The 144,179-nt window shown below is 40.9% G+C and overlaps 2 protein-coding genes across 4 annotated transcripts; both read right to left on the bottom strand.

Annotated features, from left to right (window-relative positions):
* Nucleotides 1-29,630: 29,630 nt before the first annotated feature.
* Nucleotides 29,631-63,500, bottom strand: vtg3 (vitellogenin 3, phosvitinless). Of its 3 annotated transcripts, none has more exons than XM_042056243.1 (28): nt 63,372-63,500; nt 63,205-63,225; nt 61,334-61,485; nt 60,033-60,284; nt 59,646-59,807; nt 59,210-59,358; nt 58,682-58,832; nt 58,036-58,193; nt 57,664-57,829; nt 57,405-57,530; nt 55,223-55,441; nt 54,661-54,878; nt 54,413-54,510; nt 53,942-54,066; nt 45,396-45,494; nt 45,192-45,311; nt 38,215-38,404; nt 37,818-37,905; nt 36,846-37,031; nt 36,622-36,754; nt 36,137-36,296; nt 35,881-35,990; nt 35,683-35,751; nt 34,218-34,427; nt 33,567-33,712; nt 30,408-30,546; nt 30,187-30,319; nt 29,631-30,098 (listed from the first exon to the last, which is right to left on the bottom strand). In XM_042056243.1, the coding sequence occupies exons 1-27, from the start codon at nt 63,409-63,411 to the stop codon at nt 30,230-30,232; spliced, it is 3,777 nt and encodes a 1,258-aa protein (XP_041912177.1). In that variant the 5' UTR covers nt 63,412-63,500; the 3' UTR covers nt 29,631-30,098; nt 30,187-30,229. The 3 variants fall into 3 exon arrangements, with proteins under 3 accessions (XP_041912177.1, XP_041912175.1, XP_041912176.1); XM_042056241.1 differs by having other exon boundaries at nt 30,221-30,319; XM_042056242.1 differs by having other exon boundaries at nt 29,631-30,095; nt 30,221-30,319.
* A 391-nt stretch (nt 63,501-63,891) lies between these two features.
* Nucleotides 63,892-81,788, bottom strand: adgrl4 (adhesion G protein-coupled receptor L4). Its single transcript, XM_042056244.1, has 16 exons — nt 81,638-81,788; nt 81,316-81,450; nt 79,560-79,712; nt 73,418-73,567; nt 73,243-73,313; nt 72,509-72,691; nt 72,097-72,280; nt 70,013-70,123; nt 69,559-69,758; nt 68,588-68,767; nt 67,911-68,114; nt 66,902-67,122; nt 66,748-66,814; nt 66,549-66,640; nt 65,231-65,399; nt 63,892-64,719 (listed from the first exon to the last, which is right to left on the bottom strand). The coding sequence occupies exons 1-16, from the start codon at nt 81,681-81,683 to the stop codon at nt 64,657-64,659; spliced, it is 2,229 nt and encodes a 742-aa protein (XP_041912178.1). The 5' UTR covers nt 81,684-81,788; the 3' UTR covers nt 63,892-64,656.
* Between the last annotated feature and the right edge of the window lie 62,391 nt (nt 81,789-144,179).

Here is a 144,179-nt window from a genome sequence, read left to right as displayed (position 1 = left end):
TGTTTTATAACATGTTTGTAGCATATCAGTGTTCAACGGAATTATTTTTAAAAACGGAGGGATATGCTATCAGTTTTCTTTCCTAATAGCCTATGCTACTACGTATCTCTTAGATTCCGCTAATGAGTGTTGTAGGTGATATTGACGGCACAATAACTTTTACAAAAGACCAGAAAATAACGTTAAGGCATTTGTGGAGAAGAAGGATGGTTTGTGTTCTTCCTACATCTCACGGTAAGCTATTTCGTTGCTCTGATTGGTTAGGTCTATCCAATTGAGTGTAGAGGCATTCCCCCCCCGTATTGGTTGAAACACGCCCCATAATTACGTCTCAATGGAGCAGTATCAGACTCATATTCTGACTAGAATTTGAGTATGACAATGTCAGGCTAGCATTTAACTGTTTCTCTCAAACAATGCCAAAGTGAACAGAGTGAGCAGAGGTGTGAGCAGGTCAATTGTCTTCCATGGATAATAGTAATGAGTTCAACCGATTGCTATTTTTGGGATTGCAGCATTATGCTGCAGCTTTTACCCTTTTACCCTACTTGCCCATTTTAAATAGCTCCCAACAAATGTAGTCACATTTGAGAAAAAAAAAAAAAAACGTTCCCATCAGGAAAAACAGTACTGTACATTCACTCTTTTCTAATCCTTCCCTTTCCTATCCTGTGAATCCTCTCCTCTCTCTCTCTTTCTCTCTCTCCCAATCTCCCCTCTCTTCTCCTCTCTTTCTCTCTCTCTCTCCTCTCCTTACCCAGAGACAGAGAGAGACTCAGGACCCTTTAATTATGCCCACTCCACAGCTTTATCACTCAATGGGAAGCCGCCTGCACAGCAGAGGTTATAAGTATGCCTGCCCCCTCTCATCCCCCCTGATAACTCCTCGCCAAAAAAGGCCGGTGACATTGCGCTAGCTCAAGTTCAGCTTCAACTTCCCTCCTGTTTCCTTGACTTACAAACGCCTGATGTGCATATCAGTGTGAGCTCAAGTAGTATGTTTGACAGATCATGTGGTGCTAGGTTTGTACGAGCACGGTTTCTTTTTTTGGATTCACAGTCGCTGTTGCCACTTTCGATGCTCACGCCGAGGTGAAGAGTAGTGGAGACTCAGCCTGGTTAATGTGTCATGCCATTTTGAGAGCGGTGGGAGTGAGGAAGCCGTGGCTTAGGGCCTGTCAGCCGTGTCCGCTTAGACGATTCCACCTCGGGGCACGAGCTTGTTTGCTCTCCCTAACATCAGCGCTGAATGCTAACAGGAGGGCCCTGAACAAGACTCTTACCGTCTGTCTGTTGGTGGGAGGCTATCACTGTTATTTAGGCAACCCGATAATACGTTACTTAAGAGCAGTTACCCACTATCCTCTACGTCTGTATTCAAGCGGTTTTATAATATACTTGTAACACATCCTAATGGTTGATGTAAGCCATTGCCTGTCACTGAAATACATTAACTAATTAAAGTAATAGACTTGTTATAGTACATTATTGTTCAGTTTTTATGCAGTAAGTGAAAGCTAGTATGTAGGATGTAAAGCCAAATTGTTGTGTTTTCGTTAATTAGAAATAAGGCCTATATGTGCACAGGGACTAGGACGCAGGTCTCCCTCCATGGAGTCCTCCATGTTGCTCCGCCATCTTGAAACAGCAACACAGAAAGGCTGAAATAAAACACTGAGTAATTACTGGTACTGAAGGTTCAAATAACAAGAAATAGAGATAGTCGCTGTGTATACTGCATCTGTGTTAAAGTTATTTGTTATGTAAAACCTCAGCAAGTGCTTCTAGCTATTGACTATTCAGATGTCCCAGAGGACTTGGTGGTTGAGAGGAACTGCATAAGTCTACCCAGCATCATTAATAAACATTAGGGAAGCCCTGTCTGTAGGGGAGCATCTTATGAATACTATTACTGTAAGGACAAAGGCACCAATCACATATGAGACTGATAATGCAATCAAGCATCTACACAGATATGCCACATAGTCAACAAATAATACATCCCACCATGTTGATAATGTGTGTTGTGTTTCAGCCAGTGTTGCAAAAGAGACAAGAGAGAGCGAGAGAGAGAGAGTGAGAAAGAAAGCGAGAGAGTGAGTGAGAGAGAGAGCAGGAATAAACATGGATCAGCCAGGGCTCTCTCCCTAGGTCTGTAAGAGACACACACAAAAAAATGGTCCCCCTCTCCTTATGAAATAATGTTGGTGAACAATAGAGGCCTTTCAGCCTGCCTATTCAAGCATGTGAATACTCATATTTCTACCCGGTCCTTTTACCATGAGAAAGGACATAATCAAAACTTTTCATTCCGGCTGGTATCAACTAAGGCATGTATTGTGAGTAGTAATGAAATTGTTCGAAACAGGGCTCACAATGGACATTCTGGATAGAAAGGAAGCTATTAGAGAGGATAAATTGTAGAGAGCATATATGACTCCAAAAACAAAGAGCAAAACAAAAATGAAAAGATAATCTTTTCTGTATAACATGCAAGCACTCTGTGGCTGAAAGGTGGACTATTATACCATCCTGTTTATAAATAAACATCGAAAGACATGCCTCTGTCAGTTTTCAGAATAATACAAAATGGAACAATGCAAGACAGTTTACTGAGCTGTTATGACATATTTCTTGTGTTGGGCTTAGAGACCTCACATGTCAGTGTGGAATTCGTCTTCTTTTTCTTTTTGTACTTCTTCTTCTTCATAATAATAATAATAATAATATGTGATGTTATTCTTATTATTATATTATTATAAGCACACATATGTCAAGTGACAAATGAACGCTTCTGTGAGTAGAAGAGCAATGGGCAGTTTGCCTGTGAAGGGACCTCCAGGAGCCTGGCTCAGTAGCTGGAAGATGCCACCCGAAGAGATTGCATTTCAAACTGCTGCCAGGCACAGAGAGATTGTTGACTGGTTTAATCAAGCTGTGGCAAGCTTGACAAGTACAAAAGGCTGTAAAAAGGCTGACAAGTGAATTGTAAGGGTACAAAGCTGGGAGTGATAATATTGCGGCAAGGTTGAGACGAATCTCCGGCGAGAGCACAGGGGGACCCTTGCTAAAACAGGGGGAACTTTTGACACGTTTTAACCCTCGGCCCAGCACCCCCCCCACTCCTCTGTGGTTCAGTGACATGTCACGCGTCAGACAGTCCAGAAATACCACTGCGCTCAGGATGAAGACGTAGGCGGGCACTGTGGGGAAAAGCTTTGCTGTGTGAGTTCTGAATAGCATTATTTGAGTTTAAAATGAGCCAGTGAGAGCATTGCCCTGTATCCAACCCCTTGAAACTGAAAGAGGGAAAAAATAGAAGATAAAGTTGGCCACTCTTATGTCAAAAGTTTTATGGGTAAGGCTATTTGCTCCCCTGGTACAATTAGAAGATTATGAAAATAAACCACAACTTTTCAATCTAAAACTAAAAGGATAATTCCGGTATTTAGCACTTTGAGTCCCTTTTCTGGTTTGTTTTGGATGAACTACAGTGGTGGACACTGAAATTTTGACGATGGGTCCTGTCTCGACTTTTCTGATTAATTTTGAATCGCCTTCGACTACTTCAGAGTGGCTGCCTATGGGCATGCACAAACATGTCCTTAACGTTCGTTTTCAAAACTGAGTGGTTAGATAACCAAGTTAAAATCAAGTAATCAGTAAAGTAACTAAGTTACTTTTTAAAGGAGTAATCAGTAATCAGATTACTTTTTCAAGGTAACTGTGGCAACACTGTAATTGACAATCACCTTTTCACTCTGTCACAGTTAAGCAAGCTTGGAATCCAGAGGCTCAAGTGCTCCACACATTGGCTCCAACATGAGTGTGGCTCACTCCGCTTTCGACATCTCTGCACACCAGCATCACACTTTTCCGCCACTGTGTAGATTACCAATCAGTTCTATTTTGTCTGACCAAAGTTGTCTAATCTGGCAATATTAATAATGGGAGGCGGTGCTTGGGATCAGCCAATTACATAATGGGCCTGTTTACATTCGTTTTTAGAATGTGTCTTGGGTGATCTGATGCAAATGGTCAACCAAGACACAGTGTTGTTTATACATGCATTCAAGATGTACAGCCACACACTTTGCTGAGTGCCACAAAAGGTATGTCATCAAGTGAGTGTCAGACCTCCTCTGCAAGTGGTTTGAGTGATAATGTGGTATACATTTTAAATAATAAATATGATAGTATGATAAGTTTCTTATTTAATGAAATGTTTTAATTTAACCTGCATAATATGCTATGAGAATATGGTTCCCTTCCTTTTTCTCAGTAGTATTGAGACACCTCCTTTGTCCCTGAAGCCTCCTTCTGTTGAAATTGTGTGTTGAGTGGCATCTCCTGATTTCTCTGTGTGTGTTAAGGGTATAATAAGGGGACTTCAACCACAGAGAAATTGGGCTTGTTACTTGACATTGTGTGTAGGTAACACATCCCCGGTGTTGTGAATAAACTGTACTGTAGTCTCACACCTACAGTAAGTTGCCTTGGACTTTTTTGATCACAGTCAGATCACAATGCATCTAAGTGATGATTTACACCAGTATTTAGAGCTGACCACTTGTGATCAGATCACACAAGACACATTTTAAAAACAAATGTAATTGGGGTCAATAAAACACGAACATAAACTGAAGGTCGGTATGCCTTTCTTTTCTTGGGACTACATGCTCCAACAGCTAATATTTGTGTTCCTATTCAAGAAGCCATAGAGGGTCAATGACTTGTGTTGCACAAACACACACACAGTCGGTCTAATGTTGCATTGGCCTACTCATTGGGTCGCTGTCATATTAGGGTAAGGCCCTGTGGAGCATTCTCATGACAAATCTAAATAAACCAAGGGGCTACACAAGACTTGTGGGCCAGGAGTTTGGGACCACTGCGATAAAGGCTTGATCCTATAACTGGATTTGATTTAACACGCTGAGAGTTTGTCTTACAAGAATGAAAAGCCACTTAACAATTCTGCTTGTTGGTCTTTGTGAAGTCTTGTTGTAAGTTGAATTATGACATTTCAGAATAACTGAGCATGTGCAACCTGTCATTAAATGAATGCCCATTGTGGTATGAATGTTTGTTGTACAAACAACAAACAGAATTTGTTCTGATGAAATAGTTTAACAAAACTTTTGCCTGAAACACGCCATCATCCAAAAAGGCTCTCAATGTCACAACAATCACAAATATAGCCTCTACTAATACACCATGATTGATAATGATATGCTTGACATTTGCTGTTCAAGAATCTATTTTCTTGTTCCATTAAAGCTTAATCCAATTACCATACATTCTTTATCCAAGTAAAAAGTCCATTTAAAACCGTTCTGGCATTGTTCCAACCAGTGGTGTGGTGAACTTCACAGTGCATAATCCTTGATACCTGCGGAGAATAATCCCCTCTCCTCGTAGTTTGAGAGTAGCTCATTCAGAGCATGGGAAGCAAAGCCTTTCTCAGCCACATCTTTCCACACAGTTACAGATTTGTACAGAGAGGGTGGGCCAAGGGAAGATCACTGGTGATGGAGAAAATAAAAAACAAAAGCACCCTGATGGTGGAAAACAGTAATAATATGGGCTCTGGGAATTTCAAACAGACTCCGTATTTCTATTTTCTCATTCGGCTCAGGATGGCAATGAGAGAGCACATCAGCCTGTGGCTCTGTGTGGACCGTACGGAGTGATTAGGGCATTTTAAAGATGTCGCTTAAATCAAAGGCAAGTCATGCAGGGCCTCGCCTCGCCCCTCGTCTCTTCTCGTCTCTGACATGAGAGGGGGGGTTCGCAGGGCTGGGAGGGAGGAGAGGGGGGACTCCGCAGGGCTGGGAGGCAGATGGAGGATGCAGCGAGGGCTGGACTGGACCCTCAGGCCCACAGAGGGCCTCCTGGGCCGTGGATGGAAGCGGACCATGGTAATTAATCCATCCTCAGTGGTTCTCTGTCCCTCTATCTATCTCCCTCCCTTCCTTTTCTCCGTCTCTTGGACTAAACCTGCTCTACAGGATGTGTCCACTCCAGGCAGGAATCATTGCATTGATTCTCACGTAAACAAAGGAAAGAGGAAAGACTTTTGTCTTACTACAGATATCAACACATTGTTTTGTAGTCGCACAAAACGCGTTGTCAAATACTTATGATAGTGCATATGAATTATGACAGTACATATGAATTCATCTCAGTCACTATCTCTGTCTAAACACGTATATCAGTATTTTGGTAAAGCTGGAGTATTATTGGGAATTCTGTTAACATTGTCCTATTGAGAAACACTTAGTAAAACCAGTAGCACAGAAATCACCTATTTGCATAATCTTAGAAACATATGTTGTTATTAAAAGTATGTATTACATGAATTACTGGGTTAGAAATGTATGATTCCAGAGTGAACAGTTTAACTCCCGGAATGAATTTTGATTCTTCACCAGGTCTTGTGAACGTAGCAGGTAGACAAGATTACATTTTTGTCACCAGACAAACAAAGAAACAACAACAAAAAAAAGGAGCGATGAACAACACCGACAGACATCAAAGCAATCTGGTAGAAAATCTCCTCCAAGTACTCCGCTCGCAGCTGCTCTGCTGTTGCCACTCTGTTGCTCTGACAGAAGCTCAGCATTGTGATGGCATCTTTTGAAAGATTCACTCACTGTCAAGTGACTGACATTTGTGGTAGTGGCACGAACAGCTTGCCATTTGCACCAAATGACATGCTGCTCGGCTGCTCCACTTGTTTGATGTCCCCTCTGCCCTTGAACATCCCCTATAACCTCCACTCACCTGACAATGTTTGCATAGATTTTTTTTTTTTAGAGATGTTTGCCAGCTGTTTGTTTGAGGCAAATAACAATTAGGCCATGCACTGCCTGGGTTTGGCTTAGAGAGCAGCAGTCACTGGCCTTGGACTGCCCACTATGGTTATTTCACGATTGGCTCAAAGGGGCTTATGGGGACCACATTTATAAATGTACAGGCATTTGCAAAGGAACACATTATCAGAAACACATTGTGCCGTATCTCGGGCTACTAGAAGAACACAAATAAATGGGCGTAGGGTAACGCTGAGATATTTTCTTCTTTAGTGTTTAACATTTAATTCGGTTCCGTCCAGTCATCCAATTTGTACATTTTGTGTAATGATGATTGTGTGCGAATAGACGGCATATGTCTGAACATTTTAAATATGGCAGTAGTGTGGCAGTCTTTAAACATGACTCCCCCTTCAGCTATAGAATTCGTGTGTCTGATTTATCTTCATAAGCTGTTATATACTGTTTCTGAAATCACAGCTGGTGGGATTAAAGGATCTGAGGCATTTAGTCTTGGCTTTTTAACCGTGCTGTTGCTACAATGGCCAACGGACACAGGGCTCCACATCCTCTGTGCATACTAACTGAACAACAGCAAAGGGTCCACAAGCCTGCAGGAAACTAAACACTATTTAGTGGGAATACCTATTTAGGGATATAAACCCAGGACATAAGCATAATTAGATACCGATTATAATTACAAGTGCACTTCAGAGTGTCTCTAAAGTTGTGTTGAGATGTCACTCTGTGTGTGTGTGTGTGTGTGTGTGTGTGTGTGTGTATGTGTGTGTGTGTGTGTGTCTGTGTGTGTGTGTGTGTGTTGCATATTAACTATTAGCATCTGTTGTGACTACTCAGAGTTGCGATAATTATTATGACAAACCCCCTGCTTAAAGCAATTCTTTTCATTGCTCATTAAAATGAGGATCTTTGGCAGGATGGGTTTTTGCAATACAATCATGTGAACCCCCATATCACTGAAAATCATTTTGATGCAGGATAACATGAGATAAGTTAAAATGGAAAAGAAAAAAGAAATTCAAATGCTACAGCAGCAGACTATAGCTGATCGGTGTCTGTGCGGCAACTGCTTGCCAATGGCAACCGAGAACGAGAGTATTAGTTGTAAAGATCTCCGCAACGTCCCTTGATTATTACGCCTGAATGAGAGTATAGTTCCATGTCAAATCAGCCTAGAAATTCGCCACGTTTCCTTTTCTGTTGGTCTTATTACACTTTCTAATTTGAGAAGAGACTAGTTTTATTCTTAGTCAGAAATCTTAGTCACTTTTAAGCGTGATGCTAGCGGGCGAGATACTAATGTTCTAATCCGATTCAATGATCTATGCTAGGCTGGAGCTAAAAGTGGTATCGCCAGACTCAGACAACGGCTGGATGAACTGTAGAAAGGTAAAACTCAATTGTTTAACTCGAGGGGAGGTGGAAAATGAGCATATTTTCCCAAATGGTGGTGTATGCCTTTAACTGTCGTTACAGCCAAAAATGGAATATAATGCCATATTGTGCAGCTTTTGGTTGTAATTTCCAGTAGAAAGGATGATCATTAAATAATTTCATATCATGCTGTAGCTTGATCTATGCTTACCCTGGACAGCTGGACAAAAAGTGGAGCTCTTTACAACTAATACTCTCGTTCTCGGTTGCCATTGGCAAGCAGTTGCCCCACTCTCACTTCCTCACCTCGTCTTCATTTTCATGTAAAACTTGAGTAGGCCTAGGTCTTCCGTGTTCCCTGTTTTACGGTGCGCTCAGGTTCAAACTGAAAATGCTGAACAGAAGACGCGTCCATCTCGCTGTAGGCTACTGTCAAGACTTAGCCGGTTCAACCATATCACGTCACTACCCAGAAAGCATTGAGACAGAAATGAATATACAATGGCAGCCCAAGAGTGAATGGATTTTCTATTTTTTTTAAATAAAAACTAAAACATTTTGAGTGTTTTTATATCACTTTTTTATAGCTGACACCAACGTTAATCTTATAAGGCCAACATGTCGTACTAGTCAGGGTTCCTTTTAGCAAGTTCAGGAGTAAGACACAGACCCTTGAGTTAGTCAATCTGTGGAAGACAATCTCAGTTAAACTGAGACCTGTTAGCCTATTAAAGGAGCTGCTGTGTCAGCTTTGTGCGGTGGAGAGTGCTGTTGTAAAGTTTGATTGCAGCATAAGATCTCCGAAGCTGCTCCGCTGAGCAGACCGTGTGGACAGAGCTGTTTATTGCTGAAGGAGCAGTTCAGTGCAACAGGTCAGCAGTGCAGATTCACTATAGGAACCTGGGGCGCCGCTAGGGGGAGGGGGAGGGGGGGGGGGGGTGTTCAATGAGTTGGCCAGTGTTTTCCGTTCCTGGGATAGTTTTGGTTCTTTCAAGGCACTTCATTATGCGTTATGGTTTGTAAAGTGTTGTTTATTTTCATGTTGTTGATTAATTTGACACTGATTTTCTTCTTAAGCTTTGGCCCAGAGTGCCAGTAAATCTAATGTAGATCATTGTTGACGTCATTGTTGAGCCACAGCGTATTCTATGTTATAGCTATGGACACATACTATGGCTTGTTTGAAAGGTGAGACGTAAAGCTCTCAGTGGGTACAAACCGTTTATATCTACATGCCTCTGTTCCTGGGAAATCACAAGCTAAACAGTGGCTAGATTTCATCAAAATCCCTGTTTTTTTCCCTCTAGAAATGGAGATATAGCGTCTTTCATGAAATGCCCAACACACACACACACACCACCCCCTGTCCATTCATATAATACCAAAATGTATAGTAGTCTGCCTGCACAGTAGCTGCCATGTCATAGAGGGGGTGAGAGGTGCTCTGAAGGAGGGCCTGGAGTTGGTCACTGCACACCAAAGGACCTACATCTTCTCAATGAATAGAGACGAATTTGGACCTTCTTGTCTGACCAGTCCAGCTTGTAACTATCTTTCACAGGTTAGAAGAAACAACCAATAATCTAATAATAATAAAAATATTACATTTGAATTATACAAAAAGGACATTTAGACAGTAACCCATGAAACCACCCCTACAACCTGCAAAGCCTACAGCTGACCACCCGGTGCCAGCTACACATGCAGCTTGTTATTGACATGCACCCGGGAGGGCTGCACACACTCGCAGTACTCTGTATGCACACTGGATATTGGAACTGTGAAAGTACCCCACTAGCTCATTGGTCTTCCTTGTGTTAAGCTGGAGGCCATTCTGCTCGCACCACTCTGTGAAGTTAATTACGGGACCCCCGTACTTGCTTTAAATCCACCAGTGATATGGCCAATTGCTGTGTCGTCTGAAAGTTTTTGGATGTGACAAAGTCTGCAGTGTCCATAACAAACAGAAATGGAGCCAGAACAGAGGTGTGTGTGCAAACTCATCATCAGATATTAGTGAACTTTCGCAAACAGTCACAGTAAACCAGCTGATTCTTAGCTGAACTCTTCATCAAAGTAGACAAGCTTATTAGTGAAATCACCTAGGTGGACTGGTACAATATACTTTCTGAAGCTGGGTTTCGCAACTGGGAGTCGTTCCAGGTATAGTTTGGATCAAAATAAAGAGTTTAAATATTTCTAACACACTGTCTAAATATGTGATTTATATTCACAGAATAATAACTTGCAAAGTGCCAACCTGCACATTGGGATTGGGAGCAGTTTGGGGTTCAGTGTCTTGCTCAAGGACACTTCAACAGGGCTCGAGTCAGCAACCTCCATGGTTGCCCAACGGTTCCTCTACCTCCTGAGCCACCTCCACCTCATTTAAAAATATAAATTATTAGTATTATTATTAATATATGCATTACCCTCTGTACTCACAATAACTCCATTATTCCATTGGACCATCATTGTTTTTGAAGCCCTATACGGCAAACTTAGCCTTCAGACGATTTGATCCCTGCTGAATGTGGACTATAGCCTCGTCCCAGGTAGCAACTTCGTGGCCTGCTAGCGCCAGCTAACGCTGGGTCAGCCAGAGTATGTTTGGGAGAAGAAAGGGAAGCCAGGGGGAAAAAGAGAATCAGGAATGGAGACTAACATTTTATGCAGCGCTAGGTCAACAGAGATAAGGCTTTGGTGAGCGTTACGTAGTTGTGGTTCTTGAGTTCTCTTGATGCAAAATAATAACAAAAGGCATGTCTCAATAGTAATATGCAAGAAGCATCTGCCAACTCTACTGTATATTCACTGTGTTCATTCTCTACACCTAACATGCACTTCTCATGCACTTCCCTTTTCCCCCTCTTCTACCACTTTCTCCTTCCACTACACTTTGATTAGTGCATAAAACTTCTGCACTCTCTCTTCCTCTGGTAATAGTATTGATTGATGTAGTATTAATTGCTGCGTAGATCCCCTTTGCATTGTAGCTTGATGGATAACGTTTTTGATTAAAGCGTCTGCTAAATGAATTAATGTAAATGAAAATGTGCATCAGATTAAAAGCTTTTTTATCAGTGAATACCTAGCTTTGAGAGAGCATTGTACAGAGAGACTGAGACACAGTGTAAGTCAAATCTATCAAACCCATCAGGGAGAACAGGCATACTACTCCCCCATAATATTTTAACATTTCACCCACACAGCAAGCAAGAGTTGCCCCCATGGAGTAGCTGTTCATCATCAATATTAGATGAACAAATATTACACACACACTTACTGAACACAGTATTTTCAAATAGAAATATTACAATACAAACAATATTGCTACATTAACTATATGAACAATATGCTATCTATCTGCTAGTTAGCACACATAGCAAACAGGAGTTTAAGTTGTCCATATGGATGTCACTGTGGCAAGGCAATTATGGTTGTGGGGGCTAGATTAACAAGGATCGCCCACACAACATGTTAAACAAATAGCCAATCAGCCCAGTAGCCACACAATAGAATAGATCTCATCAAGATTTGTATTGAACACAGATTTACTGACATAAATGTTTCCCATTACAGCAAGTGCTTCCCTTAATAGCAGTCATACATTCATTCATTTCCTGTGCTTATGAAGAGATAGGCCTATTCTGTTTATTCCTTACGCCGTCCATAAAGAAGCCAGTTGACAAACCGTCCGTGCGAGAGTAATCTGTGCGCGAGAAACAGGCTTAATCACACACACGTCCCTACATGCATAACATTCCAGTGATACCACCACACATCCCATTACCCAGTCTTCTTCCTTTTCTTCCTGCCCACAACCATATCACTGCTCATCTCAAATCTCTCCGTAATAAACACAATCCTTCTGCCTGTCTCACGCAAACCTTGTTATTCTCACTGTCCAGTTCAATGGCACTGTCCAGTTCACGCCTGCATTTGAAATCAATGATCGTGTCACCTTCTCTTGATAGAGAGGACCATGTTACTGTCCTTTTCCATTGTGGTGTTACCAGTAGCAGTCACAGTGTCAGGAACAGAGGCCTATAGTGATAGCATCACCGAACTACGACTCACGGTGTCATCACAAAATGTTTACATTTCTTTCCTGACAGATAAGATTTAATGGAAAAAATGCTTATGTTAACGGTATGCTAAATGCCTGATCTCATACTTTGCCTTCTTGTTTCTTCAGTATTTTTGTAAATAGGTCACTGATACTGTTATTTTAATGTTTTAGGCTTGTGTTCCCACAAATGAAGTGTCACCGGATTATCTCATCAACCTTCACTGATGAGATCTTCTTTAGAAACATTAGGTCACACAGCTTACAAAATATAACCAAATAATAGTTTGTAACAATTCCTCTGTTTGATCTGAAAACAAGATTCTAAAACCATAAAGAAAAGATCTAGATGCGTGTTCTCTACTTCCAGGAAGTGCCAGGTTGGCTTGCCGCCATGCTTTGCAAAAAGGTTTACTTCAGCTCATGCACTTGTGTAGCCAGAACAGTCAGTTTAGAGAGGAAACTGAAACAGTGGGTTAAGCATTGGGGAGAATGTGGGGAAAATGCTGGCTCAACTAATCCATCTTTACATTAGCACATTTAAGCATGTGTCTCTGATGTATATCATTGGCAGACATTGCGTTGTACTTGGCACTCGGGCCAATGCTGACATTATGTGAATTTGCTTGAGATATTCTTGAGTATTAAAACAGGTGGATAATATCTGTTGACCCAGCCCAAAAACTGATAGTACATCTCCAAATAACATGTTTTCATTCTAAAAAGGAATGAATCTTAAAGAATTAAACATACCAAGAAAGTGTTAGGCTAACAACAAACATTAATAATTTTACGCTTGAAATGTCACAATACATTATTGTGCTATTTATTTTATGATTATGATTTACCATTTAATAGCATGTTGCTTCTCTATTAAATGGTAAATGAACACTTTTCTATTCCTCTCAGTATTCTGAACAAGTACTTTATGATTTCACATTTACCCATTTACACACACACACACATTCATAGACTAAAAGTTGATTTTAATGGAGATGTAAATTGAAGTTCTGTTTAGTGTAGGACTAGGCTCAATCCTGTATGGGAAATGGTGTGTGGAGAAAAAGGACTGATAGAGATCCCTTTAGCTGATCTCAGGGCAGTGGCAGCAGCACAGCATCGTACTCAGTCATCTGGAGGAGAGAGGGGAGTCTGTATGTGGAGAGACTGATGCAGCCCATCTCCGCTGTCTCTGACTCACTCTTTCTCTGTCTCTTTCTCTCTCTCTCTTATTCCCTCTCTCTTTCTCTTTTATATTGAAGTTCTCTTTCAGTCTTAATCCATTCACTGGAAACCAGGGCAGGGAGTTACAAAGAAGTGTGATAAATGTACTCTGAGTCTGGCTGCACTCATAGGGTTGCTTATCCTTATCAACAGAGTATTGAAGACATGCGTGGTTATGGAATACAGGTAGAGGAAGAAGTCCTATAGTTATGCTATGAAATAGTTATGCTGTGGCTGGACTCATCGTCTGGAGATGGAGTGTGTGTGTGAGAGAAAGTGTGTGTGTGTGTGTGTGTGTGTGTGTGTGTGTGTGTGTGTGTCTGTTTGCTGCAAGACTGATTCAGCCCAGACCAGTCCCTGCATGGCATGGGTGACACTTGGGTTACAGGCGGGCTTCTCGTTGCAGGAGGGGAACTGGAGACTGGAGTAAGACAAGCCAGGATGTGCCCTTTAGCTGGAGAGAAGCCACAGCTCACATCACACAGCACATGGAGGCGGAGGAGAGCTGATGGAGGAGCTTCCAGCCTGGACACATCCACATCACCTCCACATCGCTGTCTGGTCTCATCACATGACGCACATGAAATTGTTTGGTATGAGTTTGCTGTATTATCCCTGAGCCTCCATATGGATTAAAAGCTTTTTTTAAGTGGGACATTTTTATAATGTCTAAAATGGTATGCAGAATGACTTGTTTGTATTTACCTGAAAATGAGATTTTGTTAAGGTGTCCATTTTCAGTTGATTACTGCTTTAACAAACCATTATGAACCAAAATGAAAAATGAATGAAAACAAGAAATGAAACGAAAATTTAAAATGTACTGCTCACATACTTAAAATTTATAAATGTACACCTTTACATGCAAAAAACACACACACACACACACACACACACACATACAGACACTGGACACTCTCTTTCTCTCCGGACTGTATTTATTTTCTTTCGCTGATGTTAAGTGGTGAGTGAGTCAGTGTAAGTATGTGAGCATAAGTAAGTGGACATGGATGTCTGGTCCTCTGTGTGCCTCCTTGTGTTGACGGATTCTGTGCATTTATATGACATCAATGGAGACTCCCTTATTGTTCACAACCTTGATGAACTGTGAAGTTTCCATGGCAACTGTGCTTCACAGGTTGGCTTGGCCGCCTCACGGAGGCTACAAAAAGTGGCTCCCGGATGGCAGGTGAAGCCGGCGCGGGTCTGACGTCGACCCGGCCCCGTTCTGGTCCTGATGCAGCGGCGCCGCTCTAGATCAGGGGCCAAATCCCTTTCACAGTCAGCAGCCAGCTGGGAGGACTGAGAGGGCGTGACTACTTATTCCCACAAGCCCATTTTCCAGAGAGCCACTATATTCTTTGTTGTCATAAACTTGGGCTCATTTCAGATGGGTAGCATAACACCCAAGGTATGCGAGGAAAATGAATTTCATCCAATTTATTCATATTGAACACAAATATTCAGTAGCATCAACATAAAAACAAATAGATGCACATGTCATTAAGCTCTGATATTAGTGTAATAGCTTAGCTTTATTGGACAGCTTCACTGTGCTTTATGGCTAAAGATGGTTTTGTACTTGTCATATATTTACCACAATAGGTAATATAAATCTTCACTATGTCTATGTATGTTAAGTCATTTAAGAGTATTATTTATCATTTAGGCTTTACATTTATAGCATTGGTCAAATCAGTAGGCACAGCCAAAGAGCATGGTTTTTGAATCCCAGGTCATTTGCTGGTACTCTGGGAGAGATCATGTCACCATAGATGTATGTGTGGACATTAAATAATTAAAGTGGATTAAAATAGATTCCTGCTGCCTGTGAGCAAAGTTCATTGAGGAATGAGAAGGATCCTGAAGCGAGACATGTTATTGCCCCCTGCTGGAGATAAAAGAAACTTCTTTCTCTTCATCACCACTAATCCATCAACACTTTCAGATTTAGGTCACTCTCTCTTTCCCTCTCTCTTTCTGTCTATCTGTCTTTGTCATTCTCTCTCTCGTTCCCCTTCTCTTTCTGTCTATCTCTCTGTCTGTCTGTGTGTCTCTCTCTCACTCACACACACACACACATACATAGGCACGCATGCTCTCTCCCACACACACACAGACACACATGTGCACGCACATGCACAGATACTTAGCACAAAGTGCATAGAAACATTTAAAATAGCATCATTATTTTGTCCTGTAATATTATCACCTTTTAATATTTTAATATTTCAGGTTATACTGTATGTCTTGCTGTTATTCTTCTGTTGGATGACGTTTTGTTGCTTCATTTGTATCCACACACCAGGTCTGGGGAGTTCTACTACTAATTTAGAATGTACTAATACTGCCACCTAATGTCGAAGAACCAGACTTACAACATGTGAAGGACTGCACTAGGCACCACATAGCAATGTGTTGTTGCCAGAGAGCAATGTGTCTGACTGAAATATGTTAGAACACATTCTTGTGCAGAACATTCTTGTACTGTCGGTTGGAAACAAACGTGAAAAAAATCGCTGCTGTCTGACACGATTTAGCTGGCTAGCAGCTAAAGCAGCCAAAGTGCCTACAAGCTATGCTATGAGGACATGTTCTAAACTGTTCCTTTGTGCCTCTTAACAGACTCAAAATGTCATGACAAGTGCTGTGCAACATGAACAGTGTTCTTACATGACACCACTGTGCATGTTCAACCCAATAATTGTGATAATAATTGTGATCCATATCAATCCTGCAGGGGCGCCTTAAAGGGGTGGTTCAGGATTTTGGACATAAGACCTTATTTCCAAGTAAGCAAGTGTGATATTTATCAGTGGAGACCGTTTTCAGCACGTTTCATCCAGTCCTTCTAATTGCAGAGTTCACAGGTGCTAGGCTAGCGCAAGTCAACGGTATGTGCTAGCCTGCCACTAAAGACAGTCTTACCCACTCCAAAGTACACCTGAGGCAAATTCCAGACAATCGATGTAAATGTCTGTGTTGATAGAATAGTGTAAGAAATACAACTACCCTTGCATCGCGTTGCAATAGTTATACTTTGGTCCCTAAAGTTGTTAGTAGTCATTTTGCAACTCAGCGGCGGACTGATATTACCAAGGCTACTACTAGGTATCCCCATTGGAGTGCGCTTTACTGTTTACTTTTCGGCGCAGTACTACTAACCGGAGCAAGTATAATTCCGCCGCTGCTAAGAAACTAGTCCCTCAAAATGTAATGCGATCGTTGAAATGCAAGGATAGAATAACGTTAGAAATAACACTGTCAATACAGACATTTACATCGATAGTCTGGCGTTATAATTTCTTTGCCTCGGGTGTACTTTGGAGTGGGTAAGACTGTCTTTAGTGGCAGGCTAGGACATACCGTTGACTTGCGCTAGCCTAGCACCTGCGAACTCTGCAATTAGAAGGACTGGATGAAATGTGTTGAAAACGGTCTCCCTGATAAATATCACACTTGCTTACTTGGAAATGAGGTCCTATGTCCAAATTCCTGAACCACCCCTTTAATACCACCTGAGGCCCCTGGGCTATATATTTTATATATAAACCACAAACCACAAACCACAAATATTAATTCTGCCCTACAAAGCCAAAGAGCAGTATCTGCAAAAATGCCAAACTGAGAAAAAAACAGCTTTTTGTGTTTTTCTTACACCAAGTATAAGCATCTAATTATATTCAACAACAAGGGGTATACTTAGATAGATCAAAGTGAGGTGAATATTAAACATTTTGTTTTTTGACATTTAGGCAAATTTTGGTTGTTTTATAGGCTATACTGCGCTTTGCCTTTGCATTACTGCTTATACTTACATGGCCATACAATAACATTTTGCAGTAAGTGTAGCAAGTGATCATAATCACTCAGTTTTTATATTAATTGAGGAGGTACTTAATACATTTTTAGTGAAGATATGCTGCTTGATGCCTTAACAATGGCAACTCTGTAATTTATAAACATTTATGTAAAAATGGAACAAAATCAGTCGGGTATTCTTGTAGACTATCATGTCAAGCAATATTGCATTGCTGCACACCAAAACCTAACCTTTGTGAATGGTAGTGTGCCTTTTTAGAAGAAAGTCCAGGGCCTTTTTTAGTCCCAGTCTGTCCCTGTGCACACACACACACACACACACACACACACACACACACACACACAACCTATTACAGTAAAGGCAAGTGAAACAAAGGCAGAATGCAGTAATGGCCATTGAAATCAAGGCAGTATGGGCAGATACTGCACTCTGCCTTGGTTTCCCTCTACTTTTCTATACAAACTGCAAACTAAAAAAATAAATTTAGCTAAGAAATGTATTAGGTAGCCATATGAAATTTTAACAGATTGAAGAGCAGATCATGTACTTCTTATTTGTGCAAAAAAAATGTTTTTGAAAAAGTGCAGATACTGCTCTTTTTAGGGCAGAATTATGATAGGCTACCCGGCCCGCAATCTGACCCGCCTATTTACATAACGTGTGCTTTTGGTTGATATAGCCTAACATGCAGTGTAGCCTATCATTATTAAGCCTATGTAAAACCTTTACATGAACAGGAACAGAAAGCCCTCCTTAATCACGTCAGCCTACCCATGACATCGCTTATCAAAAAGGATAGCACTGCACGAAAAAAACAGCGTTGAACTTTTACAACACTAGCCTATAGGCTAAGTTAAAAGATGGGTTACACATATGGACATTTCAAGCTTTTCAAAAGTGCATGTTTGTCGTGTCGGGGGGTTCCCCAGGAGGTTTTTTGAAATTCTGTCTACTTAACACATCATTCTAACGCAGATAGGGAGGGACAGAAATACTTTTAGCCTACAGAACAAGCAGCTGGCTCATGTGACGTGATTATATTGGCTACCTCATGCATTATCACTACACGTTAACAATCAGAAAACATAACATAGGATATTATTTGTGCAAATGGGTTAGCACAAACTTGGCTTTTGGTGAACGGAGATGCAGATCACTAATTCATTTCTTTGCGCAACAGCCCATGTTCTGCGTTCACTCCAGTGAGACAAGTGAAATAGGCCTACATGTTTTTAAAGCCGTTTCATTGCCAGGCTATTTGCTACAATATTTACCTGCTATGCCTTCTGTTTTCATGGACAGTTACAGGAATCCACGTCATTCGTTTATCGTTGCTTCAATCCAACTCACGTTATCTCCATAGTTTGTAAGTTTGTCAGTCAGTTTCAGCCTAACTCCTCTACTACACCCGTTGGGATTTATTAAGTTTTGTTACATTTTGTTACACTTTAGAAGAGAAGACAAAGGGGGCCTCTGCATCGATGTCATTGTAGAGCAGTGCGATGTTCTCAATTATGTAGGCTAGCTCCAGAGTAGGCTAATGACTGACGCCGCGAATACGGACACGGCCGTTTATTATTATTATTGATTATCATTATTATTATTAGGAGGCCCCTCACTGGTCGAGGCCCCTGGGCTGAAGCCCAGGTAAGCCCCTGCATTAAGGCGCCAGTGCAATCCTGTGTTTGTAGCCTAGGCTGTCAGCCTACTTTCTACTGACTACTGTCTTTCCTGAGTCAGCCCTATGTTCCCACAGCCCTTATGTTCCCATGTTTCTAAGTTAGGGTTAGAGTGTTAGGATTAGGGTTAGAGTTAGGATAGGGGATGGAAACCAAGTGAAGTGCGGGTTTTCGCGATTGTGCCGCGGGTGAAGGTTGGCCTGAAAACCTGTTCCATCGTGCTCTGGGTGGAATTCTGCATTGTTTGGTATATTACAACAAGTGTTGCCACAGTTACCTTGAAAAAGTAATCTGATTACTGATTACTCCTTTAAAAAGTAACTTAGTTACTTTACTGATTACTTGATTTTAAAAGTAACTAAGTTAGATTACAAGTTACTTTATTAGTTACTTTCAGCAGCTGCCGACAACACCCCCAACGCCTCAACATAAAAATAATAACCGGTTTTGCTAATACTCACTATACTGGAAGTGCATTTTAACAGCAATGTATATCTGACATCCCAACCTAACCTACGTAGATACTGAAATTCAGATGTTTGTTCAATAATGTCTAAGTACACTAAATAAGGAAGGCCTATTGTAGCCTTGGCAGCTAGCCATCTTGTATAGGCCTGCGTAATATGCAAATGAAATTACACTTGTTAAACTCACCTCAACAAGTCTTTTGCAATCATTTAACCCGCCGTGAGCAATGCTAAAGTCGCTGTTACAAACAGTGCAGTGTGCAAGATTATCATTATATTTTAATCTTTTGAGACAATTGGGTACAATTTTGTGTAGTCTGATGTGAAATGGGTCTTAAATCTTCCTTTTTGAGGGGCACTGACACTGCCATGACGCTCCTGTTCCTAGATACACTGACTGAACTGATTAATTATGTTTGGAAGAAAAGAGATATAAGCACACTTACACTGAAAACTGATTGGTTGATTTAGCAAAACAGATCAGGATGCTCTCTGTCTTGGATGCGATTCAGGCACAAACGCACCACTCCTCTCTCTCTCCCTCTCCGTTGTGTGCGCGTTAAGCTCATATACACACGATTTGAAGCAAAGATTTTAGAATCTTTGATTTGAAGTCCGGTCTGGCTTGCGTGCTCTTGTTCGCTCTAGGTTCCGGGAGATTTTATGTAATTTGCGGGCGTCAGGAAGCCGCTATCAATATGTGGGAGACTCCCAAAACTTCGGGAGACTTGGGATGTCTAGCTAGACAGCACTTTGTCGCCAGCACAGAATGTACAATGTACCTTAATGTTGTCTTGTTTAGCTGACACAAACTCAAAGTAATGACTGATGAAATGTGCATCTCTCTCTCTACCTCCATTGTTGTTTACGTTTGTGTCGCTGCGTGGTTTTGTCCTCATGCTAAAAACGTGAGCATAGCCTACATGACATTAATCCCCAAGACAAGAAGAAAGCAAAGAATATATCTTTTTATTAAGGAAAATGACAAAAATAGTAACTCACAGTAACTTAGATAAGTAACTGTAATCTGATTACTGGTTTGTAAATAGTAGCGCGTTAGATTACTCGTTACTGAAAAAAGTGGTCAAAATAGACTACTTAGTAACGCGTTACTGGCATCACTGATTACAACTTTCTGTAGGACCTTGGGAAGTGGTATTTCTAGAATTTGGCCATTTGAAGTGCGGGTTTTCCTTATTTCTTGCGTGGACAAGGTCCATTTGTGGAAACGAAGTCCATTGATTCCGCTCATCAAGACGCATCCGACGATATCCAATATGTCTATCTTTATTGCTCAACCGGAAATGGGTGCTGCCATTGACTCCCATTGTAAAGCAAATTTTCAAAAGTCCAAAGTGGATTTTCAAAAAAGTGACAGATTGTTTTTGGCCATACATTTTTTTCTCGTAGTCAATTTAGGAGGTGATACTATCAAAAAGTTTGTACGATGTTCAGTTCTGGAAATATTTGCAAAAAACGTAGTTCAAGGTTTATCAAACTATTTTTTTCCATAAATATATATATCATAATTTATAGTGTATTAACCAATAATAATAATAATACATGTAAACACACAATGATTAATTATTTATTTAATTTTCATCAAATAAATGTTCATCAGGATGAAAAAGTATTTAAACCTTTACACTCATGCAACATAGAGGAGCCTGCAGAGGCCCTCGATTTTGTGTTTGACGGGGGGGGGGGGGGGTTGCAGTGTTTGCACAGAATCTGTGTTTGCATATTTAACTTGTTTCATACACTCCTTGCAACACTGCATCTGCATTTCAGTCGTTGCTTTTACCTTAACGAAATCGATATGCATCACGCTAGTTAGGTATCCACCTGCTGCCTGCAGCATTCTTCCAAAACTCCAAAGCTGCTCCAAAGATTATGTTCCGAGGACACAATTTGCCTACTGTGTATCAACAACACTCAATAACAGTTATAATGTAAAGAACATTTCTTCTAACAATTTTACAAACTAGGCTATTCAACTAGCCTGCTTGCTCACGAGACTCTGGCTGTGGAGTGTGCACCCACTTCCTTTATTTGGGTTTTGGGTTGTCAGGTTTTATGACAAAAGGGTTGAAATGGAGTGTATATCATGCCCAATTTGGCAACCAGGGAAATGTCAAACAAAAAAAAAATTATGGATCCGTGATTTTAAAATTAAGTTTGATGGTCATGCAAATTCCGAGAGTGTCCCGGGAGACAAAAAAAAGGGCACTGAGAGATGACCTTGAAAAACCCAGGATAAACAGGAGTGTTGGCAGGTATAAGGTACAGTATTGCTGCTTTCGAGATGTCTCGTAAATCCGCCGCCCGAGTTGGAAAGTGTAAATTACCCAGCTTTCTTGCGGCATTTTGGGCAGGCACGCCCACTTTACCTCGGAGTACTTGAGGGTACCCCGAGGTGGACGTAAAACCTTACAACAAACATGGCTGCACCCATAGTTGAGATGAGATGGCATGTATTTTTTTTTGCATATGTACTGTGTTGGTCATGTTAAAGTTGATGTAATGCTCTTACACACTAGATTACATTGCTGCTTCAATCCGGTCACCAATTCATGCATTGCACGGTCTTGCCGTTTAGCTAGAGGCTACATGTAGCACAAAACAATAACAATGACTAGCCTCCTGCTAATGCCCCTCGTGGCTCGAGAGAAAGGCGTTCCTAAAGCCAGTCATTGGTACATGTTGTACGGGTGAGTGTACGATGATTTACGAGACATCTCGAAAGCAGCATATGCTATACCTTACCTTAGCCTGCCTGAATTTGTGGGTGAGCACTTGCATCAGAATTTTGTGTACCTAAAAAAACACCTGCAGATACAAATGGTGTCAGAGAGTGCCATGCCTGCTTTCAAACAGATCGTTTGGGTGACTCTGGGCATGGCAGATATTTTTTTTTTTTAAAGTGCAGTGCCCCTGGATGTGAATGGCCCAGATCCACGCCTGAAACAGGCAGTGTTCATGAGGCAGGAGGCTGTTGACATGTTCAACATTATGAGGGATGGGTTCATCGGTGATGAAGAACTCATTTGCCAATCTCGCTAGATGAACGTTCTCATTCAGGACCAAATATTCATCCTGGGCCTCCTGGACGATGCCATCCACGATGTGGAGAGTGCCCATCTCCCCATCATCAAAACGATACAGCGGTTCGGCTCAAAGAGCTCAGAGACCCTGAAGGTGGAGGATTTGTGTCACTTAGAAGACATAAGGTCCATGACCGTGCACGCTGGCTGCAAAATAACAGCCAAGGACCCCTCCAGTTTTGGTCAAGGGCAGCGCTGCAGGAGGTAGTTGGACTGAGGGGCAAGTTGTTTATCACGTGCAGTATGCACGAATATGTGAACTTCCAGTCCAACCTGGATGGCAGGCCACTTGACCTGGGTCATGAGCTGGTGTCACTTTGTAGTGGGGAGTCAATTAACTTTTTGCAAATGTACGTTGACACTCCCCACCTACACTTCAGGTCACCGTTTAAACATCCAGTCAGTGGCACAATGGTCTGCATGGGTATATCCCACCCCAAGTTTCAGGGGGCAATGCAGCAGAGGGCCCAGGATTATTTAAATCATATGCAGGACATGGCTGACAAATTTCTTTGCCCATTTGTCCTGCGGATTGAGTATGTCACAGTCTTGGGGAGGGATGAAGACGTGAAGGAGAAAATATATGCTAGGGATCTGTTTAACCTCGATAGCCTTCATTCCCTTTTTAGGGAGCATCCAATAGTAGTTCCCTTGTGGGAAACACACATTGGAGTAGGCCCCCTCGCCATATTCCACAATACGCTGCAGTACTTTGTTAACCTGACTCTCGCCAGATGAATTTTGTTTCGCCTAGCTCCACTCACATCCATCTGGGATCGCTTCCGTTGAGAGTGATTTCGGCACCAGATTTTATGGTAGAGCCAATCAGGACGCAGGGCAGGAGTTAGATAGATAGATATAGATAGACGTGACGTAGCGTAGAAGCGACTGTGAGACTGTTCTCAGCGTCTCAGTAGCAGGTCAATAGATGACGGACAAGTGGCTTATCCAATCATATGCAAGGATTTTTGATAAGGCCCAGCCTTCTGAAACACTTCTCCAATGGATCGATCCCAGATGGATGAGTGGAGCTAGGCGGAACGAAATTCATCTGCAAGAGTCAGGTTAGTACTTTGTTGCCTCCCTTAAAATGCATTTCAATAGCAGTTTGGAGATGGGGGGCTCTGAGGCCAACCAGGGATGGCTTCCTTCCATCCATGGTGTTCAGTAGGGCACAAACTATGGCCTGTGACTCTGGGGTCAATGTAGCAGAGGCCATTAAGGCAGGCATAAAGGCCCTGCAGCTGCGTTATTTCCCAAACCTAAACTACAAGGATGTACGGAAAACGAAGAGGGTCTGCTGGGACTTCCGCACATATGTGGAGCTCCATTCAGAGGCTGGGCAGCCATCTTCTGATGCCGTAGCTGCAGGCATGGTGGGGGACATATGTGCGGAGATAGAGCAGAGGTGCCTGATATACCGGCGCAACCTTGAGGTGTACAAGGAGATAGAGTTCTCAACGGGTCGGGTCGGCCCGACAAACTCGACGGGACCCGCAGGTCCGGGTCAAAAATATAAGCAAATGACTCGGGTCGGACCTCGGGCTTAATCTTTTCTGCTCAGTGAAAAAAAAAAAAAAAACATTTATTAATCATTGCATCTGTTCACCGTAAAAAAAGTCTGCTGCTGCGTGCAATGTGCATCATGGAGAGGGGCAGGGGCAGACCTGCCGCTGCGTGCACGCCTTTAGCCTGGAGAAGAAGATGGAGTTGGTGAAAAGTAGGCTAAACTTGCCGCAGATGAATTCACCGTCGCTACTACAGGAGTGGGAAAATCAGAGGTCTGGAAAGTGTTTGGAGTGGTGCTGGATTCTGATAGAAATTCTACAGGTTATGTGCACTGCTCAAAATGCAAGGTGCTGATGAAATATGTGACCCTGCAAGGCGAATTCCCTGCTACTTGAAAACAAATAAGATGGATGTTGCTGTTGGCGAACAGTGTGACACGAGTTAAGCTTTTATTAAGTTGGCAAAAGTTTGAACTAGCCAACTAGCTCCGCTGGTGGGAAACGCATGGGATTCATAGCGCTGTCCTATTGCGTGCAGAGGGAATTTGAAAGACAACCGAATATCCCGCCCCTCGGACTGAGCACTGCGAACGGTGAGTGCCCAGACCCTACATTTTAATGTGGGTCTGGCTCGTCAGGCTATGCTGTTCATGTTGTCCAGGAAAATTGTGTGGGGTTGTTTTTACTTATGTTGGGTTATTTTCTGTAACCCAGCTTGTTGGGTTGATAGTTTAGGACAGCGTCCCTCCTCTTCCCCACCTGACCTGAGTACACTACCCAGCACCAGGGTGACTTTAACACAGCTGCATAGTTAATTGAGAGTTAGGGGGGAGGGGTCGTTATTCTTCCAACCGTCCATGCAGTCCAGCATGTCAAAATCAGGCGGTTTCAGAAGGTATGTATCTGCTTTTAACTTTTTTTTTATCCAAACGGATTTTAAAAGTCCACCCAGAGACAATTGTGTCATTCATGTCAGCTAACGTTAGCTAACATTAACTTATAACTAGATGTACCGCAGAGCGGTACAAAATATGACTGCCACCCAGTCCAGCAGTCCATGTTTTCCACAAAAATAAATCACGCTGAAAGGCCTATATGATTCTAACTGTCTCACTAAATTGCATTATCCACACTCAATTCTCACTGGTATCTGCTAGACAACAAGTACCAAAACATGATTAGTTCATAGATTTCACATGTAAAATTAATTTTATACAACCCCACCCCCATCTTGCCTGTTCATATTGCCTGCCTATGTGCGTGTGTTTGTGCTTGTGCATGCATGCGTGCATATGTCTACTGTATGAGTATGTGTCATATGTATGATTACTGTGAATGTATGTGTGTGCGTGTGTATCTGTTTATGCACATGTGTGCATATGGAATGGGTTACCGCGCTTTCCTCCACCATAACAGACGAACAGCTGCGAATGTGAATGTCTCAGCCTCTGAGTATGTGTCACCTTAATGCCCTTATAGGGCAGAGACTTTCCAAGTGCAGGTTATACACCCTGACCTCAGGCTCCGTGTGGAAAGCGCTGATCTCAATCACCTGGTTCACAGTCTGAGGATTCACAACCTTGGGAAGGAAGGAGGGATTTGGCCACAGCGACACACCAGTGTAGTCGGTCTTCCATCTAAGACATTGCTCACTGACAGACAAAGCATGTAACTCACTTATTAACTCACGCATGTAACCCTCCATTTCTGGCTGTAGCACGCTTGTGTAGAGGGAGCCCTGGCACACTGTATGGTCTGTATGACTGCCTCATCTAATTCCTGAGGGAGGGGCTGAGCACCGACCATGCCCACAGTTGCCAAGTCGCTGGTTTGGGGTGCCAGATCTTGCCATCTATCTGAGACAGGAGATCTGCCCTGACTGGAAGGGGCCATGGCTGCCCCTAGAGCGGGGAACCAGCATCTCCCTGGCCACCTCGGGGCTATCAACAGGACCCTGTGACGGCCTGTGAGAACCCTGTGAATCAGGGGAAGAGGAGGGAAGGCATATAGTACCGTTCCGTACCGTACCGACTATAGCCAGCACCCACTGGTCTGGCACACAATCTATCCAGCTGTCCAGGCGCAGCTGGGAGACCGCTTCGGCTGGCCGCCCCGCCCCGCTAGGTGAACCTACCCCTAGAACTTGCAGCTCTGGGGGGGCGCTGACTCTGAGACTGAGGCCGAGCCCCGCGGGGAGGCTGCTGCCGATATACTAGTTGCTGCTGAGGGCGTTGAGGGACAACAAATTCAACTCTCCTGGTCTGGTCAATCCCCCTGGCCCAGGACTGCTGCGGTGTGGGATATGAGCCTCTTGGCCGATACCTCGGACCACCTGCTCTACTATAGGTCCAACGGACCGACTCCCTCGTACGGCGAGACTGCTCCGCCGTGTCAAACAGGCCCTGAGAGCTGGGGTGAAATACCTTACCTGGCACCACCGGCATTTTAACAAGGTCCTTTCTCACTCCTTCTGGGAGAGAGGTCTGTGCAAGCCAAACCTGCCTGCGCGCCATCACCGCAGTGGACATAGCAGCACCAACGTCCCTTGTGAGCTGGGTATGGGCGATAAGAGCCGAGTCAACCAGCGACATCGTGTCCTTATCTTCAGGGTCCAGAGACTTCCTGATCGCTGCCAACAAAATAGCCAGTGCACTACCAGATCGCGCCGCACGAGCTGCTGCATTGTAAGACTGACACACTAGAGTGTCAGTTTTACGGGCACCTGGGGTCTGCAGTCACCCGAGCTGGCCCCAATGACGTGAGCGCTGCCATCTCTCTCTCAACTGGCGGCATGTCAGTCAGCCCGGAGTCTGACTCAAACTGGTCCTTTATCAAAGCACGACACCCCGCGTTAACCTGTGGTGGACCGGCAGGGTTGCCCCATGACCTTCTGAGCATCTGCAGATAATCTGCTGCAACCGGGACCACGGTTTCCGGACGGGCTATGGGAATGCCAGCCCAGACCCCTAGCGCTGGAGCCGGGGCTTCAACTGGCCCGCTCAAACCCACAAGTTTGGCTGCCGACAGGACCCTAGATAATACATCAGCCGTCGAAAACTCACTATCTCCTATGTCCACTTAGACGGAGCCTGCTTGAGACAACGACGATGTGTGTCCTGCTCAGACGGCCTGTTAGAGTCGAGCAGGGAGCCCTGTGCGTACAGGGACAAAACGTCCACCTGCTCCACACTCTCCCCCTGATACGAGGGCAAGTCATCGTGGGAAGACCTGCTCGGTTCACTGGAACCACCGCCTGCAGGAAGGTGCCGAGCCTCCATCATGCCCATCCTTTCTGAGAGACCCTTTTTAGCGCCCAACATTTCAGAGTGGGATTCCGCTTGGGGCGCACGGGTTCCTCCCTGTCGTTTCTTAGTGGCAGGTGCCGCTCAACTGTGTGCCTGTGGGGGAGTGTGCACGTGCACGCTTTTTGTGCCCGCCAGCCCCCTGTCTGTCGTCTCTGACCAACGGCGGTAGAGCAGGAGCCATGGAGCCTTCCGGCTGCTCCAAACTCTCAGCCCTACACACACGCTCCTCCAGGGGAAGATCAAGTGCAGCTATGCATGGATTCTCCACATCTTCCCTCACATGTGCCACCCCTAAACAGGTGGGGCATTCCCTATGGCCATCACGAGGGTCCATAGGCGCCAGGCAACTCCAGCAGGACTGGGAGGCCATTTTGCCTGGAAGCAATAGAAAATACAACCGCACCAAAGTCTTCCGTTACCGTGTGAAGGGACCAGACAGACAAGACTGGCGAGTACCGCTCAATCGGGGAAACGTGAAGGCCCCTAGACTTGTGGCAAGCTGCAACCCACTGCGCATGAACACGCCGTATAGGCCAGCAAACTGAGAGACTTACAATGCACGAACACACCGCTCGGAAAGTGACAAACGGTATACTACTAACCAGTAGCCAGTAACCAGAGAAGACTTACTGTGCGCGAACACACCGCTTTATTTATTCCTGCTGTGTACAGACCACTGAGGCTGCAGTACTAAGGAGGCTTAACATGCACAAATGCACTGCTTTTCATGAAACAAAGCGAACGCACCCGCAGCGAAGCAGCGGTCATATAGGTTTAGTCAGATTTTTTTTTTTTTCTTTTTTTTTCCGCATGGCCAAATTTCTGTCAAGGATTCCCAGGACACTGAAAGACCGGTACACGAAACTTGGTGGGCATGTAACCCCACATGGATAGCATGGAACAATCGTTTTTCGTTTTGATCTGTAGCCCCCCCGCTGGACTGGACCCCCCGAAAGGAGGGTAGGGCAGACACAGTTTTCTGTGAATATCTCAAGAACCGTAGGGTTTAGGAGGACCACCTTTTTTTTGTATGTTGATCTCAAGGGGCCATAGCAACCCATTCCATAACCACTCATTTCATGTATAGCGCCACCTAGTTAAACACAAAAAAGTAAAAATGAGGTGTTGTAATCGCAGGTATCTGTGACCTAACATAGTCAAAACTGCACGGAATTGGAAGTGTAGGATCATTATGACACTCTCTGAATGCATGCCAAGTTTCGTGGAATTCCGTTCATGGGGGGCCACACAATAAATTAATTTGTGTTACTATACACCAACTGGCCTGTAGGTGGCCGGAGACAGTTTTCTGTGAATATCTCGAGAACCGTAGGGCCTAGGAGGAACACCTTTTTTTTGTATGTTTTTTTTGTATGGTCTTAAGGGGCCATGTCAACCCATCACATTACCACTTATTTCATGTATAGCGCCACCTAGTTAAAAATTAAAAAGCAAAATATTAGGTGTTTTTATCACAATATCTCTGGCTGACATGGTCAAAACTGCACGAAATTGAAAGTGTTGGATCATTATGACATGCCAATTCATGCCAAGTTTCATGGGGGCCATACAATACAATAATTTATGTGTACATTAATTTCTGTGAATTTTCTGAGTTTTCTGTGAATATCTTGAGAACCGTAGGGCCTAGGATGACCAATTTTTTGCGTATGTTTGCCTCCAGGGGTCATGTTAACCCATTCCATATGCACACATGTGCATAAACAGATACACACACACACACATACATTCACAGTAATCATACGTATGACACATATTCACACAGTAGACATATGTACGCATGCATGCACATTCACAGACACAGGCACATACGCACACACACACCCACCCAACCACACACACATAAACATAAACATGTACACGCACACATGCACACAATTCAAGAATTTCTCAGAATTATGAACAGGCAAAATGGGGGTGGGGTTGTATAAAATGTATTTTACATGGGAAATCTATGAACTAATCATGTTTTGATATTTATTGTCTAGCAGATACCAGTGAGAATTGAGTGTGCATAATGCAATTCAGTGAGACAGTTAGAATCATATATGCCTTTCAGCGTGACTTATTTTTGTGGAAAAAATGTGCTGGACTGGGCGGCGGTCATATTTTGTACCACTCTGTGGTACATCTAGTTTTAGATAGATTGTCACTGGGCTAAGCTGTTTATCAGTTGCAGTCAGTAAAAAATATATAAAAAAACATATTTTTATTTGAGTGTTGATTTGATTGATTTTATTTCCTTGACTTGCTTGAGCAATGATCTATAATCCAACACTGTATTTCACATCAGCGACTTTATTCAAGCTGGGAAATAGAATGCTTGTGGTAACAATAATAATGTTGTTTTCTTGAGCTAGCATTCAGTTGGTGTACTACATATTACCATGGAGACTGCTATTGACTGACTTTGAATCACTATTACAACAAGCCACAAGAATGTCAACCAAGTGTGTCGTGAACAGTGCCAATGGCCCTTAATGTGTATCTCTGAACGTCAGCTTTATGAAAAGTATTACTTCTTTGGGTCCATAATGGTTTTACTTCTTACTACCCTGGAGCAAAGACAAATCACCCAGGAAGTCATGGATGATTTAAAGGCTCTCGGATGTCATCCACAGTCTCATATGCAGCTGCAAATAGTAGAGTTAGTTCTGGTCTTCTCTTTTGGCTTTGTTTCAGTTCCTGCTGCAGTCAAAGAGAAATGCATTTGAAATGAATGAATGAATGAATGAATGAAGGAATGATATAAATATGCAAAATCCAGTCAACCTACTGATGAAAAACGACTGAAAAGGCTTCACACTCACTTTTGGCATTTAATTGAGCCGAGTGTCTGTCATGTTCCTGCCTTTCTGGAAATTCATCATTTGAATTGGGATAAAGATTCCTTGTCGATAGACCGTCAGCTGGAAAGAGCACAGTGCGTTAATGCCATTGACTTCTTTGCCAAATATGTGTCATGTTTCATCTGACAGCCACATTAATGGCACCTACCTGAGGTGTCTTCAGCTCAATGTCAAGGCTTTGTGCTGATTCTCTTACAATGGAGACAGAGACCTCATGGGCAGTGTTGGCGTCATGTCTTTGGCAGAACCCGAGAAGCAAGGACATTCCAGGAATGTAGTCCTCAACGCTGCATGGAGAGAAATAAGTAAATATAATAAACAAAGTCTGTGAAACCTCAAGTAACTCCGCAAACTGACAAACCTGTAAAAAGTCAAAGTTTTACATTACATTTAGCAGACACTTCTTGACCAAAGTGACTTACATATGTCAGCTATATTACAAGAGATCACATTGTCCCCGGAGCAACTTGGGGTTAAGTGCCATGCTCAAGGGCACAACGGTGGAAGCTGGGAATTGAACCGACAACTTTCAGGCTACTGCACGCTAGCCCAGCTTCTTAACCACTACACTACCACGGCCCATAGCCTTGATTGGTCATATCCAATGCCTCTCCAATCATGTCCTCAGTGCACTGCTAACTGTATGCATGCCTGCATTCCTGCAGTGTAATCAGTAAAAGCAAGCCCTTGCCAGCCGTAGTTTTCTTTTCCTGGGATCTTGTATGAAGACTAAAGGTAGACCTGTCCTTTCATGTCTTTGATTAAAAGCAAATATACAAATCTGTGCTGCTAAGGCTGTAGTTTTAGTGTCTATCTGTGATTAAGTCTTGTGTAATTATTTTTGTGTAATTACTTTGTAATTACCTCTGATTAGCCTTTGTTGATTTGCATTCACCCCAGTCACAAAAGGGATGGTTAGAGTTAAAATTATATTTAGACTATTCAAAAAACATTTTTTTTGTATTCTTGAATAAAGAAAAATATATAATGTGGCACCACGTCTCCTGGCAAGTAATTTACCTCCAGTGAATTCAGTTGTTTTTTTTTAATACCATGTCGATCGTTGGCATCCTGAGTTGGCTTCGTTACTGTGTGTGCAGTATGTGCAGGGAATTTAAAGATGGCCATGGCCATCGTTGCCCCTTGAGTTTTACAGGCCACGGTGGCCTTGGTGCCCCCTTCTTTCAATATTCTGTTTTGTGTCCGACTAATAACAATTTTTATTTAGCCTATGGCCTGTCAAAATAAGCATTCACAGCGCAAATTAATTTAGTCTTTTACGCAGTGGAGAAAGTGACAGTGCACGGCAAGAAAGAAAGTGCATCCAAATTCACCCATTCTTCTCAGTTGAACTACTCGCGAACGAGCCTACTCATCACACAGACATCACAAGTAGCCTATCACATTACATGAAAGAGCTTTTTCTCAGCTTTTAAACGATGTTAGCCGTTAATTGCTGTGGTGAACGGTTCACGAGAAAAGTAAATAATATAATTCAATTTAATCATAAATTCTACTGAAGGTTCTGCGCCCATCTCCCTGCCCATTCATATCGGTGGGATACTTCACGAACCCGTTCATTCAACACATAACAAACTATATATCAGAATAAACAGCTGAACAGAAAGGTGTAAAGCAGTCCCCTGTACAGTTAGCCGTTCCAGAGTAATCCAGTTTTGAATTTGCAGCAAATTTCGACATGCATGGATGTCTCCAAATTTGGGGTGTAAGTTCTACAATGTGTTTAAATTATTAAACTTATTAAAATGCCATAGAATGCCACAGAAAGACAGAGGACTGGGCGACACCAACAAGACAATAACGGGGAACAGGTGAGAGCAGAAAATGGAGGGACCAGAGCAGAAGTGCAGACCAAATAAGGAAAGGGGCGGAGACAAAATTGCCACCAGGGTGGCACAAAGGCAGTCCAGAACAGATTTTATGATCATTCCAGGCAGGATCCTGACAAGATGGCTGTGCTGTTAGTGCTGTTAATGTTAACGTTTTATTTAGCCTAGCGTGTAGGCTATTATTTAGCGTGTTAACCTTTTTTCTTTGTCAAAAGTGTGGGGGACGATTGCTGTCTCTTCAAAACTGCAGGTATCATATCCCCGTGCCTGCCCACATTGATTTACAAAACTCTAAACACATTTCTCTACTTTATACACAAACAACTCAGATAATGTCTCCTCTTTTCAATTTCAAGCCACCACCTTCCAAAAATACACACCCATGAACCAAATTGTTTAAACACAACTATCGGGTGGGAAAACACTGTAAACTCAATAATCAGTCCTAAACACTAGGCAACAGGTGAGCCCTTGTCATTAACAGAAACTGAAGCCAATGTAGCACAGAGAGGAAAGTTTTGGTTACACTTTACTTGAAGTTATCTACATAAGAGTGACATGACACTGTCATGAACATATCGTAAACATAAACAAGTCATAAATGTTTATAAAACGTTAATTAAAATTCAAAAAATTAAAAGTGTAATTTGGTTTTTATCATGACAAGTTAGGGTTAGGGTTATGACAGTGTCATGTCACTCTTATGTAGGTACCTTCAAGTAAAGTGTTACCAAAGGTTTTTATTAAATTGAAAACTGGGTCAAATGCTGAAAATTATAGTATTTTTGCAGATTTGATATGTTGGTTAATGGGGTTATAGTGGCATGTTTACTGTAAAAATTGTATGATAGGCAAAGATTGTGTGTGTAAGCAGTCAAAGAAAAACTGTAGTGTACTGAACAATGTGGAAAGAAAAAAGTCCTCAATGTACAGGCCTGGTTTTATGTGTTCAATCTGGTCTTATGTCCTCTATGTACAGGACCATGTGTCGTGTTTGGTCAGTTTATTCTTGTCCTCTAAATTATCCTCTAATCCTAATTTCTGAAAAGAAAATCAAACACTATATCCTAGGAAAACCTGTTTTGTCAAATGTGTTTTGTACATTTTGTACATACATGAACATTAGTGTGTAACTGATTCAAACATAATCATTCAAACATGATCATATGATCATAAAATAGAGTTTTTATATTCTGGGAAGTTTAAAATATGATTTTTTTGATCCCCTCATCTTCTGCGCCCATGAATGTGTGTACTGTATACAAAGTGTGATGCTGATAATGCGCTTATATTTTGCAAATTCCTTTTGATATTTTGCTCCTTGAGTGTAAGGTTTTGCTAACTGTGGGATTTTAGTGTTCAAGCAATTGTAAAAAACTGTAATATCATGAATTTGTCTGTCCACGTGGGTGTGTGAGAGAGAGAGTGCATGTGTGAGTGTGAGTGTGTGTGCGTACCTTTTACCAGCATTTGTGACATATTCTGGTAAGTTGTCCCACTTGACTTTGGCTGTAACAGCTGGTTTTGTTCCGGCCTGGTAGGTCTTGGTGGCTACCACGGCCACATCATATGACTGGCACTCTGCTCCCCACCTTAAATAAACCTACAAAACCAAAATTGCAACAATGAAATTCCCAGTCATGAGTCACCAGACTCTATTCACTTTGTGAATGAGTTTGGATTTTTCCAGGCTAGCAATTGGTACCCGAACCTGCAATTCCTCTCGGTCTGAGCACAATTACCTTTGCACAAACACATTGTCATTAGGATAAAACTAACCTTTCTCGCGACGGTCTAAACTCAGCCTAGCTCACATCCCTATTAGTGGGTGAACTATCCAACGTTTGCTGAATTGCTATCTAGTCACAGATAGTCTTTAAAGTAAAACTATATAGGATTTTTATACATTTGCAATGTCCTGGGTACTCATTTAGCGCTAAGCAACGTACATAGGCCAATAGGAGGCATTCCAGGCGCGCAATGACAATTTTTGATGACAAAGACTTTGCCATTCTCCATATTGTAACTCGGTGTAGCATCAAAATGAGTTTGAAGTCATTATTTCAAGGTAAAAGTAGGACATTGTGTTGTTTTAGATGTTGTGTCACCTTTGCAGACTCCTCTGCTTTGTCCAGGTGGGCGTCTCCGCACATCTTCCAGTTGGCCTCCATCCCCAACTGGGAGACGATGAGCTCAACGTTGTCTTTCTGGACGGCGGGCAGGTAGTACACAGCAGCTTCGTACCCTTCGGGCTTCACACCCTCACCCAGCGCCAGGGCCTTCACCACCAACATGGGGTCTGGAGTGCTCTCCAGAAACTGCATGTCCGTTTAAACACAGATAGATAGATAGATAGATAGATAGATAGATAGATAGATACTTTATTGATCCCCAGGGGAAATTCAAGGTCTCAGCAGCATACATACAACACAAACACATTCTTTAACAGCAGAAAGAGTAATTAAAGTATATAATATAAAAACACAACTAAGCAGTAAGGACAGTAGAAGATAAAGAATATGCTAAATATACTAAAATACAAATTATACTAACTAACACTTAATACAATATATAAAAATATACTAAAATACAAATTACAAAAATACAAATTATACTAACTAACACTTAATCTAAATCAATTCTAAAAACAGTATCCACATAGTGGTGATTAATTAAACTACAGAGGAACTCATTTATGATTATGGTATTTGGCAGACATTTTTGTCCAGAGCCACCTACAGTAAATAAACATTATATTATGTAAAAAAAAAACATATAGTTTCACGTAAAGCCTACAATAAGCTTAACAATAATAATAACAATATTAGCAACAATATCAAATATCAACAACATATTTTCATATGAACAAGTAAGGTAAACAGATCCTTAAAGATTTTTTTGGAGTCTTTAAAAACTTGACGACCCAACACTATGACAAGAACGCCTTCTTGTGGGATTAAGAATACTCTCAAATCACCTCATGCTATTATCAGACATGCTTCATTTACATGTTTACTCAACCAATATTATATTATACTATTTACAATATGGTATTATAAGACATTATATTGTTAAACTATATTTACACTTTTTAAACTGCTTTATTATGCTCTGCCTTTAATTAGTTACTGTTGTATATGACTATATGTTAAGTGATTGCTTTATGGTAGGATTTTACTTTTAGTTTGGGAACGTGCGCACATCCAAATTAAGGTGCAGGAGCCAAAAGTCCAAGATCCAACGTAACAGAGAAGGTCCGCACAGTTGCCCTCCGTTTTTTTTTTTTTTTTAGTTTATTTGAGTTCAATCCCCAACACAAATGACGTTTCGAGCCCTTCGGCTCTTCATCAGACTTGTACAGACAAAGACCATCACCATTATATATATATATAATATTTATAATAATAATTATATTATTAAACAGTGTTGCCAATTTAATATTTCCTATGTCAGAGTTTGATGTCTCTTAAAAGTCTAAAACACATTGAATGGCCTCTGCGTATGACCTTGAGCTTTAGAAATCAACTTGAACTTGGACTTTGGACTTGAGTGAGACCTGCACATGCTGTATACCTGTGGCTCAGAGGACTGGACACCATCGGCTCCTCCAGTTGAGGACAGATTAAAGAGGCTGCTTGAATTCTATTAGGAGACACAGACTTGAATGCATGATTGAAGAATCTATAAATAAAATGTTCTTGCAGTTTCATTGATGCTAAGTTATATTTCAAAATCACATTTTCATTGATTATTGATTAGCTTATATTATACCTTTGACACCCAGTGAATCATTTCCATTATCTGATGAAGACTTGGGATGTTGTCCTTAAGCCCAGGGTTGATTTTAATCTGGATCTTGTCAACTGGTTTCTTTGTCTTTACTGTTCAACAGTAAACAAAGCCCAACTTACTAGCACTGAATCCATTAAAAGCAGCCTAATAAGACTTGCACTTAAAGGATTTGTACTTCAAGTGAAATGCATCAGCATGAATAAATGAATGGATTTCAGTCTTTTCTTTTTTTTACCTGGCTCCAGCTGAATGGCTAGATGGGTGTATCCCAAGAAATAATAGAGAGGATATTCACTGGCATAATGTGTTCTTTTGATCTCGTTTTCCACACAGAGTGCAGTTCCATAGAGACTCGTCTCTAAACAAACCTTTGACTGTGGATGGTAAACATCAGCCTACAGGGCACAAGAGAGCAGGTTAATGGGGTGCACATTTGGTTGAAGGGAATTCCTCAGGCTCTCTTGATGGACACCAAAAACAAAATCCATTGTGAGCTTGCCTTATGAATATGGACTTGCGAGAGTAGAAAGTCATTTGGAGATGAATTATCACTGGAGGTTGATTTACATATTAATGTGAGATAAATTTATTTATATAGTTTTAGCACTGTGAAGCCAAAAAAGACCCGATAAGTAATTAAAAGTCTGAATAAAGCTTTAACCAGACACTAATTTAAGCTACCCAGTAATCATTAAAGGGAATGGATAAACTTGATTATACCAGCTCAAATTCATCTTCGGATGTCTTCGGGAAATGAGGGGGCAGATAGGTCACTACCGATTTTGGCATCATTGGTGTCATCTTAGACAAAGATGGCTCCTCTATGTTTCTTGACACCGCAAATATGTTGACGCTGGTAAGAGAGTGAAGCATTTACTAATTAGCTCTATTTATTTAGATATTGATGAATAAGTTCATTCATTACTAAATAAAAGACCACTTACTTTACTGCAAACAGTTCTGTAACCTTTTTGGGGGGATTGAAATCTATCTCAAATTTCCTCTCTTTGATGTTCATTTTCAGTGTGAATTTCCATGGCATGTTGATGGGGGTCTTACTTTTCAGTTCTGAACCACACTGAAAGAACTCTGTGTTTATGCCATGAAAAACAAAATGGTCCTTTGTCACTCTGCAAAGGAAAGTGATATATGTCATCACTACAACATAGCACAATAATATTAAAACATAAAATAGTTGATAATACATTTTTTTTTAATAATCTCTATTATATATTATATATGTTTAGTCTAGTCATGATTTTTCATACTGAAGTTTGGATGAAACTTCGGATGTCTTCCAATTTGTTATGAAAATCATAAGGGAATATTATATTATGTAGACTTGTGCTGAGGCACTGGAGCAGTTGGGGAGTAGACTCCCACACCAACACATTCAAAATAAGGGAGTCTGTATGGAAATTAGGAGCTGCAGAATGCACATTAAGGGGAGTCGTCGGGGGAAATTGAGGACAAGAACATCAGAATATATTATAGAAATCGGGGGACTTTGTGTCTCAAAATGGATGTCTGTTCTCTTTGTGGTGTCCGTACAGCCATGTGGTGGCCCAGATGTGAACACTTCCTGCCTTTTTGTAAAGTTCTGTTTTACAACCAACAAAAGCCTTGAGTCATTCTATGCAAAGTAGTATTTACTGCTGCACTATATGTCCTAGTCACACTGAACCTTGATTGTCCCCTTTTTTTAAGCTTTGGATAAAAGTGTCAGCTAAATTACTAGAAGTAAATGTAACAAGAAAGACTTTTGCAATTTCGAATCCAAATAAAATCACTGGGTCCACTCTTTCTTTCCCAGGAGAAAGGGCTTGCCTACACCAGTGCTTTGAGGCTTCCTGCAAATACATGATCTGCTATGGCATTTAGCTCTCAAAATGTGTAATCATAACTTATGTCTGTACCCAGCAAATCCATCAGTCTCCAGAGTGATGTCTGATGACAGAAGCTCTCCAAGATGTTCCTTTAGTGGGGGGCTAATGGTGGCCTTTGCTGTAGAACACAATGTTGCATAATATTAAACATAATATTAAAATCCACTCACTTGACAGTATAATCTTAATGAAACAGACATTGCATCTATATTCTTTATTTTTGTCAAATATATAAATACAGTAATAAAAAGGATACAAATGTATACTATGATCCTGGATACCTGCTACCCCCTTCTTTCATTTTTAAATACACATTATTATGTGATATTATTAAATATGAACTTCATGCTCTATCCAACCTCAGACTAGTTATCATAGACTAGCAAAACATGTCCAAAACAAAGGTATAACTGTGCCATTTGCTCACCATTTGCTGTTATGGCACTCACACAAGGATAATTCTTGCTAATTTCCACGGGGAGTCCCAGGGTTGTGGCTTGTATGAGGCGAGTTTCAAACACCATGAAGGGCTTCGTCCAGTGCCATGATATGCCCTTCTGGAGATCTTGAATCATTTGCCAAGCTGGACACTCCTTCCCTGCTGTGGGACTCAGAGCCTGTGTGTAAACAGAAGGATAAAGAGGACTGTGAGAGAGAGGCTTTGCAACCCCCAACTCACATTTAAGGGATGGGCGTGTCCAGAAAACTCCAGTGGTTGAAGGGTTGGCAGACAACAAATAGCTCTCGAGTTTTAAGTGATAAAGGTGCAGGTTTATTTACAGTGCGCAGGTGCAATATATGAAATAACAAACAAACAAAAATACTTTGGAAAAGAAAAGAAAACTGGCCATCATAGGCATTACAAACTCACACATTCAGCCTCGCAGCAAGCTGACGCAGTACTCTGCCATTCCAAACTACCTCTCCTTCCACTCTCTCTTTCTCCCTTAAATAGGCCTACCAATCAAAAGTGAATTGGTAGAGCTCACTATCCAACCGGGTGTAATAGATGAGGAATAACTATGGACCTTTTCCATACACATACATAACATATGACACAACACATAATTTTACCATACAAAGTACATAAATGGCCACACATATACTTTACATACAGACAGGGACTTTACATGCAACAATCAGAACAAATAATAAACTAATTAAACACACGCCAACTCACCACCCCCGCGCCAAACAACCCACTTTCCACTGTCCCGGGACAGTGAATAAGGAACTGGCTCCAATGCGGTTCGTGTTTCCCCAGGGGACCAGTATTCGGACGTACCCAGCAGAACGTTGGCAAACAAGATGCGTGAGTGTTGTGTATGTTTCAAAAGTGAGTTTATTGCTACTACGGAATGAACAATGGAGCTGAATCAGTGGGTACCTCACTGTTCGCTATGTATGTTGATAAATAAATGTAGTAGACTGAACTGACATGCATTGTGGTTGTTTTAAATGTAATGTTTGTAGCGGTCGCTAGCACGGTAGGCTTTGAAACGCCGCGGGTCGGTGTATGTGATGCACGTCGGGAACTGTATGCGTTTATCAGTGTATATGCTATGTGGGAGCTGCGTGTAGGGAATTAAGGCTCACTAACGGTGAGACCCGTGAAAGCGAGACCTTCGCTTTTCACATTTCCTCCCCCCTCGGAAGGCTCGTCACTAGGGTGACGAGACAGGAAGTCTGCAACAGGGTTCTGTTTCCCTGCCCTGTACTGAACCTGAAATCTGAATGGCTGCATGGACAAAAACCATCGGGTTATGCGTGCATTTGAGTCTTTCATTTTTCCCAACCACTGCAATGCCCTATGGTCAGTTTCAAGTATAAAGTCTCTACCCAACAGGTAATACTTAAAAGTGTCCAAGGCCCATTTCACTGCCAGGCACTCCAGCTCCACCACAGAGTACCTGGTCTCACGGGGAAAGAGCTTACGGCTTATGTAAGCCACACCCTGTAGAAGAACCGCCCCCAGTCCGACTCCAGAGGCATCCGTCTGCACAGTAAACTGTCTCTCAAAGTCCGGACTCTGCAGCACGGGCTCACTGAGCAATGTCCTTTTTAAGTCCTGGAAAGCCCGTTCATGCACCTCCTCCCAACGGACCTGTACAGCACCCGCCTTCCGGGTCAGATCGGTGAGAGGTGCTGCTCGGGTAGCAAAGTTCGGGATGAACCTCCTGTACCACCCGGCAAGCCCCAAGAACGACCTTATGTCCTTTTTGGTCTGGGGTCGCGGACAGTCCCGGACAGCTTCGACCTTATCCTTTTGAGGCCTTATCACCCCACCTCCAAGAATGTGTCCAAGATACCTGACCTCCTGTTGAGCCAGGGCACATTTTTTTGGCTGGATTGTCAGCCCTGCATTGTGAATGCGCCGCAGCACCTCTGCCAAATGTTCCAGGTGCTCCTGCCAGGTGGCGCTATACACAACTATGTCGTCCAGATATGCCGCTGCAAAGGTACCAGTGCCCTCCAAGACCTGGTCCATTAGTCTTTGGAAGGTGGCTGGCGCCCCCTGCAGGCCAAAAGGCATAACCTTAAACTGGTACAGGCCTTGTGGGGTACGGAAGGCAGTGTATGGCTTAGCTCCCTCAGCCAACGGGACCTGCCAATAACCCTTACAAAGGTCCAAGGTAGAGATGAAGTGAGCCCTTCCAAGGCGCTCTATGAGGTCCTCAAGCCTCGGCATTGGGTACGCATCAAACTTTGACTGAGCATTGACCTGCCTGAAGTCAATGCAAAACCGAATGCTCCCATCTTTCTTTGGCACTAGGACTACTGGGCTGCTCCACCCACTGTAGGAGCGCTCAATGACCCCAAGCTGCTTCATCACCTCCAACTCCTCCTGGAGTGCAGGCAACAAGCGCTCAGGGATTCTGTACATCCTCTGTCTCACCGGCCGGGAGTCTTTCAAGAGGATGTCATGCTCCACCACCGAGGTACACCCCGGCTGCTCTGAAAACAGGCCCTCAGGCATGATGGCCTGCAATTCCAACACCTGCTCAGCAGTCAGGTGTGAGAGGTCCAACTCAGTGGCGTCGACACCCGAAGGGAAAAACTGCTCCGGAGTTTCCTCCTCCTCCACCACTGCTTGCACCATCAGCTGGTGGCTGAGCGGCAACTCCCGTTCATGCCACTCCTTGAGGAGATTGACGTGGAAGACTTGCTTTGTCTTCCGCCTCTCTGGCATCTCCAACTCGTAGGTCACCGGCCCCAGCTGACGTGTAATCCGATAGGGCCCCTGCCATCGGGCCAGAAGCTTGTTCTCCGACGTTGGCAAAAGCAAAAGAACCTGCTGTCCTGTCTTGAAGGTCCTCTGCCTTGCTGACTTGTCGTACCAGCGAGCTTGGGTCTGCTGGGCCTGCTGCATGTTCTCCTCCACAAGACTTGCCATCTCCTCCATTTTGTCCCGCATTCTGAGGACATAGGTGAGCAAGCTGTGGGTCTCGGCAGGCCTTGGCCTCACCCAGGCCTCCCGCAGTAAATCCAGAGGGCCCCTCACCTGGCGCCCGTACAAGAGTTCAAAGGGCGAGAACCCAGTAGAGGCTTGGGGCACCTCCCTGTAGGCGAAGAGGAGGTATGGAAGCCATTGGTCCCAGTCTTTGCCGTTGGCTGCAACAAATTTCCTCAGCATACTCTTCAACGTCCGGTTATACCTCTCCACCAGCCCATCAGTCTGAGGGTGGTAGGGAGTGGTCCGTATTCCCCTTATCCCCAGTAGACTGTACACTTGTCTGAGTGTTTTGGATAGGAATGCCGTGCCCTGGTCTGTGATGATCTCCTCTGGAATGCCTACCCTAGAGATCAACTGAAGCAAGACACGGGCAATCGCCCCAGCTGTGATCTTGCGCAAGGGGAAAGCTTCGGGGTATCGGGTAGCATAATCACACACAACCAGGATGAATCTGTGACCTGACTGCGTTCTCTCCAAGGGCCCTACTATGTCCATCGCTATTCGGCTGAATGGAATTCCAATAATGGGAAGTGATTGCAGAGGGGAAGGCTTAACTTTATGGCTGCTGGTTAGCTGACAGGTGGGACAAGATTTACAGTACTTTTGTACCTCACTGTATAGCCCTGGCCAATAGAACCGCCCAGCTATTCTCTCCAGGGTTTTAACATTACCCAGGTGTCCTGCCCATGGGATATCATGGCCTAAGGCCAGCACCTTGTCTCTGAGACCTTTTGGGACTACCAGCTGCTCAACACCGCCCCCTTCAGGTTGGTGGTACAATAGGCCCGCCCGGATAAAATAGTGTTCCCCAGATAAAGCTGTGGCTAGACCTGTCTTCTTGCCCTCTACCTCTGTCACTTTACTGAAAGGCTCAGTTAAAGACTCATCGTCTTTCTGCAGATCACCAAAGTTACTGGGAAGCTCTGACCAGTCTTTTCCTGTAACCTCTGGAACTGGTCCCTGCTCTCCCATCTTCTGCACTGTTCCCTGCAGTTTTTCTTGTCGCCTCTGTCTGCGACTCTTATGCACCTTGACACACTCAGGGGGGCTAATGTCAGCATGGCTATATGGCATGTCTAGTAGTGTTGTCATATCAGGAGTCTTCTCTGCCTCAGCCTGTGCTTGGGACCGTGTTACCACCATGCTAACTGGCTTGGAGGAATGCACCAGCTCCGGTAGGATCAGCACATCCTGCCCCAAAACTACAGGATGGCTTAACCCCTTCACCACACCAGCCGTTAGACAATAGGCCTGTCCTCTGACCTCAAGATAAATCTCTGCCACAGGATAAACATGCTCGTCTCCATTGACACAGCAAACCCTTAGTTGCCCATTCCCCAGCTCATCTGACCTCTCTATCAGATGAGGCTGAACTAAGGTCTGTGTGCTGCCTGTGTCTAGGAGTGCCACTGTAGCTCGGCCATTCACCCTAACGGGGGCAGTTTGGACTCTTCCAACATACTGTCCAGCTTCCTTACCAGGTCTAGGTACACTGCACATGCTTGCTCCCTTGGCTTTTCGGACGGGGCAGTCCCTAATCATGTGCCCTGCCTGATTACAAAAGTGACATATGACACTGGCTCTATTCAGGGGGGTTGTATGTGCTGGGGCCTGTCTAGGCTGTGAAGTGGAGGGAGCGGGGTAGGTTTGCCTAGGATGTGTGGTAGAGGGGGAAATGTAGGTCTGTGTGTCAGGTGTCCTACCCTGCCCAAAACCCTTAGGACCAACTCCACCACTGTATCCCCCAGACTTACCTCCGGCTGCAGGCCGGCTAAAGCTCTGGAACCAGAAGGTCTTTGGTCCTCGACGAGCACCCTGGAATGCCTCCACGAGCTCTGCAGCTTTCTGGCCTGTAGTCGGGTTGTGCTCCTTCACCCAAACACGCACCTCCGGAACCAGGGAACGCAGGTACTGCTCCAGGATGAAGATTTCTCCTATCTCCTCCACAGTCTTCCCTGCTGGTTTAATCCACTTTCGATAGAGGTCCTTCAGGCGATTGTATAACTCCCTAGGGGTCTCCCCTGGTCGGACTTCGGGATCTCGGAACCGTTGCCTGTAGATCTCCTCGTTGATCTCATACTTTGCTAGTATGGCCTCCTTAACATTACCATAGTCCATGGCCTCTACCATGTCCATAGCCACCTAAGCAGCCCGAGCCCGCCCTGTGAGATAAGGCACCAGGTACACGGCCCAGTCGGCTCTCGGCCACCTATAGGCCATGGCCAGTCTCTCAAAGGTGGTGAGATATTGTTCAATGTCATCTCCTTCCTCTAGCCTAGGCACTGCTGCCCTGGTCCAAGCTGCTGGAGTCGGTGCGGCTGGGTCGGGTGCTGGATACTGTGGGGCTGCTGGAGGTGCCACTGGAATCTGTGGATCTGCTGGTGGGAACCAAGCATTGTCTGGCACCGGCTGCCTATGTTCATCATCGTCGCCCCTCCGTTCAGCCTCCAGCTCGTCTCTAAAGCTGTTCAGCTGGACTTGGACACTCCGCCACCTCTGCTCCTGCTTGAAGGCCTCGCGCTCCTGGGTCTGTAGGGACTTTGTGATGAGCTTATACAAAGAACCTAGGTCAAACGCCTCTGGTCCTCCTTCTGCTCCCTTCCCAGCTCCTGGCTCTCCTCCTTCGGTTCCGTCCTCACCATCATCACCGGATGGCTTCTCTTGCAGGCCCTCCTGGGCCAGCCGTCTGAACGACATTGCCTGCCTCGTCAGGTATCGTCTCTGGACTCCCTTCTTCTTCAGCTTCCCGGAGGGCGCCACTATCCCACCGCTGCCACCAATTGTGAGAGAGAGGCTTTGCAACCCCCAACTCACATTTAAGGGATGGGCGTGTCCAGAAAACTCCAGTGGTTGAAGGGTTGGCAGACAACAAATAGCTCTCGAGTTTTAAGTGATAAAGGTGCAGGTTTATTTACAGTGCGCAGGTGCAATATATGAAATAACAAACAAACAAAAATACTTTGGAAAAGAAAAGAAAACTGGCCATCATAGGCATTACAAACTCACACATTCAGCCTCGCAGCAAGCTGACGCAGTACTCTGCCATTCCAAACTACCTCTCCTTCCACTCTCTCTTTCTCCCTTAAATAGGCCTACCAATCAAAAGTGAATTGGTAGAGCTCACTATCCAACCGGGTGTAATAGATGAGGAATAACTATGGACCTTTTCCATACACATACATAACATATGACACAACACATAATTTTACCATACAAAGTACATAAATGGCCACACATATACTTTACATACAGACAGGGACTTTACATGCAACAATCAGAACAAATAATAAACTAATTAAACACACGCCAACTCACCACCCCCGCGCCAAACAACCCACTTTCCACTGTCCCGGGACAGTGAATAAGGAACTGGCTCCAATGCGGTTCGTGTTTCCCCAGGGGACCAGTATTCGGACGTACCCAGCAGAACGTTGGCAAACAAGATGCGTGAGTGTTGTGTATGTTTCAAAAGTGAGTTTATTGCTACTACGGAATGAACAATGGAGCTGAATCAGTGGGTACCTCACTGTTCGCTATGTATGTTGATAAATAAATGTAGTAGACTGAACTGACATGCATTGTGGTTGTTTTAAATGTAATGTTTGTAGCGGTCGCTAGCACGGTAGGCTTTGAAACGCCGCGGGTCGGTGTATGTGATGCACGTCGGGAACTGTATGCGTTTATCAGTGTATATGCTATGTGGGAGCTGCGTGTAGGGAATTAAGGCTCACTAACGGTGAGACCCGTGAAAGCGAGACCTTCGCTTTTCACAAGGACCATCAACCATTCTTCTCTCTAATAGACTGCAAGTAAGCTGTACTCCATGAAATTGCCTTTAAGTAGCATTAACAGATATGGGTTTTTAAATTAATATTACTTGTAATGTGGTTAAAGAAATTTGATGAAATAGCCTATACATTCAACACCAGAGAATATGAATTTAGACTTACTTTAATGATCTGCTGAATAATGTCTTTGTCCAAATCAGCAAAGAACCATTCTTGTCCGAAGAGCCTTGAATAGAGAGTGAGTATAGGCTTGTCTTTCGGGAGAGACTTCATATCTGACAGCTGAAAACACAGCGATGAAAATTAATTTAAGAGGTAGGAAAGACACTGAGTTAGCACAGCTTTGAAATTATTTAAAGAACTCACAATTTTCATGATTGCAGCATAGTCAGTGACGTCAATATCTTTGAGCTCTGAATTGGATTCAGAGAAAAGCTCCCTTAGCCCTTCTGCACGCACACCAAACTGAGGACATTAAAAAGAAAGATCTGAACAATTTAGTACAGCAAGAATGTATGTCATGTAACAACGTATTTAATATAATAGCATCTCTATAGACTTTTCTACAACAGTGCAAGGTCAGAAATACATGGATGCCTCATGTTGACAAAAGCCATTGTAATCAACAGCACCCCTGTTTATACAGTGGACTAGAAAGTCTCTGCCATTTGGTCTTGCCACCCTGCTGAGGGCTTAAAGGAGAATAAAAAAATAAAAATTCAGTGGAAATGCATGGATTCCAGTTGCTGCTACTGGAAGAAACTGGAATCCATGCATTTCCACTGAATTATTTTTGGAATCTGATCCCTTATCATACCTGTTCATTCTTACTCGTTGCTCGACTTATCGTGACTAAATTCAAGATGGCTGCAAACGTTAAACTTCGTGAAGATACTGTCTGTATAAATCGTCTTGTAAGTAAACTACCAGTGCTTTTTCAAAGTTCTCAATGTCTCGTTTTAAATGTCAGGGCCCTAGGAAGTCTACCAATGAAGTGTGGAGATACATTGAGCCTCGTAAATGGGTGTAAAACAGTGATTTATTTGCATGGCTAGCCCGATGCCGAAGCACCACTACTGAAAAAGTTGTTGGTAGCATCGGCTAACTAGCGCCAGATTTTGGAGTGCAGGGGACAAGTCGAGATGGGCTATGAGACATACGTTCACACTCGGTATCATGTTTCAATACACTTTAGGTCAATATCACACCGGAATTCTCCTTTAACTCAGTCCCAGGCCTTGGACCGCAGGAAAATACCTGAACTCTAAGTGTATTTGTCAAAGGAGAAATGAGAATCTGCTCGTATTTGATATCATTTTTAAAGTCTATACAGTATGTGAGAAATACAGTATTATCAGTTGTAGAACAGTAAAGTTAATGCATATGATGTTTCATGTTTCATGATATTTATGTTTTAGTTATTATTCAGCTAATGTTATGTCCAACTTCATAAGGTAATTTTACACCAAGTTTACTGTGTTTATTTTAAAAACTGAACTGCTGGTCCTCCCAGCTAAACCTACCATACACCACGACATCAACATCAAATTTGACTCCCTGTCTGTTTCACCTACCAGGACTGCAAGAAATCTAGGAGTTGTTCTCGACAACCAACTAACATTCTCAGATCATGTTGCCTCAGCCGCCCGGTCGTGCCATTTCGCACTCTACAACAGTGTTTTTCAACCACTGTGCCGGGGCACACTAGTGTGCTGTGAGAGATCATCAGGTGTGCCACAGAAAATTACCCAACTACTACTTCCAGAAAAGCAACTGTTGCATCAAAGAATTTATAACCACATGCTCTCATGTCTGAACTGACACTCAACTGTTTAAAAACAGCACTCACTGATGCACTTATTAGTGGGTTTGATCCAGCAAGCCCACTATTGTTCTTCTTAAGTTTACTTATTATTATTATTAGTGGGTTTGATCCAGCAAGACCACAGCATGGCTTGCGGAGCAAGCCCACTATTGTTCTTCTTAAGTTTTCTTATTAGTGGGTTTGATCCAGCAAGCCCACTATTGTTCTTCTTAAGTTTACTTATTATTATTATTATTATTATATAATAATACAGCTTCATACACCAAGCTGTAAGGATGCTGAACTCTCTCCCTCCTCTCCCCCCTCCACCCTCAGCTACATAACATCCTGGACATTGGACCCACAATGGCCGCCTGCACTACTCCACTTGCACACTTGCACACTTTACAACTTGGTGTTGTTGTCCTGAAAACACAACACTTCTGCTGCTCTTACATAACTTGCACCACTATGCCACTTTCTTTATTACTTAGGTCAAACAGAACTACCCAAGCCTTTTATTGGCCTGACTTTGCACTAGTATTTTATTGACTGTCTACGCACAATTTCAACCAAATTTTGCTGCTCTTATTTTTTCATTATTATATGTGCCCTCTTATTTACTTATTTACTTACTTTTTTGTTTACTTGAATGTTATGTTTGTCTGTGGACTTAAATTGGAAAAATATGTCTTGTCTTCACCGTGGGATAGTGAGAAACGTAATTTCGATCTCTTTGTATGTCTGGAACATGTGAAGAAATTGACAATAAAGCTGACTTTGACTTTGACTTTGACTTTATATCTTCCTATTCACCCACTTTTTGGCCGAACTACTGCTCCTAGACCGTTTGAGCTATCGACGCAGTTCGAACTCCAAAAATTCAGGCCCGAACCGGTGTAACTTGCTTGTTACTTTCGTGTCGCTGGCCCTTGTCGTTTTCGCGGTATTCCCGTTTTTCGGCCCCATTGAAATGAATGGCGGAATGTTCAAGGATTCTAATTCCGATTGTGACATCACAGCTCTAATTGTTTAAGCTTGCACCTGGCAGAGTTCTGAGCCATCTGGCAGAGCTCTAATGGGCTGGGCTGGGCTGTCTGTGTATATGAAGGTGTGTGCATGTAACTTTTGACCCGTATGTCCGCTTTTCATAAATGAGGTACCGTTGGAATCCTTGGATGAGGCCGAGTTCCATGCCCCTGATCAAACCCACTCTTGCAGTTCCTCGGAACCGCAATTCTAGTTATTTATTATTCCTATTCACCCACTTTTTGGCCGAACTACTGCTCCTAGATCGTCTGAGCTATCGACGCAGTTCGAACTCCAAAAATTCAGGCCCGAACCGGTGTAACTTGCTTGTTACTTTCGTGTCGCTGGCCCTTGTCGTTTTCACGGTATTCCCGTTTTTCGGCGTTTTTGGGCCCCATTGAAATGAATGGCGGAATGTTCAAGGATTCTAATTCCGATTGTGACATCACAGCTCTAATTGTTTAAGCTTGCACCTGGCAGAGTTCTGAGCCATCTGGCAGAGCTCTAATGGGCTGGGCTGGGCTGTCTGTGTATATGAAGGTGTGTGCATGTAACTTTTGACCCGTATGTCCGATTTTCATGAATGAGGTACTGTTGGAATCCTTTAATGAAGCCCAGTTCAATGCCTTGCCAGCACCAAGTGTAAAGGTCATGTAAAAAAAGCGCTGTCTCATCTTTTTTTTAAAGCCAAACCATGTTCATATAGGTCATAAAAAAAAAAGTATTTCCTAATCCATTCAACCCAGTTAAATGCCTACCTAGATCGATGTATACATCTGTATATTACGATACACACATTCATAGAGATATTACGCACATCCACGCTACACTACTCATCAAGTTAAGTTACTCATCATTGCCCGGCAAGAAGTCCACAATCAATTAAATTGTCTTGCCACGATCTGTGCAGCTTACAGACAACGTTAAATTACTATTGGTTCTGTATGCTATTTAAAGCCGACCTAACGATGAGTCCCTTTATGACGGTGTGTTGCAATGCATTCTGGGTGCTGTGCTGTGATTAGACTAAAAATAAATCGCTACCAAGGCTCCAAATAGCAACACACTTACACCGTAGCATAATGAGGGTATCTACAGGCAGTTTATTAAAAAGAAAAACAGCACCGTTCACGTCTCGTTCACACATAGACAGTAAAAGAAATGGACGAACAGACTCCGTCCTTTTCAATGGGAGGGCACTGAGTCAAATAGAACGATTTTTCAGTTGGTCCCCCCAGTACTGCGCAGACTCACACTTAACTTTGTGACGTTAGCCATCGAACTGAATCTTGTAACTCATATGATAGATACACAGAAATTCTTCTCACAAAAAGTCTCTTCAAAGTCATCAAAGTTAAACATTTATTTATGTATTATTATTAATATCATCCTCACCAAGTCGTGTTAATGTTGAAGCTACCATAGCCTACATGATCATCTTCAAAAACAGTCAACAAAACAAAAAAGTTATAGCCTTGAAGCTAATCTTCTTTCCACTTTTCCGACCTACGGTCAATCCGTCAAAAACCTCTGTAATGATTAGTGCCGTTTTTAAAAAAATTAGGTTTACTTTTTTATTATTATTAGGTTGCCTCTGTGTAATGCTTTACCAGAGAGGGTTAAAGCGGAGCTAGTAATCAAGGATCTTTGGCTTTACCTTAACATACGGTCGTGTATGCTAGGTTTTGCTTATGAGTTACCGTCATAGACAGTAAGGTGGACTGAGCTTCTTATCCAAACAATACGGTTATCTCCCTACAGCGCGAAAGAGAGATTACGTCAAAGCTAGCTTCCCTCCAACCGAACAAGCTAACCATTCTTCTTACGGGTAACCAACGTTACGGACGAGGTAGTGGAGTCTGTTTTGCCTTTGTAGTGTTTATGTGGATTACACAGAAGCTACAATATCGGCACAGGATATATGTTATATGAAGTTATGGTATTTCAAAAAAATCCTAGAATGAATGGACTTCTATGGGAGTTAGCAGAGAGGTGGTCCCTCCAGCCTACGTCGATTCTTCTACTTCCGGGAATTCGCCTGCCCCCTTGCGTTCACATCAAGGGGGCAGGCGAATTCCCGGAAGTAGAAGAATCGACGTAGGCTGGAGGGACCACCTCTCTGCTAACTCCCATAGAAGTCCATTCATTCTAGGATTTTTTTGAAATACCATAACTTCATATAACATATATCCTGTGCCGATATTGTAGCTTCTGTGTAATCCACATAAACACTACAAAGGCAAAACAGACTCCACTACCTCGTCCGTAACGTTGGTTACCCGTAAGAAGAATGGTTAGCTTGTTCGGTTGGAGGGAAGCTAGCTTTGACGTAATCTCTCTTTCGCGCCGTAGGGAGATAACCGTATTGTTTGGATAAGAAGCTCAGTCCACCTTACTATGACGGTAACTCATAAGCAAACCCTAGCATACACGACCGTATGTTAAGGTAAATCATTACACAGAGGCAACCTAATAATAATAAAAAAGTAAACCTAATTTTTTTAAAAACGCCACAAATCATTACAGAGGTTTTCGATGGATTGACCGTAGGTCGGAAAAGTGGAAAGAAGATTAGCTTCAAGGCTATAACTTTTTTGTTTTGTTGACTGTTTTTGAAGATGATCATGTATGGTAGCTTCAACATTAACACGACTTGGTGAGGATGATATTAATAATAATACATTAATAAATGTTTAACTTTGATGACTTTGAAGGCGAAGGAAGTGTGAGAAGAATTTCTGTGTATCTATCATATGAGTTACAAGATTCAGTTCGATGGCTAACGTCACGAAGTTAAGTGTGAGTCTGCGCAGTACTGGGGGGACCAACTGAAAAATCGTTCTATTTGACTCAGTGCCCTCCCATTGAAAACGACGGAGTCTGTTCGTCCATTTCTTTTACTGTCTATGGTTCACATATACAGACGGGCGCCATCTTGGGAAAACACAACTCTCTGGGATGTGACGTAAATCTCGCGTGAAACCTTGTTGGCGGAACAGCAGGGAAGAGGCAACAGGATAGCAGCACGAAAGAGACACAGGATACACACGGAATTCGAACGAATTTGAAGACATCGAAGAACGATCCCTTTTAGTTTGATGGACGTCCTTATCAGTCTATGGTCTAACTTATGAACGTGTCGGGTCAACGTCAACAATAAGTAAGTTAGGCTAATTGTGCTGTTGTCATATGCAACCTATTAATGTTAGCTAACATGCTAACCATTGAAAATGAATGCGTTAGCAATAGCCACTGCTTTTTTTGAGCTGACAAGCCCTGGAAATGCGTTAACGTAATCAGCCAAATTGACTCACTTCTTAAGACCCTTGGTATGGTGTTACAACGATGTGGAGTCGGAATGTAAATTGTTAGTATGGTTTTAATGTGTAAACAGACCAACCGCGATTTTGCAATGAAGTGAATGGAGTCATTTTAGGTACTACTTTTACGAGGTCTGTAGTTCTGTCAAAATGTATCTTATCTTTGAACAGACTACATGGTTATCTTCCTTAGACTTCGTAGATGTAGTTACTACAATTGGGAGGCGAAATTCGAAGTGTAATATGGTTTTAATGTGTAAACAGAACAATCACGATTTTGCGAGCTAGAAAAAAGGAAGTGAATGAATGAATAGTTACTGCTTTTCTGAGGGCTGGCGTTCTTATAAAATCGACGTAATCTTTGAACAGACTACATGGTTATCTTCCTTAGACTTCGTAGATGTAGTTTCTACAATTTGGAGGCGAAATTCGAAGTGTAAATATGGTTTTAATGTGTAAACAGAACAACCGTGATTTTGCGAGCTAGAAAAAAGGAAGTGAATGAATTAATAGTTACTGCTTTTCTGAGGGCTGGCATTCTCATAAAATCAACGTAATCTTTGAAAAGACTACCTGGTTATCTTCTTTAGACTTCGTAGATGTAGTTACTACAATTTGGAGTCGAAATCTGAAGTGCAAATATGGTTTAAATGTGTAAACAAGACGCCTGATGTTTAATATGTTAATGAATGGGCACAGTATTATTGTGTACAGTAATGGGCTATCAGTAGTATGTAAACAGTTCATGTGTTATGTGATTTACATAAACTAGTAAACAACAGAAATGTTAAAAGCTGGTATCGTGTTTCCTGAATTCTTACATTCAGGCATTCAGATGAAATGTAATTAAATAGCATATATATACTCTATCAGTGTATGATGCTTGCATGAGGGAAACATCCCAAAACAACGGCACCCATATAATTGCTGTTGTTTTGAGAAGTATTTCTCATGCAAGCATCATGCAACAATGCAAAAACAATGAAACTAGTGTAGGCCTAATTATATTTTACATTAGTAAAGCAGTACTCTGATGTGCATGCTTTCACAAACTTTTGTGAACAATCTTAGCACTTTAAACATTGACTGTTTTGAAGTGCATGTATAGCAATATAGTATAAAAATTATAATAATTGTGATATCATTACAATTTGATGGGGGGGGTGGGAGGAGGGGGTGGGTTCATGTAGGTAGGCCCTATGACCCCAAAGTATGCCTTGACTGGGCCTCAGGTCAAAGAAGTTTGAGAAAGGCTGATTTAGACGACAAAGCAGCAAGGAGGCGTCGTGTGATCATTTAAACAAGTTTTATGACGAGGTCGATGAGGGTGGGAAAAATCGTACATTTCTATGCAAACTTTGCCCGCACTTCAGTCACATTCAGTCACATTGTCTTTTAAGAAAATGCAGTCCATTTTTCGGTTCCAGCAGCCAGCAACCTCAGAACCGACCCTTCAGGCCTCTCAGGAGGCGCTGGCCTTTAACCGCAGCCAGAAGAGAGTCAGCAGAAATTTGATTGCCTTTAAAAATCTGACTTCTTAAAAAATCTTAAACTGGCTGCATTACGTGATTATTTCTGAGATTCTGATACGTTTTTAACCATGACCTATACACAGTTCTGGTTTGAAAATGTATCTCTTAAAATAATCACTCATGCAGTCAGCTTAAGATGGCTTACTAGCAACTAACTAATTACCCTAGCAACAACCTAGAAACCACCCCTGTAATGTCAACCTAGCGACCACCATAGCAACCAGCATAGCAACCATGTTATTTATGCGTTTTAGCTTATTGGATGTTGCGTTAATGCAGATAACTTTTGATCCGTGTGCCCGATTTTCATAAATGAGGTACCGTTGGAATCCTTGGATGAGGCCGAGTTCCATGCCTCTGATCAAACCCACTCTTGCAGTTCCTCGGAACCGCAAATCTAGTTCTTACTGTACTCTACCGTTTTTAAATTGTCCTAAAATTGTTGAGAGAATTGCTTTAAAACTTAAACTGTTTACCATGTTGTCGCTTTGGTTAAAAATGCGTCAGCCAAATGTAATGTAATGTTTATTTCCTTTATCTGTTCAAAGCTAATGTTAGTGGTGTGACACATTACCGTGATATGTGTTGGTAGTTTTGTTAATTTGTCTCAATTCTTAATATTTACAATCAATCTTTCTGGGAATATCTTTTGCATAAATAAACTAAAAGAAAATTTAGTTTGGTGAAATTTATTTCAGTCCTTAAACTTGTTTACATGGACATGTAAATGTTGAAAAGTAATAAACACTCTTAACATAATGTAATAGGATGATGGTTTAATATATAGGCCTTTTGCTGCCACCAGCATGATGTTGATGTTCTTACATGGACATACTCAAATACACAAAGTACCGTAAATGTCAGTGTTTACCAGAAATATTGTAAGACAGAATGACTAACTTGTTCTGACTATTCAGTTTGTTTCCTTTACTCAATAAATGCTATATCACAATAAAAACAGTTTATCTTTGAGCCAGTGCTGATGCGTATGAGGCGGTCATCTTGGATTTTACACTCTACTGAGTTTCACGTAAGAGATACTGCTCGGCAAACAGCAAAATTCAGCATGAAAAATACCCCTAAAATAGTCTATTTGCCAATTTTACTCAAAAATACCTGAGTATTTAGGTACATTTTTGTGATTTCAACCTGCTCTATTATGAAAATTCATTAAAATGGTAGATATAGCGTTTTGGAACCAAACTCTTCATTTCTAGTGGGGTTTACCTCTAAAAGCTGCAGAATTCGTCCGATGAAGTGGAATTTTCCTTTGATCATAAGGGCAGTCGGTATTTTGTCTCTGGAGTTTTTTATTATGTAGCCCTCGGTGCTGGTGCCCATTAACAGATCACCTAGACAATGGAAGGTGATGTGCTCAATCAGGATAGTCAATGAGCTTTCTGCACTTCATTCATGATGACATGTTGTTAGAGTAATGTTGAAAAAGTGAGGAGGAGGAATGCACACCCAAGTGCAGGGGCTGGCCAGGAGGTTATCAGAATCACACACTCTTATATTACACCCTTTTTACACTCCCACCTTTTTATATTATTTATTCAAGACGACATTTCAGCAAACCTTGATAAAGGCTGTTTGCCAAAAGTCGGTCTTGAATAAATAATATAAAAAAGATAAGTGTTAGAGTAATGTAAAACATACTAATGTTCACATAATGTTATAGTGTAATGTTAAACATACCACTAAACCAGTCCAAGTGCAGGTACTTGCTGTTGTAAAAGCTGAACCGTCCAAGTTTTGGTTCAAGAATTTTAACAGCAATATTACAAACCGTTGACCTTATATAAAAAAATAAATAAATGAATAAATAAAAAAAACATGGTGGTCAAAAAATGGTCAATCTAAACAAATGGTTGAAAATAGGATATTAAATAATGGGATAGGATATTAAATAATTGGATATAATAATGGGTATGATTGGAGCTCACAGTTGATGGTTCTCTGGGGTGTGGGATCTTGACAGGCCTCTGATCAGAGAAAAGATGAAGCTGACCACTTGGGCATCTTTCTCCTCCAGCAGGAAGGAAGTGATCATCAACAGCAGACTGAGAGGGGGCTTGGTCTCAAACAGGATGATGGCGGCGTGGATGCGGATTTCAGCAGGCAAGGTCTTTGTCACAACCAAACTCAGGGCAATATCCTGAACCTGTAACGCCCCAAACCAACACACAAACACATGAGAAGGATGGAAACTCATAAAAGGTTATGACAGTATACTGATACTTTATGATCTAAAGCACATTCCATACCTGACATATTAAATAAATAATCAATGTCATCAATGACAATCAATGTTATAATCAATGTTTTGATAGCACATTATATGAAACAATGCAAAACAATGATATTCATTATTTTATTAACAAGATATAATAGCACACATCACAGTATGTTGATACAGTAAAATATAGATAGAAGATACACTGTGTTTGCCTTTGTCCAACTGGTCTTATAAAACTGTGTGCAAGGTATAAGCACCATGTGACTTACAGTGTGAGGATCCCTGACAGTAATGTGGCGAAGAGACTGGACCGCAGAGCTGACCACCCTGTTTGGCAGGTCCACCGCCTTAGGAGAGATGCCTGGCAGGAACTTGATGATGGTTTTAATGCTGGAGGGATGACCTGCGTTTCCAATGGCCTCCAGAGATTCCACCATCTCCTCCTCGCTGTTCCTCTCGAGGGCGCCAGTGGCCATGTCCAGCAGGGGCTATTGGGTAGTTAGAGGATACTTTAGAGGAGGAGATGATCAGGTTGTTTTGAGTTGAAGATTTGGAGTACAGGTTTGTGTTTCCCCATACAGATGCTCATTTCAGTGGTGTTCTTAAAGTGAACACATAACATAATTTTAATAAATAAAAGAAATGAGTACCGGTCACTAATTATTACAACTATGCTAATACCATGTACTATAAGCCCTTGAGCAAGACACCTAACCCCCAACTGCTCCTCGTCCTATTCTATGGCAAAGGCATTCTGGAACTACCTCTCACCAGCCTAACAGAGGAATACAAATGTTCCAAAGTAAGACTCCAGATGACGTTGAGGGACTCCAGAGATGAGATCATCAGGACGACTGCAGTGCCCCTAGCAACTGGGCGGAAGTGGACACCATCCAACGCAGTGCAGCAGGCTACATCAGCTCTGAGGCACAAAGACATTGTGGGACAAGTCCAGCATGGAAGAGAAGGTTTTGGCCTCAAAGCAAACAACCCATCTTGGCAAAAGGCTACAACATCAGAACGGAGGGCACTGGTGGTCGAAGAGGTACGCCGACAGGAGGAGGCTGTGAGAGGCGCAAAGGGAGTCTCTCTTGCCAAGCAGGGGCAATGGATGCAGTGGGAAGGTGTGCAGAGGAGAAAGATTAGCTGGAGGGATATATGGGGAATGGAAGCAGGCAAGATCAGCTTCATCATTAGAGCAATGTATGATGTTCTACCTTCCCCAAAAACCTCCACCAGTGGTATGGCAAAGACCCAACGTGTGTCCTCTGCCCGAATCTAGCAACTCTGAAGCACATCATGACAGGCTGTAAAACCAGCCTCACAGAGGGGAGATATACCTGGCTCCACAATCAGGTCCTTATGACGCTGGCATCAACTCTGGAGAACATGTGGAGCGCAGCCAATTCCTCGCCATCAGGAGTAACAAAGTCCTTGAAGATATTTGTAAAAGAAGGCCAAAAGCCACCTAAACACTCGTCCACTAAACCAGAAGCAGGACACCTGTCTGTGGCCAGTGACTGGAAGATGTTGGCAGACGTTGGCAAACAGTTAACCTTCCCACCGGAGATTGCCTTCACCAACCTTAGGCCAGACTTGGTATTGTGGTCCTCCTCACTGAAGACTGCGTACATCATAGAGCTCACAGTCCCCTGGGAGAGCCTGGTGGAAGAGGCCTATGAGCGTAAGAAGCTATGTTATGCAGAGCTTGCAGCAGAAGCAAAGCAGCGTGGTTGGAACACCAAAGTTTATCCAGTTGAGGTGGGATGCAGAGGGTTTGTGGCATCATCTACCATCAGGCTGCTAAAAGAGATCAGGAGCTGTGGTCAGGCCTTGAGGAAGACCATAAGGGAAATCTCAGACCCAGCAGAAAAAAGCAGCCAGTGGATTTGGCTGAAGCGCAATGACCCGTGCTGGGCAAGTAAAGGGTGAACCTATCAAGCCTGCTGGAGCCTTTAACAACAGAGTGGACTTTGGGGACGCTTGAGCATGGGACACAAGCTGAAGGTTGATCACCCTGCAGCGGGCCTCCCCTGTGGAGGATGTATAGTGTTGAAAGGCCGAAACACCCAGTGATGCATGGAAACAGTTCTGATGTGTCCTGTGCTCAATTGACTCAAAGTCCTACCCTGGACAAGATCTCGCACAAAACTCACATAACATCCTAATATCAAGTCTCAAGTTAGTGCTCACCACCTGATTGCACAATGGGCAGTGTTAACATCTCGTCCTGTGTTTGCAAATTCGGGCACCGCAGCAGTGTGTGTGTGTGTGTGTGTGTGTGTGTGTGTGTGTGTGTGTGTGTGTGTGTGTGTGTGTGTGTGTGTGTGTGTGTGTGTGTGTGTGTTGTTTACTAACAATAAAATGCATAAAAAGAATTTCCCTCGAGATCAATGGTAGTGTCTACCATCATCTATCATGTTAAATGGAGGCTGGTCTTTGTCACTGTACCTGAATTGCAGTGGCTGGACAGGGCTGTATGTAGGCACACAGTTTGTAGACGAGAGAGCCGTAGGAGAGGACAACCGTGTGCCACAGGATGGGGTGAGACTTACTGAAGGGAATCTTTATGAACTCCTGGAGCAATAGAGAGAGGGAGGGAGAGAGAATACATTCATCTCACAAATTTGGTCACACAAATGTCATGACATCTCTATGAGTCCAAAGTTTAGGTAAGTGATTTGACTGACAGAAAGATCCATGATCTCACCTTGGACATCTCGACTACTTCAGGAGTGACCGTTAAGTGGTTTATAGACACCAGTAATGTCTGACCCGCCTCGTTGGGAGACACATCCCCAACCCTGAATCTGTTCAGGAGGAACTTGACCACCCTCTCATCGGTCACTTCAGTAATCAGGTCCAGAAACCATCTCCTGATGGTCCAGAAGAACATGGGACAGTGGAGAGATGACATACATAAATGTTTCGCACAAAAATACAATCTATGAAAACATGACCAAGCATAAATACACTCACAACATGATGATTGACATGATGATTGTCATGGGTGTATTTCTGCTTGGTCATTATTGGTACAAGCATACGCTCCCAATATAACAAGTGGTTCTCCTTTCCCTACCTGTGCTCTAGGTTCCCTGAGAGCTGCTTCCACAGGGTTTCAAGATCCTCGAGTGTTACAGCTCTGAGGAGCTGAATCACGCTGACGATGTCTTCACTGGTGGGGCTGTCCACCTGATAGATATTGGCCTGAGCCAGCTTCTTAATCATCTCTGTAATCTTAGGATGGAGTGTGGGAACATATAGTGTAAGACAGCCACCTTGTGTAAAGCATCATGACGTAACATAGCATACATGAACATATAGCATAGGCCTAAGACAGCCACCTTGTGTAAAGCATCATGACGTAACGTAGCATACATGAACATATAGCATAGGCCTAAGACAGCCACCTTGTGTAAAGCATCATGACATAATGTAGCATACATGAACATATAGCGTAAGACAGTCACCTTGTGTAAAGCATGATGACATAACGTAACGTAGTGTAAGGCAACATGAAAAATAATATTGAAAACCTAATTCGCTGATTAATTGACAAAATTTCAGTGTGCTACATATTCTGCATTCCACAACATTTTTTTTCAGATGTGTGTACTGATAGTTACTTATGGTACCTGCCAAGGCACAGCTTATATTACATCAGAAGCATTAATCATATAATTTACACCCACAAATATTTGATATTCTCAACTCCTCAGACTTACTTTGGGCAATGGGTTGTCTAATTTCATGAGAACGATGGGCATCTGCTGAAGGTTCGTTCCAAATTTGTACACCAGATTGCCTCTGCTCTGGGCAGGTGGTGCTGAGGGGCTCGTAGTCGAATCAGTCACTTTCAGCAGCTCTATGGATTTCCTGGGGGAAAACACATGAGGCCACAGTAAACACTTGTTTTATGCTGTTACTGACTTACTCATCACTTTGTAAACAGCACAGCTATCTCTTCAATAGAGAATTAACATGGTCTATCTGACAAATTCAATCTGATCCATCATTTTTTTACACCAAATGGTATAAACAATATAGGTTGGTTCAAAATAATTACAGTATATTACATTAAATATTCAAAATGATAGATAGATAGATAGATAGATAGATATGAATATGAAAATAAATTCCATGAAATTGTTGTTATTTGACTCCTTGATTTCCTTGCTAAATGACATCAGTGTTATAAAATACATGGATATTTTTATATTAAAACCAAGACAGGATGGAGACAGAAGTCTTACGTAGCGAGTAGTTTAGAGTTGCCTCCCTTGATGTCGAATGGGGAGAAGTGTTGGTACTCCTGAGCCCGGGCCTTAGTGATCAGCCCTCCATCAGCAGCCCCTTTGACAGTGTAGGTGTATTGAACAGTTGCCACGATCCTCTCACCTCTCTACAGTTGGTTCACATCATTGTGTTAATGGATATACAACCATTACAATCCCCAGGTTCCACTATACATTAAATTCCCTTTAGTACCCTGTAGTTGACATGTCATCACAATTTAATAACAGTACAATTCACCTCGCTATCAATATAAAACAAAGTAATAAAAATATGCTCTTGAGAATTGTTTTCTTATAAGGTTATACATACGGCTATGTGTTATAATGTGTTCTTACTATGTGGAAACAACAATGTGTGCGTAAGACAGTGCTGATGCACTATGTGCAGGCTGACCTGTTTGCTAAGCTCATTCTCAATTGCCAGAGCCATTCCTGTGGAGATCTCTGCTCTCTGCCGGCAGCCACGGATATCAACCACTTGGGTTACAGACAGCTCTGTGGAGTGCTCATCTTCCTCAATGACGTAGCTGCTCTTACACAGTCCATGAATACCTAACTGACCAGACGCAGGAGAACACTTTTACTACTCTGTCCAGTGTTTCGAGTAAAATTTAGATCATGACATTTCATCTGTCACATTTACGTTAACATTAAAACAATAATGATCACAACAACAATAATAAAAAAAATGGAAGTTTATACCAAAATATGATGGACAACATTTTTTTTTTTCAATTTTAAATGATCATATTATTATCTGAAAAATAAAGTTGCACAATACCTCTTCGAGCTCATACACTTTTTGTGTCGTCTTCACTGTTACTTGAAAAAACCCTAGCATTCCCCTTACAATGTTGACAACGGTGTCAGAGACTCCTGTGGCAGCCTGGATGTCCACTACACGGCCTTTCACATACTCAAACATGAGGGGTTTGCTGAGTTCAGACGCCATCCTCTGGGTCAGTTTTGGAGAGGGATAGAAGACATTTTTCCCAGGAATGCCGTTGAACTCCTCAAAGGCTAGATTGGACACCTTAGAAGGGGATGACAAGATTCATCAGTCACATGTGAAATTATACCACATGTAACCAGAATCAAAGGTTGTTATTTGTATGCACTTTGAAACCAGGATTTTGTCATTCTTTTGCATATGGACTTTTAAAATGTGTGTGTGTATGTGATTTTCCCCCTTGTTAGTCTGAAATGCAGAGGTTTGAATGCAGTGTGCAGTGTTGAAAAAATACTGGCTTGGTTACACAGATAAATAAAAGACAAAGCATTGTCAAGCTATCCAGTTTTCCTGAAGTTAAATATTTTGTTTTGTTTTTGAACCTTTGTTTTGAAGGCAGTAATTGTAATGTTCCTGATTTTTCCATATTGGTTGTGAAAGGCCCAAGATTTCTAATGCAAGTAATGCAGAAATGCCAGGGTATCTGTGCCAAAATACCATTGGTCAGGCAAACCATCATCATAATGCTTTTTTCTCTTTGGCTAAAAAGTGATGTGGTCTTAACTGCTTAGCATATTGCACATCTCTAGTTATAGTGCTCAATGGACAAAATGCTGCTCTGCTCAAAAGCAGATTAGTTCACAGGTCATTTCTGTGGTGTGAGTGTCGCATCTATGGGGAGGAACTTCCTTCATAAAGAGGAAGGTCACTCCTCCAAACAGGTGCAATCTAACTCCTAATGCATGAAAGACAAATGTTCGTGTATTTAATACTCTGATCCAGATTGAGACATATAATTTATCTTTTATGGTTTATTTTGCAGTGACTGTAGTTATTCAAGGAGAGGGTGCTACATATGAATCATTTAGTGAAGGCTAGAGCAGAGTGAACCATTGGGCAAGATCAACCTGGGTCACTGTGTGCTGCCAACAGCCACGAGTAGCTGGCTAGACTCACTGATCTTTGCATGTCATGCTGCAGGCTTATTGGAACAGAACCAGCCTCTGGATTACTCTCAACCACAACTCTTACAACACTGTGCTTTTACATCTAGCTGCAAAACACAAGTGACTTCTCACAATAATGTTTGTCTTGTGCTGTATAACCCATGCATGCAGTTGTTTTGTGTTTACCTGCAGAAGGAACATTTGTGCAGATATTCCGGTTATTTTGGCATTGCATGTCAGTCTTACACCAGATTCAGCCAGATCTGGCATGCCTCGTCCGATGCTAACGGCCCCCTCATACTTGAATTCATACGTTTTCTTAGGGTTCAAGGTGGGCTCTGAAATATACACACACACGATTGAAGATTTTCAATAGGGGTAGTTTTTCGACACTTCATTAGACCCCTCTCTCATAAGCCTAATTACTATGTCATGAATTCAATGAATGATACCAGGCACTTTCAAAAAAGACAAATTATTTCCAGTGTCTGTGTTCTTGACAATTCCTCAAATGTGCTTCAATGTATAATTTCCATGGCCTTGAAACCATGCCAAGCCTCTTAAAAACTACCCATGTCTGTCATGGCAGTTCTCATGGTGTTATGGCACAAATGTTTATTTCACTAGTTCACTCATTGGATTGCTTAGACTGAGTGCAGAGTACAGCAAATTTGGCTTGGTAGCTGACCATGGTCCGCTGAGCGAAGATCACATGCGAGTAACTGCTGACACCCTCTATGGATAAGGGGTAATTTAGAGCTTAGAGCTAGTTAGTCAAATTGACGAGCAGGGAAGAGGTGGGAGGCTTTGCTACTCCAACGTGACGTAATGGGCAGTAAGGAGAGTATTATTCCCTATGAATGGAAGTGGGGTGAGTGATGGCTGTCAATCAACCCTATGGGCTCCTCCCAAACTTTGTTTAGAAAACATCATTAGTATGTGATGTAGGTTGTTATGGCATCAAACATCATGACAGGTACCTACAAATATAATATGATACTATTCCATTGGACATAACTCCTAATACTTAATACAAGTTAATATATGGCATGTACAGAGACAGTGTTGCTTATCATGATGACCGTCTGAAGGGAAGTCTCTATGATGTTGTCATATTTAATACGGAGTGTCTATTCGTAAAGCCTTGGCCACACAACTGGGCTATTCACACCCTGTTATAACAACAAAAACATGTTGCTCGCGTGCCCAAAAAACATGGCCGACATTCGTTTTTTCGTCAGCAGAAAGTGAAGAATTCTGAACGGTTTCAGCACTAATATCTGTTCAAATTAAAGTTGAGATGGAAAAGTTGTGTTTTATTTTCATAATCTTTGTTCAGTGAACACATACAACCGTCAGTTTGTTAGCTAACAGAAATTTCGTGAATATGACGTTCAGGCCTATAAACTATAAGTTAACCAGCAAACCTCAACTTCTTGTCGAAGCAGATTGTGCAGTAGTCACAGGCAAGGGCTAGCACCCAGGAAACTGGGGTTCGATTCCCGTCTGATGCGTTTTGGCGGAGTGAATGTGCATGTGTACCAACGTCTCTGGAGAGAAGGCGCGCAATTTGAATAAGAAATCGGTTCTCAAACGGAAGTGTTGATTGCAACAATTAGCTAGTTCATGCACCAGGGTGTAAATAGCATGCAGTACTATAAACACCTGGGTACGAATAGCATCCACTTCTAACTGTACATTGATGCAAACAGCATACCTTATTCAGAGTGATTACACAGCTAGCTGAGCTATTCATTTAAAAAAAAAAATATTATTACATTGTGTGATCAATATGCCAGATTAAATGCACAGGGGTGCAAATAGCATACACTGATATTTATACCAGACAAGGTACTAATAGAACACATTGCTGTGTGCACCAGGGTACGAATAGTATACATTGATATTTGTACCAGACGGGGTACTAATAGGACACATTGCTGTGTGCACCGGGGTACGAATAGAATTCACTTCTTATTGCACCAGGGTACGAATAGCATACACTGCTAATTGTACCAGGGGTGCAAATAGCCTTACCCTATTTAATATTTACTCACCGAAATTTAAAGACTGGCATGCTGAATGGAAAGACAATTGTAATTGTTAATTTCAACAGAAACAGAATCTTCAAAGCATTACATCACAAATGCTCACTTTTAATCTCAAAATAATTTATTGTGTGTATGTGTGTGTGTGAAAGAGAGAGAGAGTGAATTTAACTAACCTGCCAGGGCAAAGAGGACACAGAGAACAAGTCCCTGCATTGCGGATTCCTGCCGAACGATTGTGACACTGAACAGGCCTTTTTATATGGGCTCATGGGCTTATACCTCTGATGTCAAAATTTGGCTCGACTTTTTTTTAATTATTTTTTTAAATCCAAGAGTACACTTGGTTGCAGTTTGGGGCAAGGTGACCCTGCTCAGAATCACCTGATGCAGTCCACTGTTTACTGTTATATTTCCAGGAAACCCTTGTTTGAGGACAACACCAAAAACAACATTAAATTAAACTGCTGAAATTTTGCAAACATGCAATACATTGAGATGTTTCCTGAATAGTTTATGTGTGTATATATATATACTATACGGCCACACAGCTATGTAGCAGAGCAAACATAGAGGAAGCAGACTCAAACACTTAAACACTGGGACAAAGGTGTAGCGAGGTTTACAACGACCCATGGAAGTGTCACAGACCTGGCACGAGGAGAGCATTCTGGAAAAAGTACACAGTACACAGAATGAACAGACAGATACCCTTTATTCTGACGGCTCTGCACACAATATTTATTATTTGCCACATATGAAGAGATCAGTATGGTTCCATGTAAAAATGTTTCCATAGTAAGTCCTGCATTTGTGTAGCATTAAAAACTTTGGTGTGCCGTCGTGCTGTATGATCTGATAGGAACAACAGACTTACTGAAATATCAAGGATGATCCTAAAATAGATTTTATACAGGCATATAAGGTGCAAGTCTAGCATTGTAGTACTCTCAAAGATGATGATAATAATATAATAACAAGTCAAAATGAACAACACTACTAAAAGTATAGAAAATAAAACCTGCTACACAGTACTCAAAATGTTTTATATTAAACACTATATTGGGACTTTTAGCTTTTAGCTGTTTATGTGGTAGCCCTATGGTGATGTACTCAATATTACAAGCAAATATAAATACATATAAACATACACACATATACACACACACACACACAGAGAGAGAGAGGACAGTACAGGACAATAGTGATTTGTTAATGATTATTGAAATACTCTTGTTAAGAGTTCACAAATAAGAAGACACAGGGAAAGCACATTGTTCCTGTAGTCACATGCAGTATCTTTGTTACAAAAAGGTGTATTGGATTCCTCTTGTGTTGTCTTCAGTATATTAAATACCCCCTCTCACACACACACACACACACACACACACAAGAAGATGTACATAAAATATAATCTTCAGGCCAATAGTAGAAATAAAAGACTCCTTAATTGTCCAATATTCATCTGAAGCATTCAAAACAACACGGGACATTTTTGAACAGCCTGTAGTACTCCTCTTGAATCTGGGTAAAATAAATATGTACAAGGCAGGGTGAATGCATTTTATAAAACAGTTAGCTCCTGTCCTTAATTATGATTGCCTTAGCCACATTCAAAGCACACTTGTGATAACATTCAATCAGTATTACTGCACTAAAGAAATGGACAAACCGTGTCAACTGCTTGCCAATTATTCCTCTAAAATATGTTTTTGAAAAATTAGAGTGCTTTGAGGTAGAAAGATTATTTGTTATTGATATGTTTTTTTAGAATGTTGGCTGTTATGTGTTTATTACCTTGACAGGTATATAAAAGCAGTAATTAGTTTAGTAAGCAGTAATTAGGCCCGGGTTTACTCTGCTCTGCATTGTGTTCCAAAATGGCCCCTTAACGGTATCACTGTAAACCGTGACCTCTTGGGCTTTATTGATAAATTCCTTGGGACATTGAGTTTATGTAAGGGCTTACAAGAACATACAAATTTGGATATTAAACTTTATAGTGGTTTATACTTGAAGAGTACTTTGTTCTTACCTTTCTGGATAACACACACAAGAAGATGAAGATAAACATCCCTTGGAATGCGTTGGCAAATGTGAAAAGGTACGCAGTCAGTGTGGTTTCGTTGAGGATGTGCAGAACTCCGAATGTCCAGGTGGCCCCGAGTACAAACAGGAGGGCCAGGGCCCCTCTGGCACAAGACCTGAGAGGAGCATGCAGGGCAGACCTCAGTGAGATGGACATAGTATTGACCAGAAGACCACACATACAAAACGTAAAGCAACACAATGCAGTTCTTTGACCTTATTACAAGGCTCTTCAGAGTGCTGCAGAATGCTCCATTCACTTGAATGGGCCTTCCCAATGTTCGGCAGTCTGCTAATTCTCAATAACAGACCGTTGCTAAGTATAACAGACCGCTGTCAAGGAAAATGGGTTTTGTGCTTCTAATTTACGTCTTTCATATTACTGCGCAAGGACTGGAACTTCATTCAAAAGTGAAAGCAGACGCAGATCAGCTGTGTTCTAAAGAATGTTTGACTCAAGTTCAGCGTGTGCTGTTGCGAACTATTTTGTTTCTCACCAAAAGCCACGATGAAACGCTAACAAATAGGCTATAGCCTAGGCTATGTAGGCTAAAGAGTCACATCATGGGGAGTTTATTGTTTCGTTTTGGCAAGTAGCCGTGTACTATGCGGGATAATGTATAGAACGCCGGACAGAACAGCATAAATCAGCCTGTTTTACAAAAAACCCGCACTTCTATCTCTACCTAGAGCCTGTTATTTGTTTTGCAGAAATCCACAGCTCCCGGTTCTTCTGGTCCAATCAGAGCAGGGCTGTGTCTGACTGTCAATCACAGTCTGGTGCAGTCTGGTGCGCACTGACGAGCCCAGACTCGATGAGAGGGTGCTCGGTGGTAGTGGGGGAGGGGCATGAGAGTTGTAAACATTAAAATTTTTTGGCTAAGCCCCCTCAATCTGTCAGACTTGCCAACTGCAGCTTTAAATGAGTTTGAAATGGAAACATCCTCAATTTATTACAATTTCATAGACAGACAATTATTGGATCTCTTCTCATAAGGACATTTGACGGAAATAATATACCATACAAGATTGGAGCCCCTGAGCTTGTCTCATTTTTATATTGAATGTAAAGATGGTTAAACACACTTGTCATTAATGCAATAGACCTCCTATATGTGGTGGCCTGCAAGGTATCTTTACTTCGGTTACAAAACATCATAGCCTATACATTTGATGTTATGGAATGAAAAAGCAACAAGACTCATCTAAAACAAGGTTCTTATAGTTCCTGTTAGTTAAAATATTGAAATGTCATGTGAACTTACCGTATATTTTCATAATGGCTTATTTCAGGTTTCTTCACTGCTGTATGCCGATATACTTTATAGATGATAACAGCAAATGCCATCAAGTTTACCTAAACATAGTGCACAAATCTTTTTTTTTAGATTTAGATATTTTTTCATTTTTTAAAACCTCAATTCTAAATGATCAGATATGTGAATGAATGAGGTCATGAGTCACCAGTATAATCAAACAAGCAGGGCCAATGAAACTCCAGATGAAGTTATTTTCAGTGCTCAGCCAACACCTGAAAACAAGAAGAACGGATTCAATGAGCTCTTTTCTAAATATGTTATTCAAAACCGATTTGTGACTTTTGACCAGTTGTACTTACACTGTGTTAGTTCCATAGTATTTGTAACCAAGTGTGGCTGATATGGCGACTACAATAGCTGGGCTCACATATCCAAATATGTAGAAATTGCGATGCAAAAAGCCCTTATTATAGATGACACCAACGACTATCAGGTAGAGATGAATGCCCTCGATACACATCCATGCAAACGCAGCCAGGAAGAAATAATGCAGCAACCCAGCAATCACAGAACAAAACAGCTAGAAAAGAAAATCCAATACTAATTAGGGTGTACACTGTACACAGCTTTCACAATGAAAGTCAAATGCAATAATTTAGTCAGCGGTAGTCAGTTATTTAATGCAAATAACACCAATTATTAATTGGGCTAAAAGTAAGTAGGCTATATGCTTTTAATAGCATTATTTTGTCGATAAAGTGACAAGCAGTATGATTTAGAAAATAACTCAATCAGAGCAGAGGTATGGCAGTGTGCCGTAAGATTGGAAAATGGAGGAGAAACTGACATAAAACTCTCATATAAGAACAAAAATGTGAGATCAAAATGTTGGCATGCTTTCATCAATTCATAAACAATTTGAAAAATGTGACCCTGCAAGGCGAAACCAGTCGCTTTGGTGCTATTTTGAGAAAATCCACGATAAACAAACGTATGGGTTAAAATGTCGAATTTCACGTTACATATTTGTGAACAAATTTGAGGGAAAAACATAAGTTTTGACTGTTAAACCCTGACTTTATTTAGATGAAGATTCAACACATTAGCGTGACAATTTACTTAAAAATGTGATTTTCTCCTCTTCTGGCGTATCGTGATGAAGAACCATGCCAACTTTGGATGCGGTTATCTTAGCGATACTTTTTGCAATACCCTCGTTAGAAAGCTTAGTTTATGGCCGTTCATGTCGTTCATGTGAGCACAATAACTTCATTTTGTACATTTTACCAAAGCCACTGGTTTCGCCTTGCAGGATCACAAATGTTCTGGTAAACCCATGTGAGTGCATGGGCCTGCTGCTCTGCTCACCTTGTGGGAGTGCATGTTGATCCCGACTAAGAAGATGAACTCGGCCATGAAGAGGCTGCAGCACAGGTTCTTGTGTATGGTGGTTCTGGTGCTCTGGATCTCACTGAAGAACCAGAAGGTGAAGATGCACATGGACAGGCAGATGAGTGAGATCACCATGCCCAGCTGTGTGATCCTGGTCAGGATGTTGTAGTGGGCCACAAGCTGAGTAGAGAGACACCGAATATGAGATCATCTCTGAGATTCACTCAGTTGCATTAACAATAAGAGCTCCTTCTTGATATTTAAAGAGATAGATAGATACAGTAGATAGATAGATAGATAGATAGATAGATTCACTGTGTGCTGTTTGTGTTTCACTAATTCACCGATTGGGTTAAATGCAGAGACCAAATTTCCCTCACGGGATCAAAATATATACTTATACTTATACTTATGTCCCAAACTGTGTACATATTCTATGAATGGCTCATGATGAATGTAGAAAATTATCTTTTATTGACTCTAGTAACCAGAATTAACTTTGCAATGTCATTTAACACAATAAAAATCTAAATTGTACATAAAAAGTGTTTACAACATAGGACCTAAGGAGAGTTAATCGTGGGCATAACTATAGTCATCTAAACTGAACTTTAACTAATGGAGGAGGGAACATGCCTACGGTGAGAACTCACATTAGCCCGTCCTGAGGACATGAGGATGGCGAAATGGGTCAGGTGATTGCAGGTGCACATGGTGTGGGAGCTGTTGACGTGAGAGAGCTGGCAGCCCGCCAGGGCCCAGCGGCCCTCCATAGTGTCCAGAGAATACTCCCAGAATGCACACTTCGTCATGTCAGCCACAGGATCGATGGGCTACACAATGGCCAAGGGTGGACACAGAAAAACACATATTTAGAAAAAACTCAAATTAAATGCAGTAAAAGTTGCCTGGTAACCTCTAATTATTCCACTTTTTATTCAAGACAATCCATCACAACTATGCAATTTTTATGCAGAGAGCCCATAAAACGTAACCTGACTCTCGCAAGATGAATTTCGCTCCGCGTAGCTCCACTCATCCATCTGGGATCGCTCCATTGGAGAGGTGTTTCAGAAGGCTGGGCCTTATCAAAAATCCTTACATATGATTGGATAAGCCACTTGTCCGTCATTTATTGACATGCTACTTCAACTACTCAAAAGCCTTCAGAGCCGTTCTCTGATGTTCTTTTAACGAAAAAATATTGGGTTGATTGGACAACACGAATGAAATAGCAGCATCAATGTTGACGCTTGCTTCCTCGATGCGAGCCGCCATTGTTGTCTGAATCAAAACAGTCTCACAGTCGCTTCTCCGCTATGTCACATCTATGAAACTCCCGCCCTGCGTCCTGATTGGCTCTACCATAAAATGTGGTGTCGAAATCAATCCTGAAGCGAAGCAAACGGAAGCGATCCCAGATGGATGTGAGTGGAGCTAGGCGGAACGAAATTCATCTGGCGAGAGTCAGTTTACATAAAACGCTGCATTTACAACTAATGAATGACTATAACGACTATTACTGTGGCTTTTCTTGTTGTCTATACATGTTTCCATCTCCTCTAAACTTGACTTACATAAACTCCACTAAAACAGGAAAAGCAGAAACTGAGAAAGGAAGTACCTCTGAATGTTTCAAAGTAAAAGACACTTCTTCAAGTGAGTACAACTGAGGAGAACCTATGGCAGCTGCTATGACCTCTGAGTTCACGATCACCGGACCAGCTGCAGCAAACCTTGTGTAATCAACCAATCCTGGGTCAATTTTGGGCTCCAAGACCACCCCAATATGCTTGTACTTGACAAACACCACGGGGACACTTCCTAATAAATACAACAAATACACCATGGATATATCGAAATTCCAGATAAGTGAAATATCATAAGCACTGTCTATGTTGTTAAACTGAAAAAAATCAAAATACACTAGAATGTAATTCCTGTAATGCCATGCTAACACACAAGCTATTTAGTTATTTATTTTGGTATGATAGGTCTAAAATTATTGTGCTTATTCTCTGTTGTGTTTATTGTCTATTAAATAGTAAATAAAATGTTAATATTTTGACAAGCCTTACCACTGGAAGCTGTGTCTACTTTTTTGGGTGTTAAAACAATGGTATTTACTCCCAGGGAGACAGAGACTTTCTTTTTCCTCTCCTGATCCTTCAGCGTGTAGAGTTTTAATTCTGCAAAATGAGAACATAAAATAGGTTGTACGTCACAACAGATAACCATATAACCATGGCGAGAAAGAGAGTTGCATACTTCCAGTGGGCCCACTTGAATAAAAACTACTACTACTGCAAGGCCTTCCCGTCGAGTACAATTAGAAAGGGACAGGTGTCACTCACTAAAATAAATAAATAAATAAATAAATAAAAATCCCACACAAAATCATTAAAGACAAAACATGCACAAAATTATCCATTAAAACATCATGGTTGACTTGATGTTGTTTGCTGTCACCACAGTGTTTTGATGTGTCAGTCGTAGAGGCCATGGACGTAACGAGGACACTACAGTCCACTAGAGTGCAGCAAAGTACTATGAAGTACACTGAAGTACTAACGTACACCTATTCACAAAGATACTGAAACCTGGTTTTAGCAAGACAAAAATGACAACTCCTAGGATAAGATAAGAACACTGTTGACAGGGTTGATGTCAACTTTCCTGCACCAGCTTGCTTGCTGTCACCTCCATGATCAGCTGCTGAATGACAGGTCTGTGCTGCTAAGTATAGGCATAAGTACGCTACCGTGAAGGATGAGAGGTAAATAAATAAATAAACAAATAAACAAAAAAATACAAATAAGTAAACATAACAAGGTACAAATGAACCAGTAACAGAATACACTACGGACTGACCCAGTATTTTTGCAAAGTTTACAAAATGTAACTGATGTTACATTTGCATAGATAGAAGGTAGCAATACAATGTGGGACTGCATTTAGTTCACTTTTTGTTTTTTGTTAATATGTTTTTTTTTATTGGTTCAAGTTTGAAGAAGGCAAACAATTTAGTTCATATTTGGATAATGAATGGTTCTGGTTCTGGTTGGTGGTGGCGTACTTGTATCCCTTACATGCTGCACAGTTACTCCCTTGCCATCGAGATCTCCTGGAGGAAGTGAATGCATGTGCATTTCAAAACATTGCAGCGTGGAATGATTCAAAGTGATGGTTTCCAATCTTTTCTCAATTGGTCTTGGTGAGTTAGGAGTCCTCTTGCCTAATCCTAAGCTCTCCCAGACTTACAGTAGGTGCTACTTTTAGCACTAAAATGCTTTACTTGAATGAATTACTTTTTGTAAAAGATTTTTTTTAAAAGAAATGTAGGAGTTTCTCCTAAATGTCCCAGTTAGGAACTTATTTTAGCCTCAAGATTATTTGTAAATGCAGGCCCTGATTTAGCCCACATAACTCAACACGCCATACATTTCAAACCTTATAAAATACACCTTTCCTTTCAACATTGTTGCGTATACTATAGGAAGGCATAGGAATAGTCTGCATATGGTTGTTATAATGTTAATTTTCTATTACATATTTTGGTTACAGTTTTGTAGAGAGGGTGTAGGCCTAATACTTCCTCTGGCTAATCCCAATTCAGTCAATCCATCTGTGAAGTGCCCTGAAGTTAGACTTGATTGCATAGTGTAGATGAGTGTAGCAGAATTAATGAAGTAACTTTCATGCTTAATTGATTAATTAGATTAAGTATGGGACTGACTTCTGTATTAAACTGAATTGACAAGGGTCTAACAAGACCACCAGTATCCATAAAAAGAGATATACTGTATTAGCTTTGAATAAATACACCTGCATGCACACGCACACACACACACACACACACACACACACACACACACACACACACACACACACACACACATGCACACACACACACAGAAAATGCACAGACACGCACGCACACATGCACACACACACACACACACACACACACACACACACACACACACACACACACACACACGCACACACACACACACACACACACACATGCACACACACACACATGCACATATGCACACACACACACACACACACACACACACACACACACACACACACAAAAAAAGGCACAGGCACACACACAGACACACACACACACACTTCTGGATGGTCATAGTCTTACCTACGTCACCTTCATTGACCTCCACCCTGGTAACATTGCTGCTGATTTTGGACAAGGCCAGAGTCCCCTGCTCCACTGAGTGGAAGAGCTTGGTCAGGGTCAGGTCTCGCTGCTGTTCCTCTATTCTGTCCCATGCCTCCAACTCATTCAATTCCACCAGATTGTTCACTGTCTTAACAAAGTCCTGCAAGGCAATATGGAGGGAAACGTAGATTAGCACTCAAATAATAATAATGATAATAATAAAAAACTGAATGGTGGCCCAAAAATAACCCCTGAATGTTTGAAAACAGCTCTAAAGTTTTATTACAAATACAAGAGAATTCTGACAAACTATGACAACTACAGTAATATACCTTAACCTAAAGAGTACAGTATATCGGGCTTATTTGACCAAATGAGGGTTACTGACCGTAATGGCTTCCTTTACAGGAACTTCTTCATCAAAATAACTTTTACTCCCACTTTTACTAAAGTTCATGGCTGCGGCAGAGAGAGCCTCTATGTAGGCGATTACATCAACTGGGTTTAAATCTCCTGATGTTTGCTTCTTCATCTCCCTCAGCAGCTGCTGGGGAGGGCTTAGACTGCTGATCTGCAAAGCAAGGAAGAAAATATAATAATAACAAACTCCGAAAAGAAAACTCTATTGAGAACCTGAGCCACAGCCAGGAAGTGAAAATATTGGATTATCCACTGGCTTTATACTCTCATGAACACCTCTTTCTCAGTGAATATAATAAGCTAGTGAACAAATATTTGGACCCTTTTTCCCCTGGTTATTTACAATAGGATTTATTGCCAAGTTTTGTAAATAATGTTTATTGTCATACTACTGTATATATTCTAACTTATACTGTAAGTTAATCTTCTAAAATAAGTTATATGACTCAAATGTACTTCAAGGGACCAAGTTTTATTACACAATATTTTTTGTTCTCTGAAAAATAAACTATGAAATATAAATTTATACATTTTAGCTGTAGTTTCTATACTGCTGAGCATTGGCTGTAGTTACTATTTCCTAACACCAGAGAGCAGCACCTGCATGTCAAATAGCCAGATGTTCTCTAAGGTCTTCTACAATAAGCTCACAGTTTATATATGATTTTGAAAACTTTCCCCCTCTCTGGCCGAGAAACTGACATTTTGTAGGGTGGTTCTGATGCGACTTGATAAACACTCTCTGTCTTCGTGACAGTTAGGCACAGGGTTCTCTGAAACATAGGATGGCAATCTGGGTAAATATAGATAAATATTCACAAATCTGACCTCTGAGCAGTAATACATGTTTGATTAACATGTAGGAAATTACAAATACCTAAGCAAGTTGTCCGTGAGTCTGGTTGAAATAACTTGGCTCCAGTTGATGAAACATAATTTCTTTGACACGAGCAGTGAAAGGACCCGTTGGTGTTATAGCAGTTGGAAAACGGCCCACATATTTCAGTCTGCTTGCATTCATTGATATCTAGAACAAAGAAACAACTCAGTCAGAATTTGATGATCAATTAACTTAAAGTTATTTTTCAAGATTCCATATGCGGCACGGCACGGGCAATTGTCAGTGTTCCGACAACATAAACTCAGACTTTGCTTTGGCATGGGGGCTGTTTATTAAGCATACACAGGGAAACTTTCAGATCACTGATACAGAACGGCAGAGGAAGTCGGTTCTTACACGTAAACACATCAGACTGAGACTGGGAACACAAAGGCCCTAAAACCTACCCAAACCTATACTATAAGACACCAAGGTTATGCACAGGAAAGTCGAGCAGCTAACTGTCATTTCACTACATGTTTTACAACAGTACCTCTATGTATGTGACAAAGGAAAATCCTTGAAATCCCTTGAAGTAGGACATTCACATAACATACTGACTACTGGTCACTAAATAACTGAAATTACACATGAATGCAATGGTCATTTTAACACCAATCTCAAAATTACACAAAACACATAGAATGCTGGGAACTCCGATACACTCTTAACTCATTGAATGCCAAGCTGTTTTCGAAAACTTTGTCCTAGAGTGCCAGCAATCTAGACCATTGTTGGTGATTTTTGTACAGCCACAGCATATTCTGTGTTATAGCTATGAACACATACAATGGCTCGTTTAAAAGGTGAGACTTTAAGCTCTCAGTGGGTGCAAACCATGTATTTCTACACGCCTCTGTTCCTGAGAAATCCCAAGCTAAACAGTGGCTAGTTTTCATCAAAATCGCTGTTTTTTCTAGAAATGGAGATATAACGTCTTTCATGAAATATGAAGTGTTGCCTGCAGTGGTGGAATGTAACGAAGTACAAATACTTCCTTACTGTACTTAAGTAAATTTTCCACGTATTTGTACTTTACTTAAGTAAAGTTTATAGTGCATACTTTTGACTTTTACTTCGTTACATTTTACAGCAATTATCTGTACTTTTACTCCGCTACATTTCTACAACACCATCGTTCCTTTTTACGATACATTTTATGATCAGTTTTTTTTTTCTCTCTGACAAACACGTTTGTTTTACCGGGGTGTTGCTACCAAAGATTCTGGAGCGCTACGTGCATTCTTAGAAACGTAAGCTTCTAGTCTAGACCAGGCAAAGCGTGAGCTTGTAGCCATCTGCATTCGGTAGGCTATATTCACCAGACCCATGGCTACACTGTACATGCAACTGTGTTCTGTGCCTTTCTCTGTCTGTTATCTGCAGCGTTAGGGCCTCCTCTCCGATGAGATTGCTATCCGCGGATCAGCGAAGTTATAGGCTATGCCCATGCTTCTGTCACACGTCTGATCATTTGCGGCACAAATGAATGGTAGACTATTAATGAACCGGTGGCCGGAAAAAACGTAACATTTTCCAGATTAGGAAATATTCCTTAATTGTGTGTGATTAAATAAAGATGCATAGCCTACAATTGGGGGGTAGTAACGTGAGCGCTCATTCAATGTCTATGCGTCTGCGCAAGTGAAACTGAACTTCATCAAATCATAAAGACACCTTTCTCAGCAACTTTTCTGTTCAATCAGCATAATTGGCATTATGATCCACCCGACGTTTCCCTTGTCTACCCCGTTAAACTTCAGGCTCTCGTGTTTTGCTGAATGATATTACTCAGCAGATCAGTCTCTAGAATTGTAGGTCAGAATGTAAACTGGGCCACAGATGGTAAGCACAACTGCATTAACTTAAAACTATCTAGTCGAGTATAACCTAAAACTAGCTTAATTAATGCCACAGCCCATAGGCCTACTGATTTTTCCTTTTAGAATATAGATATTAAGAGAATAAATCATTATGCAAATACTTTTACTTTTAATGCTTAAAGTACATTTAAAAGCAGGTACTTTTTACTTTTACTTAAGTAGGGTTGTCATTGTGGTACTTTTACTTTTACTAAAGTAAATATTTCTCTGTGTATTTGTACTTTTACTTAAGTACTGAGGTTCAGTACTTCCTCCACCACTGGTTGCCTGTAAACATCGGTAAACTTTCCGGGAAGTGATCAGCGAGACCTGGCGAGACTACAACCTAGTGATAGACCCACGAAAATGGCCTGGTTTTGACCTGACGTGCATGCGTCACTAATTCGACCCAAAGCGGCAACCGAGTTATGATAAAATGTCCAATTAAAATGTCAAGATTGTGCGTTTTCATGAGTTTTCGATCGTCATATATATATTTCCATTCATCACAGAGTTCCCAAAATCACATATAAGGTGTGTTAGAGTGTCTAGTTTCGTAATTTTTTTTTTAAAAAAAAGGCTAAAAACGTAATATTACGTTTTTGGCACTCACATCATGGGAAGGAAAAACTTAATATTATGTTTTTGGCACTCAATGAGTTAAAACGAATGTGTTGGAAACAACCCAAACTGTGTTGTCCCTATCTGGACATAAAGATGTGTTAAAAAACAACACAAGTTGTGTTATTTTCAACACATACTGTACTGTGTCTACTCTTGAAACGAATAACAAAAGCAATGTGTTGGAAACAACACAAACTGTGTTGTCCCTATCTGGAGTGGATGTGTTGAGTTGTGTTGTTTTCAACACATTCATTTCAAGAGTGTACTAGCCAGAACACACATACACATCTCCCACTGCAATGCCACATCACTAAATACAGTAGCACACTGCAGAAACATAGGTGTCATGTGCGCCAGTGTGGATGTGTTTATTCTTCACCATAAGTGTCTGGTCCACTTCCATCTCCCATCTGCTAAAGGGAAAGTGGTGTGGTGTAATTTGCTGTGGAGATGTGCCTCTCTGACCACATGTGGCCTGTGTAGTCTTACATCAATGCTTTTTTTTGCCTTTTCAGGCTTTAGCCACTGTATCATTGACACAGACAGAGTTCTCGGTCTACTGTTACAAGCTGCCATCTGCAGAGACACAGGCAATATGTCACAGCAAGTGTCTTTGAGACATCCATCATCAGTGTACTCTGGACGTTTCACAACCTCTGAACAGTTGGTCCAACCGCCTCCTGTCAGAACAGGCATTAATATAGGGGGATCTTAATGTGTGTCTGATTAATATTCTACCACCATATACAGTAGGAGTGGACTGCAGATGCCGAGGTTCAAAGAGGATTATAAGGGCTACATAAACAGTCGATACAGTTCATATCTATGAGGGGTTGTGTCGGCTGGTGTTTTATTTCTCAAAGTAGGGCTTTCCATCTTCAAGCCACTTATGGGTGGTTTGCTGCTGCGGGAATCAAGCTATCAAACTCATAGAACAATCTGAAAGCGTTTCTTTTCTGTGCTGTTCTCTCCTGGATCTGTTCTGCTGTGGTATAGATCACTCACTTCAACACTGAACAGCTCACATTGACTCGCTAACACTGAACAGCTCACACTGAACAGCTCATAATGACTAGCTAACACTGAAGAGCTCACATTGAACAGCTCGCACTGAACAGCTCATAGTGACTAGCTAACACTGAAGAGCTCGCACTGAACAGCTCATATTGGATTTCCTGGAAGTAGTTTTTCAGCAGTCCAAGCTCATATTTGTAGTCAAAAATGTTTGATTTCTTCATATATAATGTTTCCCGGCTGTATCACATGCTCCAGTTCCAGTACTGACAACACATCTGTATGATTTCTGTATGATCTCTGATGCCCTGGGTGTTCTAGGAATCTCCACACCTACAGTATGGTATGACTTTTTCCTGTGTCCCTGCTGTGACTATATGTCCCGCCAACTCAGCATGACCCTGGACATCCTGTATGTGATGATCATATCCAGGGGAAATCTCCTCCCTACACCACACGCAGACAGGGGACATGTGGGGTGTGATGGTAATCTCATAGGCCACAGCACACACATGAAATCCAATGGTTTTATCATTGGATTGGAGAGAGGGGGTGATGATATAGCTTGTTTGGGTCTTTCTTATCATCATAACACATGTTTGTGCACATAATATGTAAATAGGCTGAAAGGCAGCGGAATGTAAACAAAAGGGTGTGGAGCCCAAAACAATATATTCTAATCAAATTACCTTACTCTACGCACAAATGACAATAAGGAAGCTTCAACATTCCACTGCTGCAGACAGGCAAGCAGAGAAATGTTGACATTTTTGGCAGCATAAGTATGAAACTCTACAATGACAGCATCAAGGCTGAGGAGCCCAATGTGTTGTTTCAGAATAGGACCTTAAATGCAAGATAGGGTTGATGAATTATCATTAACTTATCACATATTGATAAAATAGAGTGAGTAGAAATTGTGAGTACAAAGAGCCTAGAGCTCGTAGTGTAGGAACAAGAGAGCTTGCTCAGTTCTTGCTTAATCATAAAAGGGCCCCTTTGATGTTTTCTGGCTGTCTGCTATCCTTGGCAACTTCTATTGTTTTGAAGCTTTCAGACTGGTGATGTTGGTTAAGGGCAGCTGTTCTCTAGAGTGATGCGGAATCCCTTCTGCTCCTGAGGCGGAATCCCTCGTCTGACCTGTCTGACGATGCTCTTGACCTCAGTTAGCCTCAGCTGCATCATGCCAAAGCCCATTCATTCGATCAACCTCAGTTCCGTCATGTCAGACCTCATCAGACCCCACTTCACGTGAGTGAGCGGCTCAGCAATTTCACACACGCACACACACTCACACACACACACACACACACATACACACACACACACACACACACACATTACTCCAGGTTCCTGCTTCCTGAATGGATCACTACGGCTCTCCCCATAGAGAGCTTTCACTTCCTGCTCTGGGCTCTCCCGTCTTCCGCTTCTTTTTTCTCGTGGCTGTCTTGAGGCTCACACACACACACACACACACACACACACACACACACACACACACACACACACACACACAACACACAATTGTGACAGCCTGATGTAAACAGTGTAAACAGTGCCTGCTTCCTGGTTTGTTCCCTGGCTTGCCTTAAGTTCTTTCCTCTCATCGTGTGGGGGTATCCGATGGCAACATTCCAAGCACAGGCCACACAGCTGTGTCTGCTTAAAGCTCGACTACACTTCCTTTACTCTCTCTGTCCTCTCGGGCAGAGTCAACAGAGGGCACTCTAGATGTTTGAAGATGTGCTAAGACTTTATTTGGAGGGCCCATTAGAAACTGCCAGTATCTAAACAGCAGGCCCTAGAGACCTATAGGACTGATGTATCAGCTTCAGAAAACTGTCTGGTTTGGGCTTCTAGCAAGCCTTCTCTACTGACTTTTAGAGAGTAGCAATTGGCCTAATCTGTACTGTCTGGTATATTGGCCCATTCAGAAAATGTCAGACCTATACATATGAAAGTTCTGGAGCCACTGCTGGCTTGGTCTAATCTGTTAATATGCCCTTGATTCAGGGCAGTTGGATTCACCCACAGTTTTATAGTACACCTGCAAAATGGCTGTACTGTACTCATGCATTTGGTCTACTTGGTCAAGATTCTTTTGGTTGAACCATGTGACAACAACCAACCACAGTCTGCGATACATATCAGTATTGATTTAAGTACTAAGGCACTATCCAGTTGTTAAGTCTGACATCATGGGCCCAACAACTTTTTCATCAAAAAACGTTTACTTGCGCAACCAGCCGGTTTTCGCAACATGTAAACCTTGTCACCATCACCTTTAGTGAGGGTAAAACAAAATTGGATTTTTTACATTTTATTTTACTGCCCATGGAGAAAAACGAGCAGCTGTGAAAGCCATTGGAAAAATAATTTTCAGCTCATTATTACATCATCACTTAACAACCCAACTTGAGAAAAATGTCATGTGGGAGCCCTGAGATGACCTACTGGTTCTTACGTTTGGGATATCATGGTTTTAAATTAGATTTGGTTTAATTATTAAATCAGCTGAAGTTAGACTTTGCACTTTTCCCATAATTTAAAGGCCATGCATGAATATGGTACAACATGTACGATTAAATAAGATTATTGTTGGCATTGACTAATTCATTAATACATTTTATTATTACCTTCACAGTGAGTTCCGTCATTAGGCCAAAACTCTTTTGCCCCATTTGTAGAGCTGAAACCTGCTTTGCAGGTGCAGTGATAGCTTCCCAATGTGTTGGTGCAGGTGGCGTGGTCACCACATATGTAGGGCACCCTTTCACACTCATCGTCATCTGTGTGCAAACCAGAGGGAGAAAAATAAGTTTTCAAATATTCAACAATCTTTGTTTAAAAGAAGTTTAGAATATTCAACAATTGACCTATCAATAAGCCCTATAAGCAAACTTTTCACTTGTCATATTTAGCTTTTATCTCCAAAAGTTTACCATCAAGTGCCATGTAATATTACCTTAATGTCAGCCATATAATGTTAGTGTTAAGCAGTCATCAAATTGTATGTAATACCTCTTAACTCCCCTTTTATGAGTCACTCCCAACTTAACTGAATTATTCATGTATTCCAGAAACACAGGAGAAATGTAATTTGCATTATGTACAAACTACATGTTGTACGTTATTGCCTGATAGTCCTGATACAGGCTATCCTGTATAAGGTATTCTTAGCTGTCCTTCCTGAATAGTCTTGAAAAAGAGATGGAATGTCAGGAAATGTCTGACATAACAGATTTGGACTGAGGCTGACACGCATACATGGGAACAAGGAAGGAATGATAACCCAAAACACCATTGTTATCATGAGGGGTCCAAGCAGTCAAGCTGAATTTGCTGATGATAAACATTAGAATTCTGTCCTGATTGAAAAAAAGGCTCCTCCTAGCGACTTTGATCATGGGACTATGTTTAATGGCCCAAAGCAGTGGTCAGTCTGCAGGACCAATCCAAGCTCTTAAAAGCATGACAAGAGCAGTTTTTTCATTTCAAGATGCAAACAGCAGCAGGGTGTTTGATGAGTGTGGGGGGTGTTCATCACTGTTTCTCCTACTGCCAACCTCCTACTAGTAACATGTTGCTGCATGGCATCTAAAACTCCCCCAACGACTCACCCTATCTCACAGCAACAACCATGAAAAACATTTGGGTTCATAACGCATAACAAGGACTAAACCTTTTGAACCTTTTTGTCACACTGGCTCTTCACAGTAGCTCTTTGGGAAGTTCCCATTGGAAAGCATCATTTCGCTTACTATATAGTAACAACTTGATTGAGGGAAGTTCAAAAGTGTCATGATTTATATTAATGAGATTATTTTCTAAGATGTACCAATAAATAGCCTTAGCTATTAAAAAGTCTGAATTCATACACCTTTGTACAGTCCAAGTCAAGCCTTGTGTCACTACTTTACTCATGAGAACCAGAACAGACACATACGCCTACATTTACTAGACTATTTATCCAAACTCTCCACAATGTAGTTTTGTGCTTTGTGTCAGAAATCCTCCAAAAAATGTAAGGCAAGCTTTTGCAACCAATTTATTACCATAATACATCACTTAGCATTAGGAATAGATTTCGTCATTGCAAACGATACTGTTTTAGACTATCCAAGACTATCAGCAAGGTCAATTGGCTGTTAGCTAACATTTTCTAAAATTGAGATAGCATTTACTAAGTACTCAATATTTTCCAGATATTGATACATATTTGATATAATGAACATATCATAATTGTCCGTATTTTTATGTTTAATTAGGGGTCATATTACAATGTATGGTTGAACACAGGTTGAAAATAATAATTAGAATAATGTGTTATGTCCTCCCTTTATTTGCCAGAAATTAGTTAATGTTAAAAGTAGCTCATGTTGTGTCTCTTACCTTGACAGTTAGTTATTCCATTACCAGTAAAGCCATCTTTGCATTTGCAGGTCTTGTTCTCACACTTTGCTAGCTCATGACAGTTTGGGCAGGTGTCAGAAAATATCCCTTGTGTAAGGACACTGAATATCCATGCTAGACGTGAAAAACAAAATAAGGCAAATATAGGGGTCATCGTAGCATACAGCATATGTTTCACCATTATAACACAACACAAACTTGAGATGACATTATTTTTATGATCATTTAGCTAGTGTATAGTGTCCTTTGGTCATTTAGGCAACAACAAAGTACATCATTTGAAAAATATATATATTTTTACCTTCCAAAAGCACAAGCTTCATTGAGGAGTTTAGTAAATGCGACATTTTCCAACTGAGACGACTTACTGGCTCGAGGACTCGAGGGGTGGTGACGTCCACTACTTCCCTCCAGCTTTCCTGTTGTTCTAAACCTGACCCTTCCTGTTCTAATGCTCTATCAGTGATCACATAAACGTGGCCTCACAGGGACACACCTATTTACTGGAAACCGTATATAGGCTGGACGAGGAGTTTGTGTGTGATCTGATTACATTTATACACTGTTTGTAAAGCAATTGTAAACTCATTCAGATCTCAGAAAGTGTGCTTTGCTTGTACATTAGACTTTTAGAATTGCAGTCTTTGTTGAGTCCTGAATAGAATGAGGCTACTAAAAAATGTAAACAAAAGTTATTTTTTTATTTATTTATTATTAAATAAATTAATAAAATAAACTCAACTACAATATTTAATCTTAACAAATTTCAAATTTACAATATCATCGTATTCCCCAAAAGAGCTGAATTATGTGATGTCAAAACATACAAAATGACTGACAAACAAGACAACAGTGAGGGATAGAACAAAAGTTAAAAACAGCAAAGACAAACAGGAGGCCATGTCGAGTTGTGGTTGTGACATGTCAAGTTGTGTTTCTTGCACACAACACATAATAAAAGAATTAACGAAAACCTGAGAAGGTATAGAAACCTGAAAATATTATTTCTTGTGTTGTGGATTTCAACTTATACTGGCTTATAGAGAGACTGTAAAATAAATGCAGGCCAAATCATTATGATAGACTGCTAGAGGATGCTAATGGGAAGCTAATGAATGGTCCTAAAACGGGTGGAGGTCCCCTGGCACCACATTTCACCTTGGCTCTAGACTTGGCTTTTAGTCAGTGAACGGAAAGGGCACACACATGCATGGCTTTGCAAGGCTACCTATTGCCTACACACTCTGAAGAAGTGAAGCACTGATTGTGAAATGGCGACCATATTCTACAGTTTTTATCAATTGTTTACACACAAAAACTGGTACTTAAGACACAATGACCATAACATTTAACTCATGCACCAACCCCCTGAACCAATTCTGCTAAATTACAAGCACAATTCCTGCTTTACACTCAAATTGCAGTTCTAAAACACACTTTTTTCATAACACTACACACAATTCTCTGCATTTGGCACAATTTTCATTAAGAAAATCTCTTGTTTTCATAAGGAACACCCTGCCTTTCAAATTCTAAAGTTAATTGCCCTACTATGCACTCTGACTCATCACATGGACAAACACCTGCCACACAGTTTTACAATTAGCAATTAGAGCTTTATCATAATGCTTGTGATGTGGATGAGGTGATGTGGCCAGACCTAAACAGAAGAGAGGATGCAGCATAGTGTGTAAACAATCGAGAAAAACTGTAAACAATAGGTTACTGATATTATAACTTCTGAACAACATAATGTTTCTGTATAGGGATTGATAAACACATCATATGTAGGGACTATATAGGGACTGATAAACACATCATACTGTATGTATATTCAGAACTACTAATTGGTATTTTAAATGTATAAACTTAATATAACAATATAAACAACAAGTTTATATTAAGTTAAATGAAGCTGGAGGAGCCTGTTCAGGCCTGTTCCAAAGGTGCACATTTGGTGGAGAGGCTAACTTTTACTCTTTTGGTGGAGAGGCTGACTTATACTCTTTTGCGATGGGAATTGGGGCCATCACACTAAACCTATGACTGTGACATATACATCCTTGGGGCAGCCGTGGCCTACTGGTTAGCACTTCGGACCTGTAACCGGAGGGTTGCCGGTTTGAACCCCGACCAGTAGGCGCGGCTGAAGTGCCCTTGAGCAAGGCACCTAATCCCTCACTGCTCCCCGAGCGCCGCTGTTGATGCAGGCAGCTCACTGCGCCGGGATTGGTGTGTGCTTAACCTCACTGTGTGCTGTGTCTGTTTCACTAATTCACAGATTGGGATAAATGCAGAGACCAAATTTCCCTCACGGGATCAAAAGAGTATATATACTTATACTTATACATATACTTATACTTATACTTATACTTATATATATATATATATATATATATATATATATATATATATATATATATATATATATATATATCCCTGATTGGTGACAGTTAAGGCTGACCTGATTTTGCAAAACATTACATTAAAATTGAACGCATATGCACATCCGTTTTCAGAATTTAAATTTCAGAGAATAACGTATAGCTCTGAATGTTATTTAGCTCAAGGTATATACTTTTGTAATTTTTATTTAGAGCACAATCAGTGCATTATTGTGTGATTGTAAACAAAAACAAAAAGGTGTAGAGTACCTGTTGTTAGAGCACAATATGTTCAGTGTTGAATGCAAGATGAGGTCATGCTGGACAGGAAGCTACAGCCATGTGTAAATGTCATTGTGCCTGTCAGCAGACTTAATTCTTGTTGAAACCAGCTGAATTACTGGATATGTCTGTTAACAGAGCCTTAAAGTTTTATGTATTCAGAACATAAAAAGCATAACTGTTTTTACTACTGCAAGTGTGTTAGACGATAAGCTGCACAATGTTTTTTGCAGTTTGGCTTCAACAGAGGTGGTCAGCATTTAAGTGATACGCCTTGTAACATATTTGTGTTACATATCTGTAACATAATAATAATAATAATAATTATTATTATTATTATTATTATTATTATAATTATAATTATAATTATAATTATAATTATAATTATAATTATAATAATTATAATATTTATAATGATGGCCCATGTGCCTACAACTACTACTGGTACTACTGGTAGAGTATACAGCCTGCTACAGCAACACAGTAATGAAACGGAGAGAGACCGCACCATTTTATAGTCTCTTTTAATGTGCATTTGAGTCCAGGATGTAAAAGGTTCTCATGACAGACAGAAGACATTGTCTTAAAGGTCAACCCATCCGCTGTGTGCATCGGTACGAGTGATGGAGATGGATGTGAGAGGTTTCAGGTGAGCCTGAGTCGATTATTTTCAGTAACAAGAGTAGTAAGGTCACTGCAGACCTTCGTCCCTCATGAAATGTTAAGGAAAGTGTACAAAAACATAGCAGGACTGGGATATGATGACCCTTGCATCCTGTACAAAAATGTGATATAAATTGGACCGGTAGTGTTAGTTGGCACACAAACAAACAAACTGACCAACGGATGGATGTCCAATTGGCAGCACTGTGTTTATTAATCTTGCCCCCTATCAGTGGTGAGATTAATAAACTGGGTTTGACATTGGATTGCATTCAAAGATGCATAATAGTGCCATAATAGTCAATGCTAGCTGTGAAGGTATCATTTTGTTGGTAGAGAACCCGTCGTGAATGTGGAGGGGTAGGTCTGGGATGCCAGGCCACTGTTGAGCCTGCTAGAGGTGTTATTTTTGGCATACTTTACTCTACTCTGTATGAATAATGTGTGTGCTTCTGTATGAATTTGATGTTAATTAATGTAAATGTTACTTTACATTCTTTTTTTAAAAGGCAACATTCACAATATCAAAACTGTATGAGGGGTATTTTGAAGTGGATTCATTACTGGGGGTGCCAGTGAGTTACTGTGTTTTGATTCTTTAAAACAGTAAGTTTACTCGGGCTGCGTGCTATACTCCGTCATTCTCTCTGTGAGCGGTGACCTTAACACAGGGAAGCCTGCATGCTTTTTATAAGTAGCCAGGGCGTCAGACACCGACAGGGCCAAGTGGAACGGAAGCACTAATAAAAACTCTTGGCCCAGCAAGTTACGGCTCACGCTTAGGGGTTGGCAGTACTTACGCTGGGCGAAAAAAGAAATGGCTTGTCACAGAAATTTCTGCGAGTCCCATATCAATTGATGAAACCTTACGTCTCCCACAGGATGCTCGAGATTAAGTTGGAGTCGGTGAGAAGGCTCATGAAGCCAGTGTCATCCTCGTCTTTCCACAAAGAGCTCTTTTGTTCCACAAGGTTTCCTACCAAGTGAGATCGTATTACCAAGAAATGTATTAGGCCTTGTGTTTTGTGCTGTCTCTATTTTACTCCACTCAGTCAGGAAGTCTAGGGAGAATATCCCAAGTCCATCACTGTTGTGTTTCAGTTATGAGGACCACAGAGGTGCATGTGTGTGTGTGTGTGTGTGTGTGTGTGTGTGTGTGTGTGTGTGTGTGTGTGTGTGTGTGTGTGTGTGTGTATGTGTGTGTGGGTGGGTGTGCGTTCATGTGTGTATGTGTGCGCGTGCATGTGTGTGTGTCTGTGTTTGTGTTTGTGTGTGCGTGTGCGTGTGTGTATTGCATATTGTCTTTCTGAGTTGTGGATAAAAGGTCCAGGCTCTTGCTTCGTGACTGTAACTGACATCAGAGGGGAAGCCAGGGCAGGACCTGCTTCCTTTGAGTGCTTTATAATCAGAGCAGACCACTTGACCAGCAGACTTCCGTTCTGGCTTTAAACATAGTACAGCAGCAGAAACACACACACACACACACACACACACACACACACACACTCACACACATATATACATGCACATGTGCATATGTGCACACACACACACACACACACACACACACACACACACACACACACACACACACATGCACACACACACACACACACACATACACAATACACACACATTTATACACAAGACACATTGTGGAATGTCTTTGAGCAAGACAATATTAACATGACATTCATTTCACACACTCATAAGTGACCTTTCTTCCCATCCTGTCCACAAATGGAGGAGAGGGGGAAGATAGTGTCTAAAACACAATATAGACACTGTGGAGTCGCTAGGCAGAAAACACAATATAGACACTGTGGAGTCGCTAGGCAGCCACCTGGTGGTTTTATTTCATTCTGTTATAACCAATCATAACAGTATTTAAACATAACGAGTATGATGTTTTACATTTACATTGTAAGTGAGGATAGGAGCAGGCTTCACTTAATGCATATACTTCTAAACTTTTAGAGTGCTGGCCTAAATAGTTAGAATACGTAAAGTAAGAAAGACTGCACTATGCATACATACTTTTGCTACATTTACTTGTGCTACATTTACTTCAGTGTGTTACATTTACATTGTGACATTAGTTAAACATTCATCATCATACTCTGAATGAATTTATATATATATATAATTTAAATATATACCATTTCTAGAAATGTTATTTCTAAAATATAATCTTATATTCTGGAAATTACATTTTGTGTCATTGACCAATAATTTGTCATAGGTAGCAAAAATAACTTTACCAAAATGAGAAAATTTACCACTACAGTTAAAAAAGTTTAAACTTTATCAGTGTCTGGTGAGACATTATTCATCATGCTGGAAGTTTGTCTCTGAGCCTTTGGTATCTAACTGGAAAGCTGATGTAAGCGAATGGAAAGACAAAACCACTGTGGCTGAATCTCAGATCAGAACACAGAGGAACAAATTATCGAAAATAACACAGACCTTCTATTACTGAATACATCAAACTTAATGTTGAAATTAATGCCTATGCTACGCAAACTCGTAAGTGTTTTGACTCCCCAGATTTTCTCTTCATATCTAAATTTAGAGAGACATATCAAAATAACTGTCTCCACTAATCCAAAAACTTGTCACACTGATGTGGCAGACTGAATTTAGGATGACAAAAAAAGTGGAATATTTCTTTAAGGGCTCAGAGATTCAGAATGAGAACGAGGGCTTCGCTCTCCACAAATGAATTTCCGAGCTTGCCTCAGTGACTCCTCAATGTATTTGTCTTCTTGGAGATTTAACACACCCGAGTGAGCCAATCCATATTCTCGAGACAGTTACAAGACAGCGTTCCCATTTGTTACTGCTTACTTACATTTTCATGTTGCTCAGGTGCTGGGTGTCGGGGCACAGTTGAACGCACCGTTGGCTTGTTCTTAGTGAGGACTGCAGAAGATCGGGACTGTGGACTTAAGCCCTGGCAGTGCATCAACGGGAACAAAAAAAAAGAATAAAATAGTTCTCTATTACACAGCAAATGAGCAACAGCACAGAATCTTTTGTGTTGAACTGAATGAGTAGAAACTCACACATTTGCACGCCGCACGCACACACACACACACACACACACACACACACACACACACACACACACAGACACACACACACCCACACACAGATACACACAAACACAGACAGACAGACACACACACACACACACACACACACACACACACACACACACACAAATTGGATGTACAATGGCCTTTCACTGCTATCCCATCAGTAGTGTTCTGAATAAAGGGCACCAACCCTTGTCAAAAGCATTTTTAAATCTTCCACAGGTCAAGTCATAGGCTAAAAGATAGTTAACAGAATAAGGAAATATAATAGAAATTTGAATCAGGATTTGTTTGGCCCAGTTATAAAATCATTAGCACTGACATGTCATAGCCTATAAAATTTGCCATTTGTATCAGAGAAAAATGTTATGAAAGTGCTCAGTGGAACTCAATTTTCTTTTTATTAAGGAAACCTTTCACGGGAGACTAAATGCTGTGGATGCGTAATTGGTTTTAACCCTCACATGGTAAGCATGCTTGTGATAGTTATCACTGTATCTGAATCTCTGCTATCAATTTAAATACAAAAAGTGAAGACGGATGTTTTACATCATAACCAAGCTGAATAAGGTAGCTGTATGTAGTTTTTGAATATTCTCTGGTTGAGGGTTTCTGTTCGTGGATGCGTTTTTGACAAATATTTTCAGTAATTTTTGAACACTTCATGCTGTATGGATCATGGTCACAATTGTTTGTCTTTGCAACAATGTAATGCAATACATTAACATCACATCCACCAATTTTTAGGTTTATCCGTAAAACAAAAAATCTCTACAAAAATGACTTTTGACATTTATACTTTGCGATTGATTGGGAAAAACAATGATGCTTGGCTGCCTTAAACTGACAGGTGAAGGGACCAAACAAAGCCGTCTTAAAATGGTCGCATTAACCTGGGCTAAGTATGAGTTGCCATGGTCTGTAAAAGAAACCTGACACTGATTTCTTTGCCTGGAGACACATGTGGCTTCAGTAATTGTCAAGGTTGAGCCCTTTGGCCAGTAGAGGGTGCTCTAAGCATTCTTGCCAGTGCTACAGAACGCTCCTCTTCAAAGTCCCCCCCACTCCTATATTCCCTTTTTTTACACAAATATTGAACTGGTATTGTAACTTTACAATTTGCTCTAGCTTGAAAAAGTATAGGTGTTTTATGACATCAGTTCACTCAAGCATGTCATCAGCACGGGGGTGATTTTGTGTTTCTGCATTAGATGTCACTTCCAAGAGTCTGGCAGACCATATTTCTGATCTGTTTGGCCCAAGTTCCCCTTTACCCAACCCTGCTCAAATACAAAACGGCTTGTGGCAAAATGACATATAATTAACGTTAATATGGACTTATTAGTAATGCAGTGAATATAGCTAATAACTGGAAATTCCAAATCCGCTAGCTTTCATTCACCCTAGACTTAATTCAGCTAATACAAGCCTTTCAGAGGAGCTGCCATTTTTTTTTAACTGGCAAAATTGTATCATTCACTAATTGTTAATCTTGTTATCTAGGATGCAGTCATAAAACTCCAAGAATACAAATATATTTATACATTGTATTAAATATTTTATCCATACTTCCGAGCTCCAAATTTCAAGTTCCAAATTCAATTTTAAATTTTAAATTCAAATAGCTGAGAATGGTCCTCAGATTTAATCAATACACCTTTGCTATTACAGACTTTCAAACACACTCATATTAATCTGAACATACATGTGTGTGTGTGTGTGTGTGTGTGTGTGTGTGTGTGTGTGTGTTGATAACCTATAAGTGTTTTTAACCTGATGTTTGGCTCCTGTTACGTGACTGGTATGAATACTGCCATTATGCTACAGGCTGACATCCATTAGTTTGAAAATAGCCATGCCAAAAGAACACCTTTCTTCCTTTTCGGCATTTGTACCTTGACAGGGTTTCTAAAAGGTACCGTTTGTACAGTAACAGCTCAATAATGACAGCGAAAATTGATTTTGTTGTTCAAGTCTGCAAGCATTCAACTTACCTTGGCTGGCTATTTGCAGTTTGACTGGATTCCTTCAGTTTGACTCTGCTCAGCCTCGTAAATCCATATAGTGAAATAAGCTTTCTACAAGAGTCTGATTCTGACCTTGGAAAATACAATAGAATTTGTTCTTACTTGTGGTTGGTTGGACTTATCTAGAGTGTTATAATAAATAATGAATGCTCTCTGGGTCTGTGCAGTGATAAGAACATACCCTTGTCCTTGATGACACAGACATACATAGAATTAACAGCTACTTCAGGGCTTTACAAGTCTCTGACCTCCCGTCTGCCCAAGGTCTTTGTTGGGTTCAGACTCTTAATGGTATTCAGCTGCAGATGTACTTGGTTAATACTGCTGCAAGATAGCAGGCAGGCAGAACCGGCACAAAATGGCTTGATTCTGACTCTGTTTCGCCTACTGGCCCACAGAACACAGAGAGAGATGTGCCTGCTTGGCCCCCGAAGACTGCAGCGGTGCTCAGTTTTTTGGCCAATTTGCCACTGTGTGTGTGTGTGTGTGTGTGTGTGTGTGTGTGTGTGTGTGTGTGTGTATGTGTACGCATGTGTGTGTGTGTATGTTTGTGTGTGTGTCCACAACAGCTTTTAACAATACAGCTGACACTAGTGCATAGTCCTGCAGGCTTCCTGCAACTTTGAGAAATGAAACAAATCTATGTGTCCGTCTCCTGCTGAATCAGTGCACAGAAACAGACACACTCAGGTTAGTCAGGGTGAGGAGCAGAACTCTTCAATTAGGCTGCTGTGTGTTTTCTATTTTTTTTTTCTTTTTTTTTTGTAAAGAGTAAGTGTTTTTTTAATAGACCGGTGGGAGACTCAAATGACTAAAAGGCTATATAAAAGGCACTTGTGGGTTCTCTCTTTATTTATTTATTAATGTGAAGCCCGGTAGCTGACACGTCGGACTACCCCTAATTGCCATGAATTGACACCGGGTACAACAGATAATGGGTTTCTCAGTCTCTCTTTGTAGCAGTTCACTCATTTTCCCCCAGATGCAACTTAACTGCCCTTAAAAATCCTGGCGGTTGCAAAAGAGCTGTGTGCAGAGACAAGATGATCAGTCTTTGGTGAGGGAGAGTGTCTATTTGACTGATCTATATTCACAGTGGACTTGTGATAACGACGTGTCTTGCCACAGACCAACGGATCTCACCGGTGTGTGTGTGTGTGTGTGTGTGTGTGAGAGAGAGAGAGAGAGAGAGAGAGAGAGACGCCTCTTTGTCCTCGTGTAGTTTCAGACCATGAGGGTTGTACTCTACACAACTCCTTATTTTTATTTATGTTTAATCAGTGGCACAGAATTGGGAAAGACTAACAATATCGGCACAACATGAACGTCACTGCTGTTTCTTCACTGTAACTCTGTACCACTGCACCAAAGAGTGCCATTTCTGACCAACCCAGAGGGTGGTGGAAAAAATGAAAGAAGTGAAAGGTACACGCACTGCAGACAGGTAGACGCACTGCTATTAGGAGACACTACAGCAGGCAGTGGTGTACCTGTCTGTCATGTACTAGATAGATAGATAGATAGATAGATAGATAGATAGATAGATAGATAGATAGATACTTTATTGATCCCTAAGGTAAGTGTGTACTAAGTGTACTAAGTGTGTATGTATGACAAAACATCAGGGTAGTTGGCTATCCACCAAGATATAGGTTTAGAATTAAACTGAGATGGAGATAATTTTTTAAAAAAGAAGAAAAAGAAGTTAACATGATATCACTTCATGATAAATGCCTTTAGGATAGTTCCATTTATGCAATTAATGAAATTATTATCCAATCTGATTACATGCGTTTCAACCGTTGTGCTGGACTGTCATTGCATATCACTGTCTTGTGCCGACTGGTTTAAAGGTAATTTTCACATTTTATACAATTAATCTCCTCCGTCCAAATTACACTGTGTAATCCCATAATCATATAATTTAACTATTCTAATGAAAGTTTGAAAGTTTGCGAAGTTGCTCTGTCCTTATCCTAACTATAGTTGGGGGTATTTAAACAAATTCACCTTCTTCAGTTTTCTGATAGCTTTAATGATTTTAACAGGACATTATCTCTTAATATTAATTCAAATAGGCTAGGCTACTTCAAATGTAAAGGTCTACAATGACAGTTACCACGTTATCTGTTGGCAAACAAGTCAGTATGTCTGCAAACATGGTGCTTTTAGGCTTGCCCTCAAACCGCATCAGATATGAGGAAGATAATGAGCATGTAATCAATAAAACCTCAAACCTTCTTGATAATATTCCTCTTGGGCTTAGGATGGATATAGTAAGGACCTTTTTGGATGAGTGCAGGCCTGGGTAGGCTACTTCAGAAGATGATCACCATCAGCCATGTTTATGTCTGCCTCTGTGTAAGAGAAATAGTAAGGTAACATCAAAGGGAATTTATGAGGTGTCCACTTATGACTTCTGATGTAAGGGGTCAGAGTTGTCAGAAAAGAAATACTAAATAAGTAAAAAGATGACATAAAATGATATAGAAAGATAAATACATGCCCTCACACTAACAAGTATGAATATGCTAGCTTACCTTACCTGTAGCCTGTAAATTGGAGATAAGTGCCTAAAATGAAAGGAAAATATAAGAATCTATGTAGAATATGCTGTAACTATGTTAACAGGGGTGCCTGCAGGAATTAATGCCCACCCCCCACCGCACCGACTTTAATCTCAACGTGTCAACATTAAACTTGATATTTTGAGAATAAAGTTGACATATCATATAGACTTTAATCTCGACATTGAATGAAACATTCCAGTTTTCTTTGAGTGCAACAGCAATAGACAGACATCATTTGGACAAAACATAGAACATATTAACCTCCGTTGCTCAGCTAAACAATTTCCTGTTACGTCCTTTTATCACAGAGTTATAGGCGATAAATTCAATGGTCAAAAGTAAACTTCATTAGTGGTTTATTTGTTCGGAGTGTCTATTTACACCCCTGGTACGAATAGCCTTGGCCACACAGCTGAGCTATTCACACCCTGTGACATAACAACAAAAAGACGTTGCTCACGTGCACAAAAAACATGGCGGACATTCGTTTTTTCATCAGCAGAAAGTGAAGAATTCTGAAAGGTTTTGGCACTAATATATGTTCAGATTAAGTTTTAGATTGAAAAATTGTGTTTTATTTTCATAATCTTGTTTCAGTGAACACATACGTAATCACAGAAATTTTGTGAATATGATGTTCAGACCTATAAACTATAAGTTTACCTGTGCAGTGGTCACAGACAAGGGTTAGCATGGGGGAGACTGGGGTTCAATTCCTGTGTGACGCATTTTGGTAGAGTGAGTGTGCATGTGTACCAACGTCTCTGGAGAGAAGGCGCGCAATTTGAACAAGAAAGTTTTGATTGCAACAATTAGCTAGTTCATGCACCAGGGTGTAAATTGCATACAGTACTATAAACACCAGGGTACGAATAGCATCCACTTCTAACTGTACATTGATGCAAACAGCATACCTTATTCAGAGTGTCTATTACACAGCTGAGCTATTCACACCCTGTTACGTAACAACAAAAAAACATGTTGCTTGTTTAAAAAAAAAATATTATTACATTGTGTGATCAATATGCCAGAATAAATGCACAGGGGTGCAAATAGCATAAACTGATATTTGTACCAGACGGGGTATTAATAGAACACATTGCTGTATGCACCGGGGTACGAATAGCATACATTGATATTTGTACCAGACGGGGTACTAATAGGACACATTGCTGTGTGCACCGGGGTACGAATAGAATTCACTTCTTATTGCACCAGGGTACGAATAGCATACACTGCTAATTGTACCAGGGGTGCAAATAGCCTTACCCTTATTTGTTCGACGTCATGCTTATTCAGTAGTCTAGACTAGGCTACTAAGTGCTCTCCCCAATCCCAGACTTTTATGTTTGTTTGTAATGGATGCAAAACAGCCTAGGCTATTGCTGAATGTCTATGGAGGGACGAATGAAGCTGTCATCCCGACCAGGCAACCCCATGTATTCTAAGTAAATGCATATCTGTGTTTATACTATATTCTATGCAGGTGAGACATGGAAAAGCAGTTTTAGAAAGATGGGTTTTGCCATGTTAACCTATGGAGACTGACGGCCTGTGGGTCATGAAGGGCACTTATTTGAATGTGTGGTGGCCTTACCCACGTAAAAACAGAGTGAAATACCATTTTGTTCTGTAAAAACATTATATCATTGGAAACATGTATTGTTCTAGCTATATAAATGGCATAGTGCATGGTATTTCCATTACCGCAAGATATGCGCTTCATGATGACGCCATGAGTTGTTAACAGACCAAGACGTAGCCGCAATCTATCTGAAGTAGGCTAGCCTAGGCCTACCATTCATGATTGTCACATAGGCTAAGTTGTGGGAAGTGAACATACATAGATAGATAGATAGATAGATGGATAGATACTTTATTGATCCCCAGGGGAAATTCAAGGTCTCAGTAGCATACAGACAACACACACACATTCACTAACAGCAGAAAAAGTAATTAAAAGTATATAATATAAAAACACAACTAAGCAATAAGGACAGTAGAAGATAAAGAATATACTAAATATACTAAAATACAAATTATACTAACTAACACTTAATCTAAATCAATTCTAAAAACAGTATCCACATAGTGGTGATTAATCAAAAAACATAGCTTAAACTGTATGTTTAAACTGTATTTTGAGTTTAATGTCGGCATGTCAACTTTAAAGTCAACACGTCGAGATTAATGTCAACATGATATTTTAACTTTATTCTCGAAATGTCGAGTTTAATGTCGACACGTCGAGACTAAAGTCGACATGACATTACAACTGTATTCTCGAAATTTCGAGATTAAAGTCGACATGACATTTCAACTTTATTCTTGAAATTTCGAGTTTAATGTTGACATGGCGACTTTAAAGTCGACACGTCGAGATTAAAATCGACATGACATTTCAACTTAATTCTTGAAATTTGAAAGGCTACTCCGTCGTACTCTGCTCAAACCAAAGGTGTGCATATGCATATTTCTGCATTACGTTGATTTTGATAACGTGTTTACAAACTTTACTTTACAGAAAATTTTAAATAGCCTACTGTCATGCAGTTAATGGGATACTGTGCAGAGTTCGGAAATTTTCTCTCGTTGTTGAGTAGCCTATTATGCACAGTGTGTACCGCCGTACACCTGCAGGCGCGCCTTTATGTTAAAACATTTATTCACCTATGAAGAAACTTTTTTCTGCCCACTTTACATCCAATGACATTTTGTGAGAAAGAAATCTTGCATGCCCCCCTTAGCAATGCTAACAAAGCTAGCCAGCTAACTCGAGCATAGCCTACATGCCCTGTCAGATAACATATATATATATATATATATATATATATATATATATATATATATATATATATATATATGTAGCAATAAGCAATCAATCCTGTAATGAGAATTAAACTTTATTTTTTCTTTTCACTGTGTTAACTCTCCTACACTCAAGCCATGTTCATATGGCCATTCACTCATCGTCCTTCACTTGTTGCCTCAAAAGTTTAAATTGTTTGCACAAAGTTTCATGATGACAGTGGTTCCTTGTAATAGCTGAATAACATTAACATTCCATGGTCTCTGGTCGCTAATAGTCGCCATATGCATGGGTTTTCACTTGCCCTGTCCTCACTACTTTACTGTAAGAAGCCTCCTCTCCACCTTTAGTGGATCCTACATGGTTTCAAATGGAACCTTAAATCTCAGGGAGCAGTCCACCTGAGCCACCAACAAGAAATTAACAGTCTCAAAAAGGCATCTCTGGTCTCTGTAGCTTTTTAACTTGACTTTTAAAATTCACGTTTTTCACTTTTATCATGGTTTAATGCCAACACAACTTTTTGAAAATGAAATACATGAGATGCTTGCTAACTCATTGACTATGCGCACAACTAGCCAGGCTATTAGTAACTTAGAGAAGATAAATAAATAATTGCTAGATTATTATAGGCTCTTTTTATCTTTTTAATATCTTCTTGAGCATTTCCGCCTCATAGAAGTATTCCTCTTTTTGTTGTTGCATTGAATTTTAAGCTTGATGTTTAAAAGGCCAGTTACTTCTCCAAACAACTTCTCAAAGAAATCTCCCTTTGATGGTAATAGAATATTTAAAATGTCTTTAATTTTACTTCTACCTATCTGTCCAGTCCTAGATGAGAGGGGATATTCAAAGTGTATTTTCCATGATACCAATATAATTAAATGAATTTTAATGGAAATGGTATTCACTCTGACATGAAAGGAGAAAGATCCTGTGGAATAATTCTTGAGTGTGATAGCAATGCAATAAAAACAGTGCAGTGTGTCTGTCACGATGATTGATTTCCTTGTGTTCAAGAGGTCATTTCTCATTTTAAGTATGCAGAGATAAAATTTTGTTTTGTGACAGATTCATTGTCATTTTATTTGAAGGACTAGTGTGACCTAATTGCCTCAGCTTAGGAAAGGAAAGAGGGTTTTGGTTTAATGTTAAATGTGCATTTATTTCTAAAGTATCATTTAAATTAGGTGTCTCATGTCACCCTCCATAGAGTTAATCTGGCTGTGAGTGAGTGTTTTAATGAATCATGACAAAGCACCAAGAAAGGCCAGACACAGTCTAGACTACAAAACATGTGGAGCTGGAACCAAATTTCAATGTATACAGTATATGTCAACATGGGAAATGGATATTATTGAATGCAAATATTGAATGCAAATAATAATAGAGTTATTACAGTGTGACCATTTAGCAATCATATGGTGCAAGTTTCTTTTGTCTGTCACCCCAGCCTCACCATCCCCCACTGCATATGAAGCACATTACATATTACCAGCATATTGCCATTACTCTGCATATTTTTTGAATTGCTATAAGAGAAGGTCAAAAATACGTATCTCAATTCATATTCCAAAAGGAGATAAAAATGCAATGCAATTAGATGTAATAGGTCTGATGTGATGATGTCAAGGCAATATGTATCATTTTTGGATCCATAAGAAAACCGTGGCAATAAAATGAGTGGTGTCATTTGGGTGTAAATGAGTATATGGTAGACTAAATCACAGGATTGGTCAGGATCAGAACTCTATATACTCTGGACCAGTTGTGTGTACGTGTCTACAGCTAACTACATCACAAGGAAGTCCATTCTTTTAGTAGAAAAACAGGTCTGTGTGTGTGTGTGTGTGTGTGTGTGTGTGTGTGTGTGTGTGTGTGTGTTGTGTGTGTGTGTGTGTGTGTGTGTGTGTGTGTGTGTGTGTGTGTGTGTGGTGTGGTGTGTGTGTGTGTGTCAGAGAGAGTACTCTTAAACATTGTGATTACTCACTGGTCAGAATGTCAATCGACTTCATGGCAAAAATACAGCTCTTACACATATCTGCTGGGGGAGTCTGATGTGTTCCATTCTTTTTTCAAAATAATACACCTACCTTGATGCTATGGCAAGCTACGACCATAACCCCTCAGCATCATTTGAACCCCAGGTTAGTTATATTTTGTATTAAACTGGGCAGACTCCCATACAGGAATACATTTCAAATAGCAGCGAGGGCTGAGGAGAGCAGTGTGTATGGTGTGTGTGTGTGTGTGTGTGTGGCAGAGACGAGGCATGATCTGATGGAGGCAGAGTGTCTCTTTTAAAGCGCTGCTGTACACGGGCAGGGTGAAACAGAGGTTATGGCAGCTCTTAAATATTTCACAGGGCGGACCCCTCCCAGGCCGTAATTAGATAGATTACCTGTTAGCCATGGCCCTCTGTGCAGGGATGCTTTAAAACTGGTCTAACCTCCAGGCAAATGGAAAAGAAAGTCAGAAGGAATTACACGCTGTTTGGGCAACAGAGGATCTTCTATTAATGGCCAAGGCAAAAATGAGACTTCCCCACGTGGAGCCGCACTGATTAATTTTTAACCTGTTTGAGTACAAAAGGTTTAGTTAAAATTTTAATGACCTTGTGGCTGTCGGTTGCATTCAGATGTCCGAACTGCTCAATCATATTTGTTGTTGTACCAAAGCAATGATTTGGAATTTGTTGGTTAACAGTGCTCTTAAAAGCATCAATATTAACAAATGACTCAGACTGCTGAGTTCTAGTACTTGGAAAAAGATGTCTTGATAATGTAAATTCTTATCAAGACATTCTAAATTCTTGTATGTGTTTGTTTTCATTTTTTGTGTCCACGCTGCCAAATGGTTCATATCTGATGAAGAACTGTACTGTAGATAGCTGCACTAGCCGGAGCCAAAAGATGTGCCCCTTACTCATTTGGTTCAGTAGCCTGGCTAGCGCCACCACTTCTCAATGAGACGTGGTCTGGGAACCAAACGTTCATTTACTCGAATTTGAAAAAAATGCCCAGATCCGTTTATTGGGTGCCACGGATGTCTATCAAATGCGTCAAATATGTGCATAGCTCATCATCATCTTGCTTTCCCCCCTGTTCTGTGATTGGTTCCCTATCTCAGGCGAAAATTTGCTCCATGGTCTCCAGGCTGCCTTAGCAGCATGAATCAAATCGCGCGCAAGGCAGCATGGGAACACCCAGGCTATTTGTTCAGGGCAGTTCAGTTCAGTTCAGATCAGGTTTATCTAAATCTAACACAGAACAGCAATAAAGGAATCAAACAAGCTGCTTAAATAATGAGATGAAAATATGATTTGATATGTATGCATCTCTTACTATGAGGTATTGTCAGAAGTAATGTAAAGATCACACACATCTTCTCACTATGAGGTACACTGTAGAAAAGGATTTGACCAGTAAGTCATAGTAAAGTATTTCCTTAAGTTACTTCAACCAGGGCCGGAGTGGGGCCATTTTTCAGCCCGGGAGTTTCAGGCCCAAGACCGGCCCACTTATTTAGTGGTGGTGGAAATTGGATAAATAAGGCAACATTTCAGCTCTTACTATCCTGTAGTTTTTATTATAGGCTAATATTACACTATTCCACAAGGTTGATAAGTTAGCAAAAACAGGAAGGAAGAAATGAAGCATTTGAAATGTATCCCACAATTCTACCATCCATCCTCCCTGACGCTTATCACTGCGGTAGGCCCGCCCGGCTGGTATCTGAGAAAACTTTTTAGGGAAGACGGGCTATATGGACCCAACCAATTAACTCTTCTTGGGAGGGGAGAACAACCCATGCAGAGGCTGCGGTATTAGGCATAGAATGCGAACGTGTGTAGTCAACTTTAAGAGAAGATAGATTAACGTGACAAATGCCAATATTTTTCCCCCGACCGGCCCAAAATTAAGCGGCCCACCGGGAATTCTCCCGATTCTCCTGATTACCCACTCCGGGCCTGACTTCAACTTATAAAAATAAGTAATGTAATTTCAACTATACGTTTCATGAGTTAAGAATTAGAGGGTCAATTCAATAATATGTGGGTTGAACTTAAAATGATAAGTTATGGTCCTAACTCAGCAGTTAGGGATTATGGGTAAAAGGGTATTTCTCATTACTGTTTATTGTGGCTTTTTGGGATGTGTATGAGGTAAAACAACTGATGAGCAAAATGACTGTGTAAGAGATTTGTATTGTCAGGATAACCAAGGAGAAGACCATTATTGAAATATATAGGACATTAGAGAGTAGACATAACTCCCTTCTGGGTTCAATGGAAAATTACTTTCTCAATTACCATTAACCTACCCACTTGGAGGTGTCACAAAGTTAAATTTTCATTAAAATCTAAATTTATTTTGTGTAGCGACTGTGTGCGTAGCAGTGCTCCTTAGAGCCGCCCACGGACATTAAAACATGCATACATTCTATTTCTTACGTTTTGGTACAACTAAAGCACTCATCTTCAGTAAAGCACTCACCACAGTCATGTCAACGAACAGGAAACTGGTTTGCAGACGGAAAAAAACGGAAGTTTGTCACTACGCTAGTGCACTGAGCCCATAAAGTGAAGGTTCTTGAACCTAATAAGTTTACGTATTGATTGATATAAAAGCTGTAACAACTGGACTAATAGCTGTAAGAAGGAATATATTTCCTTTCCTTTTTAGGTTTATATTCACAATGTCAACACTGCACAACTACACAAGGTTGTGTACATCTGTTCCTGCCTCCAGTACAAAAAAATACTTTAAGCTAATTAACCAATTTTGTGTAAATGAATCAACTTACATACCTTAAATAAGAGTTCATGTAAACTTTTGGTGACTTAACTAAGAAAGGGAATTTAATTTTAGTGATATGCTTCTTCAACATCATGAAATGTGGCAAGAGTGATTTCACTTAGATGAACATGAGTTGTCTATATGCTGAGAAGGTAACAGGATTTAAAGCTCACGTTCTACCTCACCCTGCTTCAGAGATGACCTTCAAAGTGACCTTCAGAACACCGCCGAGTGAGTGCCATGCAACATTCATGTGTTGGGCCCACTGACACAGTTACGGCAAACATGTGCCTTTGACATTTGGAAATACCCTCTTTTATTTAAACAAACAGCTTTAGTCATCAGTGCTGATCGGTTAATCATGTAAAAGGGGACTGAAGTGAGGTTTCAAACAAAGTGAGATTTGTACATAAAGAGATGGCTGAGGTCATGATTATGGCTATAATCTATTCTCACCAACCTATACATACTGTACTATATGTCCTGTGTCTGCTACTTTATGAATACGATACATTTATGATTTAAAAGAAAACTACGCTTTCAAAAAAGCAAGATTTCAAATGAAAAGATGGCTGCGGTCATATAACGTTACTCTCTATATACTCTACTTATATTACTGGCCGGCCCCAACATGCATCGGCTATTAACCTATATATTGCACCTGCTGCTTCCTGAATCTGTAATCTGAAGTGGTTGGTCGTCTTTGCTTTGCTTTGCTCTGTTTGCATTCTCCAACATAAATGGAGGAACCATTTCAGTGTCATACCCTCCTTTAAGCAAAGAGCATAATGGTTGGGGGTTTACTGGACGCGGCCATGATTCTGCCCTGCCAGTGTCTGATGGTGGAGATGAAAGGACAGGGGGAGTTTTTTTATTGGCTAAACATGGACGATGGATCCTAGATTCGGAGGCCAAGACATCACAAAAAGAACAGTCAAAACAAACAGAGTCCAGGGCTTTTTCTCTTTTTGATAGCACCGACCTCCCTCAAAAAAAAAAATCTTTTCAAATAGCTTTGCAATGACTCACTTCAGAAGGGGTGCAGTATCTGACATCTCAACCTTTTGGTCAGTATCTTACATTGTGAAATATGTATTGTGTTAAACTGCATTTACATAATTTTCACTGCTTGTAAAACACATTATATTATAATTATGTAATATAATATACCGGTAAATATGATATTATTATTATTAATATAATAATAATAATAACAATAATAATAATAATAATAATAATAATAATAATAATTATTATTATTATTATTAATAATAATATTATTATTACTTCCTCCTCTTGAGGCCACCCCCCCCACACACACACACACACACACACACCAAGCTCATTTACACCTCACACTCACAGTAGTGATTCTCCACGTCCTTAGACATGCCAAGTGGTGTCAAACCCCTTAAACAGCACAGGAATCGTAGTTATGGAGGAATCAGATTATAATCTATAATCTATCTGATAAAGTATGTCCCTTTAGTGTGAAACTGAAATTACTGAAACTGAAACAAATAGGACGACCCAACAAATACTATGTACCCTGTGAGAATCCTTTTCACATATGCATCCTGCATGTTCAGTGTTATTCAGTGTCAGTGGGGTTATATACATATAGGGTCTGTCCTCAGAAAAATATATAAATATTCTGTTACATGGTTTTTATTCCTCTTATTATGAATAACTGAACCTACTGTATAACATGAAAGGAAATGAGTGATTAAATATGACATTTACGTAGCTGGCTTCAGTACCACATTTTTGTACATAGTATATTCTTGACATGTGTAAATGTATGTAATTTCTTATGAATATAGACAGTGCCTTCCACTAACGTCATTGTGTAATTCATTTATTTTTTGTCTTGGTATAAATAATTTTAAAATCGGTTACAATCGGTTTTACCTAGCTCTAGGTAGCAGCTAACGAAGCTGGGCAGCTACAGTGCTACACTCTGTGGGCATGTAAATGTGAGCTCAAGGATATGCCCCCAGAGTGTAGCGCTGTAGCTGCCCGGCTATATTAGCTGCTGGCTGTAGCAACTCAAGATTTTTTCGGCCACCGACACTACAACCGAGATCTATGTGAAAACTCGCCGGATTTCTCCTTTAACTGTGGGTCTGTGTTTTCATAGTTTACTGTTTTTCAGATTGGCCTTGACATTTCAATGAGAAAATAATGTCTCTAAAGGAGTAAACTGATCCCTTGTGACATGGGCATAACTTTAATGTTTTTGTATAAACATACAAATCTATCTTTCCCCACTTTTCTAGCTTGGAGCGGTTTTCTTTTTACCATTGTTTGTGTCACTGTATACAAATGCAATGAACTGACATGATTATTGAGACTTGGGTTCCTTCTACAGTACATTTGCTATGTTAGTAGCTCTGCTCTCGTGAAAGAGATTAACTTCTGTAAGTAAGGTATTTTCTATAGATGTAGATGCAGAGAATAGACCTGTTCTATGTACTGTATAGCAGTCTTTGTCTCTGAAGTGCTGTGTGACCAGTGAGCTACCACCTCAAAGTTGGCTGACTTTGTTGACAGAAGTCTGGCCCCTCATTAGTGGCACAGTTCTTACTGACCCTTTAACATGTACACAAGACAAGCATGGGAAAGTAGGTGGTTGCATTGTCCGTGTTTTTTGATCTCTGAAATGCCAAGAAGGCTGCTGAACCTTAACCTTTAAGACCAACAAAGCCTACAAACAGCCACAATGAGGCTTATAATCGGGTCCATCTCACCAGAAACCGGGCCCCTGAGTGGGCAGGAGAAAAAATGTCACCTGCAGCAGAGCAGGAGGGACAACAGCAGGCACAAATGCCAACCACTGAGGCGGTGGCGGTCAGGGCCAGATCTCAGCCTGATGTGGGCCCAATAAGAGCCATATCAAGACTGCTTTATAGGTCTGGTCTACCTTGTCTCCCCTCCCTGAATGTGACGCTACACAATATAACTTCTGTTGCTGGATGATGTAGTTTGGGCACTTTCTCTCTTTGATACTGGGTGACATATTTTTTTATTTTATTTAGAAAGCAATATCACCAGTCGGCAACTTGTAGCAATCGTCCAATCAGAGCACTAGGAATTGGTCATGGGATTTGCTATCAACATCGCTCAGATAGTTGCCTGTGTGTTATAACCCAAATCAAACTTTCTTTTACTGTAGATGGCTGCAGCCATCTTGCAATTTCGACTCGGAGTTAATGAGGTTCCTCCGACTTGCCAAGTTGAAATCCAACTGGACTTGCCAAGTGCAACTGGAACACACACCATTATTCTAGTTAACACCCCACAACCCCCCCCCCCCCCCCCCACACACACACACACACACATGCACACACACACACACACACACACACACACGCACACACACACACACACACACACACACACACACACACACGCATTTAGGGTCCCCCTCCCTCTGGATGGCCTCCACCTAGAGCTCCTGAAAGTAATGCATGAGGCTGAGCCAAGGATACACTCGACATTCTCTGACTGCGACACATTTTTCATGACCATTATAACAACTCAAGTGCCTATTTGCTGGCTGAACAGAATCTTCAACAAGTCTGGAATGAGTGGGCATGTTTTCAACTGAATTCCAAGGCATATAGTTCATGAATTTTTTTCACCATAGTATCAGATAAAATAAGAGAAATTTGTATGGAAATACCATTTAAGTGCACAAGGCTATGTCCCATGGTTATTTTGCCATTTTGTCAGTTAGAGTCCCATTAATACTTTGCACCTCACCGAGGCTGTTTTTTAACACTGAAAAGCTTTGCCCGGCCACGCCTGACAACATGCATATTTGTCATGTGGCTTGTTTCCCGGTTGCCATTTGTTGTCATTTTCTCGGGTATCCTTGTCAGGTCTCTCTATGGAACAGGGAGTCCACATAGTGGCCGAGCAACAAGGTCTTTCAGCATCCTCAAACTCCAGAGTGTGCTTAAAAGGACTTGATTTGTCAATTGCATATGCCATTGTGCATCACACAAACCCATTTTCTGCTTCTTTCTCTCGCACCCCATGACGTTCCTGGGAAACCATGGAGAGAAACAGGCAAATTCCTCACGCTGCCTTCAGCTCTCTCGGCAGGCCTTTATGTCATGCTATTCACGCCAGTCTAATATGACATTTGAGAACAATGGGAATATTTTAGAGCGTTAACAACACTATTTAAAGGTTATTGTTCCGATTTCTGTTGCGACTTTAATTCTGTAGTCTACCTCCCTCGGCTAACAGGTTTTGTTTATGATCGTTGAGATATAAACCTCAGAAATATCTCTCTCAGAGGTTGTTACAGCCACACTCAACTAGTAGAAACTATAGCCAGGCCACATGCAAACACATACATTTAATAGAAATATAGTCATTCTTTATAGTTTAGATTTCAAGCTTTTGCCATATGGCACCATATGTTTTGTGTATGACTCAGGGGGTTGTGGTCTCGCGTACGAGGTTCAAAACAAAACCCTATGACTTAAGTATTACCATCTGTCATTGTGTCCAGGGCCTAGCAAGAACACATGGCCGGTGGAATTCCACATGGTCATTGCATTCCACACAGCAAGTGAAACCCTCCATCTTCTACAGCAATATCTCTCTTTTACAGTAACATACAATTTTCTCTCTGCATTTTTTTTTTTTAGTGTCAGGGACCCAGGGATTTCATATGAAATAATATGCAGAGATGAGCCTAAAAAAGCGTGTATCTTGACAAGTGGGCCACTCTATCCCAAAATACCAATTATACATACATGGGGTCTAACACAATGGGGTTAAGCCTACCACGCTAACGTTTGCTGCCTTTGATAGCTCTGCCTTCAAGGGCCTGCATTGCATGTACGATGTGGACCTGAGGGATTATGACATCATGGATCAGAACCCAGGACCCTCCCCCATCCCCCCTCCCTCACCACCACCACTATTCTTAATTAATGGAGACGACAATTATTTTTGCATACCAATACAGTTTGAATTCTAAATAAGAAGCTGTGAGCGCACCAGCCATATGGTGTTGTCTGACACAAGGAAATTAGGCCACCGGCGCTGTCTGTTGTGTTGTCACGGCGATAGCCACCTGCTTAGGTATCTTAGTAGAGATTATTTACATCACACAACTTCCTCTTACATAAAAAAGCACATCATGGCACACCATTCAGAAGAAAACTTCCCCTGCAACATTCAAACAAGCGTTTGAGACTTCTTCACTGGGCTGGCTGAAACCCATCACTTTCAGCCTCTTTTCTAATGTCTTTTTAAAAAGAAATGCTTCAAAAAAAGGAGAAGAGGTTGAAGGGGTAAAAAACAGTGACATACCTTCACTGCCACGAAGCCTGGGACACTCTGCCAACTTTAAGGGCAAATTTCAAAGACCTCTTGGTTGGCTGTTTTGACAGTTGAGAGTCGGCCAGGTTAAGGGAAAAAAGCAAGAAAACTCTGAAGTCACAGTGGTTATCTGTCTTCTTCGCTAAACCTCTGACCTCTGTGTACACCAAGGTGACCTGTTCTGAAAAGTCGGTCCTTCCCCTGCAGAGAAGAGCCTCTCTACTCCCTCCACAAACACTCAGCCTTCACGCAGCCTGCTCTCTCTGCAATCTGTGGCAATGAATGGTGAGTGGTTGAAAGGTATTATTAAGGTCCTCACAAGAGTCATGGTCGCGTTATAGCAATTAATTTGGACAACTTAGGACATATTGTGCTATTATATTATATTATACAGATATTTTTAAAGTAACTTCACCTTAATCATATTCACACCAGTTCAGTTCAATTTCAATTCAAGTAGTACCTTTATTTCATCCCCTCATAATTCTTTAACACCAACCATTTGGGGATAACAACACCTGCCAAAGTTTACTGGAGAGTTAATGGTAATATTTTTTCTCACAGAGCCGTGAGCCCCTCGCCATCTCACATTCCTTTTCTCTGTTCATCATTCATCACACATCTGCAAATGGACTTTAATTCAGACTTGTCATTTTTAGATTTCAAACCACTGAGAGGTCTTTTTGTAGATGCTCTCTCTCTCTCTCTTTTTTTTTCTCTCTCTCTGTGTCTCTCATTCTCTCATACACACACATACATACACACACCCAACACCATTGTGTGTCAGTGCCCCATTGGATTGAGCTGTGAATGTATCTAGGTCCTTCTTTCCATTTTCAACCTCATGTGAAATTCAGACAACATAATTGCTGCTTATTAAACTACAGCTATAAGAAATAAAAATGTTCAGAGATGTCAGGGTGAAACGCCACTGGCAACATTCGCACAGTTTAGTGTCTGGATTCAATATTTTTCAGCCATACAGCAAAATCTCTCCACAGCTTTGAAGGATTATCTTCACTTTGGCCCTGTTCTTAGCTAGTGAATACATTTTGGCCCAAACTTTCAACTTTTGAATGTTTCACTAAACAAAAGTCTAACAAAAGAAGTGGTTTAATTACAACTACAATGTTCTATTGATTGATTATGCTGACTCACTACATACTGTATATGGTGGATGATGAGGTCTTGGATCCAGTGAGCTCAGCATGTGAGCGTATTATACTACCATTCAGTGTATTAAATACATATACATACTGTGTATTGAGGAACTTGACCCATTTAAATCAGTTGTAGATGAACTAGATACCCTGTTAGCGCTAAAATGTATACCCAGTAAGTTGAAAATTAACGAAAAGGGGAAATCCTACATTGTGCCGCTTTAAAGTGTTGCTCTTTAGAGAAGAAAAGCTAATTTTTTTCCCCCATCCTATATGTTCTATTACATATTTGGCTTTTTTACTACAGCTTAATGTGTGAAACATGAGATAGTGTAGTTCATTGTGAGTGGGCAGCAGTGTGAACAGGAGTATGGGGACATACTGTAGGGGTCTGCTGTGTGAGTGCAGGAGTATGGGGATATGGGGGTCTGTTGGGGTTTTCAGGAGGCAGCATTGACCTGCACTGACACTGCACTGTTTTCCGTCCCCCTACTGTGTGTGTGTGTGTGTGTGTATGTGCGTGTGCGTGTGCGTGTGCGTGTGCGTGTGTGTGTGTGCATGTGTGTGTGTGTGTGTGTGTGTGTGTGTGACTCCAGTACATCATCTCCCACACACAGGTTCACATCCCAACGCACCCAACTCCTCCTTAGTGTTGGGCATGGGTGATGCAAGTTCTCTTCTGACCCCATTCAGATCCTGGCATTGTCTCCGAGTTTGTGGCTTTGCCAAGGAGGCATAAAATATTTCTCTGCCTTTCGGCCATTTTGGGTCTGTCTGCGAGTGAACTGGCTTTTATTTTCATTTGTGTGGTCTTGGGAGCATTTGGCTTTGCTTTCTGTCTACTAGTTAATTAACTGCTTCCATGAAACTTTAATAAACTTTGTATAATAAACTCTGTTTATACTTAACTGGAAGAAAAATACAAAATGAAGCCAACATGTACTGTTTGTCATGCAAATGTGTAGGTAGAGTTTTGCAAGTGGATCACCACAGTAGGGACCCTTGACAGCCCCAGCACTGCACTGTATTTTCACATAATCCTGAGCCGTGCTCTGGATATATACAATCCTGAAGAATACAATCCTGAAGTTCTTAGCTGAACTCCAATTTAAACTATGTAGCATAAATACCTTTTGAACGTGTCCAAAGACATAATCCTTCTCCATGGATGCAGATATTTTACGTTCCTATGGAGGAAATAAAAAATTTCCTTAATAAAATGCCTTTCAGCTGACCTGTGGTGGTACAAAATGAGGTTGCCTTGGTCTGTGGTTTTGAATAATTTATTCCTCTCCCCACCAAGACTGTTTGCTAAACAGAGGGGTCCTCTGCAGTTCACCTCTTCTGCATCACTGGCACAGCACCCGGGGGAGGCCTGGAGTGTGCTTTAGCGAGCCCTGCCTTTGTGTCAGAGGACAGCATCTACAAATGTTGAAAATGTGCTTTCTGCTTGGGGGAAAAGCCATGGAGAATATGGAGGGGTTTTTAGGCCTGCCTGCCTGCCTGCCAGCCTGCCTGCCTGGTGAGGTTCCTGCTCTCTCTCTCTCTCTCTCTCTCTCTGTCTCTCTGCTCTCTCTCTCTGCCTCAGTCGTTCAGCAAAAGAAAATATTCTGTCAAGTTTTTTTTTATCATCTTTGTATTTCAAGGACAGTGAGGGTATGAAATGAAAATATCAGCTCTTGACCTGCCTGAAGGGTGTCCTGTGTGAATTCAAGCAGTAGAGTACTTGATGAATTAAATGTTGTTAATTGTAAATCCTTTTGTGACTCCCTGCTCCTCTTGGAATACTTTTCAACCTTAGTGTATGGTCTTTAATCATGCATGGAAGAATATCATATCGTGCAGAGATGTTGCTGAGCCAACGTTGACTGGCAGGCTGTGACAAGCACTTTGATCTCCAAGTGAAAGGTGCGGAGCTGCAGCAGAAATTATCAATGAGAGGGATGGGGGAGGTGGAGGTGGTGGTGGGGGGGCAGAAAAAACATGGGCTCAGCCAATTAGAATGCTATGTTTTATTCAGCGCCGTCGAGGGCACTTTTGAACACATGTGTGCACCCAGTGAATGAGGGCAAAAATGTCACTCTGTCAATGGATTGAGTGCCCTAATCTTCATTTCAATGGATTATTAGTGAGATTCAAGCAACTCTGAGAGAAATAGGTATGTTTCACATTGTCATTGTTTCACAGTGTAATCATCTCTTTCCATCTTGCTTCATTCAGCTCTATGGTTTGTCATGTCCAAGGCCATATGGCTGAGGCCAAAATTGCTGTATTACTTGAGAGACCTTTTTAAATGTCGAAACATTGACCTCCTGTCAAGAATTCTGTGCCAGAGATGTGATAGGTATAGTCCATTCTAACTGAGTGAAAGTATTTTTTAAAGAAAGTTTATATGAAAGATTAATTAGTTTTCTGTACTATACAAAGAAATTCTATGACAGCACAGTAGCTCAGTGGATAAAGAATTAAAACTTTTTCTATGAATTCCTGAAGAAATTAAATTCTGTGACATTCCATGAGATTTTGTAGCCTTTTTTTAAAAAGTACTTTTGCACACCACACTTTTTTCTGTGCAGTTTTACACATTTCAGACAAACATTGCATTTTGAATTTGACTTCATCTTTTTATTTTCAGTTATTTTGGATAAATCTGATATACTACTTCTGCTATGATAAACAGACTTACTGGTAATGTTGATATGCATACCTGGGTCTATCTACGCGATCTATTAGGTCTTCAGATCATTTCAACATGACCTACTTACGAATCCTGAACTGATTGCCTCATTCCTCCAAGCTCAGCATCTAATAGTGTGAAATATTTATGCCGTTTCAATGAACACAAAACAGTGTTGTCTGTATGTCTCTCCAACATTGTTTGGGTGATTCATGAGACGTACACACTTCGGGGTGAAGGTGTGTGTTCTGAGATCATTTACTTCCCCTCATTATTCTAATCGGCTTCTGAAGCGGTTAACCCCACAGCAACGAGCGAACCTCCGCAAATTCAAACTCCCGACTCTTTATAAATATTTTCATTTATTTGCCCTCCTCCTCCCCTACTGAGACGGGAGACGGGTTCTGGCTCTGGCCCCCTCCTGTGTGTGTGTGTGTGTGTGTGTATGTGTGTGTGTGTGTGTGTGTGTGTGTGTGTGTGTGTGTGTGTGTGTGTGTGCACGTGTGTGTGTGTGCGTGTGTGTGTGTGTGTGTGTGTACTACCCTTACTGAGACGGGAGACAGGTTCTGGCTGCTTTGGCATCAAGGGGGAGCTGTAACTCCTTTTGTCCATCTAAGGTTACCAGGCGGGCCGCATCCTCCCTGTGCGCTTGGTGTGTGTGTGTGTGTGTGCATGTGTGCGTGTCTGTGCATGTATGTGTGTGTGTGCGTGTGTGTGTGTGACTGCTTTCTCACACTTTACCGGCTCCACCGTGTCACATAGATTTAAATGTATCTGCTGAGGGGAAAATAATCAATGCAAATTCTCAGCAATGCACCCAAACAAATGAGTCCTTCTTGACTTAGCAAGATGCCATTTCACTTCAGGCCTTGAACCGCAGTTTCTCTATCCAAATGCATTCCCACTACCACTTTCTCCAAGAGCGGACATAGTGATTTTCCCCTCTCTGTTATAGACTTGTTATAGACCTGATGAATGGGCTTACATGTATCACATAGTTTCTACACCATGGAGCAACCAGTGATCTGCACAAACAGGTAGGTGCAACTCTAATGTGTTTCCAATGTTTGTGGCTGTTGTTGTTGTTGTTGTTGTTGTTGTTGTAGTTGTTGTAGTTCCCATTATTGTTTGTAGTTTGAACCGAAAATGAAAAAAAAAATGTAGTGACATTATATGCAACCTACCAATACATTATTATTATTATTATTATTATTATTATTATTATTATTATTATTATTATTTTATTTTTTATTTTTTTATTGTCATAGTACTAATACGAGATGATGAAAATTGTTTATTTGCTGGAAACCCTTGACTGGCAAATGAGGCAGTTGGAAAATATGCTTCAAAGAGCCATATAATTAAATATGAGGATAATGAAATATTAAAGATAATGAAATTATGAAATATTAAAAGTAAGAGTATAAAACATACATAACCAGCACAGGCTGTGTATTTGGGAAGGAAGTCTTTATATTGACCCAGTCCAGACCTCCCCTCAGAGGATTGTGATGTATCACTTAAAGTCCTGACTCGGATTTGTTCGAATGTAGATTTAGCAAATGAAGGAAAAGCAGGAAGTATGGCAGCGTGGAGCTCGTGCTGTGGAGAAAAAGAATCTCCCTGCAAAATGATTAATGTGGTGCTCAGGTGCCCAGAAGATTGAGTGATCCTGTCATCGTGCCATATGGTCCCAATTTAATTCAGAGAGCACTGGTCCACTCAAAGCTGTCTCACTGTTATGGCTGAGAAAGAAATTCATAGTCTACAATCAAACTTCAACTGATTGTTAAACTAATTATTTACAATTATGTGTAACAGTCCGAATGTAAAGTATTAATGAAAAGCTTATTTATTTGTTTGATTTTAGGATATAAAAACCGATATATATTCTGCAACATTGATGCTTGAAAATCAGGTCACAAAGTGAAGTTAAAGTGAAGGTTGCTCTCGTTGAAGAGAAATGATGTAACAATAATGACATCATCTCAAAGCTGAATCACTCTGATTTTCACTTATTAAAAAATAAGTGACTTAAAAAAGTAGTTATGTGTGGTAATGTGTATTTGGGAAAAAATGCACAAACACAGATGAATATCATCCATCTAATTTAAAGAAATGTGTTTAGTCAAATTAATATGTATTATTGCTCATTAATAAATGCATCCATTTACTTTCTATTCAGATGCTTCTTTCACGCAATTATATCAGATATTTGTCAATATTCACACTAAAATGAAACAGTCATTTTCTAAATTTGTGCTGACTTTATTCAGGTATAGTTATATATCATGTAATATTTTAGAGGGTGACCATAATAGTGATGGAAAGAAGCGGTCAGAGCGTCCGGCGTCAGCGGCCTATCAGGACCTTTCTCAGCATGGCGAATCAACTTGAAGGATATAATTTGCCACGCTGTAAGCTTCATTCCATACCACTTTTCCGAGGCCTTCCCCAAAAAAGTGCTTTAGATTTAAAAATGTTTAAGAAGGCTGCTCTTATCCACCTGAACTTTAAAAACCTGACAGCGAATTGGGGTCACTGGACCTCGAGGATCCCTTCAGTCTGTGCATTCAGACTGGTGCTTAGAGCCCATCTACAGAGAGGAGGAAGGGGGTGGGGGGGCTCTGCCTTTAATATGTTTGTCTGTCACATCTCTGCGATGACAACATGTTTGGGGTGAGGCTGATGTGTTATATAGTGGCTGCATGGTCTGGCATTTGAAAGTATTCTCAACAGATTCTTTTGCGCTTGGTCTGCGCTTGGGTAAAAGGCATCCTGCTGGCAAATCTGTCAGAAATATCAGTCACACTTATCTCAAACTGAGCACTCAAGCTCTGTGTGCAAGTTTAAAGGACCACTATCAGCACCCACCATCTCCTGTTAATGGGCATTTGCTGCAAATACACAGTGCGTAGGTATTAGGCAGAAGGCAGCTCAGATTAATGGTAGAGTTCCCCGACTACTTGCAGCTCTTTGCTCATTGTTAATTCTTCCATCCCTGCAGGGGACTGTGACTTGCGGAGATAAACCTCTTTCAGGCCAAACTCAATTGGTTTTCATTATCCTAGATGTGGTTCTAGTTTAACTGGCTTAATCCAGAGCCATGGCTTGCAATGTCTCTTTCTGCTGTTTAAACAAGACGATTCATTTCTTCACCCTTTTTTCATGATTTCTTTTTGGAATCTGGGTGTCAGGATTTCAATAGAGGCACAAAGACACCCCTTGCGTTAGAGGCTGTGAGAAGAAAGTCATATCACGGGAATTGTACGACAGATTTTCACTTACGGAGGCGATTTGCATTTCAGCACGTACAACCTGCAACAACATCCATTCCATTCTCACATAGGGTTTCGCCTTTGCGGACTATCATGAGTTCAAATTGTATAGATTTTGTATGATTATCAACTTAGCCAGTGTAATACATCACCATGTCCACATTTCCATATCACATTAAAGCCTTATCCTTTAACATGCCCCTTTGCACTGATTACTGTTACATTCATAATAGGCTATTAATATGCCAACATGGTCAGTGCATATCCAAATGTTAATAGAATGTGCAATTAATACATTCACGTTCACTCGCTGCACAAAATCCATCAGATCATCTATTAAATTGTTCATGGACTATTTCATGTGATCATATCTGTTGGGCCAGTTTTATGCACAGATTATGCATTTATATGCAGTTACAATAGATATTTTGCCAAAGTAAATGTGAACAAGCTGAAAACCTGACTGAATCTACTGCTGTTGATCTCTTTGTGGCTGTACGTACTATACATACATACTTATATAATTGCTTTTAATGATAACATGTAGTTAAAATAAAACAATTATGTGGATGATGCCTGGCACTTGGGTAGTTTTGTGTCTGTTTTATGTTATATATCTGTTTATATTCTTTGTGTCTGTTCATCGAGTTCAACTATACAAGTGCATGTTTGTCCTGTAGCTGCTGAAGTAGTGACTGTTCAATGGCGTGTCCTCATACATACTGTACCTCTTGTCCTTATTTGTCATTCCACCCCCAGGTTCCTCTATTGCCATCGCCTTTCAGGCAGACGGAGTGCATATTGCCTCCAAGACTGAATCCTTAGAAGAGAATCAATCAGAGCTACAGTAAGTACCTGTGGTTCTCCTCCGTTCACTGCAGCAATGTGTGTGTGTGTGTGTGTGTGTGTGTGTGTGTGTGTGTGTGTCACATCCAGTGCTTTTGTTATCAATGTTTCATAATTTGCTGTGGGGTTTTTTCTTTTCATGGACTGGGCTGCATAAGTATTAACTATCATTTCATATGAGCCCAACACTACACTGTAAAATCTTTGGAGATCGACAGAACGCCAACCATTTGAAAAATCCCTGCTTGTCAAGAAGACAGGTCTTGAGAATGGTATAGTTGCTGCTCCAGTGAATCATGTATATGGCGGAGAATTGTAAGGAGGTGTGGTGGTGACCTGAACTAAAAATGAGGCCTGAGTCCCATTGAGTATGTGCCAAGTTTCCGAAAGGTTTGGGATAAGAGGCCAGGGTGGTCCTCTGGACCTTTTTTTACTTGTTTGGGGTGAATAAAACAACTCATAGGAAATCCTGATGGCCACCACAGAGCTCGCTGCGGTCCCAGTCCTCCATCATTAATTTAACGCAGCTCCAGATGTCATTCGGTGGGAAGCCTGAAATACATTTCTACTTTTGTGATTGCTGCACTTCAAGAGAAATACAATTTAAGCACTATGCTTTTAAACCCAATGAGTCAGTTATAAAATATGACAGTCCGTATCTCTGCTCAATGAGTTGAGACAAACAGGAAGCCATGTTTTTTTTTGGATCAAACAATTAATGTGCTGTTCACCATGCCCATGGCATACACTAGTTAATGTTTATAGTTTATGCCTTTAGCAGGAGTACATGTGCAGACATGTCTGTTGGTCCACAGCCTGAAAGTGAGCCCTGGGTTGATTTGCTTTTGCTCGGGCCAAGTCTAATAGTCCCTACGGCACCGTTCTTGGTGATTGGGCCGCGGTGGGCAAAATTTGCACATGCAGCATGTGCCGGCCTGCCGTTGGCCACCAACCGCGACCCCTGTAAAAGAAAGGACCCGTGGTGGCACTACAAGCATTGCCTGACCAAAATGGAGTACAGTGCCAGAGAACTGCTTTGGATATCAGAGTCATGTCTGAATGGAAGCAAATATTTGCACTGACGGCCATTTGAATTCCCAGTTATAACATTAATTAGTATTTTTGGCATTAGCTATTGCTTAATAGTAGGCTATGTATATTTTAAAAAATTGGACGGGTGTGGATAGATGTGACTGAAATCACTACAATGTACCCTCGCCAGGGAATGTTCCAGGAAATAATATGAAACAGGAAACTCTCTATTTGGCCATTTTTAGACATTAATTTCCTCTTGGAAAACATGCATCATCTTACTCTGAAACCTTCACCAACTTTTCCCATGTCTGTAAATAGTCTTGAATAAACTGAAAAATACAAACACATGTGCAGGCTCTGATGCAGCTCGTCTGATTGTCAATAAGATGTATCATCATGAGGGCACTAGCTAAATCTATGAGAGGTGATCTCTATTGTAAATCATATACACCAGATATACATACATATTTGGTTACAAATATGTCAAACTGGAAATTATGTTTAAATTTCACTTCAAATACATCACTTATGCGATCTACTAAACACTATGACAAGTTGATGAAATGTAAAGCACATGTGGCATTATGCTATCAATGAAAAGAAGTGGGTCTTCTCTTTCCATCAATTTCTGGGGGGGAAAAGTTTAAGAGGTTTTCTATCTGTCATTCCAGTGAAAATAACCAATACTGGGAGATAAACATGCCATCTTTAAGCCTAACAGGCATCAATACAGCTACCGTTTCAGCTCCAACCAACAGAAGCTGAATGTCAATATCCTCAATCATGGAGGTCAAATGCAGGTACCTCATTCAGGTTGCTGAGAATACTACCTATACATCATACTATGTAGCTGGCCAGTATTGAAAGCTTTTGAATGTCTTAAAGCAACATATTTGTACCTTACAATGACGGTTTTAAACTCATTTTGATGGGACTTGTTAGAGAAAATGGCGCCTCTGTCATTAGCCCTTCAGACCCAGAATGCATGAATGATGCTAAAGGTGTAGCCAGTGCTAAAGGTGTTTCATAGCCAGTGCTAAATTGATATCGGGTGGCATATATCAGTTTTCACAAAGTGTTGCTTTAAGTATGAGTGAGCTGTGCCTTTTTCAGTGGAGGTAGAGCAAGGAGAGGACAGTGTGTGTGACCTACGGGGTCAGTGGAACCTGTGTGCTGCTATCCATCTGTGTGGATAGACACTGTCCCAAGGTCAGACATGATCCCAGCGCCACGCACGCCATGAGGACTCCTAGGCAGGACACAACATGCTGTGAGTGTGGGCTGGAAGTCCACTGCAAGTGAACCACAGAACAACGTTTTCCTCGAAAAATCATCCTCATCTTCCGTGTGTCCGTGTACATATACCCCCCCCCCCCCCCCCCCCCTTTAGCCCTAGCTCCAGAAGATAGTTCAGTTGCTTTACACTCTCTGACTGTCCTTAATGCTGTCATCACTCCCCTCATGCACAGTTAGGCCGCATTTAACCATAATTATTTCCAGATGTACGTCTTCTTAACAAATACATATGGCTACATGAAAGTAGAGTGAACGATACCACAACATACATTGGGAAAAGACGAGATGAAAGCTGGCAAGCATCAGAGCAATGTCTCTTTGTGTGTATGTGTGTGTGTGTGTGTGTGTGTGTGTGTGTATGTGTTTGAGTGAGTGTGAGTGAGTGTGTGTGTCCAATGATTTCAGATACTGAACAAAAAAGCTCTTCTGCCAACAGTGCATCAAATAGGTTTACATAAAAAGGAAAATCTGATTTGTTTGGGTGCCTGCTGCAGATTGTTGTCTGACAAGATTCAAATAAACAAACAACAATGACAGATAAATAGACAGAAAAACAAACAAACAGGTTGGGTTGGTTTGTAAATAAGTCAGCCTTTTCAATACACAACAACATTTTTTACATGATTTTTCTCATTGTTGCCTTTAACAGAAGTAGTTATCATGAGCGAGAGACCAGTTTATACTAATAGCAAGACTGAGCAATCTACTTTTGCTTGCCCGTCAGACACGATCTTAATCTTCACCCGGTGTTATAGCTAATCTTTGCTTTGAGATCATGGGATTTAGTATATTGACCATTGTTTCAAGAGAAAGATTACAAATGATTAGCATTTAAAGAGGTATATTCAAAAGGATATTGCCAAGGACACCCTTTCACCATTCATTCAGTATGTGAGCACCGTGTTAGTCCATTTAATATCAGTCATGAGAGTATGGTCAGTGAGCATCAGCTATACGGAAGTGGTTTGAAGGATATTCAGACTAAGTGGAAAAAAACATTAAACACCAGCTTTACGATTAAAATGTCTGTTTTGTAGACTAGTCATCTGGAATAAACATTTCAGTTTAGAGCAGTCATCTGAACCTCAGAAGTAATTGAAGGAACACATTTACTTGAGTGACTGGTTAATGCATTTGTTAAATTGCAGTTTAATAATCGCTAAAAAAAAATGTTTTGTTTTTTTTTAAATGCGATGTTTAAAATGAAACGCTTCAATATTTCATTGAGTTTTGGAGGTCACGATAACCTGGAGAAATCATAGCGCCAAAGTAATGTTACTGTGGAGGAGTCATTGAAACCTTTCCATGTTTAAGGACGTTTCCACACACTTAAGAATAAGAGTCTGGTAACCTCACGAACAGTTAAGATTGTAGACATATTTTCCCTGGATATCATCTCTCTTTTCGCAGTCTTATATTGAAGTTTTTGGTATGATATTCATAATGTTTTCTGTTAAACTGTAGATAATTGCCTCTGCTTCGATGGATATTTTGCCACTTCTGGCTGGATAAGACATAATCACTCTTTTATATGTGACATTTACTGCAAATAAGTATCACAAAATTGTTCATAATAATTCTCTTTTCAATAATCATATTTTGCTTGTTCAAAATTAGTAGTCTCCCTGCTTGTGTCCTTTTTCGTTGTAAGTTAATCAGGTGAAATATTGTTCCTTTGGAGCTGCACAAACTGAAGTCTACTGTTCTTCCTGTGGCTAAACATCATTTTGAACAACATGCACTTGTAATGACTGGCTGTTCAATATATCTCATTATGTATGTATATGGTATGTGGTTGTAATCCTTGTAATAGAGGATTCATTTGAGGTGCATTTATTTGATTAAATTTATTGGGCTTATTTTTCTCTTGATATTTTGTTCCATGACACTGTGTATAAGAAAAGGAATGATATGTGTTTGCTGATCACTTATTTAGTGATGAGAGATTCGGTAGGTTTGAGTCCAGCCTGTTGCTGATAGTTAAATAGTTGCCTAACTGACTGTAATGGGATCAGGTCTTTATACAGCAGAGATGACATGGCACCAGACTCATAGATGAATCATTAATCCATCACCAATTTATGAAGTGGCGCAATGAAAGTCACCACATGGATTAAGATCGAAGATCTTAATGTGAGTAATGTAAGTTGAGTGAGTGAGTGTGAGTATGCTTTAAGGCCTACAGTACAGAGTTAGAGGTATGCTTTGACAGAGGCCTGCAGTACAGAGTTAGAGGTAGGCTATGCTTTAAGGCCTACAGTACAGAGTTAGAGGTAGGCTATGCTTTAAGGCCTACAGTACAGAGTTAGAAGTAGGCTATGCTTTAAGGCCTACAGTACAGAGTTAGAGGTAGGCTATGCTTTGATAGATACCCTCTTGCCCCCTTCCTTCCAGCATTTCCGTAGGGAGACCAGAGGACATCCTACCTCATCCCCCTTTCCTCATCTCGCTATAGGAGACCTTCTCAGGCAATAGCGGCCTACAGCCTATAGATCACAAACTAGAATAAAGGCATCCACCCTAGCAAGGTTAATCAACCCAAACGGTGACTTGATATATTGTTGACATGACTTAGATAAGTGGCACGAAACAGATCACACAAATGTCACCATTCCATTTATTTATTTCTTTATTTATTTTCACAGCCCCCTGTGCCACCACTGGCAGTATGGGGGTCGCCTCAGAAGGTTGCCTATTCCTCCAGATATGCCATGGCGTGCAAGGCCATGAACTGCTTCATCAGGCAGACATTAATCATATCCTGTCAATCAAACTCTGTCAAGTTCACCTCTTGGTGAAGAGTCTCAAAGATCTCTGCACTGGTTGCTAGGCGCACCTGTTTTGTGCCCAGAATCATTCACTTACTACTGTAGATGCCCACCCTATCATGCCAACACCAGGGCCATGTCACTTACTAGACGCCCACCCCATCATGCCAACACCAGGGCCATGCCACTTACTAGACGCCCACTCCATCATGCCAACACCAGGGCCATGTCACTTACTAGACACCCACCCCATCATGCCAACACCAGGGCCATGTCACTTACTAGACACCAAGCTTGAGGACGGTCACAGTGCAGTGGCCAGACATTATGCAGGAGTGGTGACAGCATTGCATCTTCATACAGAAGTGTACTGTATGTCTGCGAGCAGCCTCGGAACAAAGCATGTCTCATTGGAGTAGAGTGCAGTATGTAATGCTGGCTGGCTTGATTCATAGGCTACTGAATTGATGTATAATAAGCCCCATCACATCACTGACCATACTAAATGAAATGAGAGGGGAGCAATCCTGCTATTGTGTAGCCTCCAGAGGACTTGTGCATATTCATCACTGTTGATTATTATCCAAAATATCACTTCAAGTAAGTCAGGTTCATTACTAAGAGTGCTACAGCCTGTCTACATTACACATATTTACTAGTTTGATGATGCAGATCATGGCTGTCTATTTGAAGTGTAAGGTCCAAAAGGAGTTTAGAAAGGGGAATGAACTTTTTTCTTTCCAGGAAACTGTGAACATTTCGTAATCAGGGTTGGGTTTTAATTAGGGTTTAGTATCTCTGGGTAAACCTTTGGCTCACATAAACTCTCCAGAGTCTTGGTTCTCAACAGAGAGTGCAGAAGGAAAGCAGGAAGACCCACATGTGATGCGGAACCTACAAAAAACATAATCAATCAAACATACTGTACAGTAAAATACAATGTCTTTAACATCTTGTTCAGTAATGAAACAGTACTGGACAATTCAATGATACAACTGCAAACAAATGGCAAATACAGACAGATTATATATTTTTAAAAAAAAGAAAAAAGAAAAAGCTTTCCATTATATCACTATTCCACTATTCCATTATGTGCACAATAACAGAGCCTCTTTATTTATTAGTATTTTTTGCACAGCTAAATAAAATGGCATTGCCTATGATTTGTGTAAAGCGAAATCACTATTCATAAATAATGTGCTGTGAAAGGTAATTAGTGCAGGTGTTTTTCACACACTTATGCTCTGTGGGCCCCCAGGATGAACACAGTGGCTTGTAGAGCATAAATCAGGCTCCCGGTAACAGGCAGGAGTAATGACCTCCAGTGAGCCGAGAATCACACGGCAGGATTCATGGCCACCACGACACACTGAGCTCCCTTCTTAAAGGGTGAATCCTCTCACTATCGCCCTGAAATATAATATCTAAAAATAATCACCTGCAAGTCTACTCTACCAAGTAGGCAGTAGCTGTGGTGGTAGCCACATATCATGGAGCAATTACTGTGATTTGATAAAGGTGTGCATCAAGTCTGAGCGGATAGCTGCCTTGTCAAGGTGCGCCAACATGCTGTAGAACATTTGATCATGTTATGTATAATTTCTACATTAATCTACTGTAACAATGAGTCCACTGAATTAACTTAGAATTAAATGCATTTACACACAGTTTAAGTTAAAACAATTAAACAGATACTTCCATAACATTTTCATATTACAGAATAGAGGTTCAAGCAGCAATTTAAGCCCCAAGTACTGCAATATCACCATTTCAGCACAGAGCTGACATGTCCAAATATGTGTGCATAGGGCAGCAACATAAATTCAAACATAATCAGGTGAAGACATGAAAAGCAATACAGATATTTTGGTCAGAATACTGTCCTTGGACAAATGACACAGTTTGTCTGTACCCTCAGGGCATGGAGCTGGAGTCGGTCTCTTGATTTCATGGCAATACTCAGTGGTGTGGCCAAGATATGGCACGAAGGAAATAGAATAGAAAATATGAGTTATTCTTCCTTGCTCATACAATACTGTATGAAAAGACTTCACATATTAACTAGACTGCATTTCCGGCGGGAACTGCGAAAGTGTGCTTGCCCTGGTCCGGTCACCAACGTGAGCAGACAGTGACATACGCTACGCTGAACCTGGCTTGATCCAAGCATTCTAACAGTGGCCTTTCAGTGTTGGAGCAGTGGCAATACCTCAAAAGCTCTATTCAACTATCACCTTGCGGGGTGAATGCGGTTCGTTGGATTTTACCTGTGGCCTGCCTTCGAATTTAGCTTCTATGACTAAAATCAAATCAATAAAATAAAACAACAGCAGTGATTGGCTGAAAAAATAATGTCACGCGTCTTGCACCTCTCAAACTGGGCTATCAGGTAACCTAGAGAAAAATGTGAAATTATGAAATATGACTAGGCATTAAAATGCTGCTTGTTTGTCAGGATACTTTTTCACTTATTTTAAAAATATGAGCTATGAGTGTGAATGTTATATATTCCATCCCCTAATTCTGTTTTACTGGTTTATTTGACAAATAATCTATATGGATTTGCTCTATAAAGACCTTATGTCTGTTTGGGATTGTTTTGAGAGCCTATTGATGTATCTCAGAATAAAGGAATGTCCACAACATTAGTGATGTTTTTTTTGTGTGTGTGAATGTATTTTACTTAACTCATTGAATGTAGCTGGATACTCATGAACGCAACTATTAGCAACTTTTAACTTAAAAGCAAATTTTAGCAACACCGTATTTTGTGTGGCCCATAACGACCCAGTGGATCATGAAAACGTGCCAAAATTCACATTCCTTGCTTGTTGTTGGTACATTAATCCCATTCAGATTGCCACTTATCTGTGATGTAAGAGTTCAGTATAGGTTTAAGGTCTGGGGCAGGGATATGACATTCTGTGACTTCTTCATTGAGGGCTTGCTTAGCAGCACTGTCCGCTTTCTCATTTCCCCTCAGACCAACATGGCCTGGGACCCAGCAAAAAACTACATTCAAGTTCTGGTTCTTTAGACGTTCTAGTTGATCAAGCTACGCTTTGGTTGTACTTTTTGTGTGACATTAAAGCCTACTGGAAAGATTTTTAATTGCAATTTAATTGAATGCAATTTACTTTTACGATTAAATAAAATTAATTTATCCTTCTCACCCATAGTTTTCTATTTATTTACAAATGTACATAGGCCTACTGTAATTACATTTATACATAGTTATTCTACTGATCTTTATACTATTCATCCTGCACATAGACTTATTCTTACTACTCTTATAATGTTGTTTCTGCACTACAATGACACTGTTTCCACACTGCACATAGCTGTATGTTATGTACATATCTGTTATATATTTGTCATATTGAATATCCATATTTATTCTGTTTTATTATATTCTGTTAATACACTGGATATATCTATATTATTATTTCTACTATTATAATGTTACTGCTACATCGACATACATTATTCTACTTATTGTATGAGATAACTGCTAATACACTGCACATATTTATATTTAATTCATATTACTCTAAACCACCTTCTGTAAATCAACTGTATACTACTGTCTACATTGCACTATATTTCTTGACCTGTCTCTGTATATTTCATCACCTTTCTATACTTTGCATCACATTGAATGCATACTGTACATGAATCACAGCTAAGATCTTTGGTTGCTATGAAGGCCAGTCGTTCTAAATGGATGGTTGCTATGGCCAAAGGCCAGTTCTATCTCTGCCGTTGTCAAGCGGGCATATCCTAACCTTATTTGATCTTATCTATTTTACTTAGCCTACTTCCATACAGCGAGTCCCATTAAGAAGTGGCCACTTCATTCACACTTACCGTGATCCATGCAGCAACATTATTAAATGAATCTGTCACCATATGCCTATGCCAACGTTTGCAAGGAGGAGAATATTTTAATTTGATTCACAATGAAACGTTAAATTTAATGTACATGTTGACAATGAGTAGGCTAGTTTTGGTTGTTGTTGGTGGGGTTACTGCATCCCTTAGTTATGCCTACAATGCAAAATTGTTCCCTCGCGATTGTTAGCTCCTGCAGACGCATTTCAAAACATCGCGATGTGAAATGCCACCACAAAAAATTGTTCGGTCTTAGTGAGTTAGGAGTCTTCGCGACTTCTTTTCAGCCGTCACAGACTCAGGCGCTACTTTTAGGGCTAAAATGCTTCCTGAATTACTCTTAGTAAAAAAAAAATAGGAGTCCTAAAGTTACGAGTACAAGCATCTCATATCTACGACGGAGTATTAGGGCCACACATGAAGAGAAAAAATATTTTTGCCATGGCGAGATTAAACTCGACATGTTGACTTTAAAGTCGACATGTCGACATTAAACTCGACATTTCGAGAATAAAGTTGAAATTTAATGTCGACTTTAATCTTGACGTGTCGACTTTAAAGTCGCCATGTCGACATTAAACTCGACATTTCGAGAATAAAGTTGAAATATCATATCTACTTTAATCTCGATGCTGACATTAAACTCGCAATAGGCCCTACTGCCTACACAGTTTAAGCTATGTAGCTTACACTAATACACAATATGTTACATGAAATATGGGCTTCAAATAGGTGTTATTTCAGATAGATTGCAGATATTCAGATAGATTGCGTCTTGTCTGTTAACTATCATTGCCGTCATCGTGAAGTGCTGTCTCGCGGTTATGGAAACTATGCCGTTTAGGCTAAATAGCTAGAAAAATATATGTATCCAATGATGTTTCTATACAAAATGTTATTTCACTCTGTTTTACGTGGTTAAGGCCACTGCACATCCAAATAACTGCCCTTCATGACCCACGGGCGTCACTCTCCATAGGATAACATGGCAAAACTAATTTTTCTAAAACTGCTTTTCCATGTCTCACCTGCAATACGTAGCCTATAGGAGGCTAGAAACACAGGTATAGCCTAAGCATATATACTATTTTGATCTCGTGAGAGAATATGTGTGCATGCACTTTATTTATACACTTTGTGTGCATATGTGTGCAAGTAGGCTACTAGCCTACATGGGGTGGTCGGGAGGACAGCTTCATTCGTCCCTCCATAGACATTCAGCAATGGGCTGTTTTGCATCCATTACAAACAAGCAACGTGAAAGTCTAGGATTGGAGAGCGCCTAGTATGCCTCTAGTGCATAGCATGAAGTTGAACATTTAGATGCAACAACTAAATGTTTAGAACAACACTTTAATAATAGGCCTACAATAAATAAATAAACCGCTATGACGTTTAGGCTACTTTTGACCATCGCATTTATCGCCTGTAACTCCGTGATAAGGACCTAACAGCAAAGTATTTGGCTGAGCAACGTAGGTTAATATGTTCTATGTTTTGTCCACATGATATAGGCCTAGGCCTATGTCTAATCATTGTTGCACTCAAACACTCTGAATCATTGTTGCACTTGATGCATTGTTTCATTCGTCCTCCCTTTCGATCGTCCCGAGCGGTCGTTCTCTCTCCAAACTAACTTTATTCTCAAAATGTTGAGTTTAATGTCGACACGTCGAGATTAAAGTCGACATGATAATTCAACTTTATTCTCGAAATGTTGAGTTTAATGTCGACATGGCGACATTAAAGTCGATACGTCAAGATTAAAGTCGATATTACATTTCAACTTTATTCTCGAAATGTCGAGTTTAATGTTGACATGGCGACTTTAAAGTCGACATGTCGAGTTTAATCTCGTCATGGCAAAAATATTTTTTTCCTTCATGTGTGGCCCTAATACTCCGTCGTACATATCAAATGACCATGGCATCACGCTAAGCAACATAAATCCCATACAGCAACATCTCCTCCGTAGCTTCTAGCCACACAAGAAATTAATAATGTTAAATCTCTGCTTGGCATGCTTCTCCGCTTAGCATTCTAATAACAGAAGGGGCACGTTTATGTTGACCACTACCATATGACTCATTATATCTGTAACTGTATAAAACACTTACTTTCATAAAGGACGCACACCATCCAGCACATACACATGGAAACCGATATTTTAGGCACTTGGCCACGAACTCAAAACGTGTCTCTCTGAAGCTCTGTTCTAGAATCTTTGCTCTGTTGTTCCCAGAGTTGCTAGGCAACAACACATAAACGAAATGACAGTCTTTGATACCAATGGTATCAAAAGTGTACGAGTGATTACGAATGGATGTGTGTGGTTTGCAATTAGAATAAACAAGAAATAACATTTCCAATAATTTCCCATGATAAATTACATATTTATGGATGGGTGGTTTGCCAAATGATGGGTGGTTTGCCAAATGATGGAAACTTTTAGAATATTTCTTTTTTTTTTTAGCTTATGCACCCTCACACTGGAGTCCCCAGTTCATATACAAAATTTGGTATCGATATGTGACAGTGTTCCTGAGATATGGACGACTTCCTGTTTCGGAGCTTCGCCGCCGATTTCGTTTGGCTGTGACGGGCAAACGCTTTCGAAAATCAAAAATCCTTCAGGTAACTTTTGTGAGGCTTGGTCCAAGGATAATGTACGTCAAGTTTCGTGGCGTTCGGACCAAATTTGTGACCTGTGAAAATTTAGTTTCGCTTTCTGTTCAATCCAATATGGCGGACGAACGACACGCCCACCTGACGTCATCTTCGCGACCAACTTACACCGGTACTGACCGGACGTTTTAAAGTTGGAACGTGTCTCTGTCTCAAAGGGCCTAGGCGCTAGAGCTGACAAAAAATGAGGGAGACGGGAAAAATAATAATAAAACTTAAGAAGAACAGTAAGTGTGCTGCTTTGCAGCAAGCACTAATAAAACTTAAGAAGAACAATAAGTGTGCTGCTTTGCAGCAAGCACACTTAATAAAGAGCTAGACGTTAAATTATTTAGTCGGTTTCTATCTATCTATCTATCTATCTATCTATCTATCTATCTATCTAAGACAGTGAAACAATTCATATCAGACTACGTTTGTATGCCACCAAGAACATTTTACTAGGCTCTTTGGAATGAAAGTGGTCAACATTTTATATCTTCAGTGTTTGGGAGTACATAAAATACAGTTTGTGGTTGGACATTCATCCTTTCTCTAATTTACCTTCACCTGTGTCCAGCACCTGGGGCTAACTTGGATTGGATGGGAATACTGACCCTATTTTAGATATTTTTTTTTTTTTTAGAAAGATTTACTTTATAGTGAAAAAGCTCTTCCTGATACACTGTGGATGAATTGTATAATAGGATCACTGCATCAGAATCACTTCCATGGTAACAAAAAAACTGTAAACATTTAGGGCCTGTTTTGCCCAGTAAAGAGAAGTAATCATGTAATCCCATCACTATGTCAAAATGTAAGCTACATTTGATGATGTTTACTGTTTTGAGTCGTTATAGAAAGCCTATGGTCAGTCCAGATGGACAGCCAGATGAATGACAAAGCCTATCAAGTCTACCGTACAGAGTTGACCATCGCTCTCATAGCAGCCATGTTCAAAAAAAAAAAAAAAAGATGACCCAAATCCGTCTATGCATACACAGAATAATCTAAGATGCGTGGTCACAACAGACATTTCTTTTTATTTCCTTGTGTGGATGTCAGTAATACTATTTGTTTATATACTATAAAGCCGTACAGCACTTATGGATGATGTATGGCAACAAATAGTAGTAAACCTCATGTTATAAAAAGCATGATTGTGTTTTTAATGACGAGGCTTTTCATTGTTGTGCCATAGTTACCCTTTCGGAATCATGCTAGATATCGGAAGTGTGGACAGTGTGCATGAGGTGACGGTTGTGCTGCCAAATTGGGACTAGTTGTGAACAAAGTGAAAAAGCGTGTTATAAGCATGCTATGTCCTGTATAGGCTATGCTACAGTATGTGGTATGCAGTTGTTAAGGCTGAAGTTTCTCATTCTGTTGTATTATGGCAAAGATATTTTTAGCTCTAGATTTTTCTTTGGGTCATCTTTTTTGTTTGACCTAAAAAACAGGCAAACAACAAAATGGGTGAAACAGAGATTAAATGACTAGCAAAGACAAAGAATCAGTTAATAACCACTTTGTCAGTCATGTGTACCAAACTGACTTTTCTGCACTGAGCACTGCTGCTTAGTACTGCTGAGGAAACTGTGACAAACTCCGCTCAGATGGAAATGCCATTGTAAGAGTTACTCTCTGTTCATCAGACTGATTCGTCCCGATGGTGGAAAAGTACCTATGCAGAGCACGACACGACAGCGGAGATTCTTAAGAAAGGCATGAGTCAAAGCTGGCAGTGAACGAATGAATGAAAGTGTGTGTGTGTATGTGTGTGTGTGTGTGTGTGTGTGTGTGTATCTCTGCGTGTTGTGTGTGTATGCATGTGCATGTGATTCTGGCCAGAAATGGTCTACCATACAACGTGACTTGTAAATCTGCTGTACTGAAGAGCTCACATTAAGTTTATTTTTTTATTGGTCTTATGAGGAATGTAAAAAGAGTGTTCCAGAGGTATCATGAAATAACATAATTTCTTGCTATCCAGAGGTAAAGATATATATCATGGGGACTTCCGAGGAGATTACTGGGAAATAGGGGCAGCAAGTGAACCAGTGGTAACCCTTGTGTACTCACATCCACCGTAAGCATGTCTAAACAACTTCATGTTAAATTACTGCCTGAATTGGGGGGGGGGGAAGCAGCAGAATCCCTTACCGCATATGGGTCCAGTGCCCACAAGGACCCAGGTATGGCCCGAGGTCATTTCTCGATCCCACATCTCATCTCTCTCCCACTCATTTCCTGTCTACCCTCTATAAGGCCTGTAGAAAAGCCCATCAAAAATATTGCATGAAATAATGTCAGATATGATGAAATACGGACTCTCTAGAGGATGTTTCTATGGGATGCGCAGTATCTTTGGCCTTGGCAAGGAAATCCTCAATGTATTTCTGATCAGCTACTCCCTGAGATCCTGCAAAAGACAGTTGTCTAATTGCAGGAGGCTTAGCGGCTTAGTTCAGTGGTAACTTACTCTCAGATCTCAATCTGAATCTCAATATTTTAAGTGTTTTCTACACTCTTCCCTCTCCAGAATCATGCATGGCTTTAAAGTCCTACCTAAAGAGTGCACTTTTCAGCAAGCTGTGATTTGAAATGACAAAGTGTGGTACATACCCTCACATACAATGATCCACAGTCTCTAGTTTTCTACCCAGCTTAAATGAGAGATGTATTGATGGAATGTACCTAATTCCTTTGCCCAAGAGGCCTGTATTGTGCAACGCCAGTCTGTCTGTCAGTGGCTTGTCGTAGTTACTCATTATCCAAGACTTCCATAAGACTGAATGTTTCTCAGACAGCTTCATTGCAGGAAAAGGAAGGAAAGAGACACTTCCATTTCTATTGGTCTTTCTTCAAGTCATCTCAGTCACTGATTAATGATTGGCTATTGTCGTGGCCCCTGCCCCCAATACCCCTCCTCTGTCAGCCCACTTCATCCAGCGTGCATTGGATTGCCTCTGCATTGATCTTCCATTACTTCTGTGCTAGCCTGAGAGGAGGTTACAGTTCCCAGCTGCATTGAAAAGCAACAACAAAGTTACCCATTACAACACACAATAAACCATTATCTAACCACAATGGGGCAACTGTCTTCAATAGAACATCATGAAAATCCAGATACAAATACAAACATTTGTGTTTTCTGTTAAATGTTATCTCTGTGGATGTTTTCTCAGAAGAGAAGTGCCATTAGCCAACACTGTACCCAGATCAGACATCTTTCTGTTAGTCTCCAAATTTTGATATCACATGTCGCAGGCTGCTTGAAATAGGTATATGTCACATGGTCTTGTTTGACTACAGATGGCTGCTTGGTACTTTTTATGCTGGCTAAAATGTAACGGAGTGGTGAGCAAATCTCTCCCCTGCCGTTCTGGAATAATGGTCTGTCGGAGGCGGAGTGATGCTGAGTCTCTCTTTGACACTTTTATTTTGAGCTAATCTCGACAAGAGGCGCAACAGGGGCGAACTGCTGTATCTGGTGTAACAAGAGCATGAATAATTAATATGCTGTTATTAATGAACTTCCAAATGTTATGTTAATGAAACTGATTTCAAGTCTAATTTGTCAGCTTGGATACCGTTGCCATTTCAACCATCACATGCAACAAGAACGTACCATAATGGATGTGATCATGAAAGGCATACGCATGCTGTGACAAAAGATCGCCATTTCAAAGACTGCTGGCTGCTGGGATGTGTATCAGTGTTGTAAACAACAAAGAAAGATCACTGGCCAAGTAGTTGTGCCGTGCCAGACAGATTTCCATTATCAAGCTTTTCAAAGAGTCCATAATGTCTTGATACACCCCTGTTGTCACTTCAATGTGACATGTATTTGTTTGTATTGTCAGTGGCATGAAGATAGGTATGTACCTAAAGGAAATAAAAGTCACATTATTGGCTTTGAAGTATGCAGATGCATTAACATATATAAGCAAGGCTAAGCTTTGAGTCAACAGCACATCTTTGAGTGTTTGAACTTGGTTCTGTGGGGAGATTTGGCAAACACAAAACAGTCTGTATTTTAACAATCAAAAGCAAGCATAACATGTCCCTAAATCCAAGCAGGCATGCAGTGAGGTGGCCATTTAACAAACCATGTCTGTGCGGTGTGTCCCCAAACTGACCATCTCACACATGTTTGGACAGCTGAGCTTCTGAAGAGTTCTAAATAACCCTTAACAGTGTTTTCTGCTCATCATTTGACTACTCCAGTCATAAAACTCTAAACTCTAAACTCACTTGCTAATCATTGCTTCATCTGCATTAGTTATCATCATTTGTCCTCTTAAATGATTAACATTTCACTTTAATTTGATGTTGGTAATACTAACATCATAGCTCATATACATATTATGATTAAAATGAATGTATGTCATTAAACTGGGCCCCTTTTTGAGTGGTAGAGGAGGTCTGTGCTGTTCATTGTGATCTGGGATATGTGAGTATTGATTAATGTCTCTGGTAGACATCAGTGTCTGAACAGCTGGCTTTGTAAGTCTCGTTCTATCACGAAACTGCCAGCCAAAATGATTTATCACCCAACTAAATTAAGACATCTTTAATTAGTCAGCTGAATGGTTTGTCAATATAGAAAATAACAAGTAAACAATCATTTAATCATGTGTACAAAACAAACACATTTTCTCCTGCTCATTAGTTTGTAATCCACTAGTATTAAACCTACAGAAGGGGACTCACACAAAAGCCTTATTGCATCCCCAGCTCAGCCCCAGAGCTCAGGATCACCGGGGCAGGGCTAGAATGCAAATCTCCTCATGGAAACACCAGTCGATCTTCTCTCACTTGTGGCACTTGGAGGGAGGGAGTACACACATATCCTCAGCAGCTGTGACTTATCTGTCCTTTGCATGGTAACGGTTAGGAGACAAAATTGCACTATGAAGGAAACAAACAAAAAAAAATCTGTTTCAGTACTTAAGCAGAGTTATGCTTCATAATATGCATGACAGAGGAGGAACAGAATTTGTTAAGGATTGTCCCCTCTAAGTATTTAAACATATGTGAGATTCCTCTGGAGGGCAGTAGAACTGGGCAGACGATTTCGGGGTCCATTGGCGTGTCTCACCAAAGTTGCTTGGATAAGGCGAAAAGGACAGTTAAATGGAGATGAAGAGCCTGCTCGCACGAGACACCGTCTGTCAGCTCTGACTTTGACACGGGTTATCTCAAAGGCTGAGCCCCTCTGGAGAGCATACTGCATGCATACTTTCTATAGCCAGGCACTGGATATATTTCCACACACTTCTCAAGTGGTTATGTGCAGAGCACAATCTAGATTAGCAAAGTAGCTGGATACATAAAGCCAAGAGGGGAAACTGGTTGGAAAGTCTAAAGGAAGTGTTCATGGCTCATTTCTATCTTAGTGCATTCACTGTTAACACACCACAACAACATGGGCATTTTCTTGTGTTAAGTGGAAACATAGTGCCATGCAGTGTTTGTGTGTGTGTGTGTGTGTGTGTGTGTGTGTGTGTGTGTGTGTGTGTGTGTGTGTGTGTGTGTGTATGTGTGTGTCTGTGTGTGTGTGTGGCTGTTGGTATTATCACTGTTGTTCATTAATTGTTCCGAGAGTAAACAGCTTTGGTGATGGCACGAGCTGAACGAGGTGGAATGAGCCATTGAATAGCACGTTTAAGGCAGTTAAAGGAAACTGTTTCATTTCCGTCTCTGTAATCAAACACCCTCAAGCATTCCCAGACTGCGTCCACGCTTAAATGCCTGCAATTATTCAACAGAGGACCTCACCACTATGCTAAGCACAGCTCCTGCTCTAAAAAAAAGAAAGTGAATTTGTCTTTTAACATAAACAGAGTTGTGAGGAGGGAATATAGGTTGCTTACCAACAGTCACAAAACAAGGCCATTATTGAAATAAGCTGCTTACAAAAATGATCGATAATATAAAATAAAATATTGATAATATAAGCTGTTTGTCCATATGAGAGTGATAATAACTGGTTTTATTATTTAAGGCACAGTCTGTCATTATAAACGGCTTTCATGGTTCACTGGCGGTACTTTCTGTTGTGTGCACTCTGTGTTCATGCACAGCCCTGACTCAAATGGAACATTTGTTCAGAATGAGCCATATATTCCAACCAATCAGTGAAGGAAGGCTCGTATTGGTTTGGTTATCAACAAATACCAACAATATTTCATCTGGATTGAAAATTGTACTTTTACAAAGTGTATAGCTAAACAAAATAATTAATTAAATAAATAATTTTAGCAGAGTCCAGTCCAGTTTCTGTGTGGATCTACACCAGATCTAGCACAGATCAATCAAATCAGGACTAGGTTTCCCACAGCATGGTAGTGTTAAGTTAAATTAGTTAAATTATAGTCTAAACCAAGCTCTCCTGTAGTAACAGTGGTTTCTTACAGAGCGGCACTGCTGTGAAGGGAAGCTAAGACCTTTTCCCGTGTCAGTTATTTTGGTTTGCGTGACATTCTGAGAGCTACCACCAAGCCTTGTAAAATAAATTCAACAGGAGTCCCTATAGCTGTAAAAGGCTTGTAATTCCTCCTTTGGCTTCCAACGGGAAGTGGGAATTTACAAGGGATTACAGACGGGATAACAAGCATTCAAACTTTTTTATATCTGTCAGGCACATGAGAGTATGCTTACAGTTCTCCACACCGAGAAGCATGTGTTTGCGTGCGTCTGTATTTATCTGAACTTATCTGGGGCTTGTTGCACTTACTCTTAAAACAACAAGGTTTTTATGTAAAGATGATTTATTTGCAAGTCATTGCATGAAAAATCACAAAAAGATGAGCTCACATAACTCACTCAAACACTAGGAGTACCACAGTCTGCACCACAGGCTCAATATGCCTCTGCCACAGAGGAAGTTTTGTTTACCCAACTTCATTCATCAAGATTATTACAGTGTGTTTGAAGTCATAATAAAGAAATATATCTTCACCCCAGCCTGATCTAATATTAATCGTCATTCGCCGTTGGGTCTCTCCTGTTTTACATGATCAATATGCCGGCCTCCTCAAATTTAATTAAGTTACCTCTCAGGCGCGAACACAGGTCAGTCCTATGAACAAGCTAGTAGGGGACCCCTGTCTGTACTTTTGTCTCATAATATTGCAAAGACCATGTGGTGTTCATGCTATTGATTTAATAAATTAGCTTTTAATTCTCTTTTTTCTCTATCAAATGCAGTATGATATATCTGACTGTATATATCATCACTCATACTGTATCACTAAGCTCATAAGTTTATGAACCCATGCTAAAGTTGACTAAAAGGAGGAATAAAAAATATTTTTTGGAATTGCCTTAAAAAAAAATCCAACCTTTAAGGACACCAAATTTCAATTGTGAATGAAGAATGTATCGTAAATAAATAAATATTCTTCCTTAAAATACAGGGGGCATAAGTATACACACCCCAGTGTTAAATCCCTATAGAGGCAGGCAGATTTTTATTTTTAAAGGCCAGTTATTTCATGGATCCAGGGTCATGGTTGAGGGCAGTCATGGCCTACTGGTTAGCGCTTCGGACTTGTAACCGGAGGGTTGCCGGTTCGAACCCCGACCAGTAGGCACGGCTGAAAGCACCTAACCCCTCACTGCTCCCCGAGCGCCGCTGTTGTTGCAGGCAGCTCACTGCACCGGGATTAGTGTGTGCTTCACAGCTATGGTGCTACACTCTGGGGGCATGTTCATGAGTCCCCATGTTCATGCCCCCAGAGTGTAGCATTGTAGCATGTTCATGCGCCCAGAGTGTAGTGCTGTAGCATGTTCATGCCCCCGAGGGTAGCGCTGTATCATGTTTATGCCCCCAGAGTGTAGCGCTGTATCATGTTTATGCCCCCAGAGTGTAGCGCTGTAGCATGTTCATGCCCCCATGTTCATGCCCCCAGAGTGTAGTGCTGTAGCTGCTGGCTATTTAGCTGTTGGTTGCGGCAACTCAAACTCGGTAAAAATGATTGTTTTTTTTTCTCGTACCGACTGTACTCAGTGATCTCGAGAAATGGAGATCTATCTGAAAAATCACCCGCGAACTTTTCCTTTAAAGGCATAAAATCCCAAAACATATACTTAAAAAAAAGATAAAATAAGGGATAGGATTAGGTTTTAAACAGCGTTCTCTCAGACAAAGAATATTTTAATGGTCTCTGTAATTCATGGTATAGCTAATAAAATATCAAGGGCTCTATCTTGCGTCCCAGCGCAATTGACTTTGTATACTTGCGCTTTTATCTTTCCTATTTTGCAGTCAGCGCATATTGGAATTTTCCCTCCACAGGTACTTGCCTGTAAATAGGGAATTCGATTGCGCCCACGGGGGCGGTTCAGCGAAAAGACGGGGCGTGTTCCGGCCCAAACGTTCACTGTTGATATTTTGCAGTTTCAGAAAACAATTCCGCCACAGACCAGGAACTCCCTGGTCTAAAGTCTGTGGCGCAAATGCAGATGCTATTTTAAGGGCGCATGCATGACCACAGGCCTGCATGAATGAATGCGTTGCACACCAATCTACAGACACCCCCGTGCACAGACGGAAACATTCAAAGCTTTGATAATATTTGTCCATTTCCCAGTTTTGTTCGTGCATTGGGGACCTAAAAATGTAGTACCCTATATAGTACAACATCTACATGCAATATCTTTACAACAACAACACCTAATTATGACCTATTCATTTGGACAACTTTATACAGCCCTATAAAGGCTAAAGTTACCTTTAGTTTTGTTCCAATTTACCGTTGTGTATGACTTTAAACATCGCGTGCACTTTAAAATCAGCCTAATCATTATTCCAGCTGCGCTAAGGTTTTAAGCACCATAATTTGCCTAGCCCATCTGAAATAACTCCAAACTTTGTTATGTTCCCTCTATACTTTCGTTATTTTCAAAAAACGTTTTATATCTATGATGGCCTTGAAGTCTTGAGTTAGTGAATTAGCTTAAATCAGCTTATATGTGCTGTTAACCAGCAACCATAGATATACAAGAAAGCAGCAAGTATGGCTACAATTTCTGTAGTTGCTGCATCCATTCATTGTTATTCTCTTTCCTGCTCAAACAAATGTTGTGCGTGCCTTAAGTTGATGATAACGTGTTTACAAACTCTACTTAACATAAAATATTAAATAGCTGTCATGCAGTTAATGGGATACTGTGCAGAGTTGAAAGTTAGGTCAACTTGGAAACTGTTTTTTCGTTGTTGAGTTGCCTAGGGTAAGGAGCCCTTGCTTGGCCACCTGTGCTGCGCAACGCACACTTCGCTTCTCTCATCTATACATCGTAGTTCCCATTTCTGTAAACCATACATAATTTCAAAGAAAAATATTACCACTCGAGGGAAAAAAAAAGATGTGAAAAAATAGGCATAAATCTACACATTTTTACGAATCACGGATGTGTTGATGACATAAGTTAGGATATATTAGAGGACTTAAGGAGACGTGATGTTAAATTACATGCCGATGCCATTTAACCCAAATGCCCCTACGGCAGCACGGGAGAGTATGTTAGACTATATTGTACATTGCAAAAATATCACCATACTGTAACGATTTGATAGCGACGCACACAGTTGTCCAATCAAAAGGTTTATTAGCTGAGAACGAGAGCAGGGACATAGACAGAATTGATTTCACACGGGGCAGGTCAAGTACGAACACACTACACATGCAGGGGAGGACGCAGCCCCCAACACAAAAAGGATCACACACGAGGGAGAACTAAAAGGGAAACATGTTACAATAAAGACGCTAACATTACACTCAAAACTAAGGAGAAATACAGACATAAACCCAAATGTTCGCTCCCGCATCCCAGCATGTCCTGCGTGGGAGAACGCTATGCAATGTCTTGTACGCCGACGTTACAATACATTCATAACCTCGTGATTCAGTGAGAGTGATCCCAAAACATCGGAAAGTATGTCTTTGTGACAATTCTGCATTACTGTGAATGCTCCTGGCTGCACCTGGCCAATATGCCACCATAATCAGCAATCAGCTATGGAACAAGCGTGCCTGTTGTTAAAGGGAATGTGAGATGACGCTCTGATTGGTTTATTGCACGTTACGCCCAAATCACACCCATGATTAATGTAGATACTTCAGACCACCCCATTAAATAGCATCAGTGCCCAAGATCCGCCCACAAAGTCACTTGCGTTTTGTGCAGAGACACTTCCGTTTCAGACCATTAAAATAGAGCCCCAAATGTTTACTATACCTAACAGCACAAAACAGCTTTTGGGACATTCCAGGATTTTGGTACATTTCAGGGGTGGCCACTTCTGAAAAATTGATCTTCAATTTGATCATTTTTAGTCATATATTTATTAACTACAGGTAATAGACTATCAAAAAGTTTGATTCGTCAAGCTCAGGTATCGAAGCAGTTTTTTTACATTAGATGCTTAAGTTGGTATGCAACTTACAGTAACAGGGTTGCGAGTAACAGGGTTGCAAATCTAGGCTAAGTTGTGGTTTACCCCAGGAACAGATGCTAACTGTAAAATGTAGCTATGTATACAAGATCAAGGACAAACATGGTTATATAAGTATATAAAGTAAATTTTGACTCTACTCAATATTAGTCGTACAATATGGGTAACAGAGTGGCGTTCACTGAGTGACACACGCAACTTGGACAAACATATTTGGAAAAAAAACCTGAAAATTGTTAGAGCACTTACCTTTGGTCTTGCCATGTGGGCAGAAAATGTCCTTGTGTTGTAACTTCCTTTGTGCCAGTAGACAAATATTTTTAACGCTTTCTCTGCCAGGTAAAATTCCTTATGGTAACAGGGTTGCGCGCATGTTGTGGGACACAACTTAATAGCATAAAAACTGTAACATGCAATACAATGTAGATCAAAGAAATTGTTTTCATAAGTAAAGGAGATGAATATCAACAATATACAAGAGGAAGTAATTTATTTAGAGCTTATTTTAATTGTTAAATTTGGCAATGGAGTTGGTCACCCAATGTGTGGGACAAGAGAAAATGGCCATTTTTTGAGGTGGTCCAAAGGTATTCGGTCTTTTGAATAATATCTATCTAATTATTTTTCCACCAAATTTTACAGTTTGTCTTATAACAAGTACATTATTCACAAAAAATAGTCATTTAGATATTTTGGATATGTACATTTGAGATTTAAGTGGTGGGACAGGAAATGTACCAAAATCCTGGAATGTCCCTTTTACTGTTAGAGCATAATGTCCTTTATAAGTCTATATCCAACTGCTCTTCCCCGTGTCATACGTTTCTCATCTCAGGTTCCATATAGGCAGACCCTGGGGCCACAGGACTTGTAGTGGCATGACTAATTCGTTTTGCTGCCATTTAAACACCTTTTCCTTTTGAAATCCTAGTATGTCACAAGATATCCTAGTTTTGCTTTCCTGCTATCTGAAATGGCATACGTATTTAATCAGGGCTTAAAGCATGAACGATTTTAGTGCCTGAAGTGATTAGAAATACAAGGCCATTTTACATAACCATCCATTTTCAAATCTGAAAACAGTCAGGCCCCCACCTGAATTCCAGTACAGTGTCAGAGAACGGCCCGGTGCGCTCCTTTCCTGCTACGTTGGTAGTGCTGAATAAGATTTTAAAAGCGGCCTGGTGTGCTCCTTTGCTAATAAAGATTTTAAAAGCGGCCCGATTAGGCCCCTGAGTATCTCTTCTGGCTGGTTAACCTCTCGGTGTGTAGCCCTCATTTTATTGTGATCATGTGATCGCTGTCACACTGTTGGTAAACTACTGCAGCCTTGGCCACCACAGTGTCAGCTGTTGTCGACTGGAAAAAACACCACCTCACTCAGTCTAAACCCTAAATCCTCTCCTCTACGCTGGCGATCAGACTGCCAAGGATCGAAAAAAGAGTTAAAGGAAATCAGTAATCATTCGGATGCCATTAGCATATTACCAATGAGTGTGTGCAAATGGGACAAAATTGAACAGAAACTGAATTTGTGCGGAGGAGAATCCATGTGCGCAGCTGTCTGGCAGACACAGCATATTCATCTGCCCATGCGAGGGAGGAAGTTTACTATTCTGATGGGAAGAATGGACGTTAATATTACATTCCCCAAGTGCAGCTGCCTCTATGTCTTTTTTCGGGTGACATCTTCAGAAGTCTAAAGTGCCCTCTTCATTTAAGTAAAGGGTTCCCTAGAAAGGGAGCAGAGCACAATTTTTTGATTAATTTCAAACAAACATGATGAAATCGAAGCCGCGCCTTTACTGTTTGTGAGTCACCAAGAAGACTGTGGTGCATCTGTTGGGGATGAAATGAAATGGCCTCCTTTTTAACAACTGTCTCTCGCACACTTTCCCTCTCGGCACGACTCCAGTGTCGGAGCAGGAGGGTGGCAATTGACACATGCTTCCTCTGATCTGTGCGAGGGCAATGGAGAACGTAGGATTACCACTGGTCCCCTTTACTTCCACCAGACACCGGCACAGCACACACATATATACATTACACACACACACACACACACACACACACCCTAAAAACTGGGTGTGTATGCAGAGGATGTTTCTGGGATGTTTGAAGTGCATGGTCTGTGCTGTGGTACAGGATCAGACATGGCAAAGCTTGGATTATAAAATAATCAAGTCTGCTCTGATGCCCATATGTGTGTGCAAAGCTTTGGGATTTTAGTGGTTTCCTTTTGCAAGAGGAGAGCAGCACCGACAAATGATTATTTCAGATGTTTTACGCCTTTCAAATGAGCTTTCGGCTTACATTAGGTACAAGAAAAGGTCTTGTGCTTAAAACACATCTAGTCTTATTGATGATGATTTTCATTCTTCTTTTTCCCATGTAAAAAAAGAACACATCCCTATCTTCTCCACAGTGATGAATGAGTCCGATTACCAATTGAAAGATGAAACAGGAAAAGCTCTGTCGTTGAGAGGTATCTTTTTAGTCTGAGATGTGTCTCTTCTCAATCCACCTGTTTCCCCTATAGGGGCCATATGCTTCAGAGAGAAGACAAAGCTCATTGTTCAAGAGCACACACACCGCTGTTAGACTGTCAAAGTTTAAAAAATTATCAATCAAAGATTTATTGTGCTGCTTGTCCGAGGGCTGTTGAGCTGCCCTGAATAGACATCTATTTAGACTCCGGTGGCACTGATAAACTCCTTTCACTCTGGACAACAAGGCAGGGACTATTAATAACCCTGCTGTCACTTCACTATTCTCCTCACAGAAAATAGTAAATGTCATTAATAACAGTCTCTGTCAGCTACTGACATCCCCCATGATTGTCCCAATCGGTGTGCTGGGCATTGTTGTTTTATGTCCTGTGACGCCAAAGACTATTCTTGTATAGTCTAAATAGAAATGCCTCTTACCCAGACCCTCTTGGCAACACAACAGATGGCATCCTCTCACTTTATAAACATGCTACATCTGATATACTGCATTGAAAGATTTGCAGCAGAGTACAGAGAAAATATACAATATCTAATCGTAGAGGGGATGTACAAATGTAATATTAATACAAAATGGTAATCTAAGTTTGTTTTGATGGACACACGTGCAAGGGCGCACACACACACACACACACACACACACACACACACACACACACACACACACATACCAATGAGTGGGCCCCTTTCCTATACGTTGCCAATTTTATGTCCACAGATGAAGCATAAACATCTAGTCCTGCACACTTCACAGTGGAGACTATAATTCCACAATGTTAGCCACAGACATGTATGAGCCTTTCCAACATGTAAATAACCCAACATGTGTTTGACAAATATAACCCTAACTAGCAAAACGTAAGGATGCTAAACTATAGTACCATTAACAGCCTAGCCTAGAAATAGATAGAGAAGTATAGATAGAGAAAACAGAGTTGCTATTAAGAATACACAAAGTGTATGAACGACGATGATTATTCTCGACTGCTTTCAACTTCAGAACTTTGTTTGAAAAGTTTTCTGTTGACTTTAGTGAGACTTTTTCAGTTGTCAAAAGTAGTGGGGACGAAACAGAGGAATGCGAGAAGTTGTGAGGCTACAGCACCAACATAAACGAGACCTATGTCCTTTTCAGACGTACTGCGCGGGCACATCTTTCATAGTGAGGATTCTCATCATTCCATCCGTTAACTTGCCTGTGTGGGTGTACGTGGGGCCAATCCTTTACAGTGTAACTTTTTAATGACGATGAGGTGGATCACAGCTCATCTGCAGTGTTCTCTCTCTCTGTGATGAAAGTAGTTCAGAATGCTCTGTTACTAAAGCCTGAAATGAACAACATGCAACACAAGTCATAGACACATTGTTCAATATTGTTCATAGTCATTAGGCCTACTTATGTTTTAATGTTTACGCAGCACCTACTAAACCCAACTAGTAAGGGATTTCTCACTCATTGCATCTGACTGAAACAAATAACTGCTCTTGCTGAGTCGTACATGTATTATGTTTGCAAAAATCTCACCACCCCCCCCCCCCCCCCCCTCTCTCTCTCTCCAGTACTCCTCTCTGGATTATGCATGAACATGTTTAGAACGTTCTCAGGCACAGTGCACATGTAAATGAAGTTGAGATACTGCAGTTATTCCAACCGTAGCTTATCTCTTGTGTGTGCCTGCCTGTTGTCCAACTGTAGGTGTAGATTGGCACTTGCCTATTACCTTTGGGCATAATCCTTTCTTAAGTATGAATATGTATGTATAAACATGTTACATATAGACAAGAGAAACACAGTTTATCAAATGCACATAATGTTCGAATCACTCATGAGAATCACCATTCACCAATACTGAACATCTGTAGCTGACAGCTCATGTGCTATTAAATGTATATTACATTTCTATACATTTCCATCAGTGTATATGCCGCATGCTGAACGGCTGAGTCAAAGTGACATCTAGGTATGTAAATAATACATGACAGTGCCATGCAGCCTCTCCTGGCTGAGAACTCATCACGGATCGGTTTCATAATGGCCCAGGTATGATATCCCACATAGTTATGTGTGGGAGATTGGGACTTTGTGCATGCATAGGTCAGCCAAGAACTTTGCAAATGTTTTTTTTTTCCAGGTCATTGCAAGGGGGTTTTATCAACCTGGGAATGCCAACACAGCATGTTTTAGCTGTGGCACGCTTTTACATACTGCCCAAGATCCACAGTTGACAACAGTGGATCTGGGTGTAAAACTGTACTGTAAGTGTGAACAAGTATGGCAGAGGATGTCAGAGCTGAGGTGTGACTAGTTCAACTCATAGAGCTGAGTTGTTGTTTTTTTAGAGCGAGAGAGAGAGAGAGAGAGAGATAGAGAGAGAGAGAGAGAGAGAGAGAGAGAGAGAGAGAGACAGACAGACAGAGGTGTGTGATTTCTGAGTGCCAACGGCAGATTTTCATTTTGCTATATGGGATTTCCGTCATTTTTTTTAGCAGGGTAAGGAGAGAGACTAAAGCCCTCCTGAAATAGCCCTGGTGGTCACACAGGTGTTTACACATTATCCCAAGGATCCCGCAGCCGCGCTGGGTGTTTAGGAGCTAAGCTATGAATGTGCACTGCTGCCGTTAATTCCATAAGCGTAACTCACTCAAGGGCCTCTCCTGGCAGCTGCGGTAGCGCTCTTTAAATAGATAAGTAACAGCGTCAGGTATGTAATTGGTCTTTGAAATAAATGTAATCCCCCCGTGTTCACACGCAGGCCAGTGGATGCAGGCATTAGTGATTAACGAGTGGTAACCTTATGGACCCAGACACCCACACTAACAGTATTAGTGAAGATAGATATAAGTATTTTGAACATTCAGTCCAATTTTGTGGGGCATCATTAATTTCATCTCAGCTCAATTCCTTTATTTATATAGCACCATTAACAATTGAAAATGTCTCAAGGCTATTCTCCAGAGAGAGTCTGCAGTCTGAGCCATCGTCTGAATATCTGAACCCTGAAATATACCTAGTTTGGGCAACTGGAAATAATTATTGCCCATTAGTGTGTCTGAATAGACGGTCAGCGTTGCAGAATCTTAGAAGTCATTATAGACTGATCACTACAAGAATGATGCCTGAACGGGATGTTGCAAAGATGCAGAATACTTTGAAGTCATCGTGCAGTGGTCTCATTGAATTTGTTTAAATAAAACAAGCAGCTTTTAATATGGTTCAAATATAGAGATGTTGAAAAGTATTGTGCCTTGGTGAAACACTATATTGGTTTAATAAAATAATATGAATAAATTATTTTACTTTTTATGAGCAATTCACCTCATCTAAAAAATACAGTTATTAATTTTTTCTATTTGATTTAATTAGACAATTTGAATTGCAGTTTAACCTTGGGCCCTTAAAATATAATTAAACTATAATAAATTAATAGGATACAATGTTGTCATAATTTCTATTTCTTAAAACTCACCAGTACAGTTTTTTATCTAACTAAATGAATGAATAAAATTAATAAATTCCTAATTTTACGACCCATTCACATTTAAATCCTCGGCCTCTCTACGAAATTGCTAAATCCCTCAAGTTTGCTACCTTAATGGGTCATTACATTGAACCTAAATTGAGTTTTTTGTCATCCTGAGGTTATGGCAAAAAGCAAACTGCGCACTTCACTGATATAACTTCTTTCATCATTCGAGAACTGGACGTAAGAAGAGTCTATTACAACTCACACGCTACTAAACGGTCCATAAGATGTCTATAAGTTAATAGTATAGTTAATAGTAACCATACAGTATGTCAATGTCATGCAGAAATGAAAGGATATAGATTTGGTATTGGCTGTCTGTGTGTCTGTCTGCAGTTTATTAAAGTATAGGTGCATAATTGTTTGACTATTTCTGGTAAGCCTAGTTGTTTTCAACCTCCAATGAAAACCAGGAAGAACTCACTTTAGCAGTGCAATGCAGAAAAAAGGCACTGTCAAATTATAATGATTATATACAGCGTATGCTGTGTGTGTGTGTGTGTGTGTGTGTGTGTGTGTGTGTGTGTGTGTGTGGTGTGAGTGTGTGTGTGTGTGTGTGTGTGAGCGTATGAGAGAGAGACAGACTGACAGAGAGACAGATAGAAAGAGAGAAACTGTGACAGAGAGAGAGAGACTGTGACAGAGAGAGAGAGAGAGAGAGAGAGAGAGAGAGAGAGAGAGAGAGAGAGGAAGAACCGGAAATTCCATTAAGTCATGCTTCACTTGAGCTCCTGAATATTTGCCAGTTTCTCACCTCGAAAATGAGCCAAACCTGAGGAACCTGCAAAGTGCTGGAAACTAGAGGAAGAAAGGTACCAAAACAGTAGGATCCTTTTTTCACCATATAATCTAGACCTGGCCTCCCTCAACTCAGCACCAGACCCAACACCCTGTGCCCCAGCACCAGACCCAACATCAGACCCAACACCCTGTGCCCCAGCACCAGACCCAACACCCTGCAGCCCCATCACCACACCCAACTCCCTGTTCCCCATCACCAGACCCAACACCCTGTTCCCCATCACCAGACCCAACACCCTGCAGCCCCATCACCAGACCCAACACCTTGCAGCCCCATCACTAGATAACAAGGATCCACAGATCCACAAGACTAGCACCAGCAGAACCAACCCAAGACCCCTGGCCCATTTCCATGGTTAAAAATGAACAAAGGAGGCAGAAAGAACCAACGCTGCAGTACTGAAAGAGCCTTACAGCAGCCGAAACACTGAGCTTAAAGATATTAAAGAACTCCTCAGCTTCATATGGACACAGAAATTAGATCATTTGTTACTTAGAAAGTCATAGTTAATTATAGAGATAGTTAGAATTAGATAAGAGGATATGTACATCTACTACAGAGGCAAACACCAAAACAAACATGCCAGGCAGAATTAGGCCAATACCCTCCTCTAATTAAAAAATCTAATGGAATTGCAAAGAGAGCAATCAAATTCTAGCAACATCTAAAAACTAGTGACCCCACCTCATATCATTTCAAAGCACTTTTCTCTATTATTGTGTTAAGTGCTCCAAATGGGAGCCGCATTCTGTGTATGAAAGGTGCTATACAAATAAAGCTTAGTATTATTATTATTATTATTATTATTATTACTTAAGAGCCAAGAATTGAATTGAGAAGAGATTCCCCTCATTCAGTTTGTCGCCTCCACCAAGAAAGCAACAAAACTAACATGACTTACTGGAATAACACTAATCAGCCTCAGGGCACTGACACTCTTATTGAAAGCATTAATACCTAGCAGCACAAAACAAAGCATATAATATAGCTGCAAGCAGCAATGAGGGGGCCAAGCAGACAAGCTGGAGTTGCCATGGCAACTCAATGTTGTTACATCAGACATATAGCTATAAGCAGTCACTACAAGTTTCATGTCATACAACCCAAGATTAGTTGAGATATAAGGTCACTTCCTGTTTCATGTGTGTCAAGTTTGGTGTCGAAATTTTGTGACAAAATTTGTGACCTGTGAAAATTTTGTTTCGCTTTTGCTATAATCCGATATGGCAGAAAATCCATCATGGCGGAAACTGACGTCATCATGGTGAAAATTGACGGCATTCAACTCGGATCGGTCCAAGGATTCCAACGATACCTCAATGTCGACAATCGGGTCTACGGGTCAAAAGTTACGTGCGTGAACGCATGTCCAACTTTGGCCTGTTGGTGGCGCTAGAGTGCTCGAGGTGCCAACCTGAAACTTGTTGAAATTAATCATGAGACTGTCCCCAATCATAGGACAGTCCCCAAATTTCACAACTTTTTACCAGACGGTTCTATGGGCTGCCATAGACTCCCATGCCAGAGGAATAATAATAATAAGAAAACTAACAAACACGATGGGTGCGATGGCGTCGTTCTTAGCGAGGGCCCTCATGCACTGGGGAGTAATTAACACCCGGCAGTGCCTGTTCCTGGACGGGTGAAATTTGTGTGAGGCGTACCACATCTGAAAACGCCTCATATGCAACAGGCCCATTGGCAGGGCTACCGCTGCAGCTGTCATCATTCCCAGTAATTTCTGGCAGGTGAGCGATGACACTAGCCACCTGACCCGGAATATCCTGATGCATATTTTTATATTCATTATTCGTTCTGGCGACAGGCGGATGAGCATTTCCCTGGAATTCAATTCCATTCCCAGGAAGGAAGCAGTCTGAGCCGGTGTTAACACACTTTTTGCGTGATTTACAACGAAACCCAACCTCTCTAGATGAGATAACATCATTGTGGCA

The sequence above is a fragment of the Alosa sapidissima genome, chromosome 12 (genome assembly GCF_018492685.1).
Source record: "Alosa sapidissima isolate fAloSap1 chromosome 12, fAloSap1.pri, whole genome shotgun sequence".
NCBI lineage: Eukaryota > Metazoa > Chordata > Actinopteri > Clupeiformes > Clupeidae > Alosa > Alosa sapidissima.
This window is presented reverse-complemented; position numbering and strand designations above follow the sequence as displayed.

Bases quoted from the DNA above. Each gene is read 5' to 3' on its own strand.
- vtg3 (XM_042056243.1), bottom strand. From the start codon at position 63,411: ATGCAGGGACTTGTTCTCTGTGTCCTCTTTGCCCTGGCAG. The intron at 61,486-63,204 runs GTGAGTAAATAT...TGTATATTTCAG, and splicing joins ATGCCAGTCTTTAAATTTCG to AGCCCACCTTGAACCCTAAG. The intron at 58,833-59,209 runs GTAAGACTTCTG...GTTTTCCCCCAG, and splicing joins AACTCTAAACTACTCGCTAC to GAAATCCATAGAGCTGCTGA.
- adgrl4 (XM_042056244.1), bottom strand. From the start codon at position 81,683: ATGTCGCATTTACTAAACTCCTCAATGAAGCTTGTGCTTTTGGAAG. The intron at 72,281-72,508 runs GTCAGTAACCCT...ATTGCCTTGCAG, and splicing joins CTGTAAAGGAAGCCATTACG to GACTTTGTTAAGACAGTGAA. The intron at 68,768-69,558 runs GTACTTCCTTTC...GCCATTGTGTAG, and splicing joins TTACTTTGAAACATTCAGAG to CCCATCGATCCTGTGGCTGA.